The sequence below is a fragment of the Eucalyptus grandis genome, chromosome 8, assembly GCF_016545825.1.
Source record: "Eucalyptus grandis isolate ANBG69807.140 chromosome 8, ASM1654582v1, whole genome shotgun sequence".
Classification (NCBI taxonomy): Eukaryota; Viridiplantae; Streptophyta; class Magnoliopsida; order Myrtales; family Myrtaceae; genus Eucalyptus; species Eucalyptus grandis.
The window spans coordinates 74,329,223-74,473,401 of NC_052619.1; the positions used below are offsets into that span (position 1 = coordinate 74,329,223).

General features: G+C 38.7%; 8 protein-coding genes across 11 annotated transcripts; 5 read left to right on the plus strand and 3 right to left on the minus strand.

Moving 5' to 3' along the window:
- The first annotated feature begins 706 nt into the window (after positions 1-706).
- Positions 707-3,099, plus strand: LOC104428803 (flavonol synthase/flavanone 3-hydroxylase). Its single transcript, XM_010041741.3, has 3 exons — positions 707-1,337; positions 1,410-1,737; positions 2,647-3,099. Exons 1-3 carry the CDS (start codon positions 871-873, stop codon positions 2,857-2,859), a joined length of 1,008 nt encoding a protein of 335 aa, XP_010040043.2. The 5' UTR covers positions 707-870; the 3' UTR covers positions 2,860-3,099.
- Positions 3,100-5,310: 2,211 nt separating this feature from the next.
- On the plus strand, positions 5,311-33,489 carry LOC104428804 (translation factor GUF1 homolog, chloroplastic). Its single transcript, XM_010041742.3, has 23 exons — positions 5,311-5,354; positions 5,714-6,047; positions 6,137-6,313; positions 6,428-6,514; positions 6,954-7,010; positions 9,169-9,234; positions 10,234-10,296; positions 12,234-12,278; positions 12,405-12,505; positions 15,227-15,323; positions 15,914-15,985; positions 17,216-17,370; positions 17,468-17,525; positions 18,818-18,898; positions 19,037-19,123; positions 20,159-20,230; positions 20,372-20,506; positions 20,606-20,679; positions 21,911-21,998; positions 22,742-22,819; positions 30,926-31,001; positions 31,285-31,325; positions 33,134-33,489. The coding sequence occupies exons 1-23, from the start codon at positions 5,311-5,313 to the stop codon at positions 33,227-33,229; spliced, it is 2,184 nt and encodes a 727-aa protein (XP_010040044.2). The 3' UTR covers positions 33,230-33,489.
- Positions 33,490-39,650: 6,161 nt separating this feature from the next.
- Positions 39,651-44,958, plus strand: LOC104428805 (isoeugenol synthase 1). Its single transcript, XM_010041743.2, has 5 exons — positions 39,651-39,946; positions 40,054-40,188; positions 40,307-40,538; positions 41,022-41,225; positions 44,533-44,958. The coding sequence occupies exons 1-5, from the start codon at positions 39,689-39,691 to the stop codon at positions 44,730-44,732; spliced, it is 1,029 nt and encodes a 342-aa protein (XP_010040045.2). The 5' UTR covers positions 39,651-39,688; the 3' UTR covers positions 44,733-44,958.
- A 4,171-nt stretch (positions 44,959-49,129) lies between these two features.
- Positions 49,130-51,475, plus strand: LOC104428806 (hypothetical protein). Of its 2 annotated transcripts, none has more exons than XM_010041744.3 (3): positions 49,130-49,476; positions 49,563-49,807; positions 51,100-51,475. In XM_010041744.3, the coding sequence occupies exons 1-3, from the start codon at positions 49,234-49,236 to the stop codon at positions 51,290-51,292; spliced, it is 681 nt and encodes a 226-aa protein (XP_010040046.1). In that variant the 5' UTR covers positions 49,130-49,233; the 3' UTR covers positions 51,293-51,475. The 2 variants fall into 2 exon arrangements, with proteins under 2 accessions (XP_010040046.1, XP_010040047.1); XM_010041745.3 differs by having other exon boundaries at positions 49,134-49,476; positions 49,566-49,807.
- Positions 51,476-53,765: 2,290 nt separating this feature from the next.
- LOC104428807 (transcription factor 25) lies at positions 53,766-59,472 on the plus strand. The gene is made up of 4 exons (XM_010041746.3): positions 53,766-54,155; positions 56,084-56,604; positions 57,817-58,728; positions 59,019-59,472. Exons 1-4 carry the CDS (start codon positions 53,973-53,975, stop codon positions 59,305-59,307), a joined length of 1,905 nt encoding a protein of 634 aa, XP_010040048.1. The 5' UTR covers positions 53,766-53,972; the 3' UTR covers positions 59,308-59,472.
- Positions 59,473-59,952: 480 nt separating this feature from the next.
- LOC104428808 (GTPase Der) lies at positions 59,953-68,064 on the minus strand. Of its 3 annotated transcripts, none has more exons than XM_018866374.2 (12): positions 67,929-68,064; positions 66,044-66,175; positions 65,272-65,516; positions 65,096-65,174; positions 64,402-64,672; positions 64,070-64,294; positions 63,508-63,767; positions 62,921-63,144; positions 62,124-62,249; positions 61,715-61,900; positions 60,747-60,884; positions 59,953-60,566 (listed from the first exon to the last, which is right to left on the minus strand). In XM_018866374.2, the coding sequence occupies exons 3-12, from the start codon at positions 65,512-65,514 to the stop codon at positions 60,264-60,266; spliced, it is 2,055 nt and encodes a 684-aa protein (XP_018721919.2). In that variant the 5' UTR covers positions 65,515-65,516; positions 66,044-66,175; positions 67,929-68,064; the 3' UTR covers positions 59,953-60,263. The 3 variants fall into 3 exon arrangements, with proteins under 3 accessions (XP_018721919.2, XP_018721921.2, XP_018721920.2); XM_018866376.2 differs by having other exon boundaries at positions 65,096-65,193; XM_018866375.2 differs by lacking the exon at positions 66,044-66,175.
- Positions 68,065-96,893: 28,829 nt separating this feature from the next.
- Positions 96,894-97,861, minus strand: LOC104428810 (phenylcoumaran benzylic ether reductase Pyrc5-like). Its single transcript, XM_039300354.1, has 3 exons — positions 97,660-97,861; positions 97,151-97,351; positions 96,894-97,060 (listed from the first exon to the last, which is right to left on the minus strand). The coding sequence occupies exons 1-3, from the start codon at positions 97,859-97,861 to the stop codon at positions 96,894-96,896; spliced, it is 570 nt and encodes a 189-aa protein (XP_039156288.1).
- Positions 97,862-134,799: 36,938 nt separating this feature from the next.
- On the minus strand, positions 134,800-138,893 carry LOC104428809 (phenylcoumaran benzylic ether reductase POP1). The gene is made up of 5 exons (XM_010041748.3): positions 138,623-138,893; positions 137,780-137,914; positions 135,928-136,165; positions 135,291-135,494; positions 134,800-135,204 (listed from the first exon to the last, which is right to left on the minus strand). The coding sequence occupies exons 1-5, from the start codon at positions 138,821-138,823 to the stop codon at positions 135,038-135,040; spliced, it is 945 nt and encodes a 314-aa protein (XP_010040050.1). The 5' UTR covers positions 138,824-138,893; the 3' UTR covers positions 134,800-135,037.
- Between the last annotated feature and the right edge of the window lie 5,286 nt (positions 138,894-144,179).

Consider the following 144,179-nt stretch of genomic DNA (forward strand, 5'->3'; position numbering starts at 1 on the left):
AAGGAGAAAAGGGGCTCCGCACAAAATCGGCATATCAAGATATTTGGGGAGCTTGTTGACTTGAGGTGTCTCGCATTGTGAATCATTCAATGAGGCATGTAGAGCACATGAACTAACTACATCTATTTGTCCGAGATGAATCGGATGATATAGAAGGTTAATAAGATTGCATTATTCCATGTCAAGTGATGGAAAACGCAAGCTTGGGATCAATGTCACATAGTTTTAGGATTGTGAGCTGTTTCCTCCTCTTCCTTCCTACTTTTGATGATATATATGCTTTGCGGGTCTCTCGATTTTGTAATTTTCACAAAGGACGATATAAATGTGGCTACAATGTTGTCGAAAGGATGGGGGAGCAAAAAGGGAAGTGGGGGGAATGGCGAATGTAGTAGGGTTGTGGGGGCATCACGGGGATTGCCGGAGCATTTCCCAAATTCAAAAGCGAAAAATTAATGGATGGATGGCGTGGTGTGTTAAGGGGGCAGGTCTGTAAGTTGGTAGTGCTAAGCAGCGATGCTGATGAGTCCACGTCCGCTGCTGTCCATTCCTCCGTATCTGTCCTAGCATTCTCTCTCCTCTGATGAGTCTCAGGAGGAGGAGGACCATCATCCATCGTTCGTAATCGTAACCAACCCTGACCGACCTCCCCTCCCCGCCGTTATATAACACCAATGTAATTGAAACTCCTCCGTTATGTTCTCAAAGCGGGTAAAGTAGACCTCCCTCCGTTCACGAGATTAAAAGCCAGTCTTTCCTCGTGAATTCCCCCCTTGCCCGGTCTCTTCCGAGCTTTCCATAAAGAGGAAGAGGAGGAGGAGGAGCCCTCTTGCTTGCGTTGCCCGTCTGTTAACATAACCGACAGAATTCATGGAGGTGGAGAGAGTGCAGGCCGTGGCGTCTGCTCTGATGACCGCGGAGACCATCCCCGCCGATTTCATCCGGCCGGAGCAGGAGCGCCCCGCCATCACCACCTACCAGGGCCCGGCCCCCGACATCCCCACCATCGACCTGAGCCTGCCTGACCGCGAGTCCGTCGTGCGGGCCGTCGCCCAGGCCTGCGAGGAGTGGGGGATCTTTCAGGTGGTGAACCACGGCATCCCCACGGAGCTCATCTCCCGCCTGCAGGCGGCCGGGAAGCACTTCTTCGACCTCCCCCAGGAGGAGAAGGAGGCCTACGCCAAGCCCCCGGGGTCCCAGTCCATCGAGGGCTACGGCACCCGGGTCTCCAAGGAGGTCAACGGCAAGCGGATGTGGAACGACCACCTCTTCCACAAGGTCTGGCCTCCTTCCTCCGTCAACTACCGCTTCTGGCCCACGAACCCCCCGAACTACAGGTGCGTCAACACTGTCGCGACAGGAGCTGCTTAATTGCATGGCGTGAGGAGTGATTAGCCTGTTGCATGCAGGGAGGTGAACGAGGAGTATACCAAGTACATGAGGGAGGTGGCGGACAAGCTGTTCCTCTGCCTCTCCCTGGGGCTTGGTCTGGAGGAGACCGCCGTGAAGGAGGCGATCGGCGGGGAAGAGCTTGAGTACAACCTCAAGATCAACTACTACCCGCCCTGCCCCCGCCCCGACCTCGCCCTGGGGGTGGCTGCCCACACCGACCTGTCCACGATCACCATCCTCGTGCCCAACGATGTCCCCGGCCTCCAGGTCCTCAAAGACGGGCGCTGGATCGATGCCAAGTACATCCCCAACGCCCTCATCGTCCATGTCGGTGATCAGATTGAGGTCTTTCTCTCTCTCCCCTTCCCTCCGCCCTTCCCTCCCTAGACGCGACTCTGCGGTCGATTATAACTTCCCGGTAATGCTGTTAATTATCAGATCAAAATATGGAAACGGTACACCAACCATGAGGCGATAGTAATTACAAATTCAACTAGCTTGTCAACGTTTTGAACAAAGGATTCCGTAGATGATAATACCGTGTCGATATTGGCGTAGGTAGGGGTACCTGGCGTCTTCGCATCGTGTATTTCACCGATTGCGTTAAACTTTAGGTTACCTTTTCCTTATTTCGGTGGAGCCTGATGTTGACACAACAAAAGACGTTGCTACATAACATTTATGTGTGGATCTAAAAACCTTTGTTGTTAATGGCCCACGGCTCACTAAATCTAAGCCTCTGCATATAACTTAACTTTTAAGATGAAACATTGCCAATGTATCTTGCATCTCCCTTCCTTGAAAGGGAAGGGGGCCCCATACGGCGCCTGAGCATTTATCTAATTGAAATGATATGAATATGCAAGTTTATACTAAATTTTAGGTTACTTTTTCCCTATTGTCGCTGCGTGATGTTTGATGTGATATAAGGCAATGCAACATAAAGTTTATGTGTGGATCATAAAACCTTTGTCTTTGAAGGACCACAGCTCACTAAAGATTTTGCAAATGGCCTCGCTTTAAGGTTAAACATTGCAAGTGCATCTCGTGCCCCACTCCCTTGAACAGGGAGTATTTACCTCATCGAAATGATCGAAACCTAAAAGTTCATAACAAACTCATGGCGTTTCCAAACTTTGAAGTCTTAAATTTTCACCTCGGGTTCAAGCTGAATAAAATGTAGGTGTTTTCCTTATTAGTTACTTATGCGATGAGGATTGTTGACGCGGGTCATACATGTGGCTGTTGATGTAGATCCTGAGCAATGGACGGTATAAGGCAGTACTGCACAGGAGTACGGTGAACAAGGAGAATGCGAGGATGTCGTGGCCGGTGTTCTTGGAGCCGCCGGAAGAGTGGGTGGTCGGACCTCTGCCTCAGCTGCTTAGCCCCGAGAGTCCCCCGAAATACAAGGCCAAGAAGTTCAAGGATTACATGTACTGCAAACTCAACAAGCTTCCCCAGTAACTCCCTCGGCGATTGTTTCCCGCCCCCCACCCCAAAACACCATTCCATTCCCAAGGGAGAATAACTACTTTTTGCTTTTCAACGCCCTGGTCCCTCCACCTGTGCACTCAATTTGTTTTCAAATGTCCTCTTGTTTTGTTTTGTCAGTTCCATTTTGAGTTGTGGTTGCGCTACCTGCTGTCGTGTCACCATTGGATCGTCTCATTTTGCCCGATATAAACTTGACAAACTGCTATGGTATCTCTCCAGTTCCAAATTACATATTAATATCCGTACATAATCCCACTAGCGGCCGGGCCCTGGGCCCCGGGGGGTTGTCGGTTGGAGTGTACATAATATTCTAACCTTGACACTCCAATTACCATCGCCCCACCAATCGATGGTTTTCTTTCAAGGCAGTGCAGCTTCAATCCACATTATGTTGTGCTCTTGCAAAATAGAAATGATTACGTAACGATGCACAATGAGAATAATAGTTTATTCTAAATCACAAAAAAATAAAATCACAAATAATTATAAATTGTTGTGTGGGATTTATTTCTTCAAAAATTTGTAACTCACAACAGGCTGTTATTTTCGTAGTATCCTCATGACTGCTCCGCTAATAAAGCCCTTGCAAAAACCACACCTTAAAAAGTGTAGCCATGTAGTAACATTTTGTTGTCTCGATAACTATTGAACACCAATTTTGTATGAATGAATGAAAATCGAGCAACTTATCAAAAAAATTATAAACTTATTGCAATTGTCCAATTCATTTTTTTTTGCCAATTAAATCTTAAAATTTTTGCATTTATGTCAATTTAGTTTATTCGGCGATTTTTGGTTGGCTTGTGCTAACGTGAATATTTTTTTCAATTTTTTTGTTCCTTTATTTTCTTTTTCCTTTTTTTCCTCTTCTTCCTCTAGGTGAGGGCTGGTGATCTCCTGCCAAATCTAGTTGGGTGAGGCTCGACTTGGACAATGGCTGGCGAGGGTGAACCTCACCGGATTTGGCGAAGGGGTGGGGCTTGCCAGATTTGGTGGGGCCTCCAACGGTCAATGGTGAGGTTGACCTCGCTAGCCTTACCTCTGGGTGGCGGCGGAAAAGGAAGGAGGGGAAAAAAGAGAGAAAGAAAATAAGAAAAAAGGAAAATTTAATAAAAAAAAGTTGTCCATATTAGTGTTGGTTGAACGACCAATGTCCACATCCGGACTAGTCGCCAAAATTGACCGTATGGATTAAATTAGCATGAATGTAAAATGTTTGAGATTGAATTGGTCCAAAAAAAGTTTATAATTGAATTAGTACAATTATAATAGGTTTAGGATTTTTTTTGGGTAATTCTTGACTTAGACAGTGGCTGGCGAGGGTGAACCTCACCGGATTTGGCGGAGGGGTGGGGCTTGCCAGATTTGGTGGGGCCTCCAACGACCAATGGCGAGGTTGACCTCGCTAGCCTTACCTCTGGCTAGCGGCGGAAGAAGGAAGGATGGGAAAAAAGAGAGAAAGAAAATAAAAACAAAAGGAAAATTTAATAAAAAAGTTGTCTATATTAGTGTTGGTTGGACGACCAATGTCCACATCTGGACCAGTCAGCCAAAATCGACTGTATGGATTAAATTAGCACGGATGCAAAATGTTTGGGATTGAATTGGTTCAAACAAAGTTTATAATTGAATTGGTACAATTATAATAGATTTATGATTTTTTTTTGGGTAATTCTTGACTTGGATAGTGGCTAGTGAGGGTGAACCTCACTGGATTTGGCGGAGGGGTGGGGCTTGCTAGATTTGGTGGGTCCTCCAACGGTCAATGGCGAGGTTAACCTCGCTAGCCTTACCTCTGGCTAGCAGCGGAAGAAGGAAGGAGGGGAAAAAAGAGAGAAAGAAAATATATAAAAAAAAATTTAATAAAAAGGTTGTCCATATTAGTGTTGGTTGGATGACCAATGTCCACATCTGGACTAGTTAGCCAAAATCGACCGTATGTATTAAATTAATACGGATGCAAAATGTTTGGGATTGAATTGGCCCAAAAAAAGTTTATAATTGAATTAGTACAATTATAATAGGTTTAGGATTTTTTGGGGTAATTCTCCCAATGAAAGTATAATCTAATGTTCGGACACTTCATGTCCAAGGCGTATAAAATGAACTCAATCAAGTTCCTAACAATCAAAATTGATATTTCTTTTAAGCTGTGTTTATCTTAGGGAAAATAAATAATTTGAAGAATATTTTCTTCAAAATCATTGTTTGTATCACTTATGAAAATGAAGAAATTTAAAAATATTTTCATTGCATATGGAAATGTTTAGCCATAAATTGTTATTAATAATGAAAAATTATAGATTATTTCAAAAGATATAAGTGATCATTTTTAAGATCATATTTTTTGATTATTTAATTTTTGTGAAATAAATGGAGCTTTAGCGAAAGTGGAAGAATACAGAAATATCATTTCGAGGGATGGCAAAAGAGGAAGAGGCTATAGGCGAGAAGATGTTTGAATGGTATATCTCACCCCGTCGTGATTCGTATGTAAGTACAATTTGAAGATTATTATGGTTAAAATTCATCTCGAGCTCAAGTCAATTGAACGAACTAGACCCGAATCGAATTGGGAGTAAACTCGTCGGTTTCGATATTTCCATGTTGGAGATCCAAGTCGTTTGGACTTTGACCGTGAAAGAAAGAAAATTCTGGACTTGGATCATACCTCGGAAACGTCGTACGATCCGGCCCACTAGTAGTTCGACGGGTCCATGGACATTTTCAAGGGCCGAGTTTTGGGGGGGCGAAGCTGGGCTATTTCATGAAGCGACAAAAGAAGAGGGGAACGAATGAATTACAAGAGAGGTTTGATTTGAAGCGGGGGAGAGAAGCACGAGTGGAGCGGGGGAAGGGAAGGGAATGGCCACGTCAGCAGCATCGGTCTCGGAGGTGCGCGCCTCTCCATCGCTGCTCTCTCCTCCTTATCCGCAGCCGATCACCACCGCCGGAGAAGACTCCACACGGCGGCGACCTCCGCTCCTCACTATTCCCTGAAACTCGCTCCGCTTCACTCCGCTGCATCCAGGAGCAGGAGCAGGAGCAGGAGCAGCATCGTCAGCCACCCTCCACTCCGCTGTCGCGCCTCCAACACCATCGCCGACGTCGATGACGTCACCGCCCGAGTGCAAGCCGGCCGGCATCGCCTCCTCAAGGTACGTCCGTCGATTCCTCCCTCCCATGGATGGAGGATGGAAGCCACTTAACTCGCCGTGTCGGGTGATGAGGTGGTGGTGCGGTGCAGGTCCCGACCTCGAACATCAGGAACTTCAGCATAATCGCGCACATCGACCACGGGAAATCCACTCTGGCCGACAAGTTGCTCCAGGTGACGGGCACCGTGGAGAAGCGCGACATGAAGGACCAGTTCCTCGACAACATGGACCTCGAGAGAGAACGTGGCATCACCATCAAACTTCAGGTTCCCTTCCTGCAGTCCTTCTTCCTCCTCCCCTCTCGGTGTTCGCGCTGCACGATGGTGTGCCCGTCGCCCGTGCCTCCAATTGATCGCCTGATATGTATTTCTTCGCGTCAGGCAGCTCGAATGCGTTACGTGTTCCAGAATCAGCCGTATTGCCTGAACTTAATTGATACTCCCGGCCATGTCGACTTCTCTTACGAGGTACGTCCGAGTGATCTTGTGGATTTTCCATGCTTCCCCGCATTATTGCTGTTACCTGTTTGGGAATGTTTCTGGTTCGCGAGTGTAATATCTGGTCATCGTTGACGGGAGAATAGCAACAGTCTGCCGGTGGGTAGAGTTTTTTCGTTTATAGGAGGCTTTTCTTGATTGCATGAACAGAGGCATGCTGCTGTCGTAAAGACCCGTTGTCTTATTGTTTAGAATAACTTCTGTCTAGAATTAGGACAACGTTTTCTTACCTGCGAATTTGAAGTGTTGAATCGTGTTGGTAATTGGGGCCTCCGATAGTTGAAGAGCACGCTAATCTGGGTCTCCTCCAAGAGAGCAAATTTATACAACATTTTTAAATGCTTGTTCTGCTTGTTCTAGTATTTCTCGTTCTGTTTGATCCAGTATCTTTTATACCTTTTGAATCTAGGTCTCTCGTTCTCTTGCTGCATGTGAAGGTGCTCTCCTTGTTGTAGATGCTTCGCAGGTACTTTCTCCAGATCAGGCTTATCATTGAGCAAAGCTTTGTTTATCATCTATAGCTGGCACCTTGTATCTTTTTCTTTTGGTGGGAATCTTATAATTTGACACTTGAATGTTTGATATCCTAATCTTCCCCAATAATTTCAGAAATAGACATTGGCAGCTTTTTATGAATTTTGACCATAAAATGGTGTGGAATGCCCTGACTTAGTAGTTTTAATAGGCTTAGAAAAGGATATTTAGGTAATTTAGCAATTTCCTCTTTTTTTTTTTTTTCTTCCTGGTAATAAGGTTTTTTGCGGTTCTTTATGCACCCAGCTGATTCCATTAGGTGGTAGATGTCCCCAGTCCATTCATACCAGCACAAGTTTGTGCTCCTTGGAGTAGGATCCCAGAGACATTAGGAGGAAGTTGCTCAATAGTGTTTCATTACAAAGTGCCGACTATCCAGATTTTCCTCCAATTGGCTTATTTAATAACGTATGCTTGCTGCAGGCTCCTTTCATATTGTCAGTCAAATCTCTTTGAAGAACATCAAAGTTTGACATGCCAGAACTATTAGCACCTTTGGCAAAACTTTTGGGTTTCAAGCGTTAAGGATTTTGCTGGTCTTACTCTTTATAAGTGCTCATCAAATTTATCCAGATTGCCATTTTCTTCATATTTGGTCAGCTTAAGCAGATAATTATTGTCATACTGATTCTGCATAGAAGAATCTCTTGGCTATTTGTCCAATTGTGGTGTACTCTTCCTCTTTAGATGTCCAACTTATCCAAAAGGAAAAAGGTGCAGCTTACTCAGATGAAAGCGCCCACTCTTCTAGGATAAATCCCCTGCTTGGGAAATATTGTCTGAGCAAGGGTTGACTGTTGTTTATAGAGAGAGACATGTTCAGCTGCTAGAAAACTTGTTCATGTAGAGTTATTCCTCTATTCTACAGTCATATGTCGTTCCCCCTTTCTTCCGTCTTCACTAAAAGTTGTTCAAGATGGAATTGATTTGTGACATTTGGAATGTGGAAGGCAAAGAGCTGCGAGCAGTATTTAGAGAGCTTGTGCTGCTAGTTGCATGGAGCCGTCATAATTGTTAGTTTTTGAAGAATTTTGTGCAACCACTACCACTTGTTCTAAAAGTATTAAGTTATTCGATGAAAGTATGGTGTTGATATTTACAAGCTGGAATTAATGACTGGGGAAGCAAAATAAGGGATCTAGAGAGATTTGAACATAGAATGCCCTGCTCGACCTTCCTACCTTGCTGGGGGTTGTTTTTTGCTTGTTTTTCTGGTGTGGCTTTCTGTCACCCTAGCTGTGTACCGGCTTTCTGTTTGCCGTGCTTGTTTTCTTTTGCCGCGGTTGGTCCTTTTACGTCCCGGTATCCTTCCACTCAGGTTGTTTTTCTTCTTGAGTGTAAGTTTCGGTGCTGGGATTTTCTGTACATTTGCCTGTCCTCAATATAATTATTACCCTTTCTACCAAAAAAAAGCATAGGATGCCCTGCTGATACCATTGTAGAATTTTGTTGGACCACTGCCCATATTTTAAAGCTTGGCCAAATAGATGAAGGCGTAGCAATATTCAAGTCTTTGCTTTGCTGGGACTTTTTTGTTCGCAGAACTCACCCTCTGATTTATTATGTTTCCCTTAGTAATATGTGACACTGCAAAGTGGTATTCATGTAGTCTGTTCATTTCTTCATATTGGTTTTTCCAATGGGCCTCATTTGACACTGATTCTTGATTTATGGATAGTGGAGAAAATACAATGCAGTCAGGCATTCTGAATCCAAAGAATCCAGTGACGTCTGCTCATGAAATTTGCAACTTTATCTTTTTGACATGACCTAATAAAAGATTATTCATCTAGCTTGTTTTGAAAGGTGTCACACCAATTAGTAAATTGACTACTACCTATCATCAACTTTCTACTTACTCTAGGTTAACCGAATTGAATTTCAAAAATGAACAAAGAAAAGAAAGTGATTAAGGCACTTGTTCTCCATTAAAAAAAATAAAAAATCAAGGTGGCTTATTCACAGGTTTTTTCTCACAACTAGTTTCTTGGCACCGTTTTTGTTTGTTCGAGAAAGGACACTAGCAGCCTTCTTCATTATAACTGAATAATTGGTACTGATTTGTTGAATCATGCATGTCATGTTTGTAGGGTGTTGAAGCACAAACTTTGGCCAATGTATATCTAGCCTTGGAAAACAACCTGGAAATTATTCCTGTAAGTTCAATATTTTTTTAATCAAGGACTGCAGTTACATCTGACCATCATTTTTCCCTTTTCTGGATGTCTCTATGTATTTAAACTTCTTTGTTTTATTCCCTGATTCTTGGGCATTGTAGTAAGGATACTAACAAGTTATTATTAAGCTTGTTCAGTAAGAGTAATTAGTTTGACTTAAAAGATTGAATTCAGTAAAAGGTGCACTTGACATTCTATGGAAGGGTAGGATTAAGTCTTTGATGGAGAATCAATAGCATTTGAGCTAATATCCACCAAAAGGACATCCTTGGTTCCATACTCATAAGACATCAATCTTCAGTATTCAATTTTCAGGTATTATTATTTTGCTTCTTCAATTTCCAGCATTTAATATTACTAACTCTTAAAATTTCTGTACTCAAAATTTCAGTTTTATGATTCAGTTATCAAATAGACCCTAAGCCTTATCCTACTAAGTGGAGCTGGTAATATGGATCTATTTAATTATTGCGACTATGCCGTCTCGAATCCTTCTATAAGATCCAATTGCTCTTGGTTGGACTGAGAATTTGGGTTCAATTCGGTTCAACGTTCCAATTGAATTTTTCGTCTCTAATTTGATTGGAGCATCTTGAGATTGCTGTTTTACTAATCAATAATACCTTGGACACATTTGGTCATGTAATCCTCAATATCAACTTTTTCTTGGATATAGTCACTGTATATCTAATTTTCTCTTGGTTGCCAACTTCTAGTGAGTGATCCAAATCTGGGCTCCCCTTTTTTCAACATAGAACCACCCAAAACAAAGCTTTTCCTCACTAAGAGATGTCACCTACATAAATCTCTTTCCACACATTGCTGAGAAGTAAGACTATTTAAGTGTACATATAAGTATACAGGTGTGCACATAAATTTGGCTTCCGATTTAGGTGGTAAGGAACAGCGTAAGGTTTTGAGACCAAATTTCCTTCTTTCTGACAACATTGGCTTATAAAGTAGTTCTTATTTCTTCAGGTGTTGAATAAAATAGATCTTCCAGGAGCAGAACCTGATCGTGTTGTCAAGGAGATTGAGGAGGTAGGTTCCAAAATAGTTGTTTGCATTTGGCTGTGGCATTTACAGTTCCTTGTTGTTTTACTGGGTGGCACTGTTCTTGAGGCATATTTCATATTATTTAGGTTCATCTTTGAAATGAAATAAATTAATGAAAAGAAAGGGAAAAACACAATTTAGATGGTAGTTAGAAAATATAGATCTTTCTTTTACTCAATAGAGAACCCATCATCTCTAATGAAGCTGAGAGGATATGATGGATGCATAAATCATTCCTAATTGGGAACACTTTTTGCAGAGCCATTTAATAATAGACAGTGGGGTGCATACTCTTATCTCTTGGCCGTATCTAGTTCCTTCCTGGCAAATTTGGGCGTGACGCATAAGGATTTGATCTCAAACATACTTTTGTTTTTTTCTAGCACTAGTCTGACATAATCATAAAATTTCACTCTCAATGACTTATGAAATCAGATGTAAAATGCCCAATCATGGATTATAAAGGTGATCCGCAGAGTCTTCTATCCTTTTATGTCAGTAGCATTACTTGACAATACCGATTATGCATAATTACAAATGTTGCTTGTGTTTCCACAAATGTTTCTGTTCTTGTGAAAATGCTTTTTTGGCACTTTAAGCTTCCAACCCTTTCCAATAAACTGATGTTGCCATCTCAAACCAAATCTCTCTGCAATAACTGATGGTGCTATATCAGCAAAAGGGTTTCTTTTTTCTTTAAATTAGGAGAACCTGTCATGATGAGGCATAAACTAAGGATCCCGTGTTATGTTCTTGTTCACCATGTGCTATGTTGACATGGCAATTAGTTCTGGTGTAATCTTCAAACAGAATAACATTGTGTCCACCTCTTAATCATTGGTAGCTTGTATGAAGTTAGAAACCCTTCTACGGATGATTCTTCCATTATGAAGAGGGCAGCTTCTTTATTCTTTTAGTTATAACAAACAATTTTGGGAAGTTTGGAATAAGTTATATGTGCACAAGTGAAAATCAGTCCAGAATTTCACAATTTGGCGATTTTTACTTTTGTCTGCCCTTATTGGAGGACATCTTAGAATTGTGAAGTGGGAAGCATGATACCAAGTCGGTTTTGTCTTTCTGATGTTAGAATTATTTCCCTATGTTATCTTTATCAATGGCACATCTCATCGTTTTGGCTACAAGAATTTAGTGAGGTTATTTATGTTTCTAACTACCTGCTCCATTTCATGATTCACAAAATGGACTTTTCCTAAGTAGATTGTAATTTATGACTGACACTGATGGTTTTCAAAATGAAAGTTATGAATTAGACTGATCTGCGATATCCCAATTGTTGTCTTGTTGTTGGACTTCCATTGTCTTAATATCTGATGAAGGGAATCGAGTAAGAGACATTGGTAGTACCTTTGTGAAATACCTGTAATGGGATTTTTGATTGTTCAACCATGACCAGTTTTGCCTACCATAGTTTGCCATTCTGCCTATGAGCTGTTCCTTTTGTTAAGATGGAAGACTAAAAGCACATGTCTTGAGCATTCTCAAGGGAGATAACACATAATGCATTTTGGGCATAATAAATTTACCTTTGCCTGCTTTTGTCCTCTAGCAGTTTTTCTTAACTACAAAGATAAGCTCTCTTTATATCTAATTCCTTGCGACAAATGAACTTTGAAGAGTTTTCTTCACTGAATGCTTTTGTTATGTTAAAATGTTTAGCCTCTCAAGTTCATCATTCACCAACACAATGAAATGTTAATGATCCCTACATAGTTTGCTGTTGCTTTCTTGGTTTTTAAGAAGCTTAAAGTTGGAGTCTAATTTAGTTGGATGGTACATTTATTCATTAAGTAGTACTGTTGTTTCCTGCTTGTTGTTGGATCTTCTCAGTGCCATTGCTCTGTTTGAGCATCACAAATGAAGAAACAGAAGCTCCAGTGAAAAGTGTGTGTTTCTTTCAGGTGGTCGGCTTAGATTGCAGCAATGCAATCCTGTGCTCTGCAAAGGTCAGTCCCACACATGCTTGCACTACAAGGACATTTGGCTCATTTTATAATCTTATGCACAAGGTGCTAAAATCTTCTGTTCATTAAGGAGTGACGCTTTACTTTCAAGTTGCTTTTGTTCTGTAGGAAGGGATAGGCATACGGGATATCCTTGACTCTATTGTTCAAAGGATTCCACCACCTAGCAACACTATTGAAAGGCCTTTAAGGGCTTTAATATTTGACAGGTTAATGTTCGCCTCCCTCGAAAAGTATCGGCTTGCTAATTTTGACAATCATACTCTTTTCATCATCCAAGTATTCATTCATAATTGTGTTGTTATCGCTAATCCATTGTTGCCCCATTCTAAAAGTTTTTGTAAAACTATTTCCATATTTTATATGAGCTGTCAATCTTGTCAAGTGCCATCATAGTTATATGAGAGAGGGTTACATTGAGAACAAAGAAGATGCCGGAGGAGTGGATGAAAAACACTTTGGCACCTAGGGTATTGGCTTTTTTATAAACAATTTTCCTTAAAATTGTTTATTCGCATGGTATTTTAGCACAATGAAAGAATTTTAAATTTTGATGCTCCTCGTACTTGTGTTTTGTAAGTTCTCCTTTTGTTGTGTTGAGTCTTTGGTTATTTATTCCATTTGTTACATCTATAATTTGTGTTTTGTGTGTAAGTTTTGGCCTACATGCGGGGCTGTCAAGAAATATGCTACTATATGTCGTGGGTCTATTTCAGAACAATTTAAACTTGTGGGGCAAATGGTTGTTCAACAGTACCTTGTTACAAGAGTAAAAGTTGCATCCTTATTTTATTCTGTAGAGGGATTAAGCGGACAAGGCAAATGATCATATGGAAGAATAATTCAGCACAAAGTGGAGAAACTGATTTTCGTTTATGGCAGGAATATTGACTTTGGAGGTGATTTTGAGTGTTAATTTAGTCATCATGGAAGCTCAAATGTTGTGATCTAGAGTTTAGAGTGTCCTAGAGAGTTACTATGTTCTCATGGATCCATTTAGCAGAAGGATGGAAAAGTTGATGAAGACCTTACCCAGTATCAGCATGATGGTTGGAAGTGGACAAGTGCATTTGGTGTTTGTGCAACCATCAAATGTTGCTAATGGTTAAGGATCAATTTGTATACAATACAATAATAAGGTTGGTGATGCTATATGGGACAAAATGGTGGTTGGCCAGATATTGATGCTTGCAGAAAATGAGATGAGAATTTCCTTTGGTTGTGCTAGAATTTAACCTTTGTGGACAAGTAGGTGAGAACCCAAATAATGATAAGATTGAAAAGGGTGTTTAAAGTGGTTTTAATACATGCAATGACAATCTTCTAATGCTCTGGTGAGAAGATATAGTTGTAGGTTGGAGATGCAGGCTAATAGGGGTGAGGAAGATCTGGAAAGATCTATCAAAATGTTGCAGAAAGATTTGGAGCACTTAAATTTTACGGAGAACTTACTATGAGTGCAATGGAGTGTAATAGAGCTGGTTCCATTTAGTGGTATAAGGCTCAGTAATCTTTGGAATACTGATCATTTTCCCGTTGTCATGCTACTAAAAGGGATCTCTGATCGCCATCATCTCTAGACTTCCCATTTCCTTGAAATGATTTTTTCTCACTTAATGGATTTCTGTTTATATTTTCCAAACTACATTTGCTTGTAATACTTCTGTACTTACATTTGCTTGTAATACTTCTGTACTTTCCTCATATGTGTCTAGTTAACTTTTTAATTGGAGACGTCTAAAATTGCTGGGAAGAAAATGCTTACAAAATTTAAAGCAAACAGGGAGAAATTAAACTTTCTTGAAAGGCTGATGTTGATCCGTTGATGTGTATTTAAGGCAGTTCAAGGATAATCATCCATAACTCATGTTCTTTTGAAGTTCTCAATGGACTTCTTTCTTGTCTATTAGGTATAACTATTTCTTTTTAAGTCAACCTACTTAAATCAATTTTTTTTTGGAATCTCTCTCTCTCTCTCTCTCTCTCTCTCTCTCTCATGTGCGCATGCATGAATGCACTTGCATTGCACCCGCACCCACACAAACGCGCATAGGAAATTGTGTATGCTCAAGTATATGCAAATATGCTTATGCCCTCACCCATTAGCATAAAGTTTTTCTGATGTTCCTGCGGCAGTCTTCGCTGCTTGACAACATGCTTTCTGAAGGGAGGGTGGTTTATGTGTTTCTCCACATGGACTGCCGCCTAAAGTTTATGCCTCTATGCTGTGATGGGCTATCTAAGCATTTCATTGTGAGTAGAAGCCCTCAGACCAGCTTTAAGTGGAGAAGTGCTTAATCATCTTCAGCTACTGATCTTATGATTATCGATTCATTTAGCCTGTGGTTTTACTTGGCCATTGACATATGTTTTAGCCAGTCGCTGCTCTGCAAATGGTGAAAAGGTTTTGTGTTATGAAGTCCAGCCCCAAAGCTTAAGTTTATAGGTGGAAGGAGACCACATGAATATAAAGAGCTTTTATGACCCATTGTCAAGCGAAGTGGGACAATATTTCAATACCTTCTTTGAACATCCCCTCTCACGTGCAAATCGGTGCTGCACGAGGAATTTTTTTTTACCACGCCCTTTCGCGTAAGGGATAACTAGCTTTGATACCATGTTAAAAAGTCCAACCCAAAAGCTTAAACCTATAGGTGGAGAGAGACCACATGAATATGAAGAGCAATTATGGCCCATTATCAAGCGATGTGGGACAATATTTTAACATTTTGAGAAGCAATAATTTCAGGGAACATATTCATTGACAATATCTCTTGTTTGTGAGATTTTTTTGGTTTTACAAACATATGCTGCAGCTAATTGTTGCAGCTACTGCTGGATCAAAATGCTTTTTTTTCCCTTACTGCAATACGTACATGACTTGTCAAGCTTCGATTGACTATACATCTATGTTCATCTTTCTTCTGCAGCTACTATGATCCATATCGAGGTGTTATTGTTTATTTTCGAGTCATTGATGGGACCATTAGGAAAGGTGACAGAATTTATTTTATGGCAAGTGGGAAGGTAAAGTTCTTGTCATTGTTTTTTTTTTTTTTTTTTTTTTATCGATCTCCCACTGCACCCAACAGCATACAATTGTGCTTGTATGTGAACATTCTGCTATTTCCAAGTGCAAAGCTTAATGACATAACTTGGAGAAGTAACAGACAGCAAAAGAACTATAATGAGGGCTAAAATTGATGAATTAAAGCTGACAGAGAAATGATCTTCTAGGATTCTTAAATATCACTATTGTCTAGCGAATGAGGAGAAACTAGTGACGAAAGATTTAAAGATCTATTTAAACTAGGGTTATGGACCATAAGTCAATCTCAACTCTTGGTCTAACATAAACAACTTCGAATCTCAACCATTGGAACTCATTAATAGTCACATGACTTAACACATGACCCTTATTAGCCTCATAACATAGTGGAATACTAAATAAAAAAGAAAACACTTAAAATACTAAACAGAATGTTGTTCCTGCATAACTTGATGTCTTTATTGCTTGTCAAATTGTAACTTACGATTTGATTAAGATTTCTTAGAGGTCCTAGGGATGTTTGTAATGAATATATGTCGATTGTTTAATTTCAATTTTACCTTTACAGGATTATGTTGCTGATGAAGTTGGGGTTTTATCTCCAAATCAATTGCAAGTTGAAGAGCTATTTGCTGGGGAGGTAATGGAGCAAGATTATGTATTTCCACTTGAGTCTTCTTCTTCTTGGTCATTACATATTAAAAAATATGGTATTCTTCTCTTTGCTTACTCTCAACTTTTGTCTCTTGAAATGCCAGTATGCCTTCTGCTGTTGTCTGTAAGAGCTATAGAATCTAGTACCTAGATGAGATGTCTGAAGTTCTGGCCTTTTGCTTATGGCTTATATTTAAAAAATCATAATCTGAGAAGTGAGACAAAATTGAATCATTTCAAATATAAATATTCTCATATTTTTAAAGATTGGAGATGTCCAATGTTAAAGTTGTTCATGATAAGTCAGTCATGAAACAAAAGTCAGATTCCAAATGCATCTGTATATAATAAGAAAAGTTGGTAGAATGGAACTTTGCGGTTAAGCTAATTGAAATATAAATCAATAGTAATTATTCTTATTGTTTGGTAGATAAATTTAAACTGCTTGTATTACTGAAATTTTTATACATTTCACGTTTGTAGTATCGTAGTATCAAAATTAAAATGTTCAAGAAGTCAATTTACCGATCACTGCAACACATAAGTCTTCATGTTGTTACAACTAAAGTAAAAAGCCTTTGCTGTAGCTAAAGGCCTCAGTCAAACCAAAGTTTGATCTAAGATGTTTTGTTAGTGACATGTCTGGGATAGCTTGCCACCTTTTATTTTCTCTTGGGGAGTGGGGCTGGGGTGGGTGTTTAACGAACTGCCTGTGTTAGGTAATGAAAAGCACTACCATGATTTTTATATGCATGCATATATGAGAGACTACATGCTGACTCTATTTGATAGTGGACTTATTTGTTGTTGACTCAGATTTTCCAAAACTCATTTTTAAGGCAATTGTCCAACCAAGAAGTGAGCACTCGTGTTCCTGTAACATGTTTAAAATTTCATTCTATCTTGGATAAATATGGCTGCTACTCATGGTCATGGCAAAATCCAATTACTGATGAATGCATTAAATTCCAGCACAAGTAAACTCTTATCATCCTTCTTCTTTCTTAGGTTGGATATGACTTGATTGGCATACTGAACTAATCCATCACCAGAATCAGGGATGCCAGTTAAATTGTAGAAATTACAGTCATACCTGATGTTGATGTCAAGTTAAAGCATATTAAGTTATACACTTGCTTAGTCTCTACTACATATGTATATATATATACATACATACATATCTATTTTTCTGCTTAGTATTTTATTATCTTTCCAGGTTGGGTACCTCTCGGCTTCTATAAGGTCTGTAGCAGATGCCAGGGTAGGTGACACTATAACTCACTATGGCAGAAGGGCACAGGACTCATTGCCTGGATATGAGGAAGCTACGCCAATGGTGTTTTGTGGCTTGTTTCCTGTTGAAGCAGACCAGTACTGACCTTGATTATTGTTTACACTTTGAGTTTGAAGAGATCATTCTACCTCAAATTATTTATGTTATCCAGTTTTTTTCTCAATATGTTCTAAGGTTTCCTGAGTTACGTGATGCCTTGGAGAAACTGCAACTTAATGATGCTGCATTGAAGGTTTGTTACTTGAATGATGAATCATGTTCGAATTTTCTTATCCTAGGCTTGAGAGTGTGGTGGCTTTCTATGACTTTAGTGTTGGTGATATTGGGCCACCATGGGCCTTATGCAATCATAGCTGTTTTGAAGGCTTCTGGTTGGCAATGTCTACATGCATATTTACCAATTTTTTTTCAATGGTATATTCAATTGCAAATTGGCATTGAATGCCTCTGTTAAAGGCTAGTAGCTTTAATGTTGCTTCGCAGGTTGTCTGCAAGAGGGCCTGTGACTGTGTTCAATGAATCTGGCCCATTTTCATAATTCTTAGTTACGTACTTGAGTTCGATTTCTATCTGAATATTATCTGTTTTTTTACTGTTAGATAGAAGTATCACCAAAACTAAAGTTGTAAAATAGGGGGTAGAATGAGGATATTTCTTCATGTGAAGAAATGGCATATGGATATTACCTTCTCTGAAAAGTTGGACATATTTTACCTCTGTATCTCAAAATGTGAATTTAGCAATGATGGATATAATGGGAGAGAAAAAAAAGAATAGAGGAGCAGTCGGGGCAGCAGTCAAGCTGAAATAATGGGAGAGGGTTAGGGGATGGCAGAACCATGACTTGATGACTAGATACAAATATGAAGAATGCAAATCTAGGATTTAAGCATTTGAAATTAGGGGTAAACTTGGTTCAATTTGGAAAAGGAACCAGGTGTGGTCAAGCCAAAACAATTTAGTCTCTCAAGACCAAACTGGTTGTGTAGTAAATCTGATGCTATTTTAAATATATTTTGAGTTTGACTTTCCAGTGTGGTTTTGTTGCTTCATCTAGTGGATAATTTTGATCATTCCAGGATTATGGATAATTTGAATCCATTTTTCCCCAAAGGAAGCTTCTAGAAAATGCAAGTGCTTGCTAATAAATTTGTATTTGTTTTCATAGCTAAAAGTGTCATTTATCCAGAAAAGACAGGGTGGACTACTTCCTGCAATACGATACACTGTAAATTAATAAGTTTCATGAGCTGGGCATATCAATTGATTTTTGCTGGGAGGAAGTATTGATTTCATCAACTCATTTAGAATTTTGGTGGAAAAATTGACTCAGAGGTTGGAGAATTTAATTTAGTCTATTTGACCTGTAATTATTCTTTTCAAGTACAGAAAGAATTAGTAATACTCCATTAGTTGTTTCTTTGCTGAGGAACTGTTTGTACATCATCCAGTATGGACGTAGTACCTATTCATACTAACCACTTGGTTTGTTGCTATTCTGACATTTAAATTTCTTTTGCTTAGTTTGAACCTGAGACATCAAGTGCCATGGGCTTTGGCTTTAGATGTGGTTTCCTAGGTCTCCTCCATATGGAAATTGTCCAGGTTTATTCTCATTGAAACTGCTCTTTCTCGTTTTCTTTTAGGTCGGATTTTGTTAACAGAATTGTAAGAGAAACTCTGAAAACGGAATCCAGAATGTTGATTTCGGTTACATTTTTTTTTTTTTTTTTTTTTATACAGGAAAGACTTGAGAGGGAGTACAACCTGAGCCTAATTACGACTGCTCCTAGTGTCGTTTATAGGGTGAACTGTGTAAATGGTGATATTGTAAGCCTCCAATCCTAAGCTATTCTCTTCTCAACTTTTTATTTTTATGCTTTCCATGAGTTTATAATTATTATTGTTATTTATATTATTGTTGTTATTATTATTACTACTACTATTATTTTTCCTTTTTGTGCTGTGTAAGAGGACGTGCACATTCCAGAATATTAGCAAAGAGGAATTGCAATTGCGAGAGTTTGTTATATTGAAAAACTTTTCCTGTAGACTTTGCTATGAGCATGGTGATGCCAAAGCATTTCTTATAACATGCAAGTTTGAGAAGACCTGGGTTTCTTTGACTTTCCTAGTTGGTCAATCTTAAAGTCAGCCTTTCGTTCTTTATTTCTAAGCTGGAGGAAGTTTATAACAGCAAGTACTTATTAAGAAAAAGCTACAATGGCCAAACCATTTCACGAAACTTCAGCTGAAGTCTGTGCTTTTGATTAAAGCATGATAAGGGACTCCAATGTATAGTTGATCATTTAGTGGATTATCAAGGAGTATGTCCTGAGGATCATTCATGTGGAAGAAACTTGATGATCACATGGAATGGTTCAGCAGAAACATTTGATTTTGAGTAAAATGACCAATGGTTGGAAAAAGGTCAAAACTTCTCCCAAAATGTGCACTGTTCTTGGTTGTATTTATTTAGGAGAAATTGTTTGGCCTTGAATAGGCTCAGAGTTCTGATTTTTAACATGACAACATCGTTGTCCCTGAGCACACGAAACTCTTGGCGGGGATTGCTTTAGGATAAATTAGTTAGAAATTTGCTCCTAGCACCTTCAATACCTTTGCTCCAGTCAGTTAGCCAATCGTTCATAAGATGTAGGTGTAGCTGTAAATTGTAGTTCAAATTCGTTTCTTGGACGATTCCCCAATCTGAATTCTTGGGCTTTTGAGCTTATTTTGTTTTTGTATGGATTAAGCCATACATCAGCTGCAGCAAATGTATGATTTGATATCCAGTTGTTTTATGAATTTGTCTTAGTCAAGATATATGACTACCATCATGAATGCATTTTTGGTGAATATAAGGTCGAATGCTCAAATCCATCTCTACTTCCTGAACCTGGACAAAGGAGGTCGATTGAGGAGCCAGTTGTTAAGGTTAGTCTTCAGTTTTTTGTCTTATTTTGTTTTACCTTTCTGTTCTCTCTTAGTTTTTGTTGTTCTGGTTAAACTTGTATCTTGATCGAGTAAAGTGAAGAGTCACTACTGTTATATTTCATCTTTTACTAATTATTGCAGATAGAAATGCTCACACCAAAAGATTATATTGGTCCAATTATGGAGCTTTCTCAAGACAGAAGAGGGGAGTTTAAAGAAATGAAATTTATTACGGAGAATAGAGCATCCCTCACCTATGAATTACCTCTAGCTGAGGTAACTTTGGTTTTAATCTACTTTCTTAGATTGTTACATATAGATTACATAGTGGTCCACATTGTTTCTCTTTTGTTATTCCGTTTCTTTATATGACAGATGGTAGGCGACTTTTTCGATCAGCTAAAGTCCAGAAGCAAAGGTTATGCTAGCATGGAGTACACTTTTCTTGGGTAAGTTTATGGTGTCGCTTTGCTTATTCACTGGACAGTCGTTATGTCTAACTTTAGTAGAAAGTTGTTATTAAGTCCAAACCTAAAGCTTAAATTGATAGGTGGAGCGTGACTAAGTAAATATTAGGCACATTGAAATCCCATAGACAAGCAATATGGGATACTTTAATACACTCTTTACGTGCAACCCAGATTATGAATGACGGGTGGAATTGATGACATAGGGCCACATGCACAAAATATAATGGGATGGAATTTGGCTCTAATACCATGTTAGAATGTCTATTCCAAAAGCTTAAGTTGATAGGTGGAAAGAGACTACATAAGTATAAGGCCATTAAAACTCCATAGACGAGCAATGCGGGATACTTAAACAGAATTGGTAATTTTAGATTAGTCACAGTTTATATCAAGACCAGTGATTATTGACATGAATAAGGGCTGTCTTCAAGACTGCTAAGTTAATGCGGTCTGTAGTTGTTCAAATAAGCTCAAACTCTTCATGAGCTGGCAAAAGAGAATAGGATTATTGTAGAACGTAACAGGATAGCTACTTTATCTTTCCTTCATTTTTCTTGCTGCTTTCATGGAAGTTGGAAAAATAAGAATATCTCTAAAAGAAAGAATCAACTCAATTTTGTTGTCTTTCGTTTTCATTCCACACTGAAGGACTTGTTAAGTACACTGAAATGACCCAACACTTGTGTGCTTTGGTGAATACCAATGATACATTTTAGTCTATACATACGTTCATATGTACATATGTATATTGATATCTTTCTTTGTTTTTTCCAGTCTTTTAGGCCTCGCCTTGCTATATTTAACTTGCATATTCAGTTTAATCAGCCTCTAGAAGGCCATCATCTGGTTTGGCAAATCCTTTCAAGATTCTGTGGTCTTATACTCAAACCAAGTATAATATTCCTCGAATAGATTCATTCCTGATCACATCTTTTCTTTCATTAAAAATAACCTCAAAATTAAAGGCCTACACTGGTATGAGTTAAACAATAAGGTTTATATCTATGTAATCTAATACTTTGAGATTTGTGTATCCACTTGGCTTCCATTTCCCATATCTCAGTCTTGAGTGAGCCATTCTGTTATTATGTTCATACTGTATTCAGTTCCTGCCATGGCAGCTGATATGAAAGCATCAGTAGTCCATTTCATGGTTCACTTATTTCTTGTTGTTTCTCATAATTGTGTGCACTTTGAATTTGACTGGCAGGTACAAAGAGAGTGATTTGATAAAGCTTGACATCAGGATCAATGGTGATCCAGTGGAACCACTAGCAACTATTGTTCACAAAGACAAGGTAATTTGTGTTTTCTTCAGTTCTGTTGATATAGAGCGTGTATGACCCTAGGCTTATGTATATTAAAGAAAACATGGCAACAAAGCATAATGGTGTTGAAGAGTCCATGCACCTAATCCCACCTATTAATAAATGACAACTATACTTGACCTATTGCGACAGCATTAAGCAAATAAATGATATGATTGATCTGATTAGATACAAGAAATTTAAGTGTGTTGGTACTGTATGCTACATGTGCATGTTATTTCTTAATTTCTTCTTTGTTCTTAGCTAAAATTGAATGTTTCTTAGTGAATGATTTGTGTGAAGTTCCTTAATTTTTTTGTTAATTGAGGTTGAACTTTCCTCTGATGAAAACAGTGATCTTGCTTCATTTCTTCTGATATGGTAAGGATTTTACTTAAAAAATAAAGAGAGTAGGAAAGAACTTTGTGCATGAGAGCATTATAATATAATCATCTCATAACACAGTAGGTTTGCTGAGAAATGGTAAAGCCAAAATAACTATCTGAGGTGCATCCGAGGCAAATCTGGTCTGGAGTATTTGACATAACTAAAGAGGAATTGATACATAGTACGCTAAGATTAAGAAGTTTTAACTGTTCTCTACTTGTTTTGACTTTCTTCTTAGATGTAATCTTACAGCATTTTTTGTGATTTGTTGTTGATTTATCTCTCTATTTGTGCATTAGACAATTGTAGAATTGATTTCATTCAATTAATGGAAGCTTCCCTTTCAGGCATATTCTATTGGAAGAGCTTTGACACAAAAATTAAAGGAACTTATACCAAGACAAATGTTCAAAGTCCCCATCCAAGTAAGACATGGATGTTTATTTGCTGGCTGCACTATAATTAGTTGTTCTAAAGCAGAGTAATCTGAAACAAGCATTGTTTTGCCCCTAATTTCTAGCTTGAATTGAAACTCCTCTGAAAAAAAGAAATAAGCCTCTACCATCCTTGGCATGCTTAATCACTATGACTTAAGGGTATATACCATCAGTATGAGGACATGGCATTGCTGATGTGCCAAATTGGCATGATAGGGCATGCTTACTTGGATCAAATAATTTCATATGGAAAAGGAAGTCTATTATATAAAGTGATTAAAAACGAATTTTCAGATACAGATGAAAAAGTATAGGTTTAACTAAGTAATATAAAAATGAAAAGGAAGAATGGAGGGAGGGAGGGAGGGAGGGAGGGAGGGAGGGAGGGAGGGAGAACCCTGTGATTAGTGTACGGATGTAAGTCATTGCAACAAAGAGGTATGCAGACCCAAGTTGCCTTTTACAATTGTTGAAAGCTGTGAGGAAAAACTAATTTTGTATTATTCAATAAAGTTTAATAAATATACATCAAAATAAGCCCTTAAGGTCCTAAAGACCAGTTTACACTTCATACTTCTAATGCTTCCCCTCAAGTTGGAGCATATATATTAATTATGCCTAGCTTGTTACAAATATGTTTTATCCTCTCATTACCCAACGATTTAGTAAAGATGTCTGCAAGTGACTTGGAAATGATGACTCCACTTTGCAACTTCTCTTGTATAAAATGAGAGTTAATCTCAATGTATTTTGTTCTCTCATGAAACATAAGTTTGGAAGCTATATGCATTGTAACTTTATTATTGCACCTTAGAGTTATGGGTACTAAATCTTTAAAGCCTAACTCAGTTAATAATTGTCGAAGCCACACTAATTCACATGTTACTTAGTGCCATGCCTCTATAGTCCGACTTAATATTGGAGCGAGCAACAACACTCTGTTTCTTACTCTTTCATGGTACTAGATTTTCTCCAACCAAGGTACAATAACCAGTATTCCTTTTGCTGGAGCTTTCTTCAAATACCTCTATCCAATAACTGCATCCTAGTGAGATGTATGAGGGGAAGATAAAAATTGGCTTATCACACTAACTGGAAAAGCAATGTTTGGTTGAGTAATTATGAAATAATTTTCTTTACTTACCAGTCTTCTATATCTCTCATGATTATTAAGAATATCTCCTCTCAACAACCAGTTTAATCCCTTATTTCATGGGTAAATCAAGAGACTTTAATTCCAAAATACCTGTCTTAGTAAGTAAATCTAGGACATTTTCTCTATTATAGAAAAATACCTTTCTGTGACTGCTTTGCCTCAATTCTTAGGAAACATTTCAATTTTCCTAAGCTATTAGTTTGAAATTGTTGCTGAAGATAGGTCTTGAGTTCGGCCATACTAATCAAGTCATCTCTCGTGACGATAATATCATCTACACAATCAAGAACAGTTTGTCTCTCCCTTATTGTTTATAAAAGAAAAAATGATCATTTCCACATCTAAATAGCCCAAAAAATAGTAAAACCTCAGAAAATCTTCCAAACCATGCCCGTGGGGATTTCTTCAAACCGTGTAAAGACTTTTTTAATTTGCAAACTAGTCCAAATTCCCTTGAGCAACAAACTCTGGAGGTTGCTTCATATAAACTTCTTCATGAAGAGTACCATACAAGAAAGCATTCTTGACATTATGGTAAAACAAAGGACAATTATATTTAGTACCAAGAGACATCAAAATACAAACAGAAATAAGCTTGGCAATGAGAGAAAAGTTATCAGATAGTTAACTACATACACTTAAGCATATCCTTTGACAAAAAGTCTTGGTTTTAAACGAGCAAGAGAATCATTGGGGTTGACTTTTATAGTATATACCCATCGACAACCAATAGTAGTTTTTCCTGGAGGAAGTGGTACTAAGTCCCGAGTTTGATTAATCTTGAGAGCCTTTAATTCTTCTTCCATTGTTATCCTACGATCATAACTTTGTAATGCCTTAGTGATAGACTTAGAGATAGGATATTGTTCAACAATAGTTAAAAAGGCCTAAAAAGTAGGAGACACAGAAGAGTGAAATAAAATTTGCAATAGAATGTAGAGTACAAGTCCGTGTACCTTTGTAATAAGCAATAGGAAGATCAAGATCATATACAAGAGGAGGGCCAGCTAATGGCGTTATGGAGCAAAAGATGATGTAGTAGTGATGGGAGGAGCGGGGGGAGCAACAACTACTCAAGGATGTCGAGTATAAACCTAGAGAGGGGGTGGTTCCTATGTAGTTATTGGTGAAACGGTTGGAATAGTTGACCGAATGGTGGTCACATACAAGTCTTCATCTAATTCAGACACAACAATTAAAACATTATGATAAGGAGTAAATTCAGAAAATGAAACATTAGCTATCATAAAATATTTTATCAGTAATGGAAAATAACAACATTATCTTTTGTGTACGGGAATAACCCATAAACATACACTTGATAGTCTTGGGCTCAAGTTTTGATGCTCCAAGGATGATCATGAATAAAGTAGACAACCAAAAATACGAGGTTGTAGGACAAACAGTGACCCATTGGGAAATAAAGTAGAAAATCGAATATCACCTTGCAAAATAGAAGTAGACATTCAATTAATGAGATAGTATGTAGTTAGAACAACATAGGATCAAAAGGTTTTGGAGAGCATCTCAAATAGTATGGATCTAGTAGCTTTCAATAAGTATCTATTCTTCCTTTCAGCAATATCATTATGTGGATTCATGGATTATACCATGTTGAGCCATAAAACTAGAAAAATGTGCGGAAAAGTACTTCTTAGTATTATTATAATGTAGAACTTTAACATGCACACTAAATTGAGTGTAAATTTCAGATATAAATGCATGAAAAATAGAAAACAATTTTGAATGACTTTTCATTAAATATAATCAAGTGACTTTCGAGTAGTTATCAACAAAAAGTAACAAAATATCTGAAACCCAAATTAGAAACCACGACATGGATCTCAAATATCTAAATGGACTAACAAAAAAGGAGACGCTGCTCGTTTAATGACTCGAGGTGGGCAACTAACACAATATAATTTGCCGAGTTGGCATGACTCGCACTCTAGACTAGATAGAGATTGAAAACTAAAATTTAACTTTTGAAGATTATGTAGAGAAGGATGACCAAGATGACAATGGATCTGATGTAGATATGCAATACTTGAGCAAGCAATTGAATGAGTGTCTTCAAGTACATATAGCCCCCCTTGCCTCACGTCCTCTACCAATTGTCCTCTTCATAGCAAGATCCTGGAAAACACAAGAATTATGATAAAATGTTACCGAACACTATTAAGTTTTTGGTTAATTTACTAACAAACATGAGATTAAATGGAAATTTTGGGAAAAAAGCATTGAGGACAATGGCAATGAAGGAGTTGGACAAACAGTGTCAATCCCCTTAACATGTGTAGATAATCCATTGGCTAGGGTAACTATGAACGAAGATGGAGAAAAAGAGGAAATATATTTGAAAGACTTGACATGTGATTGGAAGTCCCCGATTCAATGATCCAAGGGTGAGAAGCAGCTGAAAGGCATGTAGTAGCATTACCTATTTGTGCTAGAGTAGCAATAGAAGAAGCAAGCTATGAGATTTGAAATTGGTTGTATTGGGCATATTCCTCATCAAACATAATCATTGCCTTGCTTTTAGAAGACTATGGAGGAGAGTTAGTATTAGAAGTTACGAACTAGTGTTGCTGCCTTGGTCTCCCATGTAATTTGTAACAAAATTCCTGAATATGATCAAGTTTGTCTCAATAATGACAAGTTTGTGTAGCCCTGGATGTATTAGTAGACATGTGGGATTGTCTATAAAGATGCTGTTGGCCTTGACCTCTCCTTGTTCCTATGCCTCGGCCTCCTCCTTGGCTACCATGCCCATTATATCCTCCATGGTTTTCTCCATCACTCCTATTGCCACTACCGGTTCGAGTTTGGGATACAAGAGCTGAACTACCTACCGTAGATGTAGTATCCTAAGATGACTCACGAGGTACTCAAAGAACTTGAGCAACGTATCTGTAACTGATGCAATATTCTCTCCTCCAAGAATTTGAGATTTAATGGTTTCATATTCAAAACCAAGGCCTCTTAAGAATCACATTACAACCAATTGTTCTCTTTGACGTTGCATTTGTTGAACATCAGTTGAAATAGGGAGAACAATATTTAACTCCTCATACATGCTCTTAAAGTCTGCTAAGTATTGTGTAATAGAACATCCTTCCTTTTAGATTGATAAAACTCTTGCGATAGTTCATAAATCCGTGACAAGTTATTTTGGCCAGAATATAACATACTTAAATACTCCCACAGTTGTATGACCGTATCAATGAGTTACTAGATCAACTACATTACTCTCCATGGAATTTAGCATTTGACCAAGAATACGTGCATCAACAGTATCCCTAGTTACAATATCCTTAACCTTAGACTCAGTTAAGTGTCTATCGATTCCTACCTGTCAAATTAAGCTTCACGATTTTCTTCTATTGGTGAGGGTTAGCACTACTAGAAGAAGAAATCACCTTAGTCATCATAACTTCAACTGTACTCTTTGCGGGATCGCCCATTTTCCAAATAATATAAGAAAATTCTGACCCTAGTTTCCTTCAAATAACTCAGCCTCAATAATTCAATAACCCAATATCATTGCACAAAAAAATCCACGTGGAAATCTCCACAACCCACATGAAGTAACAGAAAGTAACCAAATTCGTAGATCATCAGATATATATAATGGGGACGAGAGTAGAAAATGGCTGCACTATATCTAAGCAGCAGCAGTTTTGCTTCATCACAAGTCTCATTCACTTAAAAAGCAAATAATCAAAAAAGCATTGAGATCTCTTTTGCAGCAACTTAAAGTTCTAACCCAAAGCAAAAACATCTTCTCCCATGAAAACACCTCCAAACCCAAGCTCGATGCGGTGTCAGTGCCTACGCTTCGCATTGTACTTGATGGTGTTGTCAGTCCTCATGCCAATCTAGTGAGTCTACAACCAAGCAAGCCGCGTAAGTTGCGATGGAGTCACGCAACCAAAACTAGTGACCCAGCAAGCCGTGCATGCAAGAGCACAAGGAAAGGTCAGGAAAGGAGTTGCGTGAGGAAGCAAGAGAGGGAGCGGACGCTCAATGGTGACAAGCTGCGACGGCGACGGCCAACTATTTCGGCGAGTTGACCGTGGCGAGTGGTTGCTCCGTCGACTAAGGTTAAACCTAGGGCTTTGATACCACGTGAGGAAAAACTAATTTTGTATCATTCAATAAAATTTAATATATATACATCAAAATAAACCCTAAAAGTGCTAACGACCATTTCACCCTTCATACTTCTAACAAAAGCCACTGGTGAGTGTAATTACCCTTGGTGGTAGCTGAAGATGGTTGTGCCACAGACCATTTCACCCTTCATACTTCTAACAACAGCCACTGGTGAGTGTTAGCTGAAGATGGTTGTGCCACCAGTTTCAGGAACTAGTGTGGTCACCACTAGGGGTGAGCGGTTCCTGATTCTGGTTTTGGTTCGGTTTCGTCTGGAATCTGGAATCTACTTTCGGGTATAAGTTTCTCAATTTTTGGAAGCTGGAACCTACTTGTTAGAATCAATGAATCAACGAATCTATCCTATCACATGTTCCAGGGTTGGTTCAAGGTTTCATCAAGTTTTTTTTTTTTTTTTTTTCATTTTCAGATTTGAACCATAACGAATAACAAATAAGGAAAGAAATAAACCAAAGAGAAACCAAGTAGACTAAGAAAAGCTCTTAAGATAAGCTCTCATCAAGCACTATATCATCCATAAGTAAACATAACCCAAAGAAATCTTTTGCAATAAAAAATAACTGTAAATAGTTTCTAAAGCAAGTGATATGACTCCCGATTCCCGATATAAAGTGGTAAATGAAAATGACACCACCACTCTATCCAGCAATGAAGGAGGGTAGTAACCTTGCCAAAAGGCCACAGGAACATAAATTTTCAAGTTTACAAGTGAAAATTTAGTTAAGAATTGCAAGACTCAAACACTTGGAGTTGTCAATTATAATAGACCCAAGGGCAAAAAAAGGCGGATTCCTCCGCAGTTCCTAATTGTTCTAAGCACAGCTCATGAGGTTCAGGAATCAACCGATATACACAATGCAAACTAGGGGCTTTCTTGTGGTGCGTGGATGACAATTATGACAAAATCGACAATGCACATCACACAGCCCAACATCCCCAGCTTGTGTAGTTTCTCCTTCAAGATGAAGCGCGCCAACACGGCACTAACCAATTGATCCAAAGTACAGTAACGACTCGATTAAGGGATGCCCAGAAACTGAAGCATGAAGTTAATGGGTCAATTTCTTGGCTTCTTTCTTCTATATCATGATTATCACTTTGTTTCCTATAAAAAAGAATGCAACATGAAGCAAAATAAGTCATTTTTAAACTAACTATCGAAGCTGAAAAAACAATGCACATGCTTTGAGTTCATTAGATAACCTCGACTTCAGTGGTTAGAATCGATTTAGCGAGCTCTTCAAACCACAGCGTTACTGGCATTGTTCTCCTCGATAAAGCTAATAGTGGAGTTTATATACAGAAGAGTGACGATGCCTATGAAATCTTTGCCAATCTGGCCATCTTCACAAAAACTCAAATTTTACCCTAAAACAGAAAGAGAGACAAAATAGTAGAGGAAAAATTCACCAACCCCACCATTTGTAAGTGCAATGGCCATGATAGCAGCAAACTCCATGACCCAGGATAGGAGATTCCACATGAACCCCAAGAACTTCGAGGGTTTCGAGGGAGGTCCGGCGATTACGTGAACGCGGTGATGGCGAAGAAGACATGAGTCTCATGGCACCAACGGTGGCACGGACGGTGTGGTGAAGATAGCGGCAGTTGCGGCACAACCCACGGCCAAGGGGGGAAGAGCTTGGTTTTGGCAGAGGTGGTGGCGGTGACAGTTCTGAGCAACGATGGCCCGGACGGTCGAGCGAGCGGTGGCAAGAGGTGGTGATGGTGGCTTGGGTACGGTGGCAGCAGCTAACGGTAGTGAGGGGCGGTGTGGATGGTGCGATAGCTTGTCGGGCTCAATGGCGAGACGGCTCATCGGACGAGTGTGGGGCGGTAGTGTGGTGGTGGTTCGGTGGCCAAGAGGTGGTGGTGAGTAGAGCGTGGGGCGGTGGTGTGGTGGTGGGTGAAGTAGCAGCCAGCATAAGGAAGGAAGAAGAAGAGGAGGAGGAGGGGGGTTTCGGCTGAGAGAGCGGGAAAGAGGAGAGAGAGAAGAAAAGAAAAAGTTGGGAGGGCAGGAAGTGACGTGAGGAGAAAAAGGGAGAAAAGAAAAGAGAGAGAGAAAAAGAAAGGGGAAGAGGGGGAATCACGTTGGGGAGGGGGAAAAGAGAAATCATGTGCCATAGGTTTTTATTTTTACTCTTAACCGATTCCGGTTCTGCCGGTTCCGGTTCCCATAGGAACCGGAATCGATTTCCTTGAAAAGGGAACCGGGAACCAGAACCAGTCTCTTTAGAACCGGAAACCGAACCAGACCCTCCGGTGCGGTTCTCCGGTTCCCGGTTCTATCCGGGAACCGCACTCACCCCTAGTCACCACCCACTAGTGGTTGGCAAAAGTAGACCCCCCCTCCTAGACTCTCTAACTCTCTGGTTTGAGATTTTACGTTCCTTTTTCTTTTGTATTATCATTTCTCTTTCTGTCATGCTGGCGATGTGTCACTTAGTTGTTGCCACACTAGCACAATATTCTCCAAATTGTCACAATGTCAATGCCACATCAGTAACCTACAGTTTTACTAACAGGACTCAATCCCTGAAATTATATAGCACAAAAAGAAAGTTGCAGGATGAAATAAAAAGAAAAAAATAACTTAAGGGACCAAAAAAGGACTTAACCTAAGAAGAAAGGAAAGTCCTATATGATATCTAATTTTAGTATTTTCTTCGAATTTTCGTGATGGATAGGAAGTTAAATGTCTTGCAGTTTTGCTAAATTATTGCTTTGACAGAACAAAATGACATGATTTATTTTTGTCACAGGCATGCATGGGCTCAAAAGTGATTGCTAGTGAATCTTTATCAGCAATCCGGAAAGATGTTTTGGCCAAATGCTACGGTGAGATGAGACTACTGTTTTAATTAGGCTTTGCAGCTTTTTCCCAAGCTTATCACAATGAGAAAAGTTATGATGTATGCTACTTATATAAAGTAGAAAATCAAGTTTCTTTAGGTCTTTAAGGAAGATCATATCCCTTACCACACACTTAAGTTTTTGCCTTTTCCTCCTTTTATTTGGATTTTTCATCCTGTGGGCGCACACTCACATGTTTGTGAGTATCTATCGTCTTTCGGAGTTGTTTTATTTATATGGGTTTTTTTGTCCATATTATATTATTTAGGTGGTGACATCTCAAGGAAAAAGAAGTTGCTGAAGAAACAGGTACTAGTTATTATCATTTAGAAGCATCCATCCACTCATTATTTCCTTATTGACTTTGTTGTGAGTCTTGTGTCTCAAACTTGTAATTGCTCTTTATCAACCTCGTGAAGAAATCATAATAAATATCATTTTAGGACTTCCTGATTTTTAAATCCTCCGGAAATCCTCCTGCTGAACCCTAATAAGTGAAGCCTGAATTTCTGTCATAATCAAGTTCATTTGATCATTATTCCCTGCCTGAAATTTTGTAAGTTGTCTAATGAAATTTTCAGCTTAGGCTGTGGATTAATTTGAAATCATTTTGGACAGATGTGTCTAATATCTTTTCACTAAACATCTGTGAAGAAAGTATTCACTCAAGTTTTTCCCCCTTTTGGAGGACAGAGGATTTCTCCTGTATCGACTGTTTGGAATCTTTGGATCATTTCAAATGAACTGAATAGAAATGACACATTGTGATCTGCATGATTCGTGGTCTGTTAAACAAACTTGATGAATGTATAATCATCTGATAGTGTGGCTTGACCTGGAACATGATATAAGCAAAGAGACACTATACACATATGGTACAAGACAAATCTGACAAGATTGATCATTACTATCTATTTGTTAATCAAGAAATACTGAATCAGCAGACTGTCAGACCGTTATAGACAAATGAGGATGAGGCAGAGATCAAAGAACAACTGGAAGCAATGGTTATCTCACTTGAGTATATTTGCTTAGACAGATTTATATGTGTTGATATTAAGGTGGAATCATTTATTTTCCTCGGGCACAAGTCATTAAGATTCGTCAGACCATTAGGAACACATGAGGATGAGGCAGAGATCAAAGAATGTTTGAAAGCAGTAGTTATCTCACTAGAGTATATTAGAGTTGATATTCGAGTGAAGCCTTGTTTAATTTTGAGTGCGAGGCATTAAGATACCTTTATCCTTTTTTGCCTTTTTGGGTGGCTTTTGAATATGAAGGTTCTTTAAAAAGAGTGCGCACCACCCGTTCACAATCATCTCATTTCCAAGAAAGGTGAAAGCATCCGAGGAATTGCTTTTAACTTTGATGGATTAGCTCCATTCTTTGTTGTTTTCTGTTTTATGCAAGTGGATTAGTCATATACTAGTACAATTTTAGTATGGCAACATAGAATTTTCCCTACTCATTACGATGAAGTCCCAAAAGAGTGAAAGGGGTAGGACAGGATGTAAAATGGTTTATTTCTCTGCCTTGTGTCAATGGACAAATATGCTACACATTGCATGAGTCAGAAATTGTTCAAATTGGATGTCTAAGTATCCCCAGCTATTTTTCTACATGGTGGTCCGATGCTGCTGCGTTGTGGCTTTTCTGTGACTTATTTTTCTGTGATTTTACGGTCTAATATTCTAAAGGTCTGCTTGATTGTACAGTTGAATTTTTACTCATTTAAAATTCTGTGATGCGACTGATCAGGGAGCTTTCTATGCAGGTGCTACATACAAAGACAAATACATATGCCTAAGATAAAAAGATGATAGTAATTTATAGAATTCAAGAGTCATTAACTAATGCGATATATGTGAAGGATGAAAAAATGTTGGTCTTTCTGCTTTTATTTATCTTAAGTTGCATTTCATCGTTGCATAATTTCTTCAGTAATTCTGGGTCCATACCCAAATGCACTAGGAGAAAATTGGGATCTTCAATTTTGTACTGGCAAGTGTCTGTTTTGTGTTGAAGCATGCATATGTTTTTGCATCGATGTGAAAATTGATGATATTTATGGAAATTTTGTTAATCTGACGAAGCTTTATCTTCTCTATTATTAGGCTGAAGGGAAAAAAAGAATGAAGGCGATTGGCAAGGTCGATGTACCTCAAGAAGCCTTTATGGCAGTGTTGAAGCTTGAGAAGGAAGTGTTGTGATATATATTCTGCTGACTCTGGCCGTGTAAAATCGTTTCTCAGAGGATACGCGGATGCTCATGCCTTACTGAAAGATTTTGGGTAATCCCCGCCGCATTTGGTTTGCTTCTGGGTCTAAGAGAAAAGAACCAAGCAATGTAAAACAATTGTATATGGTTTTGGTAGCAGCTTGGATTTTTCTGGTTTCTGTAGTCAGCTTGGTGCGATATCATAGTGGAAGCCCCTTTTCTATTTATCTGAAGTTCCTTTTCACCGTCTGAGTTAAAATTTTTCTTTAAGACTGAAAAGTTGAACCAGGTAAAATTTCTAATTATTAATAAGAGGAGCTCTATCCACGAAGTTATGGGCTAGCTCAAGGGTACTCTATGTTGGCTAATTCAATGAGATCACTAATTACAATAACTTTAAATCGTTTGGGAAATGCCTTGTAATGTATCAACAATTGTTTTCAGTATCCTTAGTGACTGCATGTGACGTTTTATTTGAACAAAGCAAGTCAAAATAAAAGTATTCATAGATATCTTATTGTAGCATATATAGTTAACGAAAAACTAATTTTTAAACTAGTGATAACTTAATAATTTCACCACGTGATTACGAACTTGAAAAGAAACTCGGACTATATCCGAAGTTAAGAGAGATCACTTAACCTCCCCACTAGGATAAGTAACAACTTTTGAAGAGTAATAGTTTTATCAACATCTTGTTGATCACTAACTTTTCAATGTGGTTGGTAATTTTCCATGTGAAGGGTAAGTATCAAAATCAAGTAATTATGTTACATAACTGTTCATTTGAATAATTTTTCATAATGAAAATGTAAGTTTGCTAGTAATTTTCAATATGACTAATATGTTTCAATAAGGAAAAGTAAATTCTAACTTAACACAAAGGATAAAAAATTAACAAAAATTCAAGACTATGTTCCACATATTTATCATATTTTTATAACACAAAAACTCAAAAATAATACTCGAATGACATCCATCCACATCCATCCATTAGAATCTGTTAAAAATCACTGTTAAAACCTGACGTGGCTCTGATGTAGATGTGGCGCCATGTGATTGCCCTTGCAGAAAAAATAAAAATAAAAATAAAATAAATTTGAAAAATGAAAAAAATAACTAAACACTTTTCATGGTTACTGTTGATCAGCGCGGTATTCACTATCTTCAGGAGCTGATTCGTGAATGCTGACCTCGGTCGAGGTTGTCCATAGCTTCCTTGATCTGAGATAGAGGAGGTGGGGGCCCGGCGACCTTGAATCAAAGGTTGCCGCAACAGTCCAGTGACTATGAGCCTTACTTGACGTTCTAGAGTTAGATCTTGCTCTGTTCGCAAACATCAAAGTGTTCCTTTTTTCTTTGGGGCCGAGCTAGCCAGAATCTTGAGTAGCCAGCAATCTGATCAATTTAGTCCATGTCGCCAGCCGCTCGAGAGAGGGGGGTGGGGGCTTTATTAAACTTTAATCAGAGCAATCTAATCTGTTAGAGTTAGGCCTTAGGCTATTAAAGTCAATTACATTAATGAGGTGTAAATTAAGCTCATAAAAAGTGAATTGGACTTAGTTAACACTATAAAAATACATTGAGGTCTCATAATTCTGGCTGGCAATCTTAGAGCACGCAGAGAAAAAGACATGAGAAAAAGACATGAGAGAGAGAGACTGTTGAGAAAATATGGGATCAAATTGGGTAGAACAATGAATTCGGATTTTTAGAATAATCAAGTCGGATTTTAATGCGTGATATTACTTTTTTATAGCAATTTATTTGAAGCAACAAAGTTTTTTTGAAAGAATGCTAAAAAGATAAAAATGATCCTCTTTTGGAAAAGGATAAACAACAAAATTTCAAAATTGCAAAGTAAACAAAATCATTTAAAAAAAAAATATAAATGCAACATTTTAGAAATTTCTCCATATTTTTTCAAAGGTTGTCTTGAAGAGACACAAACAAAAATTTGGATAATAATAATAATAATAATAATAATAATAATAATAATAATAATAATAATAATAATAATAATAATAATAATAATAATTTTTTAATAAATAAAATGAATTTTTTAGATTTTGAATTGATTAAAGAATAAGCTAAGAAAAAAAAAAAGATGAAGAGGTTAATGCTAATTAAACCGTGGGCGCGCAAGCATGCAAAGTGCTAAATGTACCTAATAATCGCGCACCCGCATGCGGGTATGGTGGGGTCTAACTAACACCCGATCATTTCTTTAGGTATGTTAAAGAAACTCAACACTTATTAATTAGCCTACTTCCTCCCACTTTTCCTATGTGAGACAATAAAATATACACATAGTTTATTTTACAAACAAACTTTCAACAGAGATGAGTCACGGCCAAGACCCCTCACGGCCATGGCCTTGCCCCTTTGTCAATGCCCCTCTGGACCGATCGATTTGGTTTCGGGTGGGTCAATGGAACTAACCTCATTTACTTTTTGGGAAATTCCAAATAAGGGTTCGGAATAGAGTTGTGTGAAATAAGATTCTAAAGTGATTATGGTTTATTTCAAATAAAGGCCAACCTCATCGGTTGTTGGTTAGCTAAATATTTTGACTGGTGAAAGGATGTTCATCCAATCACAATTTTAATTTTAAATTATTTTTATTCTTCTCTCTCTCTCTCTCTCTAGCTTTTCAGCAAGGGCCAATGACTATTGATGAGGGCTTGACGACACTTACTGGTCGCTAGTAAGGGCTAGCAGGACTCGACCACCCTCACTAACCCCTGATAAGGGTCGACAAGGGCTTGCAAGCTCTTGCCGGCCATGGACGAGGCCACCCTTGCCAAATCAGGCGAGACCAACCCTCATTGGCTACTAGCAAGGTGACACTCACTCATAACTGGCGAGGGTCGGCCTCACTTGAGGGTGAGGGTTGCCTTGCCCAAGTGAGGCTATCCTTTGCCGACTGCTGGCGAGGTGATCCTTGCCCAAATTTTGCGAGGGCTTGCCTAGCTGATGGTCACCTTTGCGGCCTCCCCCTAGGGTGAGGGTCACCTCGTTGGTGGTCAGCGAGGGTGGCCCTCGTTAGATCAGGCAAGGGCGACCTTCACCCAGCCCTCTTCGGTATTGTTGGTTATCGGCGAAGAAGAAAGAAAAACCAAAAAAAGGAAATCAAAAGAGAAAAGGAAAGAAAAAAGGAAAAGAGAAGATAAATGACTATAATGCCCTTAACTAGTAAAAAAGTTAGGCCTTTATTTGAAATAGACATAGAACTTGTTTGGTTAAGCTTTGTGAAAATAATTTTGAGAAAATGAAATACTTTTGGGCTAAAGGAGTTTTTTGAAATGCTATCGTGTTTGGCAAATTGTAACTTTAAAGTGCATTGGAAAATTGCTTTAGTTTAAATGCCATTTGGTAAAACTTACATTCGTAAAGGGCTTTTATTATTATTATTATTATTATTATTATTATTATTATTATTATTATTATTATTATTATTATTTTTTAAAATCAAGACTAATTTGTCGAGCTCGCCATCGGTCTACCATTAGCGACCAGATTTGGCCGTCGGGCAACCTCATTTGAGGTAGCACGATTGAGGTGATGATTGCCCGCGATGCATGACCCCGACAGTGGTGGCCGGGGATGAGTGACCCCTTAGGTGATGATCATCGAGGACGCGCCATCCCTCAACGACGGTCATCGGCCTTTGGTTACTCTTTGGTGCAAACCGGGGAAGATGAACAGTGATGGTGAAGAGATGAGCAACGTCCATGGACTTGTATTCCTAAAATGTTGAAAGCCCAAAGTGCCCTAAGACCCGCTTTGGGCTTTTAGCCTTCTTAATGCCGGCATTTGGCTAATGGGGTTCCAAGAATACTCACCAAACACTTCATATTTTCCCCATTGGGCTTTAAGAGCTCAAAACCCTTTAAAAATCTGAACCAAACAAGGTAGATAGTCATTTTAAGTTCTTATTTGATATAAGATCTATTTCAGGCATTTATTTGAAAAAAAATAATGATACTTCAGGCCTTAGTTTGAAATAAAGTCCACTTCAAGTCCTTATTTGAGAAAATAAAAGTACTTTAAGCCCTTATTTGGAATTTTTCATACTTTCTTTGTTTTGTTTTTTCTTGATGAATTCTGAAAGCAAACTTGCCCGAGCAAATTTTGACCGACTCAATAATAATTTCATCTTGCAGAACATTGCTTGTTGCAGCCACCCGGTAACAACGCATTGTACAACTAGCTAACTCGGAAACAACATGGCGATTTCAACTCCACCGATCCGAGTTGTGATGAAAAGTGAAAATGACATGCTTACGTGTAGAGCTACTAAAATTGGCAAGAGGGAGGCGTCGATGGTTGAGCGAGAGGGAGGCGTTAACAGTTGGGCGAGAGGGTAGCGTCAAGGTAAGGTTGCAGTAGGGCGTGAGTTGCTAGCTATGATATCTCCCTTTTAATTTTAGGGTGACGGAAGGATTGTACCATTCAAGCCCTTTATATTTTCATTCTTTAACTAAGAGAGTTTGTGAACGATAGGAAAAATCTCTCTCTTTAGGGTTTGTGAAATTGTGAGCAAGAGAGGCAATTTTCGGATGAAAAAGGGAAAATTTATCCGATGAGGGTTTGTGAGTGTCTTTTTAAAAGATTGATCTGGGTAGATGGGTTAACATTAAGAATCGATAATTCGATTGATATTCACTGGTTCCAATTTTATTGAATTGGAAATTGGGTCGGCTTCCGCAAGAATCACAAAGAATCGACTTGTTTGGTGTGGTCCGGTTTTCGTTCATCCGCCTTTTATGTCCACATTTGTCCAGTAATTTTCGGTCCTTGATTTCCGAGATTTTGAGTTTCTGTCGAGGCGAGGAAGGCTGGTCAAATCTCCACTTGTTTCCTTTATCGGATTCCATTCAGTTTGGACTACCGCTTCAGGGATATCGAACAAATATTCTTTTCACCATAATTTTCACTCGTCTTTCTTATGCATGTAACGCCACTTATCCTCACTTATTTTCCTTATCCGACGGTCTCCCACTTTGCTTCTCCACCAAATCCATTTTCTTCCCAAAATTGTTGATTACATGTCGCAATTTCTTCCTTGCTCAGTATCTTCCCGGACAAATCTTGCATGATTGTTCTTTATACTCTTCTTACACGTGGGGTCAATTCGAAACACAAATCGTGACTGTGCCGATGCAATTTAAGTGAACATATGAAAGTGTTACTAATGCAAATGCAAATTAAATTAAGGATATTATGGGATTACCAAATATTATGTGTCAATACAAATTCCTCACCATAACACATAATGATGGGTGAAATAATATCCCCATGTTGCCGCTACAAAAAAAAAAATAATAGTTAGCTTTTGAGATCATAACACATAAAGGACGATAACTTTACATTAGATTTCTGCAATTGCACCAATATAATAAACAATGACTTTGCAGTTCTTGTTTAGTGTCCCCATGTCGATGCTACACCCATGGTAATAAAATATAGGTAGCTTTTGAGACCTTAACACTGAAATGACCACAATTTCACATAAGGTTTCCACATCAGTACCAAATTAATAAACAATGACTTAGCAGTTCTTGTTTAGAGGACTAAAAACAACAAAGCATCTCACAAAACTCAAAAATCATTCACATTTGACTTGTTGCAAGATTCCTCCTCTAACACCGACGTCCTCACAATTGCACCAAGAACCGAACCTAATTTTTCCCTTCGAGTTCTAATTTTTCCAGTCAATTGAGCAAGTGAGGGAGGATGATGAACCTCAAGTGAGTGACTAAGTGAAAGCGACGGAGACAGCACGCACACAAGCAAGCAAGCGACGCAACGGTGACCGAATGACGGTAAGAGGGAGAGAGGAAAAAATGTAAACGTCGAACGTAACTTCACAGTGCTCCGGTTTTGAGAGAAGCTCATGCGACGTGGTTCTTTGGCCTAGACTTCATGCAACGTCATTTAGGCAAGTCAGCCACGACTTTTTGTGCGAATCATTTAGGAAGTCCACGTGTACTTGTTTTAAATAAATAATGCGATGTCACATGAAACATTTTATTATAAAAGTCATGCCATATTTTTTGTCAGAATTACTCATTGGAGGTACATAAATGATCATTTTTCTTCCATTTCCGATACATAAATGATCGTTTTTCTTCGATTTGTATTTATATGAGTTGGCAAAAACTTTTAGCATCATATTTAATGTTGTATAAATTTTTTGACACTTTAAGTATCCTTATACCCTTTTGTTTTGCAAGATAAAAACAGCATTCTCTAGACAAAAAATAATTTAAAACATTGACTCATGACTCGAGAACAGATACAGAATGCAACACATGTGGCTCGACGACCGCACACAAAAAATAATTTAAAACATATGAAGTTTTTGCGTACAAAAGGGCACTGCAGCGATGCACGTGGACACCAGAGAGAGAGAGAGAGAGAGAGAGAGAGAGAGAGAAAAGCACGTATGAGGCCGAGAACTTCACGGGAAAATGAGGACGAGGGTGTCCAATCCATGGCTAACGATACTATTATGAGCAAGAAGAAGGTGGAGAAGGAGAAGATACTGATATTCGGAGCAAGTGGATACCTGGGCAAGTTCATGGTCAAGGCCTCCCTTTCCATGGGGCACCCTACTCTTGCTTATGTCCGCTCCACCAATCCCGATCCTTCCAAGCAATGGTTGCTGCATGAATTCGAATCGATGAACGTCACCGTTGTACAGGTACCTACGACCGAAATAATTTTCTCATTCAGTCCTTTTGTGTGTGTGTGTGTGTGTAAGAGACCCTAAAGTGTATATAAATAGCTACTTTGTTTTCTGGGGTGTAGGGTAATTTGGAAGAGCATGAGAAGCTTGTGTCGGTGCTCCGGAAGGTTGATGTCGTCATCTCGACTCTCCCCGTCCCTCAACATTTCCAACAACTCAAGATCATCGACGCCATCAAAGAAGCCCCCAACATCCAGGTGAAACTAATTTAGCTAGTCTTATCGTAATTAAATCGAATTCATATATATCAGTTGCATGTAAGTGTGCATGCTTAGTCCTTGTACATACGTAAAACTGTGTGTGTATGATGTAAAGAGGTTTGTTCCGTCGGAGTATGGCAATGAAGTGGACAGGGTGAAAGGGGCGCTGCCGCCCTTCGAAGCATTGCTGGAGAACAAGAGGAAGATCAGGAGAGCGACCGAGGCTGCGGGGATTCCCTTCACCTATGTCTCTGCCAACTCTTTTGCCGCTTACTTTGTGGATTACTTGCTCCATCCCCATGAGCAGCGCGACCATGTGGTCGTTCATGGAACTGGCGAGGCCAAAGGTACGATTTTCATAGCTAAAAATAAGAATGCATATGTAATTAAATAAAGAGATTTACACCTGATTTGGAATCCATCATTCTTAATGTGGAACCATAACGGTCTAAAACTTAAGTGTTTCTCCTTTATTGCCTTTTGTATCATTAGTTTAATTAGACTGCCCTTCACTTTAGCATTAAACACTCTTTATACGAGGATAATTGTGTGTGTTAAAATTAGAGGAGAGATTTGAGCACTATTTATAGAGTTTTTAGCCGGATCCTCTTATTATGGGCTAGATTCAATTCGGCATACACTAACCAGTTATATATTAGATTAATTAATAAACATTTTATTTTGTCTTATTAGACTAATACCGTAAAATGGTAGATTATAATATCAATTACTATAGCTCGCATTAGAAAAACTTTTACTATATGTATGTACGGCCATCCAATTTGCATTCCTACTAGACTTGATTTCCATGTGGTCACATGTATGTACAGCCGTCCTAAATTACGAAGAAGATGTGGCATTCTACACGGTAAAAGCGGCGACAGATCCAAGAGTAGCGAATCGTGTGGTCATATACCGACCTCCTGGGAACATCGTTTCCCAGCTAGACTTGATTTCCCTGTGGGAGAAAAAGACTGGACGGACTCTTAAAAAGATGCTCATTCCGGAGGAGGATATGGTCAAGCTCACTGAAAGTAAGATCTGAGTTTTTCCCTTTTTTTGCTTCTCTATTGATATCTCTCTACATAATGTTAAAGATGCCATAGTAGCTACTGTACATATCATTGAATCTTCGCGCCTAAACTATTCAGTGTCTTTACTGCTCTGACTATCTCGTGAGGGCAAACGCCCAAGGTGCTTAGTCGTTTCGCTTTGACAGAGGATGTTTATTTGCTGCGTGTGGGATTATGAAGTTATGCGCATCTCAATCTAGTATAAAGGTTCACAGAATTAGGTCCCGTTTGATTCAGCATTTCCAAGGGGCTTTCAGCCCCGAAAGCCCATTGGAAAAAAATTTAGGTATTTGGTTCAGCATTTGGAGGTGTCCTTGGCCAAATCCTGGCATTTGAAATTCTGAAAGCTCAAACGGTGGGGATCTACTTTGGGTTTTCGGTATTTCGGAAATGCAAGTTCACCTCTACTATTCATCCATTGATTTTTTTTAAACCGATCATTTTCTCCACACCCCAACCGCCGTTGATTGGTGACGGAGTTTCATCGGATTTTATTTTTATTTTTAAAAAAATAATAAAAACCCTTTGCAAATGTTGGGTTCACTTTTTTTTTTTTTTTTTTTGTTATTTAATAGCCCAACTTTTTATCAATACTAGAATGATCATTAATTAAAGAAGATGATTAATACTACAATAATTAAAATAAAATTATTCAAAGTTGAAAACAAACCTAAAAAAACCCTAGGCCAAAAGTTGAGCTTTGCATCTAATTTATAATCAATTTCTTTTAATATAATTTTTAAATAAATTTACTAATATATATCTTTTACATTACTTTCAACATGAAAATGTAAAATTTTATATAGTCATTATTTCTTTTTGCAATTTTAAAAATACTAAAACTAAAAACTTAATTTGGTTACATTAAAAGGCTTTTCAAATATATGTTTATCAAACAGTCTTGCATTTTCCAAAAGCACTTTTCAGTTATAGTTTATCAAACAGTCTAGTATTTCGAAAAACCCCTTTATAGGTATTTGCATTCTCCCAAGGGCATTTCTCCAAAGCTGAACCAAACGGGAATTAGAGCCTTACATGCATTTTCGAGAAAAATTATCCTGTATTTTTACTAATCCAGTCATAAATCTTGTACACAAGATGAGATAACCATGATGTGAGAATTGCAAATCAAATGGTGGCTTCTCCACCTCAAAAGTTTTCAAGGAAACCTGTTGACTTATTTAGCCGGTTTCCTTAGAAAAATTAAAAATCTCACTTGGGAGATTTCCTCAAATCCCCTCAAATGAGATTCCTTAAATATGAATAAATAAATAAAAAAATAGCAAAAAATATAATTCTAAAGAAAATTAAATACCAAAATAGAGGTGATCACAAACAAAAAAAATATTATTGCTAGCAAAAATAGATTTTTATTTTTTTAGAAAGATCTAATAAATTTTAAAGATTTTAAAAAAACTTCAAACATTTACTTTGCGACTAATAAATAAATCATTGTACGTTTGAATGGCTCCTTATCCTTTTCGCTCAAATTAAGTTGTTTTACAAGGACTCTTTGGTGATTTAAAATCAAGATTGGTGATGTCGATTATGCAATATGCATAATAACATATGAAATAAAGAAAATATCAAAATATAAAAATGACTTAGTAGAGGAAAAAAATTATCCTATTGATTGGAATCTCATAGATGAAGAGGTGAAAGGACCTAAAAAAGATATTAGTTCAATCTTAGGATTGCATGAGTCAAGACTAAAGTTTAGAAAACAAAATTCAATCAAATTCAATATGTGTTAATTGATCACAAATCCTAAAATAATTGAAAATTGATACCAGATATTCACTTTTTCTACTTTTTTGAGTTCCTAATCTTTTCTTTTTATTTTGGAGCAATATCTACCAACTTTTTCTTTTTGACAAGAGAACAATGTCCACTATTTTAAAAGTTGCAAATGAATCCTTCATAAATTAGAATTATTTGAATATTATTCACTCAGATTTGTTTATAATCCTACTATTTCTCTAATGTGGTTGCCCTTTAAAGAATAAATCCATTTTCGCCTTTTCAGTTTACCAAGTTGCCTATCTAAGCTTATCTAAAAATTGTGGCTAGAAGTTCACTGTTACGATGGCAAGGCTCGACCTCGCTTGCCCTTGGCCTCACCCAACTACCACACCAGGAGTGGGCGAGGCTAGGTGAGGCTCAACCTTGCTAAATTTGGCAAGGTATGCACTTGCCTCTAGCTAGCCATCAAGGCTTGGCGCCATCTAGAGGAGGAAGAAGGGAGGGAAAAAAGAAAGAGAAAGAAGGGGAAAAAAATAAACAAAAAAATTACATTTAATATTTTGAAAATATTACTTAAAGTTGTTCACGTTAGTGTTGTTTAAACGACGTAAGACGGCTGACATCCATGTGAGATATTTCCAACTTAAATTTACCGGATGCACTAAATTGAAAAAATTAAAATATTTAGAGAGCAGCCCAGGGGTGGGCGAGGCTCGCTTGAGGCCAACAAGGTTGACCTTGCGGCTTTAGCCTTTGGCCGATTGACAATGATTGGCTCGAGGAGGAAGAAGGGGATAAAAAAAGAAAATAAAAGAAAAAGAAAAAAAGGAAGAAAAATACATATTTTAAAAACATTTAAAATGTTATAAAAAAATTGTTCACACGTTATGTAGGATAGCCAGTGTCGACATTAACAATTTTCAGTCAAAATTGACCAAATGAACTAAATTGGTAAAAAGTGAAAGTGGTTTTGGACAGTCAATTTCTGCATCATCGTTGGGTGAGGCCCTTGCTAGATCCACAATGAGGGCGGGCTTACCCTGAGTGGGTGAGGCCTTGCTGTTGTAGGATGACCTCAACCTTTCCTAGTCATGGTGAGGTCCGGCGACGGGGAGGGGGGGGGGAGAGTAAATATTGTAAAATATAAAAAAAAACCAAAAAAAATAAATTAAAAAATTGACAACTTAGCATTGGCTAGTTAAATGTGGTAGATAGGCTGAATTGACATAAGTACAATAGATTTATGGTTAAATTGACAAAAAAATGTTTATGACTAAATTAGAAAAAAATGTAATAGGTTTAGGACTGTTTTGGTAATTTTTTCCCCGTAAAGACTTAGTAATGGGTAATGACTAGTGACACCTCGCCAAGATCAAATATAAGCAAAGTCTGCATGAATTCTGATGGTGCTACGGAACAGAATAGGATCTCTCATATATTATGTGTTGGGTGATCCATAGACAATCATTATCATTAGCAAGTAATCATCTCTTAATTTTTGTGGTTTTTATTTACTCATCATCAGGTCTGCCATATCCGGACAACATACCGGTGGCGATACTTCACAACATATTCATAAAAGGAGAGCAGACGAGCTTTGAGCTGACGGAGAATGATATGGAGGCCTCCACATTGTATCCTGACCATCCCTACACTTCGGTTGATTCTCTCCTCGACCTTTGCTTGCTCAATCCTCCCAAGCCCAAGTTGGCCTCTTTTGCCTGATGCTCCTCATGTTCATTCAATTAAGACGTGTGATCTATAGCTATTCTCTCGTAGTTTGCCCAAGTATGCGTTTGTCCCAACCCATCCATCACCGGTATGTACTTGATTGATGATGTATGAAAATAATGAGGATTTCTGTATTGTCTTAAAAAGCCTAATGTAACGAGTCCTTTGTGTCTTGCTCCGGGCTTCTCCAGGGCGCATCGTCCGTGCCCACTCAAGCATTTATTATATAATGTCTACAAAATGTTATTTGTTTGGTTTAAGTTATTGATTTTTGGATTGGATTTCTGGTATTGGAGATTGGTTATTTATGCTCAATATGACTGTGAACCTAGTGAGAGGTTTTTGGGGTATGCATACGGGTTTAGGATATCCTTAAGGCCTAGCCAATCGCTTTGTAGGTGGAGATCTTGCCAAGGGGGAATCTTGGTCGCCTTATCACAAGGCTTGTAAGAATAAATGATGCTTGTGGAGTTCTTTAGGGAGTTCGACACCTCAAACTCTCACATTCTGAGCAAAATATTTTCCCACGCCCGTCATTTGCCGAGCATATTTCGCCATCTATTTTCACGTTCATCACATGGTGACTCGTGATGGAGATTATTTTTGAATCTGGATCTTTTTTTCTCATTAGCTTTGTTTTATTTAATTACTCTACCATCGGTTGGCAAGGTTTCATCATAAACAGCTTTTATATAAGCTAATTTATCCGAAAGTCCTCAAAGTGGAGAGCCTAAGTAAATATGCACATGCAAATCGATTCAAAGTTGATAGAGAGCAGAATGCATTTTACGCTTTGTAAATATCTTTCATCATGTTTACTCTTAAGTCGAAAAATCTACTCGCAACCCACTACATCAAAGAATCAGCTGCCATGTACCATGATGGACAAGAGCGGCGAACTCATCCAACATGGCTTGTCGCCACTCAGGATGTTTCAAGACTTGTGACACACGTGGGCTTCAAGGGTAGCGAAAAGACATATTTGGTGGTGCAATGGATTTATTATGGTTTGAAGATATTGTTAAGGGAATAGGTGCACATAGAGTGAGCACGAGTTGGTTGAGTGGCGGTGGTGGGATAGGTGATGAAGATGGAGGGGAGATCAATGATATGGAGCCGATTCCTTGTTGCTCTTGGGAAGAAGCGACAGCTCCATGGGTGAGTCGCGATTGGCTAGATGGGGTGACTATAGGAGAAGAAATATCACGTGGGACCCCATTAGTAATAAGTGACTGGTGCTACTAGACGAAGGATACAAAGGAGGGGTGAAAGAAAATTGAGCGTCATCGAGAACATATATATGCATTTTACGACCCAAGAAACTAAAAAATAAGAGACCTTAGGAGCGTAAGGTTTTAACATAGAAAACATAAAGACCCGAAAACCCTAAGTTTGCGATGATTAAGAGTTTGAAGAAAGAGTAAGTTAAAAGAAGAACGAAAATCCAAAATCGGTTTGGGGAGTCGTCATATAAAATATGTGGCAGTAAAAAAGGCATGCAACCAAAACGTTAATAAAATAGAAGCATGAGAGAGAAGGTTGAGGCTGGTTTCAACCATGTGTTGATGGTGGTGTTTGGCGAATCCATTGTGTTGGGAAGTAAAAGATGGTGTGATAACAAGCATAATGCTGTGATGGGAGAAAATATGATCGAGTCTGGTGAGTTCATCTCCTCTATCGGATAAACTGCGATAGTTTTTTTGACTAAAGTTAACAAGTGATTTGAATTTAACAATGATGACTTGGACATTGGATTTCTAGTGAAGTGGATACGACCAAGTATATTTCGTGAAACGATGAAAGAAAATAACATACGATCAATAGCCATCACTAGAAGTGACAGGAGCAGGGCCCCAAACATCGTTGTGTAGCACGTCTAAGGGTTGACATCCAACTAGTCTTGAAACATTAAAAGGAAGATGATGACTTTTGTTGCACTGACACAACGTGCCGGTAGAAAACTTGACTTGATGAAAGGATGTTGGTAAAGAATTTTCCCACAAGAATGCTGTAAAATTCGATGAGACAGGTGGCCCAACCGAGAATGCTGATTAACCAGATGAGCTTGTTCACTACTAAAGGCGGAAGGGGTAGGAGGCAAGCACAGTTTGGTCGAGGGAGGTCGATAAACATCATTGTGATTTGGCCTTTGCGATAGAATTGCCTCCGTGCGTCGATCCTTAATAACAAAGTGAAAAGAGTTAAATTCAATCATCACATTATTATATTTACAAAGTTTAGGAACAGAGACGGGATTTTTAATGATAATGGAAACATAAAGAATATTAGATAGTATAAAGAAAGATGAAGGATATAGAGGTGTGTGGATCCCACGTATGTGGTTTGCAAACCTTTACAATTATCAATCACGACTTCAGCCGGATCATTGTATTCATAAGGCAACGAGAGGTTGCCTTGGGCAGTGGTGACGTAATGAAAGGCCCTGAAGTCAAGGACCCAAGTCTAGTTGGCGGGAGCTATGGCGGAATTGTCTGCACGTTTTACTCATGTGACTTTGCTGGTCGCAATGTTGACAAATAAGAAAAATGCGCGGGTAGCGACTTGTGGATGTATCTTTAATTGGAGGCACTGTTACGATCATAGGCTAGTCGATTTGTGTGAGGAATTTGCCAGTGTTGTCGCTGGTTCTGAGGTGACTACTTGGTGGAGTTTGACATCTTGTTGGAATGGGAGGACCTCCGTGAAATTGGCGATCACAACATGGAGATCAGTAGTGGTGTTTTCACGCTTGAGGAATTCTTCGCAGACAACTAATTTATCATGGAGCTCTTCAGAGATCAGAGGGGTGTCGCGGGAGCGAATGGACGCTGATATCTTGCGGAACTTAGTCTCGAGACCATTGAGGACGTACAAAATGAGATCCTCAATGGACACCGCGCGGTCAATAAGGGTGTGCTCTTAAGCAATCGATTTGAGGCTGTGGATAAATTCAAAAATAGATTTCGAGCCGCAAGTGAATAGTTGTAATCATTCCTCGATAGTCATCATCCGGGCACGGAAACGATTGGCATATAGATTCCCACGGATGCACTAGGTTTCCCGTGAGGTTTCAGTAGGTGGGGAGGCAAGCAGTATTGCAGTTTTAGAGAATGGCGTTAGAATAGTATGTGGAGAAGCTGGTCTTGGGGTGCTAGGTTGGGAGTCATTATGGTGATAATGTTGGTTTGTTGTTGGAGGGAGCCATTGATGTAATCCAAAAGATCATACCCTCGCGAGCAGGGACAGGGACTGGGCTCCCCATGAAGTATAGTTAGATGGCGAGAGCTTGACGGGAGCTGAGTGACTATGCCGATGGCGATTAAGGTGGAGCTTTTGGCATCAATGAAGGGAGAAGACAAGACAGTTATCTGAGTGGTGCTTTCGTTTCGGCCATGAAAGAATCTCGCTTTGAGCATTTTTAAAACTCTAAATACCATATAAGATAATGAGTTGCAGAGTCAAAGGATAAGTTTCATTGCAATGTTATACAACATTTATACACGTAAAAGTAGTTTTTTTTTTTTTTTGGTAAAGGTAAGAAATAGCAAAAGTAGTTGTTCATAGAAGAAATAATCAAAAGACAAACAAACTAAATATGTGTGGTTGAATCTAATGGATCGGATAAGTTTCATTGCAATGTTATAAACATTTATACACGCAAAAGTAGTTTTTTTTTTTTTTTTTTTGGGTAAAGGTAAGAAATAGCAAAAGTAGTTGTTGATAGAAGAAATAATTGAAAGACAAACAAACTAAACATGTGTGATTGAATCTAATGAATCGTCAGCTCAATCTCAAATTTTGCTATGTGAGTTTTGAAAGGGGAATTTCAAGTTTGCATTGCACGGGAGCAAAATTTATTGTCCAAATCATCAAGATGAAGGTGACCCATTAAGGCTCTATTTGTTAACTTGTCGAATAATAATTGATTATATTATTTTGTTTCTAGAAAAAAAGAAGAACAAAAATCCATTTGGTAAATTTTTTTATTTTCAAGAACAATTTCATAATTAAGCCCAACTTAATTTTCTTTTTTCTTCTTCTTCTTCCTCTTAGCCTCGTCACCACTCATTGCTAGCTACTATTGCTGCTGTCGACGATCGTCAGCAACCGGCAAGAGAGGTTCGGCAAGCTTATCAGAAGCTTGCTTGGCCACTGTAAGTCTTGGTCTCACATTTCTATTCCGAGAATTAAAAATTTTGGTAGGTATGAAATATCTTCAAATGCTCACAAATTATTTTTGAGAACAAGATAAAAAGGAATCATTTTTAAGAGGAAATTCTTTTAAAAAATAAGAGTAGGGTCACTTAGCCAAAAGGACAAAAGCGTCATTTAACCAATAGGAAGTCGAAAACAGGGGGCACCGATGGTTTAGTAGATCGGGGAAATTGGCAGAGGGAGAGAGGGAGGGAGAGAGATAAATAGATAAGGCTCGCCACTCTTCTTCATCGACATCGTCGACGTCTAGACTAAGCACAACGGGGAGAGAGAGAGGGGAATGGCGATGTCGAGTGGTGGTGGTGGCCTTCTTGGCTCTGCGGCTACCCTCTTGGGTAGTCCTGTAGCTGGAATGTCGATGCGTGGTCATACAAATGTCACCATGTGGACTTGTCCCCTTCCTCCTCCTCGCCATTGCGGCCTCCGAAAGCACTCCTCTTCTCTAACTTCTCCTCCACCTTCTCCTCCTTTTGTGACGGCCGTGGCCGCCACCGACTCCTCCAATCAGATCAGCCCGACCCAGGTATCTTCCCTTCGCCTTCCCCATCCTTGTTTTGATGGGTCGGGATCAAAATCGTGACTTGTTCATCGTCTCTTACTCTGCACTAGCAGCAGTCCCAATCCAAGAGCAACAAGTACCACTTCGTGGTCGCGAATGCGAAATTCATGCTGGACGAGGAGGAGCACTTCCAGGAGCTTCTCTTCGAGCGCCTCCGCAACTACAGCGAGCGCAACAAGGAGCAGGACTTCTGGCTTGTCATCGAGCCCAAGTTCCTCGACAACTTCCCCAATATCACCAAGCGATTGCGCCGGCCCGCTGTCGCTCTTGTCTCCACCAACGCTAACTGGATCACGTGAGTTCATTCCCAACTTTGAATTGCGAAACTCCTACCTTTCTGGGATAAGGTTCCTGGAATCTGAATATTATAAGAACTTGGTATCCAGGAGCCCCCGATATCATCAATTTCATTGCAGCCAAACATGGCGAAATGAAATGAGGGAGCAACCAAATTGAATTCCTTTCCTTCTATATTGGAAAAGCTGCCATAGTAATAATTCCGTGCTCGCCCCATTTTGGAACTTGGCTAGAGTTACGAAAAATTTGACTGCTTTTTGTCCCGTCGATTATCATATATTGAGTCCTTGCACTCTTCTCATGCAAACGCTGTGGCATGTAGAGGTAGCTTGTACCGATTTGCCTGTCCGTGATCCATTGTTGACTTGCTGTAGAGTTGTGAGTCATTGCCTAGGGGCTACCTCCATTTTCAAATCAGTGTCTTTTTCTGCAAGAAAAATGCCTTGATGATTACATGTTGAGTCTATGAAACTCTTTTGATGTGGACATCAGTTGGAGTGAGCATCGTTTGTATTCTAATTATCAATGATTTGTTGTCCAAGCAGTACATATATGGCTCATTGCCTGCCCCGATTTTCAAATCCTATTCTTCTTTTGTAGAATAATGATACAATGGGTTCATTGCTTGTTGATTATGAATTGAGCCCTTGAACTCCCTTGATATGAACGTCATCTAGAGGTAGTATCCTAGACTGACTAGCACATCCATAGAACAATTTCAGTAAGGCGATCGTTTCGATGATGGCAGTTAACGTGGTCCACCCAAAATGTTGTTGTAATGACATTATCCATTGTTATATATACTGGATATGCATTTTGTAATTTTAGCATGGCATTTTCAGATTGCTTGCTGCATTGTGCTGAGGACTCTCCAGGAGTAATGTGATTGTATAAGCTTCTTTTTCTTAGATATATAGTAGATGTCTCTATAGGCACTGCTATTCTTCTTTTGAGCTGAAAAGATATTCTCAATTGGCATTCCTTAATGTAACCTGGTAAGGTGGCAAGCTTGATTCTTATGGTCCTGGTCACACATCACTTGCGGATGGTTGCATATAATGGTCTTCAGCGTGAATCGTGTAGAATAATCATCTCTATATCATTGCTTGCTGTCTTCATGTTGATTATCAAATTCCATATCCTTTGGGTTGGATTCTGATAGCACTGCCTATATATCATTTTTCTTAGCTCTCTCCTATGTAATATATCATTGTGTTTTTCCTTAGTTTTACACGTGATTTACATGCCAGTATTAGTTGCTTCATCTAACATAACTTAGCCCTATAACAGGTTCATGAAGTTGAGGCTGGATAGAGTGTTGGCTGATAGCTATGAGGCAGATAGCTTAGAAGAAGCATTGGCTTCTAATCCCACCCAAGTAGAGTTTGAGAAGCCGGCAAATTGGGTGGCGCCTTATCCAAAGTATGAATACGGATGGTGGGAGCCCTTCTTACCCGCAGGATCTAAAGAATTGAAACTGTAGTACTACCTTCTCGGCGTTGCCCTTTTGGCTTCTTTTTATTTTTCCTTTAATTTAAATAGCAGAGCTTATCCTTGTCTACAATATTACTTACTAGCCATCGAAGAGGTATCAAGATGTCCGCATGATATTTGTTCTTTCCTTTTTCTGATATTTAGTAGAATGAAAGAACAGGAGATTTACGAACATCCTGCAGGTTACGAACTTAGGGGCCAAACTTTTTTCAAAATGAGCTGTTTGGCGTTGAACGCAATCGTTTCTAATTAACTAGAACATTAAATATATGAAAATATAATGTGAGAAATCAATATGAAAGATGATTTGCTAATAGTATATAATGTTCCAAACATTAAAATGATTTGAAACATGTCGAATACGATTCTCTTAGTTAACTTGAAAGTTGCCATCTAACATGAGGCCCGAGTGGGGCTGTCCGGATTCAGGCTTTTAGATTCTTCAAATACAAGCAGAAGGGCAAAAAGAGGTCAACCTGGCAAAGCAAATATCAAGTATTGGACGTAGTATTTGCTCGTTCCCCTTTCCAAAGTTTGCCATGATAGCTCTCCTGTTGTGGTGGGATTTTCCTCCACCGCCAACTTGCTTCGCCTTTCCCTTGCTGAATCTGCAAAGATAGAATGGCCAGGGTTCCAAATCCTCTCACTTCTGATGGCCTGCATACCAGTGGACCATGTTATCCTCTCAGGATTGCTGTTTCCTAGTGGAGATGATATTGAGCACATGCAGATTGTACATCTGCTTTCTGACTTCAATTAGAAGAATACAACTCAAAAAGAGTCCTTTAGATCTTGAGGAAGAGAGTTCAAGAACCGCCAGGGAGGTACAAGGCAATGTAAATCGACGCAATGCTATCCCCATTCCATCCTGTCATAATTTACTAATGCTTTTCTTTAATGACTTGCACTTATACATTGACAATATCACCAAATGATTCAGCATTTTTATCAATGTAATGTCGGCATGAATATGCAAACTTGATACTTGTTATGCTGCCGTAAATCTGGGGATTTGTCCGTTTTAGACTTAATGAATTCTGTTCTGCAAGTTCCAGAGTGGCTAACTTCCCCGTTACCCCTTCTTCGTCCTTTTCCGTCAATTCGAATCAAAGAAAGAAAGAAGTGCAATGCCATTGGTTTTTTTTTTGGTCTGAACAATGCCATTAGTTGACATGTATAGTTTTGCTCGGAATCTGAGTTCGTGCGCCCTTTTCCTCGTCCAAAACAGTCCACTCTGTTTAAAAAGATATGCTGTCCAGTTAAATTGCTCCTCCCAAATACCAATGGGGACGTCCAAAAGAAAAATAGCCTCGGTCAATCACAAAACAGTCCGTATTAGCAAAATTTGTCATTAAAAAGAATGTGAAAAATTTTAAATGACAAAAAAATACAACGATTATTTTCAATTTTGAAGAAAATGGAAAGAGACAATTAGTGATATTGTCCCATAAAAAAAAAAGGGGAAAATTACATAAAAAACCCTAAATATTTTTTTTTTTTGATTGGGCACTAATATCTAAGCTTTTTTTTTTTTTTTTTTTTCATTTCAATACCCCTAAACATTTAAAAACACATTTTTATCAATAATGACTGTTAAAAATCCCGAACAAAGCCGCTAAAGATTTTAAATTACGATTGTGGATCAAATCGAGATGAAGGTATTCTTGAATCACGAATATACGTTCGGGAGTATTGGTGAAATGTCGAAAAGTGTGGGGTATTGATATTCTGCTATATGAATTTGATAAAATTAACCTGAATTTTTTTCTTTGAATAAATATGGAATAGTACAAGTGACATGTCTTTGGTTGATTTTCTAATTACCATTAAGAAAAAATGACAAAAAGTCTAGGCAATGAGCTATACATGCTTTTGAGAAGGGATAAGTGAATTAATATTTCTGAAATTTGTTGCCAACGTGCAATTGAGTCTTAATACTTAAAAAAAGTACAATAAAGTTTTAAAATTTGTCAAATTGATATAATCAAATTCATAAAACGTATATTTATTTACTTTCTTGTAACAAGTAGTACCAATGTGATCTTCACCAAGGCCACATTAAAAACATTCAAAATTTGGAAAAAAAATTAAAAAGAAAAAGGAGACAAAAGAAAAAGGATTACAAATTAAAAAAAAATAAAAAAACTAATTTTTATATAAGAGAAAGAGGCAAAAGACAACGTGAACAACGGGGTGGACTCCTTGAGCAACTTCAATCCGTGCCTTCCCTAACTCTAATTCACCTCGAACGGTCCAATGAGTGCCGCATTAGCATCATAATTGTTCTATTTTGATTAAATTTAAAACTCGATTACACTTTTTAAAGGTTTTACAGCTCAATTATATTTTTACGAAAAATTTAAGATTTTTAATACACTTATTCCTTAAATAAACTATGAGTGCAATTGATCACAAATGATTTAAGTGATGGGAATCCCCGAGAAATCCACGGGTTCAAAGGGGGGGAAGGTTTAGGTGGGCTTCAATGCACCGCAATAAAAACGATGATATTGCGATTGTCTGACCCATCACGAGTCCGAGAATCATCGTACCATTTTTCGACACCCACAAAGGATTGCGATCGTAAACCGCCTTTCGCTCTGTTTTCTTCGACCTTCGTTGGTTTTGTGGGCGGTGGCGGCAGGATTTGGGAGCGGAGGTGAGAGAGGATGTCGGGCAGGTTGCTGAAGAAAATCCTGAAAGAGCAAGAAGCGCAGCAGCAGCAGCTGCAGCCACCATCGTCGGAGGACGAGGACCGTGATTCCCACTCTCCCGATTCTAAGAAGAACCCCTTCGACCTCCTCGGCAACGACGACAACGACGAAAGTGACGACCAAGCGGTCCCTGAATCGGTTCGACCCCTTATTCCCTGTTCGCTTCGCTTCGCTTTTCTTTTCCCATATGATCAAATTCCCTGTTGTTATTGCGTAAAGCTTCAAAGCCACCCGGAAAGTCTAATTGGATGCACCCCGCTCGCAATTTCTCTTGTCACTGGCGCAATCGGGGAGGAAAGTCGATTCATTTTATACACAAAAGATGAATTGACAATGTCCTTGTATTGGTCGGGCCTCTTTTTGGCGAATCTTTGACCTTCATTTGTCCCTAGAACTAGCGTGATGCCAAGTTTCTCTTGTCGGATGTATTGTAACTGTGCTTTGATGCGATTTCAGTTGTCAAGATAAACTAGATAAAGAAAGAATTAATTGCTTATGAAGATGTGCTAGATTAGAGTGAATGTGCTGGCAGCAATTTTGGACTTGTGGAATTCGTCCAGTGGTGGGGGGCAAAGGATGCATTCTAGGTAGAAGAAGGATGTGAAAGCAAACTTAGTGTTTCACTTACATAACCGGGTTAGGCAGCGAGTCGGCAAAGAAGACATGCATCTATCTTTTTCTTTGTTTCATGCTATTCTATTGAGGTAACTTGGTGGGTTCTTTATCAGGCTAGGTAGATGGATGGGTTTGGTTACATGCTGATTCATCTTTTTATGCATTCAAATCAGTTGAATTGATTGTGTGGAAAACTCAAAAAGTTCGATGTTCTAATTTATGGGACTTATATTGTCCCCATGCTGTGTTTCATGAGTTCCTCATCTTGCGGGGCCTTTGAGGCAGTTCTGGTTTTTATGGGGATTTTTATCAGGTTTTATGATAAATATCTGAAGGTAAATCAACATGATGACTTCATCTGTTATCGACAAACCAATTATTCAGATGACTGTCTTTTATTTATCAGTATGATGTTGTTCTAGGCCTTAATCCATTCTAGTGTGTACTTTATGATTATCTGAACACCATAGAAGTCGAAAATGCTTCTATTTGTTCTTCTGATATTTATCTTCACACATGACCACAATCTTGGTTAAGGATTAAATTTGCATGTCATGCAAAGTGCCAAGTTTGATGGGTGCCCATGTGTATCTGAGGACATTAATAAGCACAATTAGTTATCATATGTGATCCGATAAACATGGATGGGGCAGTATTATTTGGATATCATGGTCACATGCATTCAGCTTCAGCCTCTGTTACTGTCTGCCTTGAAGAATTTTCAATAGTGTTGGTAAAAACACCATTTAGGTACTGATGCTATCTAAGACATTTCAATGTGTACAAATTGAAGACTAAGTAACTAATCATCAATTTAGCTACAGTTGTCGGAGACAACCTGTAGAGTCTTTATTAGGTGAAGTCTGATAAGTCACAGATGATAGGCTTGTGTGGAACATACTATTTCACTTATTTCCTCATTGCAGTTATGTGGTAATTTTATTGAGATTCATCCTTAACTCCTGCTTAAGTTTGGTCTGATCTATATTGTGTTCTGTCTGATAGTGCTTTCTGAGACAACCTGTAGAGCCTTTATAAGGTGAAGTCTGATAAGTCAGAGATGATGGGCTTGTATCGAACTTGCTATTTCACTTTTTTCCTCATTGCAGTTATGTTATATTTTTGTGGAGATTCATCCTTAACTCCTGCTTGTTTGGTCTAATCTATGTTGTGTGCTGTCTGAGTGTGCTTTCTGAGACAACCTGTAGAGTCTTTATAAGGTGAAGTCTGATAAGTCGCATATGATTGGCTTGTACGGAACTTGCTATTTCAGTTATTTCTTCATTGCAGTTATGTTATAATTTTGTGGAGATTCAACCTTAACTCCTCCTTGAGTTTGGTCTAATCTTAAATTGCATGCTTTCTGACTGTGATAAAGTTCTATTTTATATTTGTTCATATCATCTTGTTCGCAAACAATTTATCTGTTAATAAGAGTGCTCTGCCTGCAGGACTTTCAATCTGCTGCAGTTGATGCACAATCACGAGGAAACTCTGAGGAACAGGAGAAAACTCTGCTAGCAAGCACTCTCGAGGTGGTTTCATCATCCAACCATAAACCAAGGAAAAAGAAGAAAAAGAGAGAAAAGAAGGAATCTTCACACCACAATGAAATTAAAAAGTCCTCAGACTTTGACGAGATTCTGGAAAATTTATTGATAGATGTAAAAAATGAAAATGATCACAGAATAGATCATCACAGTGATATAAAGGAACAAACAGTTTCTGTATTACAAGTGAATCAAAAGTACCTAAATGCTGAAATGGAGCTGCGACGAATTTTTGGGTCTAAGGTTGTAAAGTCATTTGAAAGTAGTCAAGTTGGCAGTTCTAGACACACGCGTGGGGGAAGACGCGGAAGCCATAATTCTAGAAAGACAATACTTGTCACTCCATTGGACCATTGGCCTCGCTGGGATGCATCCTTGTCCATGGAAGTTTTGGAAGCAAGGGACGGGCTCAACCACCTTAGGTAAGGATCATGTTTCAGTTTTTCTCAGTAATGTTTTCCCTGGTTTTGCTGTGCATCTGGTTCTTTTGGAGACACTGAGGTTATTCGTAATGATAATCTGCTTCTTAAAGTGATTGGAGGCTGCAATTTCGCCCCTAGGATCGAGGGAATTTAATACCCATAAAGAATCGGGAATATTTCTATCACAATGATAAATGCTTGGTGGTCCATGCTTAATTTTCAAATTTGAGTAATCTTCCTATGGCAAGGTGTACATCGACTTTGGTCTGTGTTCGGTATTTGTGATGTTAGAGTCATGGATCTAAGCAGTGTGAAGGCTCATCCCTTGAGCATCTTGGTTTGGTTAGGCAGCATCTCAGGATGGTTGCATCCATCAGGGTGGGTGACTTTAAGAACCTCCCATTAATGTGCCATTATGCACACCACTTGAGCAGGGGCACTGGTGAAGTTCATACTAGCAGATGAGATTGTGAGAACCAAAGCCCTAACTTGTAGCACACAATTTCAGGGTGTATGAGTTTGAGATTTACCTCATCAAGTGGTTGTCATTGAATAATACCTATGGGACAAGGCTCGTGTTGAATTTCTGCTGAACAAGGGAGGTTTTTCAATTTGCAATTCATTCAATAGTCTCTTGACGGTATGGTAGCAATGCATGTGAAAACCATATGTGATCTCACCTTTGCATCTGTCCCTATATAAGATGTTCATTGTCTGGACTCTATTAACATTACTCTAAAGCCAGCTACCCAAAGACTTTGTTGATGCATGACTACTGAACTCCTTCATGATCAAATGCCTGATTCTGAAGAAAAGATGTTCTGATATAACTAATGTGGTTAATGTAGTCGGTTCATTTTGCTGTTTGGGCTCTGTACATGGTGAAGCAAGCTCTCTGTGTATCCTCCACAAGCAATTATATGTGGGGACACTAAAGTGGATGTACACATTAAGGACGCTTGATATCTTTCTTTGATGTAGGAGATCTTTTCACGTTTTACTGAATCAACTTATTAACTTTTTCCTTCAGTCATGTTTAGATGGACTGGGAGGAGTTTTATAGACATGGCTGGAATATTTGCCAACATGTGCTGTATGCTTCTTTTAGTTCACAATTTACCAGGAGTTTGGCTGTATATTCCATCTTTTAGCTTGTTTATATTTTTTTGCACACTAAGCACTGACGTTCTTCAATACTTAAATGTGTAACAGATATGTCCATTCATTGTCTTATGTTCAAGCTCAGAGGGCATTCGAAGCTGCCAAAGCTACTCATGATTTTAATGCAGTAGCAAGTGTTCTGTTATACCATCCGTATCACTTGGACTCACTTTTGACAATCGCTGAATACTTTAAAATTGTTGGTGAGCATCAGATGGCAGCAGATGCCATTGGCAAGTGCTTATATGCCCTGGAATGTGCATGGCATCCTCTGTTTCCTCCATGGCAGGGTAATATCCAATTGAAATACAACCATGAGACAAACCGACCTCTATTTAAGACACTTTTCATACACATGAACAATTTGGAAAGGCGAGGCTGTCATCGGTCTGCATTAGAAGTTTGCAAGCTACTGCTTTCATTGGACGTAGATGATCCAATGGGGGCTATGTTCTGTGTCGACTACTTTGCCCTGAGGGCAGAGGAATATTCATGGTTAGAAGACTTCTCTGAAAAATATAAAAGTGACAACTCTTTATGGTTGTTTCCAAATTTTTCATTCTCTCTTGCCATCTGCCGCTTCTATCTTGAGCAAGAGGATCGTCAAAAAGATGTGCATGATAATGATGCAAAGTCATCATCAGTTGATCTTCTGAAGCAGGCGCTTATGCTACATCCATCAGTGTTGAAGAAATTGGTGACAAAGGTTCCTCTGAAGGACCAGTTCTGGTTAAAAACAGTCAAACATTGGTTCTTTCGATCAGAGAATATGGAAATACCGTCCCTCGATCACCTTATTAGTATATACATAGAGAGGAATTATCTTATATGGAGATTCCCTGGTCTGCAAAAGTTGCTAAGGGACACTGTGGAGCTGGTTATTGAAACAATAGAAACTAATAGAAGTGATGCAGAGGACTGGGCATGTGTGAGGAAAGAAGCTTTTGCATCTACCAAAAATGAGTAAGCCTTTTATTTTGGGCTTGTCTTAATTACTTTTCTATCCTTCGTTTTGATAATATTGCAATCACCAAATGGGACGATGAATGCTTGGTTCATTAAGGAATATGCTAAGATGCATGCGGTTAGGGTCAAATACTATATAGAACTTTGGATTTTGTTTTCCAGCTTTATGGTTTGTTCATTGATTAGCAGAGTTTTGAGTATTTTGTTACGTGTGACGTTTGTGTTGTTGCTAGTTATTGACAAGCATGGCTTCTCTCTACCCTTTTCCCTCCCTTTTGGGGACACAGGTACAGCCATCTCTTGGTTTCTGATTTTTCTGATTCCGTGGCATCAATTTCTCCTGAAAATATGCAACAATTTATGGGTGAACCGGGGATAGGAGGTGGAGTTCTTGTTCAGGACCAAGCTGCCAATCCAGCTGGTGGTGCACACGCAGTCCGCAATGTGGCTGACAGGAGTGCTTTAGCTGTCCTAGTTGAGTCGATATTGCCTTGGGTTAATTATGGTGGAGAAGATGGTGATGGAGGCGAGGATGCTGAACGCTTCAATGCAAATGCCCAGGACAATGCAGACTGACTAATTTTTTCATCCGAAGGCAAAAGCATAGTGTTACAGATTTTTTGAGCACTTGTGGTTTTATTATCTTCATAATATTTGATATGTCCTAAACTGATTTATGCCTTTTCGGTTTTCTGTACAAAACTATGAAGGGCCTGATGCTATTTTCTGTTACAGAGATCATAGGCTCAACCGATCGTTAAACTGATAACTGACGCTGACAGAAATACCCACTTACATCTGCTGTTCAATCACAAAAATGTTGGCGTAGTGAAACATAAAATCGTGTGTACATAGACAAGACAAAATAGCTACCTACCCATAACTTCTCAAATTCGAACTGGCAATTGAAGTATAATCAGCAACGGCTTGTAATCTCCACGAGATATTTGCTTAAAGAATTTCCTACTTGGGCATGACACTATAAACTATAGAATAATGCCTGTCAATTTGACATGGTCTAGTTAAAAGACAACTAAGGTGAATTTATCCTCGACCAGTTAAGAGAATGCTATCACAAAATTTAAAATAGTTTGTCGATCGTTAAAAAATGAATTTCAATCAAGTAGACAGCCTATATAAGGATGGATCAAATTCTGCACGATCTAGAGATTCTAATGCGGGGAAGTAATCACGAGTACACTGGTCACCGTGGGATGGATCTTGAAACAAAAGCAAGTGCTGGGTATCGGCCGACATCCTATGAGCTGCTCAAAAGCTGAATCAATCGATATCCCAACAAAATTCCTTTCATGGTATCTGACAAAATTCTGTACATATGGCTATTGTCTTCGAAGATCAAGTCTACCAGCCAGTAAGATTATTTTTTTTTTTTGGTTGGTAGCCAGTAAGATTACAAAGCATTTCTTTTCACCTTCTATTCTGGCACCTCCTTACGTTATCTCCTTTTACCCAATAAAGGTAGGTACTAACTTCAAATATCCACAACATTCTCAAACTAAGATAGTTATTCCCTAAACAGCAGCTGCCCTCTTATCAGACGAGATTCTTTCTGCCATTTTGCTTGAAGATTGGCTACTAATTCCACAGCTAGAGCCATCTCTTTTTAAAAATGACCGCTGTATGATCCTGATGGGAATTCCACCTAATTCAAAGTCTTCCTCCAACGACCTCGTTAAAAATCTGATGTCCGTGTTTGAGAGCTGTGTCTTCCCACTGACAAAGGCGACAAAAGTGGGTGGCCTAGCTTTCACCTGAGTGAAGTACTTGATCTTGGGCTGGGCAGCCTGATTTTTCCAAGAGTGCCTGCTCATAACCTAGAGAGAGAGAGAGAGAGAGAGAGAGAGAGAGAGAGAGAGAGAGAGAGAGAGAGAGAGTCAATGTAAAATGCATTATGGCAATCAAATACTCCAACATGCACTTGGCTACTGGCTAGTGATACAAACAAGTCAATTGTTGGAAGAACTAGAGAAGACCAAGTGTTATTGAAGACTAACCTTATGCAACCAATGGTTAAGACGAGCTGTTGGCAGTCTTAGACACCATTTCTCATACGTATCAATGACCTGGTGTATGACAGCCATCCTGCCCCTACCCTCTAAAGCAGATATGAAAACGACAGGTATAGACTTCACCTGTTAAAAAGCCATGTCAATGACTCCAGCCAAGTTCCTCACTTAAAAACATGAGAAGGCATCAAACCATATTTCATTATGGGCTGTGGAACATTAGTCTACTAATAAGGACATTCTTCTTGTTTGATTTCACAAGAGTTATTGGTACTGCAATCTATGCTGAAAATACCAACTTACCTTTTGACCTCTTGATTTTCCAACTGCTCACATAAGTTCATGGATCCACAGATTTCTAAATTGTAGCAAACCATCAATCTAATTTCTAGAGAAATCTTTCAACAGAATTTTGTGAATACGAGAATAGGGGCAACAGGCCACACAAGAAAGGCATGTCTCCATTGGAAACCACTTTTTGATAGGTAAAGCTCTAAGTTTTGCCCTCACGACCTAACTAGTAAGAGACACGTCTGATATTGCATTGTTCACAGTCCAGTAAATAGATTATATAATCACCAATCCTCAGGACAGGATGACCAAAAGCAGGCACAGCATGAAGACTCATCTAGTCACGATAAAAGCATTCGAATAGTTCCATAAAAAATGGCAGATACATTTTAGGTATAAAACAGTTCTCAGTTTGCAATGCTTGGATCAATATAATTTAATTAAAGAAGCTCAAGAGATGGGCAGAAACAAGGCACAAAGTCCTGTAGTATATATTCTTACGAGCGAATCTTTTTTTCATCATGTAGAAATCTGTAACAACACCTGCAGACAGAGGAAAAGGGCTACTAGAAAGGAGAACTGAAAATAGCATAACGAGCCATCCCATAAGATGCTTGTGAAGAAAATGGAGTATCACAGGAGGGATATTTATAAGAAAGGCAAACCTGGGGAATCAAAGTCTGGATTTCTTCTGGAACAGCTTTCATCACCTCTTCATATAACATCGAGTTCTTCTTCCTTCTAAGGACATCCATCTTGTTGACAATCACAACCAAGCCGCGTCCTTCTTCTACAGCTTGTCTGGCTATGACCACTTCAGCATGCTTCATGCTTCGTTGTGCTCCAGCAATCTAACAAGGTAGAGGCAAAAAATGCATCCAGAGTAGTTTCAACAATCGAATCTATAAATCGAGGCATCAAATATGATAAGTTACAAATTGCTCTAATCATCCCTCAGCTAAAATCTCTGCTATTGGATAAGCATCCTTTGTTAAATTATTTGCAAAAAGTCATAATTTGAACTTAAAATGTCACAGTTGGATGAAGTGCACAGTAAAGTATATTATAACGAACCTCTTCTGCATCAAGGACTAAAGCTACCACATGAGCACGCATCAGATTCTTTCTGGACTGTATGATGCTCAAGGAAGATGGTCCTTTTTCTTGCTTTGTCCTTTGCAACCAGCCTGCTGTGTCAACCTAGAAGATAATTCATATTAAAATCAAAGGTCAAAAAGCGACAGTAAAGACGATAATCACATTTAGAGTTAACAGAAATTCTTACAATAAAGAAGGGCCAATAAAATAAATTCATTCCGAGCAAAGACACTGAAAAGCTTTATTTCGCTAATACTATTCACTTGATAGAACACTGGATGAACAGCATATTTATCACCAAACAAGGGCACGGACAGTGCAACAAACATTGTAGCGGGTATAAATCCTCTAACAGTTAGGGCTGGAAAACTTCCAATCCCAATAGAAATCTCAACCTGAAAGTATATACATGAACCAACCTGGATATAACTGGTCCAGTCAAGTAGATCAGGTTGAAGTATAGTGGATTGGAAAGGATGGAGACATGGAGAGTAGTTCATATCAAGACAAGTAGTCTGAAAAGACAATAACCAAGGGGGGAACTTTTTTCACTTGCACATTTGCACATGCAGTTGGGGGAGAGGGGAGAGAGAGACATAAAGAGAGAAATTCTTGCTGCTAACATAGCCACCAAAATTTTCAAAGAAAGCAATAAGGCAAGAAAGCAAGTCAGCACACCAACCAAATAGCCATGCTTATTCTATATAATGTCCCAAACTTATGCAACCTTAAAACCTTCGACAAAAGGTGATGATAAAAATGTTCGCACTTACCAAATAGATAGTTCTGCCTTGAAATTGAAAATGAGCTCTAATTGAATCTCTTGTTAGACCAGCTTCTGGACCAACCAGAACGCGATCTTCTTGTAACAGAGTATTCAACAATGTAGACTTTCCAACATTAGGTCTCCCAACTATTGCAAGCTGGAGAGGCAACTTAGACTCATCAACCTCATCGGATTTGGAACAACTTTCATCATTAGAAGCATTGTCACTGTCTAGAATAGAAGAAAAAGGTAATTAGGTTGTGCGAATTGTGGAACCAAGGCCTACTAATCTGAAAACTTAAGGTATCAGATAGATGAAGGTGAAGCGCAGTAAGTGATTATAAGGAAAGGCAAATGAGAAATCGGGAGAGATTTCATTTGAAGAACTCCTTTGATACTGGCTAGAGAGAGAGAGAGAGAGAGAGAGAGAGAGAGAGAGAGAGAGAGAGAGAGAGAGAGTCAGGTTTAGACTCGACTGCAATCTGTACATAAGGTTTTGGACTTGTGTAGTTTTCCCATAGGTACGGCGCAAACAGAGCCTCATACTCTACAACAAAAAAATAAATTCTCATGAATACGTCAAGCAACTCTTACCATTCAGAACATCAATCATACAATCCTCAAGGAGAGGCCTAAGAGCTAGATATAGTTCTGCCATGCCTAAACCAGTCTCGGCAGATATGGCAATAGGATCACCAAACCCCAGTCTGCTGGCTTCTGCAGCTAAAACAGCAAGAGAGCCATTATCATCATCCAGTGATTCTGCTTTATTCATTACGACTATAGGTTTCATCCCAGGCGCATGTTTCCGCAGCCACCTCCCAACTTCCAAATCCAAAGGGTGCAAACCAACTCTGTTAATCAGAACAAATCTTGTTAACAAACGAAGTCATGTGCATTACGAACATGAGGAAACTGACAAAGCAAAACCAACTATGGAAGTAACACTGAGATATCTTTCCATACTCCAAACTGGGAAGTACAAAACTTGTGAACAAATGACTATAGATGTTTGCAAGGACGCAATTATGCATTCCACGTAGATGTTCTAGGCGATTTTACCTCTACCTTTTATAATCTTCCCATAGTGTCTCTGCTGTACGTAAAAGACCATAGGAGGGTCGCACGGAATAGACAGATGCAAGTAAGAGCTCACCTAGCATCTATCAGAAAGATGGCAAACTGGGACCTAGCAAGAACCTTTGCAATCATCGTTGCAGTTCTGTCCAGGATTGAGCCAGAAGATGCAGCCATCTCCAAACCAGCAGAGTCCAACACTCTAAATCTTAGATCACTCAACTTGGCAATGCCTTCTCGTATATCTCTTGTCACATGGTCCTCTGGAGTGTTATACACGAGAGCCTCCCTCCTCCGAATCAAACTACACAATACCTAAGTAATTAATATAGGGAAATAATTTGTCAAAACTTGCCAATACAACAATACTTGTCGCATTGATTGACACAGAGCTAGAAAAGTCAAACCTACCGGTTGAACAATGCAGACTTGCCTACATTTGGTCGTCCGATGATGATAACAGTTGGAAGATCATTAATATCAACTTTGGTAAAGTCTACTGGTTGAACTTTGCCTTGTATAAGGTTAACCTTCTCAGAATGAACCCTTCTCACATCCGTGTGTGGGCTAGTATGTAGTGACTCATCATTGACAAGGGTGCAAAAACCTCTGGTGGAATGAGAAAATTTAAGAGACTTTGAATTCAAATAGGCATTGACAAAGCCGCTGCTAAGCATTGACCCTGAGAAGCCACATAGATGTTGACAATCAGACATGGAGAACACAAGAAGATAGTTTTTCTAAAGCTTTCTTTATATAATTTGAGAGGATGCAACCGTCATAAGAGATCACACTATTACAATTACAGAATTGTTACAGTAGATCAGTTCTAGGAGACCCCATCACGGTGTCCAAATTCATGTGAAGTATATAGAGCATATAGATAAACTGAGATAGAATTGCAAGCTCAGCTGACTATTTAGCTAATTGCAATGCATTAGCACTGTGTTTTTATTAGTTGTTCACCGGAATCCTACTTCCTTATCTAGAGTGATCTTTGAAACTATGCTCTACCAAAAGGAAAAAATGAGTGATGCTTTTCCTATTGATGACCAACACTCATGTCATACAAATTCTTACATGTGGAAGAAAAGAAAATTTTTACCTGTCTTGGTTACAGTTCCTGCAATAGACTTCAGTTCTCTGGACTTCAAAACCAAGGCAGCAGCAATATGATGTGACATCTATAAGGATGTGACAAATCTGGTCCACATTATTGCTACTCAATAACAATGTCAGTCATAGCAATAAAAAGAGCATAACATACTGTGGGACACATACCAGCTTCGCAACATCATATGCAGTGTCATCTACAACGCACAAAGACCAGGAGCCAGCTGCACTTCTACCTTTTGCTTTCTGAATATCAGAAATCATTGTGCTATCATATCCATGTTCTTCCGTTTGTGTGTCAGATGTAAAGCGTGAAAACACCACAAGTCGGGCATTTGCTAAACAGATGTGTTTCAGATCTGCTCTTCTTATCAAGCTTGCCTTCAATGAAAAGGTCCATATTCCTTGCATTTCTGCCGTCCAAACTATTACTATGAGCATGTATGAGGCAACTACAGACAAGTGTCCATGTAAATGTAACATGTGGTGAAAATGCAATAACTAGCAAACTAACATGACTTGAATGCGTTGGAACATGCATCCAAAAGCTCATTCAACCTTCAAGATCGAAATGTGGACGCTGGACAAACATACGTGGATCCTATCACCTACTGACACGGTTTTGCCTAGTTAAGCCAGAAATTTATCACGAATCATGCATTCACGCAAGTTGAAATCTGGACAGCAGACATCTCAAATGAAATTCACACAATCTCATGGTCTTACTCCTAAGAGAAAATCTGACTGGGCATGTGATGGATTCCTCAGATAGATTAGATGACTTGGCACCAAATCCTCATCCAATTCTTCTATTAATTCCGCAACTAATTCATGAATCAACATTTGGTTACAGAAAGACACTCAAACATCCAATTGAGGCAAGGAACCAAAGTGGTGGTCAATTTGTAGTGAACCTGGAGAAATATAAACTTGGTTTTACCTCGACGACAATAGGTGCCGGTGAAATGTGGCCACCTTGAGGTATCAAAGACAATGGCACGGCTCGGTCCGGTTCAACTAAAGTTGTTGTCACCAACGGAGCGATAATGACACCCGCGAGTGGCTGCAATGGCTGCAGCAAAACAGATTGTCACGGCGGGGGCGGGGGGGGTTGCAAACTACGAGGACGGCGGATGATGGTTATTGGTGCGGTTTCAAGGAGTGATGCTTGGACCAGCAACTTGGAAACAACCAGTAGTATAGGGACAATGAGGAGTTGGAGCAACAACCAGTGGGGAAGGGGGTGTTGAGCGTAGGGCGGAAGGGACAAAAGGGGGAGAGGAGGGGGAGGCAGGGGAACGAGGGAGATGGAAGAGCTGTGGTCCCCTTAGTCAGATGACGGCGAGCGCTCAAGTGAAGAGAAAGGGGATGAGGAGAGAGAGAGAAGAGAGACCAGGAAAACCCACTCGTACTGCAAGCCTGGAATGGGAGGCTCCTACCAGTAGGCCCATCAAATGGGTGGGTCGGGTCGGGTATGGGTCTAGTCGAATATAGGTCGACCCATATTTGACTCATTTAACCCGTTTTGACCTATATTCCTATAGTGTAAATCTAGTGATCCATACCCAACCCGACCCATATTGCTAAAACCCATTAATATTCTAGAAAAACCCACGCTCACTTTAAGCTGCTAATTGGATAAAAACCTCAAATCAAATTAAAAAATAGTAAATAAAATAAAAATATGTTAAAAAAATCTATAAATTGAAATATTTATGAAGAATTAGACTATGCACATCTTTTCTTATCTAAAGCGATTTTCTGAGATCATCTGTTGAAAAATCTATAAAACAACCAGGGATTTTGCATGACCCAATCAAACAAACTTTTTTCCAGCTGGAAGATTTGCAGACTTAATCATTTTTGACTCATGTAGATGAGTTAAAAGGATACTTGATTCTTCTTTGTTCCTGTCATCATCTCTATCAAATAATTCTGCATTTTGAAGAGAGGTCAATCTGAATTTGGCCTTCAGAGGCCTTATTCAAATGCTGGCCAAATTGATGCCAAACACCTACTCTTTTGATGGCTTTAGGAAAGAAATTAACATATCAGAGATTGACATTGCCGCTTGGGCCCCTAATCTGCCCTTGCAGAGCACAACAATTTGCTTTTGCTACCATATGATACTTGACTTTCATTACTTGCATGGCTGGAGCTTTACTGCTAGTGCATAGTGGATCATTCCACTAAGACACTGCAGATAATCATTCAAGACTTTTCGCATTTTTAATAGCTATTTGTCGCTATAATAAGATACCAATCTTCATATGTTGGTCCTCATTCTCCAATTTTGCTTCTCAGGCAACGACTTTTAATCATCAAAAACATAGAATACAAAAAACCACAAGATAGCAAAATGACATCAGTTTTCCAAAGGAACACTTAAAGGAGGTGAAAGTTTGAAGTCGAATTTCTTTGGGGAATTTCATCAAACATTTGACCTATGCGCGAATCGAAACAAAGGGGAGAGAACTAATCTAGCAATGTAAAGATTCGCACTTTTCTTTCTCTTCTTCCAGATTCACGCAGTTTCGGCACCCAGTCAACGAGCTCCGACCTTCGCTATCCAACCAATCGCACGCAGCTCGCTCGTACCTCCTAACCCAGATACTCAACACTTCCCTCATTACCCACCCAACGACAGAACCCACCTAAGAATATCGCCGACGGGCGCTCTTTCTCGCCAACCCAATCACATTCAATCAACCGTTCGACGAACGAACCCGCACGCCACGAACTCCAAGCACTACCCACGAACTCACATCTCTTCACCGTCACCCAGACACCAAAAGAAGAGGAAAGAGAGAGAGGGGGAAGCATACCGAGCAAGGGATTGTGGTAACCCAGAACTTCGAGATGCTTGCCTCATTCGTCTTAGAGGCGAGCGGCGGAGGTGGGTGACGAAGGGTAGCTGAAGAGACTTCGTGTTTTTCAGGTTTTGAAAATGGGTCGACCCACGTGAACTCAACTTAAAACATCATTTTAATTGGGCCATTATATCTTCATGACCCATATACAACCCGAGAAATATGAGTCCAAAAATGGGTTAGTGACCCATTTTGCCACCCCTACCTACCGGAGATGAATGAGGACAGCCCCAATTATACACAATATACTTGCTGGATCGCATTATCATTGATTCATATTTTTGTTTTGCATAACCAATAATAACGCCATTTTATTAGGCTTCTACACGGAAAATGTGGCATTTTTGGAAAATATTTTCTAAAAGTTATTTTAATTATTTTTTGGTATTTGGATGAAACCTAAAAATGAAGTGGAAAATATTTTTCGTTATCCGGTATATACTCTTTTTCATTTATTTTATTTTTAAAATGGATTTTTCATATTTTTTAAAATTGATTTTTATTTATTTTTAATTTTTAAAATCCACTATTAATTTTTTTCATTATTAATTTTAATTTTAATTTTCTTTTTTTCCATATCCTTCTTTCTTGCCATGGCAATGGCCCGCGACTAGCCATTGGTGAGCTCGAGCTCGCTAGATCGACGAGCTCGATGTTCGATTGGTGACGGCTGATGACTAGTCAAGAAAGAAGAAATGAGAAACAAAGAAAAGAAAAAAAAAAAAAAAAGAAAAAAATAAAAAATAAAAAAAGAAAAAAGAAAAAAAGAAAAAAAGAAAAAAAAGAAATAGAAAAGAAAAATGAAATAAAAATAATTCGAATTAAAAAGAAAAAGAAAATTAAAAAATAATTCGAATAAAAAAGAAAAAAAAAAAAAAAAAGGGGAGGATGAAGTGAGGATTTGTAGAAGTGTGAGATAAAAGAGATCAAATGTATCCACTTTTCAAAAGTGAAAATATATTTTCCTTTCAGGGAAGCTAGAGACGCTTGTTCCACTTAATCAAAGGATCTTCAGTGAAAACAACCCATCTATAGAGATTTTCCCTTCCAAATTCTTGTATTCACTGATATCTAATTCTTCAAGTTTCTCAAGTGACTCCAGGAGAGCTTATCAATGACATCTTTTGGAAAATGCTTGCTTTTAGAGGTGTACTTCATTCATTAGGAATTCCGCCACCTAAGGTGGAGTTCCTGATATGAGTATTAGGGAAAGCCTTTCCTTCTTCTAGTGAATGCTTTCAACCAATTAGTCATGCCCCCCTCCGCCCCCGCCCCCGGGCGAGTCTTTTCAATGGTACTTGAACCTTAAGTCGCGGCTATGACTCCCCCAAGTATAGTGACCAGTTCCATCTTTCCCCCGAATTTCATTAGTTCCGAGCACAAGTGCCTTCTCATCTATCTTCATTCCAAAGGTGAAATTTCCTTCGAGTGATGCTATGGCCAGTAGCTTGAATATTTAATTAAGTCAAACTTGTGTTATAATGTGTTTTCAAAATTTGCTTTGACTAAAATTTATTGGTTAATCAAGTTGAGCTCAAACTTGTTGGGAAGTTATTTGAGTTGGAGATGAGCTTGAAAGATCAAAGCTTAATTAAGCTCAACCTACGAATTTATTTCTAAAAGTTTTGAACAAAAAAAAAAAAGTGGTTACCAAAGATTGTCTTCAAAAAGTGTGTTTGGAAAAGAAAATACAAAATAAATGAGGTGTCGGGTTAAAGTCTCCAAACTTTGCCTCAATCTTAAATCCTCTCTTAAAAGGATCTCCGAACTGAAGAAGGAGGAGAATTCTAAGCTCAGGCAATAGGAAGTTTCTTGGTGCCAATTTAGTCCTAAATATTTTTCCTTTGTGCTAATTCAGTCATTTTCATGGAAAACATTTTCCCAAGGAATTTATTTTCCGTGAAACGAAAGTCGGAAAATCCGGAAAACATTTTTTTGAAAATTATTTTTTGTGAAATGAACGAAGCCTAGTATAGTGTGATTATTATTGTCCTTTCAACTTGGATGGCTTTCTACTAACCTCATTTTTTCTTCTTGACCGGGTCCTCGTCCTTAAAATCCATCTCAAAATTGAAGCTAATGAAAAGTCTGAGTGCCCATTTCTCTTGTCTTTGGATATTATTCCACCATTCGGTTTATACAAAGTCTACCAATTCATAACTACTAAGTTAATGAGTCTATAAACAAGCTCTAAACAAGTACCAAACCATGAGCTTGTCTTTTTGTGAATCTAAGATAATTTCACTTATGTATCACTATGGAGTTCTACACATGACAATAGTTTCAATTGCAAATGAGATAGTATAAGGTAGTTTGTTATCCTTACTACTGTAATAGAAATATTGGCTTGAAATAAAAATATCATCCATTTGCAAAACAGCAAAAATAATTTGACTCTTCCCTACGTATCAATTCATTCATCTCCTTCACCACCAAAGGCCTATTTACATGGTCCATACTAGCAATTGGATTTCGTAAGTTAGTAATCATGAATTGTCCATCTGTGAGAAAATTTTTAAGCATTTAACATTAGATAAAAAACCATATTTGCTAATTGAGACATATAGATCTTTAATTTGAGTGTTCACTATGCCAATTGAAAGTGAAAAGGGATAATTTGCCATGATGTTGGAGAATATATGCATTCGGTTTCTCATCTCACGAGGCAGAAGCATTCGATAAGACAAAGAACAGATAGTCAGACAGGGTCTCTACTCCATAGGTCAAACTGCCCTCAACGTTTGCATACATATGACCAAGTGAAGCAACTAGACTTAGGGTTTGGGAGTAGCCTTGAGAAGCTACTTTGAAGCCCCAAAGATCCTTGGGCCAAGGTAGGGGTGTTTAGCAAAAAAATTTCAAACCCCATTTGTCAAATGTCAGCATTCACAAGGCTGAAAGCCTAAGGTAGGTTGGGGGCTGCCTTGGGCTTTCAGCCTTCTCGACATGCTGAGGAAGGGCTAAATAAAAATTTTTCTTCCCAAATTATTCTCGTTGGTTTTTCATTTTTCCGATTTTGCTCTCATTATTCATCACCATCTTCTTCTTCTTCTGTGAGTGGTTGTTAGCGAGGGGCAGGCAGTCGCCGTCGATCGTCGCCCAAACGATTGTTGTTGGGGGGTGGCGCGACTGCCGTGTCATCTGGGTCGCGGCGAGGTCGCGTGACACCACCGCGACCCAAATTCGGGGGTGACGAGGTCGCGCGAGAGGTCGTGCGACTAGGGCGACGAGGACCTCGCATAACCCTGCCGTGACCCAGATCCGGGGTGGCGAGGTCCTCCCGTGACCTCGCCGCCTAGATCTAGGTCGATCTGCCGAGGTCAGGTGGGTCACGCGACCTCGCCGGATCCGGTCGCCGGAGGTCGCGGTGGCGTTGTGTGACCTCGTCGCCCTAGATGCAGGGTCGCCCGATGGGGTCGCTGGAGACCGCCCGACCTTGAGCGGCCTTTGTCGGTGGTCTTCGGGGGTCGCTCAACCCCGGGCGGTGTGGCACCCCTCGACACGGCCCCCGATCCGCTAGGGTTGCCACAGTCCACTTACCTTTCACTTGTTCTAATAACATGTCACTCTGATACCATTGAATTATAGATGGATCCATAAATCTTGGGGGTTTGTATCATTTAAATCGGTCCTAGTGCAGTCCATATAGCGGAAGCAAAATCAAAATCTCCCTACCCCATACTCCAACAAAATAATGCAATGCAATGCACACTAATTACACATTTTATAGATAAGTTAAAGCCGAACCACTTTTATTTACATAACTATGATGGACATCACGAGTCGGTACAAAAAAGGCCAAGGCTTTACTAAGCTTGACTAAAACCCAAAAGTACCCGACCCCACATCAGACATGTACATCAATCCATCATCCAGTGTCGGCTATCCAAAAAGTGTCATCCTCTACCAGTCACACATGTAATCACACCTAGCCCGGTGGCGGTGGTAGCATCCCCATCATGATCTCGTCCCGACGAATATGCACGGACAGGAACTCCTGGACTACAGGGCCATCAAGTAGACTCACGTCATACATAACTAAAATACGAACATGAATGAACACCAGACCACGAACACCAACACAAGAATGCTCCGAACACTCGACTTCAATGTCAGACGGTAAGTCATAGAAAGTACCACGCATGATCGGTAACAGAGGCATCTCTTAATCTGAAATGTTAGTCTCCAAATGGGTGAGTACAACCACTTAGCAGTAAAAGATCCATCAAACTACATAATGCAACAAGCAAGACAACCAAACTTTCATGTGGAATGCACATATCATCCATGCAACCATGCTTATATATCCATGAGGTCCATTCATTAAGACAATTTATGTTCCATGCCATATGCACACACATGCGCATGATTTACATCATCCATACAATCATGTATATATTCCCATGAGATCCATTCAATGCCTTCATGATCACATTCTTAATGTCAAATAGTACCAACTCAATTTCATAGGCAATTCATGCACCATGCCATATGCACACACATGCGCATGATTCATTTTCCCATTTTGATACTCAAAAGGATCTCCAGGGACCAGTGATTGCATCCCTCATATTGCTCGCACCCAACTTGGCATCACGAGGAACCTTCGGCACACACCTCCGGGCATCCGGCACATACCTCCGGGCATCTCGCACCCCAACTGGCGTCACGAGGCCATTTGGCACACACCTTCTGGGCATCTCGAAACTCCCGAGAACATCCGGACACACACCTCCGGGCGTCCCGACACTCCCGAGGCATCCTCGACTCAAGGGTCCAATGGTATCATCAACATCATAGTGTATATTCACATGTCTCACTTTCAAATAGCATTTGATGCAACAATGTCAAAGGTTTCAATCAAATTTTGATGCCATATGATATGCTGAATGTCACCACATATGCCATATAATTAACAACCCAAGATAACACACCTCATAGAGCGATTCATTTGTTCCTGAAAATAAAATAATTTTCGGATAAAACAGAATGCACTCCTTTAATTAAAATTCTGGAAAAATTAGTAAAAAATATTAATAAATTCTGAAAATTTAACATGTTATAAAAGAGATCTAGAGAAAAAGGTTTCTTGAAGAACACCATGTCAAAAGAACTTCGTACGAGTTGCTATAGTCCATGCATCACAGCCTTAAAATTTCAAAACATCACCATTGCACAGTTTTATTCACAAATTCGGTATAAACCCTAAATCAACTCAGAAAATTCTGAAATTTTGATTGTTATGGAAAAAACCTAGAGGTAAAAGTTTTGTGAAGAACTTAAAGTCATATTCATGATAGATAAAAAGCTATAGTCACCATACTCTTCCTAACCCTCGGTAACGATTTTCAGATTTAACCATTTCAGAAAAAAATCATTTCACCAACCAATACTTGTCCGTTTGTTTTCAAATTTTAGTATGTTACTCCTCAAAATTTCATCTACAACTTTTATCAAGGACATAAACCAAATTTCGGCTAGATAATTACAGAAAATTCACGGAATCGCCAAAGGTCAAACTGTTTTTCCATGAAACAGTTTACTAGCTTGAAGAACTACTCCTACCATTTCAAAATTCCAACATTCAGCATCACAACTCAAGCATCTCTAAAATCCATTACAGTTCACACACAACCACAACAAGAAAAGTGTAGATTAATGGACTCTCACTTGCCTTAAGTCCACGAAATCACAGCAAGCAAAAACAATGACTTGGGGCTTCGGGCGTGGCTCAATCCGACGGCGGAGCTAGGTGGCATCGACGGTGGTAGCTGGCGCACGCATGGCGGGGCTGGTCTCCTTCCTCCCTCGCTGAAGCACCCTCACTCCCACTCGAACTCTCCTCTCTTTCTCTCGGATTCTCTCTCGCTCGCCCACTCGGTCTCCCTCTCTCTCGCGAACACACTCTCTCTCTCTCTCTCTCGGTTGCTGCCTTGTCCATTCCCCCCCTCTCTCTTTTTCTTTCTTTCACCCTCATGATTAGCTAGTAATCTTGAGGTTTTGCATGGCAATGGACACTTGGCTTCAAAAGAAGGACATGTGGCTTCTTCCATGGGACAAATGGAGAGGGTGGCGTGAGCTTCTCCACCCAGCTCCTCCTCCCTTCGGTCGACAGCCCTTTGGGCTTCTTGGGCCGGGCCTTGGTCTGCCGAACGGTGGGGGGTTGTGGGCTGGTTTTGACGTTAAGAAATTAGCCCACACCTTCTCCTAATAATCCACCCTAAATCCCCACTTATATACATAATTTCAAATATTCACATGGTCATGAATTTTGCAACATTAATCAATGGAATCCAACTTATAAAATACACGGCCAAGAATAGAAAATTCCTTATCAACTTATCATTTAGTACAATCCTTGATCACACATGGACATAGGACACATTTTCAACCAAAACAATTGTCCATTAAATGCTCGGCCTTGTTTAATTGTAATCCATTGGTGTAATGGCTATAATATAGTCCGATGGTGCTTCCATCACCTATTCATGGATTGTAATGCATCTAGAGATCGCTATGAAATTTTAGGATGCCACAGGCAGCCCTCCCCAATTGTCTTCGGGGTTGCCCGAGTCAAATGTCGGCCGTTAGCGACAAATTTTGATCACCAGCAGCCGCTTGCCCTTGCCGGTCAATTTTTTATTTATTTTTCTTTTGATAATTTTTTTTATCACAAAAGTCCTTTGTAAATGTAATTCCCCTAAACACCATTTTGCTCAAAAGTACTTAACAATGGACTTTTGAATTGTAATTTACCAAACACAATTTACATTCTGAAAAGTCCATTCAACCTAAAGTCCTTTGCATTTTCTTAATAGCTTTCCCTAAAAGTCTAACCAAACGCACTTTAGTCTTACAAACATGATTGAATTATAGTTTTATCCAGTGAAGTTCACAGAAAAAGATGAGAGCACGTTATCATAAATGAGGAAGAGTTAAATTGGCAGCCAATATCATTAATACCAAAAATACCCCCAAAAGAAGCAAAAGGAAAAGTCCCAAACGATCAAGCAAAGCAACAACTAGACTTGGACACAATACTCCATTTTAGTAATTGTAGTTTCATCCAGTAAAGTTCACAAACAAGCCAGAGCACGATATCATTGAAGAGAGACTTGAACTGGCACCTAAAATGAACCATTTACACTAAAAATACCCCCAAGTGAAGCAAAAAGGTAAAAGCTTGCTAAGTTGAGTCATTCCCCTAAAAGTTAGTTAAAATGGGCATATTTAAACATGAAACTATACACAAAATGCTTGCAATTAGAATCATAAACTTTTTTTGGTAATGAAAAAATTGAGCTATACACAAAATGCTTGCAACGGTGTTCCTCTTCATTAACTTGGAAAATTTTTAAGGTGAAAAAAGAAATACGGTTAATTTAGCTGGAAAAAAATAGAGAATTTTTTTTTCTCCTAGTGGGAGCACAAGGATCGTCTTTGCTGATTTATATGGAAACGAAAATGCTAGATAGTTACTTGCAAAAGGAAAATTACGGCTGCCATAGGAATCTTCATTTTCATAAGGCTCCAAATGCCTTCTCTAAACATTCATATGGGAAAAAGTGAAAAGACACTTGCAAAAGTGCCCATGTCACCTGGATAGCTCGTAAAAGCAAATTTTGAGAGATACCAATTCCATAATGCCCATGATAACCAGTTAGCGAACACTCAAGATATGTCCAATTAGGAAACTTGACTCTGAACACCCATAATTAGATGCCATGAATGAAAATCCAAGACTAGTTACAAGAATTGCCACTACTCATCTGGCAAATCTCAAGAATTTAAGTCTCCATTAAATACAGATCATGGGCCAAGGACATCACTTCCAAGGGTTAGCACATCACACCCTCACCAAAATGTTAACAAGTGCTATATGCACATTATGCTTGCTTTTTTGACAACCACGATTGTCTTATTTTGTCTAAAATACAAAGGTGCACAATTTGCTCAACAAAGTGAACAACTGACCATACAAAGAAATATGTTCAAGAATCCAAAAATACAAGTGGATACAAGCACCATACATCCTGTAGGAAGGCACAATTCTTTGCAAATATTCAGAAAAAAAAAAATATTTTTTTGGGGTCAAGTTCAAAATTGGGTGATAGTTCATACAACATATGAACCCTACCTAAAGCAACATGTCTACACTATCTCATTGAAAGAGGTAGCTAAAAAGAGTACAAAAACATTCAAATCATCCACTCCACGTGTCCCCGCGAGCATATATTACCAAGCATCTTTGTAGCTATGGTTTTAAAGGTACAAACTAGAGCCACCTTCTACCGAAAATGATGATAATAGAATACGAGTTTTGGAGAGAATGAGGGGGTGAATCCATCTAGAGGGATCGAGCCAACTTGTGGCCAAGTAACTCTCCATTTCAACACACAAGCAATATAGAACTAAATTGTCAGGCATTATATCAACTGGAGATTCGATATTAAGAGCATCCCCAAGAGAGAGCTTCTATAAACAGGAAGAGAACTATATGCTCATCGCATCACCTCTAATCCTCCAAAATAAAATATCACAAACCACATCTTTGTAGAGTTCATGCATTAACAAACATCCCCATAGAAATATCTAGGCATCACTCATCACCCTAATCCACAAAGAAAAACAACAATTCAGCAGCTCAACTAAATAGAATTGCGCTAGATACTCTCCTTTTGCAAGTACGTCCAATAGAGAGGCATCCAATGACAATCAGAGATCTTATGTCGAACTTCAAACCCTCAAAGCATAGTCAAGCTAGTTCTTGCACACCCTATCATAAAAGCATGGCCAAAATATAAATTGATTAGGGGCAGACCCATATACATATAGAGTGAAGACATTAAAAGAACCCCAAATCCAAGAATTGGGAGCTTATCCAATTTCAAACAAAGCTTGGACACCGCAATTCATCAACTCGGCCACACAAAAAAGGCAATAGATCATCACTTATAAAATCTGGCAAAATTCCAACCTATAATAAGAACAAAGACAATTATCATCTTTCCACTTCGAGGGAATCAATTAAGGAATATGATATTCAATAAAAACACAAGTGCCTACACATCATGAGTAGATCAAAATTTCAGTTCTTCACCCAGTCCTAAAGATGATCAACCAAAGATAGATCTGAATAGATATTTGAACTCAAAAAAGCTTAGTTATTCTAAGCAATAATCGACCGACCTTGTCATATGTACCATTCCTTAGACAACATCCTCAATCAAAGAGATCGCTCCATGAGAAAAGAAGCTACTACCAATCCACTGGATTATAAATTCAAAAATAGCTCTAAAACAACAAAAGGATGGATCAATCAATTAAAGCGATTGCTCAGCAAGAAAAGAAGCTACTACCAATCCATGGGATTATAAATACAGAAACAGCTCTAAAACAACAAAAGAAAGGATTATATCCACAATAAATGATCAAAGGAGGACCGTAAACACTAAGGATGCACATGACCACTCCTAAACAACCACCTAAATAATAGATATCACCTGGTAAATTAAAAAGTTCCATTGAAGGTTCTGTACCAAAAGAAACACATCAATCATATAGAATGAAAGCTTAAGCTAACTAAATTGTGTGAAGCTAGTATTCGGGGAAAAAGAAAAGAAAAGAAAGGCCAGATGAATAAATTGCACATAATTTACCAGCAATAGATTTAGTGATTGTAGCATGCATTACAGGAACAAAGAAAAACAAGCCAGAACTTAGTGGATCTCAAGCTTTCCAGACTTAAACAATCCCTACAATGGAAGATAGTCAATGATAATTCATCTTCTAAAAACAACAAAAGCCAATAGAAGCTCAAAGAAAGAAGAGCTTGTTAAATGAAATCCAGGATGAACCATCACATATTGAAGACGGTCCACATCGAACCAGAAGAGGCTTGCATCGAAGGAAAGAGAACTTGGCCCTAATCATCTCACTATAAATGGAAAAAATCAGAAGTAGGAAACAAACTTCATTGAAACCGATAACTGCTTGGAATCCACAAAGTGGCTGTTTGTCTAATTTCAAATGATTGTCAACTTAGCTCACTGCACCCTGCAGATAATCAACTTAAGACAAACTCAAATCAAAACTACAAAATGCCTAGAAATCTTCAAAATTTCAGTCCATCACCTGTCCTGAAGATGTGATCAGAGACTACTACTTCATAACTCAAGCAAATATAGATTGCATAATAGATCGCCACTCCTCCAAGAAGCCCAAGTGCTTTATTCTAAGTAAAATGACCAGCTTCTATCTATGTATTTATCATCATTAGACAACATGCTGAAGAGATTACTCCAAAAGGAAAGATGCAACTGCCAATCCATTGAAATGCATACTCATCTTGATAAAAAATTAAATGGAAGCATCAATCTAATGATGAAACATCCAACAACATCGCTATACAATTGAACATTACATACTATAGGGAAAGTTTTGGCAAAAGGTAAATGTTACCGCAAAAAACAGTGTGAAAAACAAATATTTTTTCTGGAAAAGAACATATCCTGCAAGGTTTCAGATAACATAGAGAAAAAGAGACAATAGGTCACATGAATATAACATCTCAGCATAGGAAATCACCATCTAGACAACGTCAATCTCATCAAATATTAACATGGGAAACCTGACAAAAAATTATTCAAATAAGCCAAATTTAACATCTATTTAGACAATATTCAAGCAGACATACACTCCAAGTCAAAACAAATGCATATGCAAGAGACGTATTTCCTAATGAATGTGCAACAAAGTACATTGAACCTGAAAAAGTCCATGACAAATAACATTTAGGATAGTTCCATTAAAGAAAAAGGTAAGACATGCAAATCAAAACTTCTCCATCCAATCCCAAAGAGAAAGTAGGCTCTAATATGCCAAAGAACAACTGGTATCAGCTATCATCATCCATTAACAAATAGAAACAAAATAAGAAAGACTAAGAATGCAAATTGTGATAGATATATGATGTACATCGTTTCAAGATAAGATATTACCAGTATGCCTTGTAGTAAAACCAATTTTGTTAGCAATAATAAACCTTCAAAGTCCCAAGAACCAAAGAAAACCTACAATTTAGATATCTATATGGCCATTCACTAAGTCCAACAACTCAAAGAACCATTGGTATGGAAAGAACGCAAAATGACCTCTTGCTCTGTACCAAAAGAAAACATAGAAGTTGTGTGAAAAGAAAGGCAAAACAAACTAGGTAATGCCTGGAACCAGTTCCATTAGTCCTCCAAAAAGCCCAAATGTGGCATTTTATGCAACCAATTGACCACTTGCATTGTTTTTACTGCCGTACAACATCCTCAGACAAAATGATCACTCCAAGAAGAAAGAAGCCACTGCTAATTCACAGAATAGCGAATACCAGAATCAGCTCATAATACAATTATGACTTGATGACAAAATTTAGAGATGCTTGACTCTATGCACAAGATGAGAAGCTAGTCCTTCTTTGGGAAATTGAATAATCAATGGGAGTAAAAAAAAAAAGGAGATAAGAAACTAAAGATGCTTAAGACCACTACCATTAGTGGCACACAAAAGGGATAAAGAATTACCCTAAATTATTTAAATAATGAAGTAGGCTCATCTACACTGGTAGAGTGAAATGAAAGAGAGGGTAAAATTTTTATAGTATAACCATCTAAATGACGAGTATGAATAACGAACTTCCGTAGCCCCTTCCTCATCCCTAGTGGCCATGGATACATAGTGGTTTCGTACTTCACATTCGATCGGTGATCAAACTCTAGGCTAGTAAAAGATCACATAAATCAAAGCCCATGACTGAAGATTGCATGACGAGAGTCGAGGTTTAGCGTATAACTGGAATCATAAACACGTTTACTTTTCACTAGTTCTGCTCTTCGATGTACGAAAAGATAAAACCAATCCATCTGGAAATCGAATTTAGGATTCTCCTCGGACCCTGGAAGCACTCTCCTTCCTCGCCTTTTTACCGAGCTAGAGTTTCATTAAACCTTAGTTTCATCCAGTTCAGAAAAGCCATGGCAAGTCCCAGGCTATATTGTTTAATCGTACCTTTCAGTCTTCAAACCTCTCCTCCAAGAAAATGTTGAGCTCCCCAAGTTCCTTTATTTGGAAGCGTCGATAGATTTTCCTTTGTTCGTCGAATTTCCTGTTCGTCATCTCCGGTGATGATAAGATCATCCACGTATACCAACACTATGTCCAGCTTGCCTTCTCGAGCTTAACAAATAGGCTGAAATCTGCAGGCGCCAAACATAGTATATGACTGCTGTAAAGCAGAGCTTTAGGATCGGGCTAGTAAAGTAAAGGCCGAATTCTTAGTTTTTCTATTAATTAATCTATCGGCAAACATCATGAAGGTTGGTTGCAGGCCGATCATATCCACATTTAGGATAGAGCGAGCCCAAATCCACCCCGCATAGCTGCACCGAAAAACAGAGATGTTCGGCACTTTCATCTTCAAGGATGCACGGGCCACAAAGAGTCATGGTGTTGGGATAAAATCTGCTAACTCGATCTGTCTTTGTAAGAAGCCCGAGTTGAGGGCCATCCGGTGATAATACTATGCTTGGGGGTATTCCATTTTCTCCGAACGATGCCTGCATAGTCGACCTCAGGATTGGTCTACATAATGAGGTTCCAGGCTATTTTGGAGTTTCAATTTCCATCCGGGCTGAGAGACCAAACGAACCTGTCTTCAACAGAGAGCTGCGGGAGTTCCTACAGGGCAATCTCTTGCATTAAAAACTGTCTAGCCATTCTGCGGTAGAGTGCAAACCCTAATGATGCCCACAACATGGCAGAGTGCTGGAGAGGCGAGGAGTAACCTTCAGAAAATAACATTGCATAAATAGAACTAGATCGACTTAACACTCATAAATGCTCGATGAGATCGAAGTATGAGGACACGAGGGATGGACTACTTCTAGGAGGGAGAGACCAGCTTTTGAATTTCAATAAAATTAAGACAAAGCGGGTCTAAATTAAATAATGATCAATTGGGGAGTGTACACCATGCAAAGAAAGAACCATCATAGATCATACATCGACCACACCAAAGGAATGAGAATCGATTTATGCATTAATTCGAACATTATGGGACTGGAGAACAAATTTCATTCAAAGTAACAACTGCCTCGTGAAACCATAGAAGTTACCCAATTTCAGACAATCATTAGCTCGTAGTAGATCACCACATGTCAAGTCTAGCAAGACTTCGACCTGTGAGAGAACTCCCAAAGATAAAAACTGAAGAACAAATTCCCATCAAAACCAATAAATTTGAGTCTATCCCCCAGTCTTAAATGTGACATCAAAAACTAATAATTGATTGTCTCAACCATAATAGCCCAAACATCTGTATTTTATGAAACAAATTGACAATGCCATGGTAATCATCATCCTTGACATCCCCTTAGACAAACAGTTCACTCCATGGGGAAAGAAGCCACTGTGAATTCACCAAATAAAAAAATCCACGAGGCGCTCATAAAACAAATGTTTAGTGTCACGACCTACCCTCAGGGGGAGGGAACATGTTTAGGGGTATTGCCTAAAGGATGGGCTTATGTCCCATGATTAGGCGCGGGCTCTACCAAGCCATACCCCACATGATGTTGAGATATTCTTAAAAATTTTGCATAAAAGGAGTCACCACTAACTTATTGGGGTCGGCTAGAAATCAAGTGAGGTATGTGAATATACCTCACTTCCTACGCAACCAGAGAAACTAAGATTGGGGACTTGATTACACTAATTAATCAATTAGTGCCATTTGGTACCTAATCTTGTTCATTTTAAGAGAAAATATTTTTGTCAGGTAGTTTGGATTGATTTTACGCCTATCCATTAACATGTGAGGTGATCATGTGGGTGCGCAATAATTAAAGTAACAATCATAGCTACCAAGATTCTAATTGCAATAAAATTAAACACGTGCAATTAGACATAATTAGATACGACAATTAAACACACGATATAATCAATGTGCAAGCAAATAAAGGCCTAATTATACTAAGAAGGCAAGACATATCAATTCCTAATCAAACTTTATAATTTTGGGTTTTGGATTTTTTTTTATTTTTTAAAAATAAATTATATATTTTTATTTTTTAAAATTATTTTATTTTTTTTTGATCGGTTTAGGCCCGACCGTCTCTTGTCGGTTTAGGCCCAACTTGGGCCCGAGGGTCGGGCCCAAGTGAGAATAGGAGTCGAGTGGGCCATATTTGTGATCTGGCCCACTTGGTTGGCATTCCCTTGGTCGCGATTGCCAAGTCGCGACTAGGGGTGCTGCGAATGCGCATGCCGGCGACGGTGCCGTGGTGGCCAGGCGAGGGGAACGGCGCGGCTTCCTTGGTTGCAATGGTGTCCTCTTGGCAGCCAGGGGGTCCTAGGGCTCCACGCGGGGAGCGGGGGAGAGGACCCATTCGGGCAATATAGCGAACATGTGATGCGCATGGACAGGACCAAGAGCCTGCGGCTCGGCCAAAGCACGAACGTGGACCTAGAGACCTAAGGAAATCTACCGGCATGCAAGGAAAGTAATAGGATTAGACAATGGGGCCGGAGCTTGCTTGAAATGGGCGAAACGAGCTTTGGCCAAGCTCGGTTTCAAAAATTGCACGCCAAGTGTTTGATAAAAGGCCAACTTGGATTTCGAGGAAGACGGCGGCGAACAACGACGAATGGGCGGCTCTTCGACAGTGGTGGGGCGTCCTAGGGGCTCCCTACACCTTGGGGGCTCTCTACACCTTGATTTCGTTCCGTATCCTCTTGATCTCGTTTCCCCTTTTTCTTTCTCTTTTCCCACTCCCTCCACTCACGCATGTGGCCTCAGCTGACCAACCAGCGGCCTCTGCTAGCCGGCTTTGATCCCAAGATCACGTCGCTTGCTTGCCATGTGATCTTGTTGCCCCCGTCACGGCTCCTTTCTGCATACAGGTGGCTACTTTATGCTTCATTGCTTCCCCATGTAGAAGACGGTTGGAGAGCCAACAAACGAGCTCGGGTCGGGACAAAGGAAGAAGGGGGTTGGGCCGCACAAGGGGAAAAGAAAGAAAGGAAAAAGGAAAAGAGAGAGAGGGGCCCAGGCCCATGTGGCTTCTTCTTCTCTCTCTCTCTCTTTTTACATATATTTTTTTGGGGATTTTTTTATTAGTTTTTGTTTCAATTTTTTTAATGTGCTTGAAAATAAAAAATATGTGTCAACAACTACCCCTTTTGAATGTAGCATCGAAGAGGTTTCATTCAAGGACATAAGACACTTAAATTATTTTGGCGGTAGAGAGACCCTGGGTGGATAGGTACGTATCGGGTCGATGAAAAGGACTCATAATTATAGAAGCGCGTCTTGTCAATAAGAGGAAGAAAAAAAGACCCCATGCTATAGAAGCATGCCGTGTCATAAGAAAAATGAAAGACCCCGGGCTACAGAAGCATGCCGTGTCATGAGAAGAAGGAAAGATTTTGGACTACAGAAGCACGCTGTGTCATAAGAAAAAAGAAGACACCCCAAGCTACAGAAGCACACCGTGTCATAAGAAGAAGGAAAGAAGAGACCCCGGGCTACAAAAGCACGCCGTGTCATAAAAAAATGAAAGAAGAGACCCCGGGCTACAAAAGCACGTTGTGTCATAAGAAGAAGGAAAGAAGAGACCCGGGCTACAAAAGCACGCTGTGTCATAAGATGAAGGAAGAGACCCCAGGCTATAGAAGCACGCTGTGTCAAGAAGCAAAAGAGACCTTGGGCTACAAAAGCACACCGTGTCATTAGAAGAAAGAAGAGACCTCGGGCTACAGAAGCATGCCGTGTCATTAGAAGAAAGAAGAGCCCTCGGGCTACAGAAGCACGCCGTGTCATAGGAAGAAGAAAAAGGAGGCCTCACCGCGTAACAACGGGTTTTGACCGGGTTGAAAATGCATGATTTGAGGAAAACTAATGAACCTTTGTAGATGACATAGTTTAAGGTTGACCATGAACCTTTTGAAAAATCGCAGTTTAGGTAGATAGACTCATGAACATTTTAAAAGCATGGTTTAAGGACAAACTCATGAACCGTGTGGTTTCAAGATGGACTCACAAACCTTTGGGGATGACATGGTTTAAGGCTAACCATGAACCTTTGATTTTAGGGAAGTACTTGCTAACTCCTTGAAATTGCATGGTTTCACTGAGGAATCTTGTCAAACTCAACTGGAGCAAATGTCATTAGAGACGTCATCAAAAGACATATTGCAATATTGCAGTATTAGTTGAACAAGCTAATTGAGCTTAGTTTAACCGCCTTAGAAAAACATTTGATGTCAATCAGCATCATGCGGCGCAAAATTGTCATCTTCTTAGGGATATATTATTAATCATCAAATTCTTTGGGAGTCACGTTCTTATCAGAATGACTATGACTCGTGAAAAAGACTCATTAAGCATGCCACACTAGAGCTTCTTAGTAAGAAAGGGCTTCTCACACACTCTCGATAAGATGGCTGCTTGATCCCATCCATTCACGTGGGAGATAATTGGTTGCTAAGGGTATCTCACATAACCATGTCGAAGGCTTCTAGAAACATTTGCAATGAGCACAATCTGATTGATAAAAAGGTCTTTTAAAAGGATTGTAATATAGATTTGGTCATGGGTACGCAAAGGGATTATTGCTTTGGGGTTAATAAATGAACATTTGTCGTTATCTTCATCGGGTTTACAAGTTGAGAACTTGGAAGATAAGACAAGATAGAATTACCTCCACTCCTTCAAGCAGTAGCTTCTTTGTGGCATTCTCATTTTCACTCAAACCATCCCAATCAGAAGAGACTTTGGAAGAGGGTTGTAAGGTTGGTTTGGGAGAGGCTCGAAAGGCTTAAAATTTTCAAGAAGGTTTTTAAGAGTTGGTGATCATCACGGCATCGTGATCAAGTCACTTGATCTTTCGAAATCATTTGGCTTTTGAAACATAGCGCATCTCGAAAGTCCCTTGATTAATCATTTCTGCAATGGAGCTTTGCTCCTTTTTCTAATTTCCTTTGCACTTGTGATGATGATTTTGTTTTTTTTTACGCAGGTACTTGGACTTTGATAATTTTTCTTCACATAAGATGCAGCCTTTTGGCTCTTTTTCTTGATGGGCATTGGCCTTGCTTTTACCAGGCACATTGCTTTTTCATGCCCCCTAGTTTGTCGAACTCTTTTTGAACTTTTGGAGCTCTTATGACTTTCGAGATGCTTTTCACATTTTCTTGTGACTGCCAATTGTATTTGGTCAATTCTTATGTCTTACCCTAGTGAAGGGAGATGATTACTGTTTGGAGTTCAGAAATGAATAATTAGGCCCAAATTGGTTAAAGCAATGGGTATTAGTGTTTGGGTAGAGAGCAAATGCTCTTCTTCACCTTGGGATGAGTCAAGCTCTAATGAAAATTCCTCTGAAGCTATCACCAGAAGATTGATGCAAGTGAAGGTAATAGAATATTCTCAATCTTTCGCACTACAACACGACTGTAACCCCCTATGTTGCCTCAATGTAGGGTCCTTCTCGACACGGGTACTTTGAAGGATCATCTTTATTCACCCCAAAGGGGTAGCAAGAGATTAATGCAACTCTTGGGATTGATGAATGAAACACCTTTATCATTTCAATCTATGTGCTCAATGTGAATGAATCCTTCGCCCTAAGAGAATGTCGCTTTTCACTCAACTCTCAAAAGTGTTTGAAGGATGCGTTTTGAAATGGCTTACCTTTCTTCATCCTAAGCACTTCTTGTTTGGCATGGTTAATGTTTCACTTTTCACTTTGCTGAGACCATCTAAGTAGATCAATCTCCATAGGGTAATTTGATCCGAAATGAATAACCAACAAAACGAGAAAACAATTTTGAGATAAAATGGATGCTTAAAAAGTTTGTAGAATTTTTTTTATTCATTTTCGTGCTTGTCTCTAGAAAAGCACCAAAGGTTCCTTTTTTGTTTTTGTTTTTGTTTTGTTTTTTGTTTTGTTGCTTTTTTTTAAAAAAAAATATTTTTTGTAAATTACAAGAACTCATCCTTATATTCTCGGATTTCCTCGTCCTTGCAAAACAATCAAACTTGGGAGCATGTGGAGGCTCAGGCCTTAGTGACCATCATAGGACTAGTTTGATATGCTTTCACATGTTCTTAATAAAACATGCATCTATTTTATCAAATGAGGAAAGATAAGGCCGTATTACAACACACACCACCCTCAACCAATGGCTTAAGATCAGGGATGACCACAGTTCATGCTACAAGCAACATAAACAAGAAAGAAATAACAACAGGATCCCATGCAGGGGATTGGACATAAGACATAAAACTAAGCTGAATGAGAATCGCACTTAGTCTGGAGGGATAGCTACAACTTCGGAGGACTAGCTTCCTCACATGTTAGGGTGGTGCATATGTCGTCCTCCTCGAAAATTAAGTTCACTCACTTTGCATGATTTGGTAAGGGGTTCTGTTGCACGTTAGGTTGAACTTCCTTGAAATCAAGATGCCCCCTTCTAGCAGTTGCTGGACTTTTCATTTCAGCACATAGCAATTATCCACGTCATGCCCCCTCTCTCCCATGTGGCACTCAGGTCTTGGTCACATTGAACTCAGCGAACTTCGCGGGGTTGTCCCAAGGTACCTCCTTCGCAACCATCCTCTTTTCGAGGAGCATGGGCAATAGCTTCAACAACGGGCATGGTAATGGGGAAAATTGCCTCCGAATGGGTCTCTTGCCCTTGTCATATGCCCGGATGAGCTTCCTCGGGCCATTATAGGCTTATACGCGGGCGTTGAAGGTGGCTTAGAGAGAAACGGCTCTTGCACCAGCTCTACTTCAACCGCAATTTCTTTATCTTTTCTCGCCAAGAATTTCTTCGTGCCTCGGCAGATATCTTTCCCTCAACAATTGCCCATTCGACTCCTTCACCTACCTCGACCAGTTGTGAAAAGGTCTGGCAACTTGAGAACACTAACCCTTGGAAGTATTCAAGGGGAAATGTCTTAAGGAATAGTTGCTTCATCTCCCTCTCATTCAGGGTTCGGCTTCACTTATGAGGCCATAGTTCTCCACCTTTGCGTGAAGGCCTTAAATGACTCATTCCTCTTCTTCTCAATATGGGTCAACTCCTCCCTCGTGGGGGCGAGCTCGGTATTAAACCGGTATTGTTGCAATAACTCATTGGCTAAATCTTCCAAACTGGTGAATTCTTCGATGTCCAGCACGTGATGAACCACGTTAGGGCAATGCCTTCCAAGCTATCTTGGAACGTGTGAATAAGGAATGGCATGTTATCAGCGTAGCGAGCCATTTTTCTCAGGTAGTACCTAATGTGGGTTGTGGGGCATCCAGTTTTGTCATACTTCCTTGTGAACTCAGGCTCTTGGAAAGTCTCGGGGAAGCTTGTCTTGGTATATGGAAACAGCTTATTAGCTCCTTTTAGCTCGTAACCTTGCAAGGCGCATGGTCGTTCCTCCATTTTTGCCAAGCGTTTTTCACTTTCCTCATTTAGGCGGGGTGTTGGGTCTTCCTTTGGAGGAGGATCCAAATTGATGATGATAGGTGTGATAGAAGAGCTTCTCTAGCAATTTCCTTTCTAGAGAGATTAGCGACGTGCGTGCCCCCCGTCGACAGGGGAGCGTGTCCTAACGTCGTAGGAGTGGATGTTCTAGTGATGGCTACAACGGGGGGCTCCTTAAGCTTCTGGCTAATTTCAAGCATCATCGCAGTGAGTTGGGCTAGCTGGTCCTCCATCTTGGCCATGCGCACGTTGGTGTCCTCATTCTCCATTCTAATTTTGCGCTCGTGCGAATTGGGGATCTCCGCTTTGTTGTGTCGACGATCGGCATAGGACAATTGATCGGCTAGTGCCTGATGCAAGAGTAGATAAACATATATAAGTAGAGTAATAATCAGGCGGTCGGCCCACGGCAAAGATCTAATCGCCCAAACTTGCTCGTTTCATTGAAAGCCAGGTTGCCACATAATGCAAGAAAAAACATGAGAAAACCCCTAAACAACAAAGCTACTTCGAAGACGGAAAGACACTCTCCTAACTCCCAATTTTCAACATTGAGACTTGAGACAAACTCCTTAATACTGCAATGCATACGAGTGTGGTCTTGCTACATATTGCACTTGACTCAATCTAACTAATGAGGACAGCTTCCGCTCGTGGCACCCCCACTAACTCGGGTCAACTTCGAGGCACGCTCCTCGGCTTCCTCAAGCTTCCTTTTAAGGTGCTTTATCTTGGTTCGGTGGGTGATCTTCAATGGCACTTTAGGAATCTTTGGGCAGAGGCTCTCCTTTAGGGGCATAAATGATGCGAAGCTCGGGTACCCCCATTATATGCTGACAAAAGTTACGACCAACCTAATTTGTCATGGACCGACCAAAACAAGAAGGCAAAATAAGTAAAATGCGAAGAAAAGAATTTGAAAAACTTGCCCTACTCATGAGTAGCAATGCCAATGACATAGACATGCGCATGGATGGTGGTTTAATTTCTATTCTAGACGGCCCAAAATGGAGCCACGGGATCACATGACTGAATCAACAAACTCATGGCTAGGTTGTGTTACCCATGACTCCAACTTCGTCAAAGAATCGACCCGTGTCGCATGCTTGCAGACCAGGGTGGGGACCTCTGACATCAAGAAAGAAATTTCGGGGTTGAGATTGTGAAAGCTAGTACGAGCACCTAGTAGGGGTGAATAGGTGCGAAAACAACTTTTCGCAAAGTAAAGTATATGATTTCGCTTTTAAACCAACTCTGTTTAGTAATAGATTATGAAAAGGAAATTAGACTCTAACAATCAAATAGAGTTACGATCAAAGTAAAAGAGCTTAGGGAAGATAATAAGAACACATGGTTTATAGTGGTTCGGCTTAATTCAAGCCTACGCCCACTCTTCCGCATTGACAGTCCACCGGCTGGATTTCACTAAGAACCAAAAGAGTTGTTACAATATAGCTCTTCCTTGATTCCATAGTGTAGAGACTTTGCTACACTTCCTCAAGGTTTCACAAAAGTATAAACTCTCTTTTGAATACAAGTTTTCGCTCAACAATTGAATTGACTAAGAACAAGGAGTTTCAGAATTTGGAATTGTTCTATCGCGCACACACTCAAATAATTGGAAACATCTTCCTTATATACTCCTCCATGCCTTCATACCCATTGGCACTTACCAAAGGAGTTCTTCTAATCTACTCATTGGACATAATCAATTTAGGGAGATTTCGAGTCATTTAAGGAATATGACGATAGCCCACCAATCTTGCTCGCCCATACAATCAGGATCTAGGTTTCCATAAGTAGAACCTTTCAAGTATGCTTCGCCAATCAACGGTTTCAAATTATCCGAATTGAAATCAAAACGAATAATAGATTTAGATATGCTATATCCAGCCAAGAGATCTTCTTCAGTCGATAAAATCAAATCCTTAACGAAATACTTAGTTCTGGATAAGTCTTCTTCGATGGTCTAGAAACTGTCAATGAGGATAAACTTTGAGTCTTAAGTCTGGTGGTTCGGCGATCTTCGGACTTTGACTAAAGAGTCGCAAGTCTTCATACTAGACGATGGATATGTTTTGTCGGTTTCAAAACACGCAAGGAAGTTTTCTCCAACAATCTCCCCCTTTTTGATGGTGACAAAACTTTCTTGCAGATTTTGATATTTTTGACCTACAAAACAATACTCAAGCAAACATGGATATCTCACAAAAGATAATTGACTTAGTAAAGATAGCATTAAATTTGCATCCACAGGAAATAAGTTAGTCTTGTAAATAAACAACTATCTTTGCAATGAAACACCAATAGTGCTTAAAATAAACAAACGATCAAATGATCCATCAAACGATCCAAATCCAGTCACAACCAAACAACCAAACAAAAGTAAAAAGTCATTCAAAAAGTAAGGTCAAACGAGAGTCAAGTTTCAAATCTGCACCATCTCTCCCCCTTTTTGTCAACATTAAAAAAAAAAGGTAGAGACAAAAAGATAATGGAATTATGGATGCCTAGGAACGCGAACAAGTTGGAAATCTCCCATTGACTGGACAATCCCTTTCAGCTTTTTTAAATCCTCCTTCAGTTGAGCCACATCTTCACCATTGGCATTTGCTTGAACTTGAAGAGTAAGGGAATGAACTTGATCATGCAAGGAAATTGAAGAGGCTTGACCTGCATTTTGCAAGTTCTGAACTTCGCATCCCAGGGCATAAATTTGGCCTTGCATCTCCATAAGAACATCAAGCACTTTGCGAAAGTCTGTTGAATTTTTAGTCTGAGTACTGGCCTCTACATGATCAGTAGGAGTATTTGCAAATGATGGTAAGCCAATAAGATTACTCATATTTGGCGATGAAACCTCATGACCTTCCTCTAGGAATTGAGAGGCATAGATGTCTTCTGGATTTGCAGGTGAACGACTAACACCTTCATTGGGAACATCAATTGAAGATGTACCTCTTTTTCAGCACCTCCCCCTGTTTTAATGCCCTCAAGAGGTGAGAAGTATGCTTCATGCTATGTTTCCTCTTGTTCACCTCTCCCTTCTTCTTATTCTGCAATCCTTTCTTCCTCTGCTTCTTTTTGCATTGAATCTCTCTCTCCACTCTTTTCCTCTTCTTCTTCTTCTTTGACTCGATCCTCTCTCTCCTCTGTCTTTGGAACAACACTTTGTAGATTTCTTAGTGCAAGAGCGGAAATGGTAATATCATCCTCATCCTCTTCATCCTCCAGAACAAGTGCTCTTCTATTCTTGGATGGAGCTATCATGGGCTCCTTCCCTTTTCGTTTTGCAACTGAAGAACCTTGGTGAGACTTGACAGGGGTTTTCTCTTTCGATCGCTCCAAAACCTTGTCTAGCTCTTTCAAACGTATTTTAGAAATCATTTTCAATCCCACCATCATTTGATCACATGATCGAACACTAAAATCCTGGGAGGCTGAATATCGAAATGTTTGAAAAGCTTTGTAACAAGCGCTGAGTACGGTAGTTGCCCTTTGTCTTTCGCCATTGTTCTGTACATGTGAAACATGATTGTGTGAGGCAGAGAGAACTTCTTGCCAGCATTGATGGCATACATCAGCTTTGCTTATGAGTTAGAGATGTTGGTCTTCGAAGTTGACTTGGGTCTGAGGCAATTGATCATGATCTTGTGAAGCAGAATGTTAGAAGCATTCATCCTCAAGTATGAAATTCTTCCTTCAGCCATTCCATCCCAAACAAGCTCCACCGTCATATGACCAACAGACACATTAATCGATTGGAATGCCCCTCGCTCTACTCCAATCACATCCGCCAATATATCCATGTCAACGATATAGTCCTGATCTCGAACACTAAACGAAAATCTATTTGCATCCAAGAAACTTAGATTAGAATAGAAGTAAGTAGTAAGTTCTGGATATGCCTCTATCGTCTTAGAATAAAAACGCTCAAGCTGAAGTCGAGTGAATTTCTCTCGCAGCTTCACATTCAAAGAGTCAAGAAAATCAAAGTCTACACTTCTCGGATTGATCACCCCTCTTTTTAGCAACTTAGAGTAAAGTCGCTTGTGTTCCTTTGAGCGAAACAAATATGTCTTTTTGCTTTGAATATTTGCCCCGACACCCATTCTAGGCTTGAAATGAGTGTACATTTTGTCATCATCATTCCCATCAGGCTGACTAAGACCTCCAACATGTGGATCACTAGGGATATTCGCAAATGCTCGATCTGCCGACCCCGTAGGAGCAATCTCCAATCGTTCCATTGTTCGCAAAAAGTGGGTTTCATTTCGATACCCTTTATCTTTAAAAAATTCATCGATATAGTTCAAGGGAGTGCCTCCATTCTTCAAAGTAGAGTAAAGCTTAAAGATAAAGGCGGGCTTTTGAGATCTTATGGGTTCTGCGCCTTCAATGATTTCTTCCTCCGCTCTTTGATCAATATCTTGAGGTCTAGCTTGAGAAGATTGACGCGGTTGAGAATGTTGTGGGCTCTGTTGCTCTCTTGGGGATTCTTCTTCCTCGGTGAGGTCAAAATGTGTCGGACCCTCACGCATGTGTTGTGGTCCCCTATTCGCGATCCTTGAATACTTTCTTTGGGATGCCATTCTCACAGTCTTTGAAAGATTTCCAAACTCGATTTGCGAAAAAAGGTGAGAACTTTGAAGATTAAACTAGAGAGTAAAAGTAAGAAAGCGAAGGTCTGTGCTTTTTAGGGTTTGTGAGGAAGACAATCAGTACATAAAGCAGTTGAAAAGAGGCATACGGAATGACATAAAAGGTAAAATAGAAAATACCTTTTCAAATATAACTGCCTTTTTGAAAGAATAGATAACCGTCTTTTCAAAAATAACTCATTTTTCGAAAAGGAATGATTGCAATAATTGTGAAAACTGGGGAAGATAATCGTACCTTTTCGAGATTAATAACATCAATCAATTACAGATTAATAGATAATTGTACCTTTTCGAGATTTTATCAGTGAGGTAAATTAAAAAACTTACAGTCATAAATCTTGAACTTTTGAGTTTGAATATCATTAGACTTTCATCCCTAAGTCTGAACTTCTTTAGACTTTAAGATATTGAGTCTGGAACGAATACGCTTGAATTGAATTTTCTCCAAAGGCTTTGTGAAGATGTCCGCTAGTTGATTCTTTGAGTCAATGAATTGAATCGAGACTTCTCCATTTTGAACATGATCTCTAATGAAATGATGTCGAATCTCTATATGCTTTGCTCTCGAATGAAGAATTGGATTCTTGGTGAGGTTAATCGCACTGGTATTGTCACATTTGATTTAAGTGCATGAGTCTTTGATTTCCAAAGTCTCTTAGTTGTTGCTTTATCCACAAGATTTGTGAATAACAACTTTCAAGAGTCACATATTTTGCTTCTGCAGTAGAAAGAGCTATGGTACTTTGCTTCCTCGAAAACCAAGATACTGTTATGTTCCCAAGTAATTGACAAGTGCCCGATGTGCTCTTCCTATCAACTTTGCATCCTGCTAGGTCTCAAGGTCTCGAATATTAAAGTCTCATTCTTTAGGATACTCCAAGAAGTAGATGCAACGTATTTGATAATGCGTTTTGCAGCACTTAAATGAGATTCTTTAGGATCTGATTGAAATCTGGCACAAATACAAACACTAAAGAAAATGTCAGGTCTAGAAGTAGTAAGATAAAGAAGTGAACCAATGATACTCTTGTATAGCTTCTGGTCAACTTTCTTTCCTCCCTCATCTTTGTCCAGCTTCGAGGAACTTGACATTGGTATGTCAATCTTTTTGCAATTCTCCAAGCCAAACTTTTTAACAAGTTCTTTAGCATATTTTTCTTGGTGAATGAAAATTCCTTCCTTCAATTGTTTTACTTGAAGTCCGAGAAAGAAGGATAATTCACCCATCATGCTAATTTCAAACTCATCCTACATAGTCTTAGAGAATTTCTTGCATAGATTTTCATTAGGAGATCCAAAAATAATATCATCAACATAACGGCTTCACCCGATAGGCTAGTTATCTCGTGAGTAGCCATCTTAGAGAAGAGCACTATAGGTGCGTTGATAAAAATACCCAACTTATCCAATAAAAAATAGAACATGAAAATAGGATGTTAAAGCAGCTCCTTTTGGTGGAGATGGAGTCCGCACAAAGAAGAAGGGTAGTGTTCTTGGCGTGCTCGAGAAGTTGGAGAAGGTGGAGGGGCATAAAGTCAAATAAAATATCCATATTCATCATGTCTTGGTCCTACAAGCCCACATGTTCATCCCCTTTGTCCCCCAATATACTTTCTTGCATAATAATTCCCATAAACCACCAATTTGATGCCAAAAGTTACAGCCACATACAAGCCTCCAAATTTCACAACTTCGGACTTCAATTTCTTCACCAATTCTCCAATTTGATGTCCAATTTTGTTGAAGAAGAAGCCCACACAATTTTCATAATTTCCCTTCACCGAATAGCTCACTAAGGAGGCCAAACATCCACTCAATTTGGCCCCTCTGAAATTCCTTTCGTTTCCGAATCGTCCGAATTGATTTTCCGTAAAAATCCCAAACTCACTGAAAATTCTTCGAAGGATGAGTCAACGTTCTAAAATAAATTGTGACATGATAGAACTTTCAATTTCTGAAATCGGGTTCAAATTCGCGGTTAATTTCAATCTGATGCGATTTTAGCTTTTAGGAATTTTTAGTGCAATTGATCTATGGTTGATTATTTTCAAGCCACATTGTACATCTTTGACTCATTGGTGACTTTTGGTTATCTTGAAAATCTCAAAGTTTTAAATATGGACACATGGTACAAAAACGACAGAAAAATTGGTCTAGTGCCGATCGACGAGAATTTTGCAATCAGGTGGAATCACCCAAGTTTTGATCACATATATTAGTCAAATCGACCCATCTCCGATCTTTGATCGATTTTGATTGTGCCGTAATGACCCTTATAGATTAGGATGATCGAGCAGTCGATTATTGGTCGAATTCTCAAGTCTATTGCGTTAAAATTCCTTAATGGCTTCACTTGATAGGTTAGTTATCTCGTGAGTGGCCAACTCAGAGAAAAGAACTATAGGCGCGTCGATGAAAAGCCCAATTTATTCAATCAAAAAATAGAATATGAAAATCAGGATATCACAACTAGATTGATGCCTAAGCTCTTGAAACCTTCGAAGATGTCGGCCTTGGCGAGATCGGAGAGGGCAGACTCCCTCATGAAAGCGAAGGTAGGGTGACCGAACTTATCACTCGCTTCCACGATGAACTTTTCGATGTATCTAGTGCCTCCGATCACGAGGACTTTGCTCTTTTTGCCATCTCGAGGGTTTTCTCACGGCGGAGGCATGGTCTTTCCCGGCTAGCTGGCTTTGTCTCGTGTTGCAACTGTTGGCATGCATCAAGATGAGTCGTCCTTTTATTTTGATTCCGAAAGGGCATATTCGGTGTAAATTTGACTTTCCGCCCCCATCATCCTTTACTTGGAAAATTAGTGTTTGCAAAGTGGATCAAGAAAGAGAGAAGCAAATTAGATACAAAGTACCAACCTATCGATTTTGTCTAATTTGACCAATGATGTGAATTTTTTTTGAAATATGAACAACTTAATTTACTAAACATGAGAAATTCTAAATTCAAGTTTTTAATATAGAATCGGTTGTTGTGTTAACAAACCTCCGTAAAGTTTAAAAAGAAATCAATCACGAAATTAAATAATTAAAATCTCTTTGCTAAAGACAGAAGTTAGTAGTTACTTTATGACAAAAAAAAAGTTATTTTATCTTTCTTCATTAGATATTGTTGACATTGTGCCTAGTTCGTGTACTTTCGACCTTTATAAAAGGTTGTGAGACCGAGAGTTGAAGTAGGAAGCCGAAGAAATAGCATTCTCAATGAGAAAGTTCATAATATTATTATTCTTTGGAATCCAACTCTTGGGATAATGTTATCCATCAATTTCATCCAATTACAACTTTCAAAATTAAACAAAAATTTCAATAATAAGTCTGGCTAGTTGAAAGTTCTTTTTAAATCATAAAATTCGTGAAATCTAGTGGACAATGACTACACCAAAGTGGCCGATGCTGAGTATTGTATGCCATCTTTCAAGCCGAGGAGGAAAGGATATTAGAAAAAATACCAAGCACAAACACTACGAATGCAACGTGTGATATTCTAAAAAAATCCTACAAAGGCTATTATCGTGTCAAATAGATGTGGCTTCAAACATTTCAAGGTAATTTTGAGTCTTTACACATGAATGATTCTAAATCAATCTCGACATGTTTTGATTGTGTACAAACTATCATTAACCAATTGTGGGTTAACAGTGAAAAACTTCAAGAAGTACGAGTGGTTGGAGTCTTAATTGAAAGATTTGACTAGTTGTTGTAACAGCTGAAGAATGGCAAGATGTGACAACCATGACGTTGGAGTGATTGATGGGTTCATTATATTTGCATGAGCAAAGAATGAATTAAAAGTCCATCAGTTCAAATCCTAAGCAAGCTTTGTAGAGTCAAGTCAGTCAACCAAGCTGCAGAGGGAAGAGGTGGCGGAGGTACTTGAGATAGAGGTGGAAATTCAAATTCCACCAAAAATATATATAACACACGACAAATCAAAACTCAAGTATTCTAAGTGCAACAAATTCAAACATTACAAATCCGAATGCCAAGTAAAGATGTGGTACAAGTATGTAGAATAAGCGCACACCATCGATGCTGACGAAAACATAATGTTAGTGTGCAAGAAGGATGACTCAAGTGTCATGGGCCGAGAGTTTCCTTGGCCTCAGAGCGACCCGTGGGCGCCTAGCGAGCGGAATTCGCCAGGCCAACCTTCATTCTTTAGCTGTTCCACAAACGATACAGTGAATGATTCTTCGTGCGAAATCCCACCATGCCTAGCTTCGCTCAGGCATATAGTCCATCGAATGAGACAGTAGTTCTCTTTAGGCACAACAACTGGTTTCGGCCTGCCATGGCCTCGTCAGGAGAGCGGCATCAGCTCCCGATCAGTTTGTGCACGGGATGCCTACCCCATCTTCAGAGCTCCTAAATGATATAATCATTCTATCCTAGAATTCCTAGCACCAACCGTCTTGACGCCACTCCCACGGACCAGTTGTGTTCTACCCTTCTACCTCACACTCTTCACCAGATAACCCCAAGTACCACTCACAAGTGTCACGAGTACAGGAGGATTCATGGACCGTGACACAAGCACGTGGGCAGCAACATCTATTATTGACATTTGTGCTTCGCATGTCCTCAAACTAGGAGGTTGTCCATGCCATGAGATGATTAGCGGGAGCCGCATTTCACACTTGAATCTTGAGAAGCAGCATCCCCTATTATTTACTATTCAAGCTGATGTGAGAAATTTACGGTCGGTTTCGAAATCAGACAAACTGATCAAGGTACTGATTTGTGGTTGTGCATTTGACATCGGGGTAGAGCTTTGAAGCTTCCACTCTGAACGATGGCTCAATCTCAAAGTTGTTTTGATCTCCTTTCACGAAAATCGAATGAAATATGGCCAACATGACATTGAGTGGAAATGCTACCTCTGCAATATGACCAAGACAAGTAGACTAATCGAAGCTTGAGAACAGAGAGGATTTCATGTGATTAAATCTAATACAAAAGCATCCCTAACCTTGAATGTTATTCAAAACTTGCTCCTTTGGAACATACACCCTCTCCAGGGTCTTGCCGATCTTCCTCTCCCACAAAGACACCAGCTCATTAAAAGAGAAGATGTTGTCAGGAAGTCTGATGTAGAGAGTTTTGTTCGAGGTCCTAGGATCATCCACGGCTTTGATGGTATAGGTGCTGATGTCATCCTTCTTATTAATCACTGTTTTATATCAACGGGAGAGAGTTTTAGAATTACAGAGCAATCAATCTATCTAGAGTTACTTTCAGCTCGCATCTAGTAAATAATTATCTTGATGAGCAGATTCATCAAACAATTGGCATCCATATGTTCTTTTCTCAACCACATACATCAAGATAATCTTCTTTACATGCTGAATAGGTGGCATTGTGCCAAGGTAACCCACGTGACATTCATATCATCTATTATAATTGAATTGTGAAAGATGTACAGAAATCTCAACGGCTTAAAATGCAAAGCATTTCAATAGATTGCTTCTTACCTTTTACATTTTCCATCTCTTGAGATGACAACTTTATCTCTAGGTGGAGCTGTAGCCCCAAGCTGTGCCAATGTCGGAAGGATGTAGCCCACAAAACTATTACAACACACATAGGTATGAGGGATTCCCTCAGCCTCGACAATGTGGCGAATCTTGCCCTTGATGGCAAGAATAGCTTTTATTGGCTCCACAACATGGACACTATCCATGTCATTTCCAAACATTGAAGGCAAGAATCTCTAAAAATAAACACAATGAAATAAGAAGAAACATCTTTGTTAAAAAGCAGAAAAAATTTAGAGCATATTCCCCTTAACCAAAAAACATGTATGAGTTTCGACGAAAAAAGGAAGACAAACTTATATGAGACTGAATTCAAGTTGTTTCGAAAAGTTACTATAACATAGTAGAAAGTTGTTGGGAATAACTGATTCCCTAAAATGGATTCGACACTAAATCCGTGGCATCCTAAAACTACATGGCAACCTCTAGATGCCTTACAACCTATGGAAGGGTGATGGACGTATTAATGACCTATGTTGTGGTCTTTAGACCAAAAGAAGTGTAATAGATTAATGGCCAAGCACCTAATGGGTGAATATTTTGTTGGAAACATGTTCCATGCCCATGTGAGATCAAGATTTATTTTATGAGGAAATTATGTCTTTGGCCATAAATTTTATAAGTTGGATTTTATTAATCTATGTTACAAAGTATTATAGTTTTTTTTTTAAATTAGTAACTTAGTACTTTGTATAAATAAGGATTAAGCTATTTTTTTTGGGTAATCTTGGGTCAATTAAGCTTGGGTCTTAGGCCCAAGAGTGTTGGGCCTAAGATGGCCCAAAATGGCCGGCCCATAGAGCATATGAGGAGCCGTCGACCGCACGAAGAAGGGGGGGAGAGACTGGTTTGCATGCCTCCCCCATTTGTCCTAAGAAGATGGCCAAGTGTCAAGCCATGCAAGATTAATGATGGCTAATGATAGAGGGAAGGAAATTAGGGGGAAAAGTGACTGGATGGAGCTAAAGGAACCGAGAGAGAGAGAGAGAGAGAGAGAGAGAGAGAGAGAGAGAGAGAGAGAGAGAGAGAGAGAGAGAGAGAGAGAGAGAGAGGTGTGCCGCACGGTAGAGAGAGAGAGAGAGAAGAGAAAGAGAGGAAGGAGAGGAAATGAAGAAAGGAAGAGAGGAAGGAGGAGGGCCATCCGTCGATCGTCCGCCTTGCTCACCGCCGTCCATCGCCACCGTGTCTCGCTGTTGTGCTCGCCGTTTGCTTAGTTTGGAGGCAAGTGGGATCCCTTGATCTACTCTTGCATGCTGTTCTTAGTGTGTGTGATTGAATGGTAACAATTTCGGATGTATAGAATGTGAAAAATTGAAGTTATAAGAGTGGTGCTCTAGTCTAGTGTACTGTTCTTGAGAAAAACAGCTCGACATTAGATGTTCTAGTGACTTGCATGTGATGTTCTAGTTGAATTTTGGCTTTGATCTCTAAATGAAAGTTGTAAAGGACATACTGAGGTTTAACATATTAAAATTTTAGAGAAAAAAAACAAGAATAAGTAGGTGAAATCGTGGTCCTTTGAAGATGGTTAGATCTGGAAATTTCGGTACTAGGAACAGGGGTTTTAACAGTCCATATTTAAATACCTAGGAAGAAAAATATGACTTTTATATCTTCATAAAGTATCTACCTTATGGTCTTGGCTATGTCATAGTCGAGTTTCATAGTTTTTAAAGGTCATTTGGATATTTAATCGGAAATGTTTCTAAAACTGTGCAATCTGATGTGTTCGGACTTTGTAAGTTGCAATGAGTGGACTATATCGTTTTGTATGAGGTTATTTTGGAAATATGTTCTGCATGAAATATCTCTCTTCATGTCTTCCCTACAACTTATTCAAATTTCGTAAGTTTTAAAGTTCATTTGCCTATATAACCAAAAATGTTTCAAAAACTGTGCAAGTTGAACTATTAGAATAGTAGTACTGTGATGCATGGTCTATACCGAATTATATGGGGATATTTTGGTGTAGTGTTCTTCATGAAATATCTGCCTTTATGTCTTGAATATCACAAGTTCGAATTTCATAATTTTTGAAGGTCATTTGGGTATTTAAATAACATGTTTTTTTAAAACTGAGCAAGCTGGATTGTGCGAATTTCAAAAGCTGTAATGCATGGACTATTCTGTTTTGTATGAAATTCTGGTGGTGTTGTGTTCTTCATGAGATAAATGCCTCTAGAGCTTGTCTATGATGTATTAAATTCTTAGAAATTATTAGGGCCAATCACTAAATTTTAAGAAGTGTAAATTAAAAGAAAGCATTCCGTTTCTAAAATAATAGCAATAATCTATGAGTTTGCCCCATGAATTTTATTGTTTTTAAGTGATTGAATCTTGCTGCACATGTGATGATATTTGGCATTACATATAAAACCAAAAGCTGAAATTGACCTTATAGCCATCACATCATGTGCCATGTTGATATTGAGACACAAATGTGAATATGAATTATGATAAATGAGGATACTATCGGAGGTGTGAGCCGACAATGCCCCGAGACTGTCGGGATGCCCGGAGGTGAGTGCCAGATGCTCGGAGGTGTGTGCCGGATGTCCTCGGGAGTTTCGAGATGCCCGAAGGTGTGTGCCGGATGCCCGGAGGTGTGTACCGGAGGTTCCTCACAATGCCAGGTTGGGTGCGAGCGATAAAATGTGGGATGTAATTACTGGTCCCGGGAAAGAAAAATGTGGTGACCCAATTGAAAGATAAAAAGATGAAATTGAATCATGCATTTAGTATGGTGACATGCATGCATGGTAGAATGATGTTACATGTAAAAGTGCATGGTGGTATATGCACATGATATGGTGACATGTATGCATGGTTGTATGATATAATATGTATAAGTGCATGGTGGTATGTGCATATAGTATGGTGACTTATATACATGGCTGTTTCGATGAAATGTGCATGGCTAAAAGGTAAGACATGTTTAACATGTATGAACTATATGTACTCTACTATGATGTCATGATTGTTCTGTTTGATGCATTTAGTAGTTTAATGGATCTTTTACCTGTTGAGTGGATGTACTCACCCCCTTTGGGGACCAACATTTCAGATTAGAAAGATGCCTCTCCCTCCGGTCACGCGGGGTACCTTTTATGGCCTTCCATCTGACGTGGAGGTCGAGTGTATGGAGCTTGATTGTGTCACCATCCTGGGTTTGGTGTTCATACGGGTTCGTGTGCTGGTGATGTATGATGTGGGCTTGGCTGGGGACCCGGTCATCCAGGAGTTCTTGTTTGTCCACGTTTGTCGTGACGGAGTGATGCAGGGGATGTTGCCGCCGCCACCGCCCGATGCGCTAGGATAGGTGTGAAGATCTGCGTGAGGAGTGGGAGTTGACGTTTTTTTTTGGATAGCCGACACTTGTAGATGGAGGGTTATACATGATCGATGTAGGGGGTCGAGATCTCTCTTTTAAGCTATAGCCAAGTTTAGCTAAAAGTCTTGGCTTTTTGGTTGTACCGACTCGAGATTTCCATCATGAAAATATAAATAAGAGTGAATCGACATTATCTTTTCTTATGGTGCGTAGTTGGTGTATATTGTATCATTGTTATGGGAGTAGATGGATGGTGTGACTTGTCCTTATATTCACTATGAGCTGCGCCGGATTCTTTTAATATATATATATATAAATGCCTAAGAAACTACGGTTCTTCTTTAACCCCGAAATGAAGATATGTAACTGGTATTCATTAGGTGGAGCAATAGGTATCTGTGGCAACCTTACTAGATCGGGGGTGTCACAAAATCAAACCCCTAAAACGAATGTGGAAAACGAGCCCAAGAATAACATGTATCACCAATCAAAGATACACCACGGAATTGAGCGTACCTTATTATCCATAGATTAAACACCAATGTTGAAGATTGATGAAGGATTCTGATTCGGTTTATCGAGGAGTGTACTGTTGCTTCAAAAGGGGGAGAAAACTTAAGTTCTTTTTGGGAGAGAGAGAAAAGAAAAAACACGTACGTACATTGAAAATGTATGCTCCCTTTTCTTTTCTCTCTTACGTCTTCTCCAAAAGACGTATCTCTTCAACGTAAAACGTTTCCCCAAAAGACACAACCCTTCCTCTATGGGTTCTTAATCTGCGAGCCAGGTTCTTAGGCCCAACATGGGTGGATGGGCCTTAAGCCCATCATCATAGACTAAACCCATCATCTCCCACTCGCACATGGTGGGCCGAACATGATCCTCTTTACCTCTCTGCAACATTCATACTAGTAAATAATCCATGTGACCAGCATACTTTGAGAACTCGTTGCCATACATCTGTTAGGAATATACAACAGCTCATAATGTGCATCGCACTATGAGTAGATTTAGTAAGCAGTATCCTAGATCGATCAATCACATTTATATCTCTCTCTTGATCTCTTTTTAAATAATGATATATTGTATTAACAATTATGATTATCCCAAAAATAATCATAATTGGTTGACCAGTGAATACAAAACTAAAATGTGATTTTCCAAATTCGATCTTCCTATTTCCTTCAAACTCTCAATTTCAGTTCAGCTTGCTTTTCTAGAAATGTCTCATTAGATCGAATCAATATATGATCATTGGCAACATCCTAAGATAACAAACATTAAATAGAAATCTTGAGAATAAGTAAGAGTCATGAGGGCACTAAGTTGAGGAACTCTTTTCCTCAAGAGTCTTACATGGCATAAAAGTTGAGATCAAAGTTTTGCCACTTTTATTGGTTGTCTCATGCATACGTAGTATGAAATACGTATTACGGTATTTAACTCATTTCCAATGGAGCGTATGTCTACACTTTTAATACCGTACAGATGATAGTTCAGACATACCCAATGTCTAACTTGAGTTCACATATATACTCATACATAGAATTCATCAGAACTCACATCTGGCATCATGGACAGATGAAGTAAATATGTGGGTTATTTTACTTTCGGACATAGTAAATATTATGTCCTCATCTTAACACTTAGTTAAGGTGACATATATATTTTAAGCTTGAGCCCTCGATTATCACCTAGATAATAAGCTTAAAAACCATCTCATCTCTATTTATCACACAATAAATAGAGGCGATTATCCGTGTGAGTGGGCTAATATTTTATTTGTCCGACATACTTTCTCAACTTAATATAATGCACTGGGCATTAAGATGCATAAACGTCAAACAAAGATTTATAGGCATTAATAATGAAAAAACACAAATTTATTAAATGTGAACACTTTAGGGAAATTACAATATTCAGTACATCAGCCTCTACACAGTCCTAGAGATTTTACATGACCACAAAACACATCTCTAGGTATTGGCTCTGTTATATGATCTGCTACCATTCTATGTGTAGAAATGTACTGTAAGTTTACATCTTTTCGTGCAATCATATTATTGACAAAATTATACTTGGTATCTATATGTTTGGTCTTGCCATGATATTTTGGATCTTTAGTGACGCTATAGCTGCTTGGCTATTACAGTTAACCAATAATGGATTTGCAGCATACCCAATAATACCTAAATGATCCAAAAATTTCTTGAGCCAAACACCTTTTTGTACTAGTACTGATAATGCCACGAACTTAGCTTCCATCATGGATAAGACTATACACGTTTGCTTCTTACTGCTCCAAGATATGGCACCATTATTCAATAAGAAAGCAAAACTAGAGATAGATTTTCTTTTATCTAAATCTCCTTCCCAATTAGCATATGAATAGCCTTCAAGTCGCAGATTATTTCCTTGGTAATTCAGCTTGTAATCAGTAGTTCCCTTCAGATACCTCAGTATTCTTTTAATGGCCTTCCAATGTGCTTGACCTGAATTGGATTGGTATCTACTCACCATTCCAACTGCAAATAATATGTCAGGTCTTATACACATTATAGCGTACATCAAGCTCCCAATAGTACTAGCATAAGGAACATGTTTCATTTGTTCATTCTCTTGTAGAGTCCTTGGACACTGTCTATGGCTCAACCTTTCACCTTTTGCACTAGAAGTATCAATGGGTTTACAATCTTGCATACGAAATCGTTCAAGAACCTTATTTATGTATGTTTCTTGCGAAAGAGATAATGATATCTTCAAACGATCTTTTAAAATCTTAACTCCAAGGATGTATGTAGCCTCACCCATATCTTTCATCTCAAAGTTGGAAGTTAGCCAACTCTTGACAGTGTCAACAAACTCCATATTGCTTCCGGCAATTAGTATATCATTAACATATAATGATATGATCACAAATTGATCTTTAGATCTTTTGATATATACACAATGATCCTCATCAAACATTGTAAAACGATATGCCATTATGGTATTATGAAAACATATATGACATTGTCTTGACGACTGCTTAAGGTTATATATCGATCTCAAAAGTCGACATACCTTTTCTTCTTGGCCTTTCATTATGAAACCATCAGGTTGTTCCATATATATTTCTTCATCTAATTCTCCATTGAAAAAAGCAGTCTTTACATCCATTTGATGTAACTCAAGATCTATACTTGCCACTATTGCCAGAATAATGCGAATTGAGGTAAATCTCACTATAGGAGAAAATGTTTCTTCATAATTAATTCATTCCTGTTGATTATATCCCTTCGCCACAAGGCGAGCTTTATGTCTTTCTATTGAGCCATTAGCTTTATGCTTTATTTTGAGAACCCACTTGTTCCTAATAGATTTGCGTCCTTTTGGAAGGTCAAGTAGTTCCCAAACATGATTTGATTTCATTGACTCCATCCCATCTTCCATTGCATGCATCCATTTTTCCTTACTAGGAAAATTTAGAGTCTCATTAATATTTCTTGGCTCATCCTCATCTTGTGGAGCAACCATAAAAGTTTCCCTTTCAATGTCAAATCGTTGACGGGGAATACTTTTGTGACTTGTTCGTTGTATGGGAGATTGTACACTTTACACATCATTCCTCATCATGCTCCCACTCGGATTAGATAATGACGATATCATTTCATTATGTGGTTGTAATTGAGAGTGAGTTGAATTAAATTCATCACTTCTCATGTTACTCCCACTTGGATGAACTCCATTAAGTTCATTATCTTGATCCAAGGTTTCAAATAGGGAGTAATCCTCACCTATTTCACCATTCTTAGGAAATTCATTCTCTAAGAATGTGACATCCCGCGATTCGAATTCAGTTATACTTCAACTTTCCTGCTCACCTGTGAACACACACCCTTTCGACTGTTCAGAGTATCTTATGAAAATACTCTTCTTTCCTCTAGGACCCAATTTCCCAAACTTGTGAGAGGGCTCATGAGTATAGGCAGCACAATCCCATGGTTCAAGAAAACTTAAGTCTGGTTTTTTACTTGTCCATAACTCATATGGAGTGAAAATAACTGATTTGAAAGGCACCCGGTTAAGCATATATGTAGCAGTTAATAACGCATCATTCCAAAAAATGATAGGTAAGTTAGCATGCGTCATCATGGACCTAACCATTTTCAGTAGGGTTCTGTTCTTTCTCTCCGCAACACCATTTTGTCGAGGAGTATATGGAGTAGACAACTGTCTTTCTATTCTTTTTTCATCACATAATTTTCTAAACTCATTAGATAAATATTCTCGACCTCGATCGGATCGCAATACTTTTATTTTCTTGTCTAATTGATTTTCTACTAAGTTCATAGACCTTTTGAAACAATTCAATGCTTCAGATTTATGAGAAATCAAATAGATATATCCGAATCGAGTATAATAATCTATAAATGTGATGAAATAAACAACCCCATGCCTTCCTCTCACATTCATCGGACCACAGACGTTAGAATGGATTAATTGTAAAGAAAATTCAGCTTTTTAATATTTTCCAAATGGTTTTCTTGTTGTTTTCCCTGCTAGGCAATGCTCACATATAGACAAATCGACTTTTTCAATATTGCCTAACAAGCCAAAGAGTCCTCTTTGGCTAGTCTATCCATACGTTATTAGCCAATATGACCAAGTCTAGTATGCCACACACTTATATCATTATCATATGAATTAGGAGACGTGAAAAATGAATAACAAATATTGGCATTACTATATGTGGCATCCCAAAATTCATGGCAATCTCTAGATACATTAAGGCCTATGAATAGGTGATGGAAGTACCATCAAGTTGTATTGTAGCCAATTGATCCATGATTTGCAATAAGATTTATGGCCAAGCTTTTAATGGATAATTACTTGATAGGAAAGAAAATTCTATTATTGGCCATGTGTTTTATAAGTTGGAATTTATTGATTTATGATTTCAAGTTTTATGGCCAAGTGATTAAGGGAAATTAATTATTTATATGAATGGAAATTAGGTGATGATTAAATGGGAAAAAAATTAGAGAAGAGTGGGCCAAAACTCTTAAGCCAAGACCAGCCCACAGGACCCCACCATTCGGCCACTTGGGCCTGGTCCGTGAAGCCCAAAAGGGGAGAGGAGCTACCGTCGACCAAGGCTGGTGTAAGCTCAGCTGGATGAAGCCCATCTTGCATGAAAATTGCCAAGTGGCGCTGGCATGCAAGCTCAAAAAGGAAGAAAAATTAGAGAGGAAGAGGGGGCGGATTAAGCGAGGAAAGGGAGAGAGAGAGTTACCGTCCGAGAGAGGGAGAGCGAGCATGTGAGAGAAGAAGCGGAAGAAGGAGGAGTTCGTTCGTCGCCTAGTAGCCGCCGTTCGTTCACCGCCTTGCCCGCCGTTTGTCGCTGTGTTTGTGCACGGATTTGAGGCAAGTAGAGTCCAAAATCCTACCCTTTTCTTGCTGTGATATGTATTGTAAGGGATGGTTAACTTTGGTTGTGGTAGAAGTGGAGAAATTCGAAGCTCTAGGGAGAAATATGGTAGCCTTGCATTCTGTTTTCTAGGAAGGCAGTCCAACCTTTGAGGAAATTGTGAGCTGCATGCAACATTTTAGTTGGAATATTATTTTGACTCCTTGATAAAATTTGTAGAGAACTTCTTGGAGAGTAACATATCAAAATTTCAGAAGAAATGAACAAGTATAGACCGGTGAAACTATTTTTCTTTGAGGAAGTCAGATCTGGAAATCATAATGCTGACTTAGTGTGATTTTGTGAATTTTATAAAATTCTCCGGTTGAAATTCGATCTCGTGTTCTGAATGAAAGTTGAAGATGACATGTTGAGGAGTAACATACTAAACTTTTAGAGGAAATTGATGAGTTTACATGGGCGAAATGATTTTATTTGAAATGGTCAGATCTGGGAATTTTTGCCGAGGGTTAGAGACGGCTACAGTGATTATAGTTTTTAATCTATCACAAACCTGATTTGAGTTATACATGAAATATTTAATTCTAGACCTTGTCTATAACATATAAAAATTTCAGAATTTTTGGAGTTGATTTAGGATTTTTACCAAATTTGTGAATGAAACTGTGTATGGTAATATTCCGAAATTTTAAGGACTGTGATGCGTGGATTGTATTGATTTGTGTGATGTTCTTTTTGTTGGAGAAAAATTCCTTGAGTGTTTTGAAGTTGACAAAATGTTCCCATCAGTCTAGTCTGAAGACTTGCAGACTCTACTATCAAAGTCTGAAGTCCTTCGGAGTGCTAGACTCAAGACTCAAAGTCTATCCTCATTGACAGTTTCTAAGACCATCGAAGAAGGCTTATCCGAAACGAAGTATTTCGTTAAGGATTTGATTTTGTTGACTGAAGAAGATCTCTTGGCTAGATATAACATGTCGGAATCCATTATTCAAATCAAGATAAATTCAGGGATTTTGGATCCGTTGATTGGCAAAGTATACTTGGAAGGTTCTACTTATGGAAACCTAGATCCCGATTGTATGGGCGAGCATGATTGATGGGCTATCATCATGTTCCTTAAATAGCTCGAAGATCTTCATAATTGATTCTATCCAACTAGTAGATTGAAAGAATTTCTTTGGTAAATGCCAACGGGTGTGATGGCATAAAGGAGTATATAAGGAAGACGTTCCAGTTATTCGAGTGTGTGTGCGATAGAATAATTCCAAAATTTGAAGCTCCTTGTTCTTTGTCAATTAAACTGTTGAGCGAAATATTGTACCCAAAAGAGAATTTATATCTTTGAGAGACCTTGAGGAAGTGTAGCAGAGTCTCTATACTGTGGAATCAAGGAAGAGCTTTTCTGTAACAACTCTTTTGTTCATAGTGAAATCTAGCCGGTGGGCTGTCAGTGCGGAAGAGTGGACGTAGGCTTGGATTAAGCCGAACCACTATAATCTCTGTGTTCATATTCTCTTCTCTACGCTCTTTTACTTTGATCATAACTCGTTTTGTTTACAAGAGACAAATTTCCTTTTCATAATCTATTGTTGATTAGTGTTGCACACTTATCTCGTAAAATTGTTTTTACACCTATTCACCCCTTCTAGGTGCTCATACTAGCTTTCACAATTGGTATCAGAGTTTGTGTACTCACTTAAGTTGAAGTGTTTTACTTCAGACTTAAAGATCCATGGCTAGTATGTTGGCTCCAGGACTGGTTGAAGGGCAAAGCAATACCAGACCACCTTATTTTGATGGAAAGTAATATAACATATGGAAAAACAAGATGAAGTTATTTCTAAGATCAAAGGATCCTCTGGAATGGGATGTGGTAGACAAAGGAATCATTCCTAAAGCTGCACTTGTCTTAGAAAGAGGAAAATAAGCCGTTGAGTCTAGCGAAATGACTCAAGAAGAGATAACTAAGAGACAAGCTCTTGATGCAAAATCAATTTATTCTTTGTATTGTGCATTATCACCTACTGAATATAACAGAATATCTTCTTGTGTTACAACTAAAGAAGTCTGGGATAGATTACACATCACCTATGAAGGAACTGATCGAGTGAAAGAAACTAGAATCAATATTCTGCTCGGTCAATACGAAGCATTCAAAATGAAATCAGGAGAATCTATCACTGACATGTTTAGTCGTTTTACAGAAATCGTGAATGGTCTTGAAAATTAAGCTCAACCAATTTCTAATCCCATGAAAGTAAACAAGTTACTGCGTGGACTCTCTAAGGATTGGAATCACATAAAGATCTCAATAAGGGAGACACAAAGAATTATGCCACTTTCTGTCGATGAATTAGTTGGGACTCTTTAGTCTTATGAAGTGGAGTGAATCAATGAAGATGAAGATCCTAAAGGTAAGAAATCCTTGTATTAAAATCTAATGATGGTTGTGATGTCACAGATTCTGAAGACAATATGGATGATGAGGAGCTTGCTCTTATGATAAAAAAGATTGAAAGCTAAACAGAAAGGGGAGAAGATTCAATCCAAAGAAATAAAGTTTTCAAAAGCAACAGACTAAGTTTGTTGAGGATGATGAATCCAATAGAGATGTAGTCTGTTTTGAATGTAAGAAAATGTCCCTTTCTGAGAAAAAAGAAAGGAAAAGCTGAGAAATATCGAAAGGCACTCAAAGCAGAAACTTGGAGTGATATAGAATGTGAAGAGAGTGATGATGATTATGCCAATATTTGTCTCATGGTACAATCAGACTCAGATTTAAACTCCGAGATAAACTTAGATTTAGACAGTAAATTCGAGGTAAGTAATTTGAATATTCCTTCTAGAGTCTCTAGATATATTGATGAATTGTGTCTTAGTCTCAAAACTTCTCTAAAAGGATTTCCGAACTCAAAAGAGAAAATTCTGTACTAAAGCAACATGAAAATGTTTGGAAAGAAAATGTCAAAAGTCTAGACAAATGTTTTACTACTTTGAAAGAAAATGCAGAAAATCTTTCAAAAGAAAATGCATTCTTAAAAAATGACATCTCAAATATTTCTAAAAGATTTTCTATAAGATTTGAGAAACTTGAAAAAATTCTTTCAGCACAAAGACCTTACTTCAACAAATCAGGTTTAGGAATGACTGCTGAAACCATTCCTCTAATTGATTTTCCTAAAGTAAAGGAAATAATTAAGCAAAGACCTACAAGAGATGCTTACAAAAATCATTTCCAAAAAGTTTTTGTAAAACCAGTAGGTCGCAGTGCTCTTAGATGTTCTAAGTGCAATAGCTCAGACATTTTGAGAAAGAATATCCTATGGTTTGGAAACCTGTTAAGAAGGTATGGGCAAAGACCGTATATTATACTAACACCAATGGACCCAAGAAAATATGGGTATTAAGGAAAGCTTGAGTCTCTTTTCTAAATGTAGGTTACTATTAAGAAAAAGGTTAAATGGTACCTAGATAGTGGATGCTCAAGACATATGACAGGAGATTCAAATTGCTTCATAAAGCTTGTTCAAGTTAATGGTGAAAAAGTTTCTTTTGGAGGAAACAACAATGGAAGAATTGTGGGATACGGAACTGTAAAGATTGGAAGCCTCACGATCAGTAATGTTTCTTTAGTGAAAGGACTCAACTACAATTTGCTAAGTATTAGTCAATTGTGCGACACCGGTTTCAAAATCAACTTTCAAGAAGGAATATGTTCAGGAACCAATAAAGACTCCTCTCAGTCTTTCATGAGTCGAAGACATGGAAATATCTACCTCTTGGATGTCAAACCAGATGAAACCCAATGTCTAATCTCAATTCAAGAAGAAGCAAACTTATGGCACAGAAAACTTGGGCACATCAACATGAAACAAATAGCCAAAATTTCAGCAAAGAAGCTTGTTCGTGGACTACCCACCCAATTTGTCATATCAAAAGTTTGATCTATGCACACCATGCGTGTTGGGAAAACATGTAAGAAACTCGTTCAAATCAATAAATCAAGTTTCCACTAATCGTGTACTGCAGCTCTTGCATATGGATCTCTTTGGACCAACCAGAATTCAAAGCATTGGAGGTAAGAAATACTGTTTAGTGATTGTGGATGATTATTCACGATTCACTTGGGTATATTTCCTAGCAAGTAAGTCTGAAACCTATTCTTATTTTACAAAGTTTGCTAAAAATGTCCAAAATGAGAAAGGGTATGTTATTTCAAGTATACGGACAGACCATGGAGGTGAATTTGAAAATCAAGACTTTACAAAATTCTGTGATGAATCTGGTTTTCAGCATGTGTTCTCTTCTCCATATACTCCAGAGCAAAATAGAGTCGTGGAAAGAAAGAATAGGTCGTTTCAAGAAATGGCTAGAACTCTTTTAATTGAAAGTAACATCTCTTCACGTTTTTGGGCTGAAGTAGTTTCTACAGTATGTTATATTATTAAGAGAGTCTTTCTAAGGCTTATTCTAGAGAAAACTCCCTACGAGTTATTCAAAAAAGAAGAAGCCTATTGTTTCATATTTTCATGTGTTTAGATGTAAATTTTTATATTGAAAAATGCCAATGATCGAGTTGAAGAAAAATCAGATGAAGGTATTTTCCTTGGATATTCTATCACAAGCAAAGCTTACAGAGTTTACAACAAGAAGCCTCAATCTGTGGAGGAATCAATGGATGTCAAATTTTAAGACGTTATGCAAAATCAATCGATTCACACTCATCTTGAAGAATCTAAACTAGCTCCAGACTCTACAAAGTCTAAATCTCCATAAGCAGCTCAACCTTCAGAAGATGAGCAACAAATGATCAATGAAGATTCAAATGAGGAAAAAGATAAACAGTCTGACAAAACAACCAGCAACTGGAAGCATAAGTCCAATCATCCCAAAGATCTCATTATTGGTGATATTAATGAAGGAATCACACAAGATCAAAAAAGGTGTAAAGAGTCCAGTGCTATGGCTCTTATTTCTGAAATAGAACCCAAGAGCATAGAAGAAGCTTTAATTGATGAATGCTAGATTGAAGCTATGCAAGAAGAACTCAAGCAATTTAACATTAATGATGTATGGGAATTGACTCCTAAACCAAAAGGTAAATCCATCATTGGAGCTAAATGGGTTTTCAGGAACAAGATGAACGAGAAAGGAAAGGTCGTAAGAAACAAAGCAAGACTCGTGGCCAAGGGATATACGTAAGAAGAAGGGATAGACTATGATGAGACTTACGCACCAGTAGCAAGGTTAGAAGCAATTAGATTATTACTTGCTTTTGCTTGTCATAAGAATTTCAGGTTATTCTAAATAGACATCAAAAGTGCCTTCCTAAATGGATTTATCCAAGAGGAAGTCTACGTGGAACAACCACTCGATTTTGAAGACCCAAGGAAACCAAATTCTGTATTCAGATTGAAAAATGCTTTATATGGTTTAAAGCAAGCACCTCGAGCTTGGTATGACATACTAAGTAAGTTTTTAATTTAAAATGGTTTTGTGAAAGGTAAAGTAAATACTACATTTTTTTTTTATCAAAAGAGAAAGCAAAAGTTTTCTACTTGTTCAAATTTATGTTGATGATATTATTTTGGATCTTCTAATGAAAATCTGTGCAAGAAATTTTCTAACTCTATGCAGAATGAGTTTGAAATGAGCATGATGGGTGAGCTAACCTTCTTTCTCGGGCTTCAAATGAAACAACTGAAGGAAGGAATCTTTATTCATCAAGAAAAATATGCTAAAGAACTTGTCAAAAAGTTTGGACTAGAAAATTACAAAAAGACTGATATACCAATGTCAAGTTCTTTGAAGCTGGACAAGGATGAAGAATGAAAGAAAGTAGACCAGAAGTTATACAGGAGTATCATTGATTCACTTCTTTATCTAACTGCTTCTAGACCTGACATTTTGTTTAGTGTTTGTATTTGTGCCAGATTTCAATAAGATCTTAAAGAATCTCATTTAAGTGCTGCAAAGCGTATTATCAAATACATTGCCTCAACTTCAAACTTGGGTCTCTGGTATCCTAAAGAAGGAGACTTCACTCTTCTTGGATACTTAGACGCAGACCTAGCCGATTGCAAAGTTGATAGAAAGAGCACCTCGGGCACTTGTCAACTACTTGGAAGCAGGACAATATCTTGGTTTTCAAGGAAGCAAAGTACAATAGCTCTTTCTATGGCGACGAGTATGTAGCTTTTGGAAGTTGTTGTTCACAAATTCTGTGGATAAAACAACAGTTGAGAGACTTTGGAATTGAAGATTCATGTACTAAGATCAAATGTGACAACACCAGCGCAATCGATCTCACAAAGAATCCGATTCTTCATTCAAGAGCAAAACATATAGAGATTCGAAATCATTTCATTAGAGATCATGTTCAAAATGGAGAAGTTTCGATTCAGTTTATTGATTCGAAGAATCAACTGGCGGATATGTTTACAAAGCTTTGGAGAAAAATCAATTTGAAGTTATTCGTTCCAGACTCAATATCTTAAAGTCTGAGGAAGTTCAGACTCAGGACTGAAAGTCTAAAGGCTCTCGAGACTCAATCAATCAAGATCTACGACTGTAAGTTATTTCTATTTTAGAAATTTATCTCTCAGATCAAATCTTGAAAAGGTACGATCATTCGAAATTGATTGGTGTTATTTCCCAATTTTTGTAATTATTGTAAACCTTCCTTTTTGAAAAAGAAGTTATTTTTGAAATGACAATTATCTAATTTTTGAAAAGGCAGTTATTTTTAAAAGACGTTTTTATATTTCCTTTTTATGACGTTCCGTATGCCTCGCTTCGACTGCCTTATATACTGTTGGTTCTACTTCGTTTTACTCACAAAAACCCTAAGAGAAGCACCAATCTCCCACTTCTGTCTTCTTCTCTTGTTTAATCCTCGAAAAGTTTTTATCTTTCTTGGGAAACAAGCTTGGAATCTCTCAAAGACTGTGAAAGATGTCGTCTCAAAGAAAGTCTTCGAGGATCGCGAACATGGGACCACAGCAAATGCGTGAGGGGCCTATGTACTTTGATCTCACCAAAGAAAAAGAATCTCCTAGACAGCACCAGAGCCCACAACATTCTCAGTAGCGTCCATCTCCTCCATCTAGACCTCAGGATGTTGCACATCAAGAAGAGGAATAAATCATCGAAGACGCAGAGCCCGTAAGTACTCATAAGCCCACTTTTACCTATAAGCTTTATCTTGCTTTGAAGAGGAGTGGTACTCCGTTAACTACATTGATGAATTTCTTAAGGACAAATGGTATAAAAATGAAACTTTCTTCTTACGCACGATGGAACGATTGGAAATTGCCCCTGCGGGGTCGGCGGAAAAAGCTTTGGCAAATATCCCAAGCGATCCACGTGTTGGAGGGTTGAATCAACCAGATGGGAATGATGATAGGATGTACAGTCAGTTTAAACCTATAATGGGTGTTGTAGCAAAAATTTGAAGCAAAAGGACGGATTTATTTCGATCGGAGGAACACAAGCAACTGTACTCTAAGTTGCTGAAGCGTGGGGTGATAAACCCTAGAAGTGTGGACTTTGATTTTCTTGACTCTGTGATGACATTGAAGAACTTGAGTCGTTCTGTTCTAGAATTGATGGAGAGACAGGAAAAAGACAAGGATGAGACAAAACAGAGGACTAGAGAGAGAGAAGATTTGGAGAAAGAAGTAGAGGAGAGAGATGCAGAGGAGGAAAGAATTGAGGAAGAAGAAGAGGAAGCGAGCATGAGGAACACTTTTCTCCACCTGAAGGCATGGAAATAGGGGGAGATCCTGAGAAAAGAGGAACGTCCTCATTCCTTACCACTAGTGAAGGAGTAAGTCGTTCTCTAGTAGATCTAGAGGACATCTATGCCACTCAATTTCCTGAGGAGGGACATGAGGTTTCATCGCCCAATCTGCGTGATCGTGTTGAATTGCCATCATTTGCCAATACTCCGTCGATCATGTAGAGGCAAGTACTCGCACGCAGACAATTTGGCAGACTTTCGCAGAATACTTGATGTTCTTTTGGAGATGCGAGGCCAAATTTATGCTCTGGGATGCGAAGTACAGAACTTGCAAAATGTAGGTCAAACCTCTTTAGTTTCTTTGCATGATCAAATCAATGCCCTTGCTATTCAAGTTCAAGAAACTGCTAAGGGTGAAGATGTTGCGCAACGAAGGAGGATTTGAAAAAGCTGGAAGGGATTGTCCAGTCAATGGGAGATTTCCAGCTTGTTCGTGTTCCCAAGCAATCTTAAAGCCATTCTCTTTTCGTATCTACCTTTTTAATGATGACAAAAATGGGGAGAGATGTGGTGCATATTTGATTTTGAACTTTGAACTCAATTTTTGAACTTTTGTGTCGATTATGTTTGATTGACTTGACTTTTGTGTTTGGTTGTTTGGATTTGGACTGTATTTGGATTTGATTATTTGAATGTTTACTTATCTTAAGCACTATTGATATCTCATGGCTTTGCTCATTTACAGAACTAACATATTTTTTGTGGATGCATATTTTAATAATATCTTTATTAAGCCATTTATCTTTTATGAGATATCCTTGTTTGCTTGAGTAATGTTTTGCAGGTCAAAGTTATCCAAATCTGCAGGAAAGTGTTGTCACCATAAAAAATGGGGAGATTGTTGGAGAAAACTTCCTTGAGTGTTTTGAAGTTGACAAAACGTTTCCATTAGTCTAGTCTGAAGACTTGCGGACTCTACTATCAAAGTCTGAAGACTTGCAGACTCTACTATCAAAGTCTGAAGTCCTCCGGACTGCCAGACTCGAGACTCAAAGTCTATCCTTATCGGCGGTTTCTAAGACCGTCAAAGAAGGCTTATCCGAAACGAAGTATTTCGTTAATGATTTGATTTTGTCGACTAAAGAAGATCTCTTGGCTGGATATACTATGTCGGAATCCATTATTCAAATCAAGATAAATTCAAGGATTTTGGATCCGTTGATTGACGAAGTATACTTTGAATGTTCTACTTATGGAAACCTATATTCTGATTGTATAGGCGAGCAGGATTGATGAGCTATCAAATCATGTTCCTTAAATAGCTCGAAGATCTTCCTAATTGATTCTGTCCAATGGGTAGATTGGAAGAATTCATTTGGTAAATGCCAACGGGTGTGATGGCATAAAGGAGTATATAAGGAAGATGTTCCAGTTGTTCGAGTGTGTATGTGATAGAATAATTCCACATTTTGAAGCTCCTTGTTCTTTGTCAATTAAACTGTTGAGCGAAATCTTGTACGCAAAAGAGAATTTATATCTTTGAGAGACCTTGATGAAGTGTAACAGAGTCTCTACACTGTGGAATCAAGGAAGAGTTTTTCTGTAACAACTCTTTTGTTCATAGTGATATCCAGCCGGTGGGCTGTCAGTGCGGAAGAGTGGACGTAGGCTTGGATTAAGCCGAACCGCTATAATCTCTGTGTTCATATTCTCTTATATACGCTCTTTTACTTTGATCATAACTCGTTTTGTTTTCAAGTGATGAATTTCTTTTTCATAATCTATTGTTGATTAGTGCTGCACACTTATCTCGTAAAATTGTTTTTACACTTATCACCCCCCCTCTAGGTGCTCATACTAGCTTTCACACTTTTGATATTGTGTTCTTCATGGAATACTTTCCTCTAGATCTTGTATATAACATGCCAAATTTTTAGAATTTAATAAGGCTGTTTACTAATTTTTTTAAAAGAATTATGACCAAAAGAGTGCAATTTGTTTTTCATCCAAAATTTGCTGTATTTTCAAAAATAAATGAATTTATTCCACGTGATGGAAGGTCTTGAGTGGTTGATTATGCTGCATATGTAGTGACATATGGTATGTTATATGACATCAAATGCTGGTTGAGACCTTTGATAATTGTTGCATCAAATACCATGTTGAAATTGAGATAAATGTGAATATAAATTGAGATAATAACAAGACCGTCGGAGGTGTGAGCCAACGATGCCTCGGGAGTACTGGGATTCTCGGAGTGTGTGTGCCGGATGTCCTCGGGAGTTTCGGGATGCCTGGAGGTGTGTACCGGAAGCCTCGGAGGTGTGTGCCGGGGGGATACCTCATGATGCTAGTTGGGGTATGAGATACCCGGAGTGTGTGTGCCAGATGCTTGGAGGTGTGTGTCGGAGGTTCCTCGCGATGTCAGGTTGGATGTGAGTGATAAATTGAGGGATGCAAACATTGCTCCCTGGAAAGAAAAATGATGTTATCTAATTGAAAGATAAAGATTGAGAATTGAATCATGTGCATGGGATGAACCTCATAGGAATGCAAGCCTGGAGTGCATGATGATATGTGCACGTTGCATGATGATATATGCATGGCTGCAATGTGAGGTATGCTTGAATGCATGAATGATGTGTATTTTATTCATGATACCTTGATTATTTTGTTTGATGCACTGTGTAGTTTGGCAGATCTTTACTGCTAAGTGGTTGTACTCACCCATTTTGGGGATTAACATTTTAGATTAGAAAGATGCCTCTTTCACCAGTTGTGTGTGGTACCTACTGACGTTGAGGTGGAGTGCATTGAGCATTCCTGTATTAGTACACCTGGTTTGGAGTATGTCCGAGTTTGAGTATTGGTGATGTACGACATGGGTTCAGCTGATGGCCCTATTATCCAAGAGTTTTTGTCCGTTCATGTTTGACGCAATGGGGTGATGCTAGGGATGCTACCGTCACCGCCGCTCGGTGCACCGGGTTGGGTGTGAAGGCACGTATGACTGGTGGGAGCTGAAGTTTTCTTTTTGGGGATAGCCGACGCTTGTCGATGGAGGGATGTACATGTTTCATATAGGGTCGAGTTCTTTTTTGGGTTATAGCCAAGTATAGTTAAAAATCTTGGCCTTTTTGCTGTATCGACCCGAAATGTCCATCGTGAAAATATAAATAAAAGTGAATCGGCTTTATCTTTTCTTTTGGTGTGTAGTTGGTGTGCATTGCGTTATGGTTATTGAAGTGAGAAATGATGAGATACGTTTATGCTTCTGCTGATGATTGCGCTGGGACCTTTACAAAAAAAAAATGGAAAATTATTCTATTGATCAACCCCTATGAACTATAGTTTCACTTATATTAAAAAGTTACCTTACTGGTATGTAGTAGGATAAGTGACAAGTCCCTATGGTGACTCTAATGGATTGGGGGCCGTTAAGGGGTGCCACACTGTAGTCAACATTTAATATAATAAAATCATCTAGAAAATAACCAGAACCATTGTAATTTGTATCCAAATACAAATCCACACCACTATTATAAAAGTTCATATTAAAACCAAACTTAACCAACACTAAGACAGACACTAAATTCCGATGAATCTCCGGATCCACCACGCATGTTCAATTGACAGATGCCAATTCCTTTTACTTCGGCTCTAGAGTTGTTTCCACATAGATCCACTTAGTTCCAGTTGGTACTTGTCATAATTCCACAAATGATTCTCTATCTTTCGCTACGTGGTTTGTCACTCCTGAATCTATAGTCCACAAAGGATTAGACTTAGGTAAGAATATATAACTTGACACATTAGCAAAGTTCTTAAGAGTACAAGGGGTGAGTACATTCTTTGACTCATGACAGTCGCGAGCGTAGTGACCCTTCTAGTCACAATTGTAACACTTCACCCTTGAAATACTCTTCACTCGAGGATGTTTTCCTCTCTTATGTTGGTTAGCTCTTGGTTTTTTGCAAGAAAGACTTGATCCCTTGCATTTCCACATATTGAACGAATCAATGCGCTTGCGCTTAAAGCTCGAAGCCCCTTATGAGTTGGAAACAACACAGCAAATGTCTGTTTACTGCTCAAATGCCTTTAGGCGGTCTTCTGCTAGCTCAAGGTGGCACATAGCATCCTCAAGATCTTCCATAACATGGTCAAGAGCTTTTAGTGCTTCTTACTTTTCAAGCACATATTGAATTCTCTTATTCAATATTTCACAATTCTTACTGTTCATTTTGTCTTCTTTGTTCAAATCAGCAATTATGTTTTTAGTTGCTGAAGCTATAGATATGAATATATCAGACACATATGCACGAATTATTAATGCCTATCATTTATGCATTCATTTTGCATAGACCTATCATATTAATGAATAATTTTAAGTAAGGTTTCAGAATAAAAAAGGTCACTATGTTTTCAATCATCATCCAAAAAATCCTAACTTAAAACTATCATTAATATAATCATCCATGCAAAATAAGTTCAACAAAGTCACTAAAACTTTCTCGAACTTTCTACAACTAATTGTAAATTAACATACTAATTTACAACAATAAATAACATTGAACTTTCAATAATTAAACATGTCAATTACACTAAGTAATATATCTAGAGGAAAATATCAACATAGAAAGAGATATTTACACCTAAAAACATCTCAGACTAATCTAAAAAATAAATAGGGAAAGTCTTTTCTAATCTATCAGTAAAATTCTCTAAGAATTCTAAAGGCGTATTGGCCAACCATGGAAAAACTTTTGGAGAGCTCTCATGCCACCTCCAATGCACATTCACTTTGTGCCATGTGGCACTCATCCCAATGGTTGAAGTTTTAGTTAACTCAATCCTATAGTATTCTCTTATAAAAGCTACTCTAAGCCTCCTATAATCCGGGATCACGTTGACCTCCCATAGGCGATCTAACACTGCTTGCTATTAAGGTGGAAGAGTGTTCATTAAGGCTGTCACCTTCTCAAAATCCGGCATAGGATAACCATTTTAGATGATTTCTTGTATTATCTGATTGACCCTGATCACATGTGATACTGCATCACCGTCATTCCACCGATAATTAGCTAACTCAGTCATTAGCCTTTTAAATCTTGCATTTTCCCCCTCCGTTCTCGGAAATGCAGGTATGCGTGCATAACGTATCATAGTTTCTACAACAAATGCAAAACAAAAATGGATTACTTATAGTCCACAATAAACAAAAAGGGAAAATACAGAATTTTACATGGTTCATGTAACAAATGCATAATGAAAAAAAAAAAGAGGATTACTTATAATCTATAATGAGCAAATTGGAAAATACAAAATTTTCCTTTTTTTTTTTTTTTTGATTAACGCCAGTCAACTCCGGTCAACAGTGGTCAACGCAGGTCAATGATGGTCAATCATCAATGGTCAAATGGGTCAACGGTCAACGGGTCGAGTCAATCGGGTCAATAGGCCGTTGGGTCGGTCCGGTTGGATTGGTTGAGCCGGTCGGACAAATTGATTGGCACATGCCACGCGCGTGCCTGGCTGACGTCAGCTGGCGCGTGCGCGGTAGGCGCCAAGCCTCCATGTGTGCATTGCACGCGCCTGGGATCAAAACGGCGTGTGCGTCGCACACGCTTGAGGAAGACTGGATCGGCGCCTGTGTTGCACGCGCCGACGACACCGATTCCTTCCGGCCACGCATAGCGGTGCGTCCGATGGCCTTCGGCGACGATCTGCCACTCGATTTTCTTGTATCAACAAGAGCTTCGACCCTAAGCTATCGATAACGAATTTCGACTTACAAAAAATCACAGAACAGGGTGAACAGTACGTGGGTGTCGGGATTTTTCCGTCCCTGATCGGCCAACGGTGGTGTTTCATGAAAATATAATCAAAAGCAATTCATAAACATGAAAAGGGATCGGGAAACATGAACTAGGGCTCTAATAGCAATGTTGGGAATAACTGATTCCCTAAGACGGATTCAATACTAAATCAAACCCCTAAAACGAATGCGGAAGATGAGCCCAAGAATAACATGTATCACTGATCAAAGATACACCACGGAATCAAGCGTACCTTATTGTTCACAAATTAAACACCAATGTTGAAGATTAAGGAAGGATTCGATCCGGTTTGTCGAGGAGCGTACTGTTGCTTCAAAAAGGGGAGAAAACTTATGTTCTTTTTGGGAGAGAGAGAAAAGAAAAAACATGTACGTACATTGAAAATGTATGTTCCCTTTTCTTTTCTCTCTTACGTCTTCTCCAAAAGACGTATCTCTTCAACGTAAAACGGTTCTCCAAAAGACACAATCCTTCCTTTATGGGCCCTTAATCTGCAAGCCGGGTTCTTAGGTCCAACATGGGTGGACGGGCCTTAAGCCCATCATCATAGACTAAACCCATCAAAAGTGATCACAAGTGAATTAATAAATTCAGCAATTCAGCAAAGTCGACCCTTAGTGCTATAAGAAAAATAGAAGAAATAGAGCAGTAGCTAGATAACTCTATCAAGTATAGAATAGGCAGACATTCTACTTGCTTGGATAGTTTCACAAGTAACAAGATATCAGGTAAGCCGAATGCCTTTTGTGAGCATGCTAAGTTCCACTCGCCATTGACTGTTAACCACCCAAAGCAGAGACAACTACTAAGTACCATTTCAAGGATTAACTAGTTCATGTTTCCCGCACTCTCCTATAGTTGAATTCAAAATAGTTACTCTTGAATTTCACTGATGACTTCTACACAAGGTTATGACCATTTTAAAAAGAAAGAAGTTGAAGTCTACAGATAGATGAGTCCATCCATCCCATTTCATTAAAGCAAAGCTCGCAAGGAGATCGTGATGCACCTAAACCAGTAAGACAAGAATCAAGCTAACACCCATTAGTCAAATGCTAAACCAACAATAAGAACTTGAAATGAAATTACTAGGCAAAACACCACCTTGATATTCCCAGCTGCTTTAATGGCAGCAACAATCATGTGTTGGTCCTTCACTTGTGCTCACCTCACAGCAGAGATTACCACATCTACTTGCTTAATCACAATAGACTCTCTTGATTGTATATGTCTCCCCGAGAATCAAATAACTAAGAGCTTATTGAAGTTTCTGTGAAAGCTAGTACGAACACCTAGAGGGAGGGTGAATAGGTGTAAAAACAAATTTCCCGAGTGAAGTATGCAATTCTAATCAGCGATAGATTATGAAAAGGAAATTAGACTATTGTAAACTAAATGAGTTACGATCAAAGTAAAAGAGCGTAGGGAAGAGAATAAGAACACAAGGTTTATAGTGGTTCGGCTTAATCAAAGCCTACGTCCATTCTTCCGCCTTGACAGCACACTGGTTGGATTTCACTATGAATCAAAAGAGTTGTTACAGTGAAGCTCTTCCTTGATTCCACAGTGTAGAAATTCTGCTACACTTCCTCAATGTCTCACAAAAATATAAACTCTCTTTTGAGTACAAGATTTCGCTCAACAATTGAATTGACTAAGAACAACTGGAACGTCTCCCTTATATACTCCTTTATGCCATCACACCCGTTGGCACTTACCAAAGGAATTCTTCCAATCTACCCGTTGGATAGAATCAATTAGGAAGATTTTGAGTTATTTAAAGAATATGACGATAGCCCACCAATTTTACTCGCTTATACAATTAGGATCTAGGTTTCCATAAGTAGAACCTTTCAAGTATACTTTGTCAATCAACGGATCCAAAATCCTTATATTTAATTTTAATTTGAATAAAGGATTCCGACATGCTGTATCTAACCAAGAGATCTTCTTCAATCGATAGAATCAAATCCTCAACGAAACATTCAGTTTTAGATAAGCCTTCTTCGACGGTCTAGAAACTATTAATGAGGATAGACTTTGGGTCTTGAGTCTGGCAGTCTAGAGGTCTGGAGGTCTTCAGACTTTGATGGAAGAGTTTGCAAGTCTTCGGACTAGATTGATGGAAACGTTTTGTCAACTTCAAAACACTCAAGGAAGTTTTCTCCAACAATCTCCCCCTTTTTGATGGTGACAAAAATTTCCTGCAGATTTGAATAACTTTGACCTGCAAAACAATACTTAAGCAAACATGGATATCTCACAAAAGATAATTGGCTCAGTAAAGATAACAATAAAATCTGCATCCACAGAAAGTAGGTTAGTCCTGTAAATGAACAATTATCTTTGCCATGAAATACCAGTAGTGCTTAAGATAAACAAACGTTTAAACAGTCAAATCCAAATCCAGTCCAAATCCAAACAGCCAAACACAAAAGTAAAGTCAATCAAGCACAAAAGTCAACAGTTCAAGAGTTTCAAGAGTTTAAGATTCAAGAGTTTAAATCTCAAATCTGCACCACATCTCTCCCCTTTTTTGTCAGCATTAAAAAAGTGTAGAGATTGAATTATGATTGCTTGGGAACACGAACAAGTTGGAAATCTCCCATTGACTGGAAAATCACTTTTAGCTTTTTCAAATCCTCCTTCAGTTGAGTCACATCTTCACCCTTAGCATTTGCTTAAACTTGAAGAGCAAGGGCATGGAGTTGATCATGCAAAGAAACTGAAGAGGTTTGACCTGCATTTTGCAAGTTCTGTACTTCGTATCCCAAAGCATAAATTTGGCCTTACATCTCCAAGAGAACATTAAGCACTCTGCAAAAGTCTACTGAATTGTCAGGTCGAGTACTGGCTTCTGGTCGATTAGATGGTGTATTGGTAGATGATGGCAAGTCAGCACGATCACGCAGATTGGGCGATGAAACCTCATGGCCTTCCTTAGGAAATTGAGAGGCATAGATGTCTTCAGGATCTGCTAGAGAACGACTTACTCCTTCACTGGTGGCAGTAATTAAGGACGTACCTCTTTTCTCAGGATCTCCCCCTGTTTCAATGCCTTCAGGCTAGGAGAAATACTCCTCATGTTCTGCTTCTTCTTGTTCTCCTTTGCCCACTTCTTCTTCTTCCTCAATCCTTTCCTCCTTTGCTTCTTTCTCCAATGATTCTCTCTCCAGTCCTCTGTTCAATCTCGTCCTTGTCTTGTTCTTGTCTCTCCTTTGTCTGTGGAACATAACGACTTAATTTCTTCAATGCAAGAGCAGAAATTGTGATATCATCCTTATCCTCTTCATCCTCCAAGATGAGTGCTCTTCTTTTCTTGAATGGAGCAACCATGGGCTCCTTCCTTTTCCGCTTTGCAACCGAAGAGACTGGGTGAGTCTTGACAGGGGTTTTCTCCTTGAATTGCTCCAAAGCCTTGTTAAGTTCCTTCAAATGTATTTTAGAGACCATTTTCAGTCCCACTACTATTTGATTGCATGTTCGAACACAAAAAATCCGGGGAGGTTGAATGTTCAAATGTCTGAATAACTTGGTGACAAGTGTTGAGTAAGGAAGTTGGCCCCTGTCCTTTACCATTGTTCTGTACATGTGGAACATAATAGTGCGTGGAAGAGAGAACCTCTTGCCAGCATTAATGGCATACATAAGCTTTGCCTTCGAGTTTGAAACATCGGTCTTCTAAGTTGATTTGGGTCTGAGGCAATTGATCACTATCTTGTGAAGCAAAATATTTAAGGCATTCTTCCTCAAATATGAAATCTTTCCTTCCGTTGTTCTATCTCAAACAAGCTCTATCATCGCATGACTAATAGACACACTGATAGGTTGATATTTCCCTCTTTCAACCCTAATCACATCAGCCAATGTATTCATGTCAACCACATAGTCCTGATCTCGAACACTGAAAGAGAATTTATTCGCATCCAAGAAACTGAGATTCAAATAGAAGTAAGCAGTAACTTCAACATGAGCCTCTATCGTTTTAGAACAAAATCGTTTGAGTTGAAGAAGATTGAATTTCTCTCGTAGATTAACATTAAGAGAATCAAGAAAATCAAAGTCCACACTTCTAGGGTTAATCACACCACGCTTTAGCAACTTAGAGTACAGTTGCTTGTGTTCCTCCGAGTGAAACAAATCTGTCATTTTGCTTTGGATTTTCGCCGTAACACCCATTCTAGGTTTAAACTGGCTGTACATCCTATCATCATCATTCCTATCAGGTTGACTCAGCCCTCCAACACGTGGATCGTTTGGGATATATGCCAGTGCTTCTTCTGCTGACCCCGCAGGGGCAATTCCCAATCGTTCCATTGTGCATAAAAAGTAGATTTCATTTCTACACCATTTGTCTTTCAGAAATTCATCAATATAGTTCAACGGAGTACCACTCCTCTTCAAAGCACGGTAAAGCTTAAAAGTAAAAGTGGGCTTATGAGTTCTTACGGGTTCTGCATCTTCGATGATTTCTTCCTCTTCTCGATGTGCAACATTCGGAGATCTAGATGGAGGAGATGGACGCTGTTGAGAATGTTGTGGGCTTTGCTGCTGTCTAAGAGATTCTTCTTCCTCAGTGAGATCAAAGTGCGTAGGTCCCTCACGCATTTGCTGTGGTCCCCTGTTCACGATCCTCGAAGACTTTTTTTGAGACGACATCTTTCACAGTCTTTGAGAGATTCCAAGCTTGTTTCGCAAGAAAGGTGAAAACTTTTCGAGGATTAAACAAGAGGAGAAAATAGAAGTGGAAGATCTGTGCTCTCTTAAGGTTTTTGTGAGTAAATGAAGAAGAACCAACAATATATAAGGCAGTCGAAGCAAGGCATATGGAACGTCGTAAAAAGGAAATATAAAAATGCCTTTTTAAAAATAACTGCCTTTTAGATAACTGTCAATTCAAAAAAATAATTTCTTTTTCGAAAAGGAAGGATTGCAATAATCACGAAAACTGGGGAAATAACATCAATAAATTACGGATAGATGATCGTACGTTTTCGAGATTTGATCCGCGAGATAAGTTTCTAAAATAGAAGTAACTTACAGTCGTAAACCTTGATTGTCTGAGTTCGAGTGTCTTTAGACTTTTAGTCCTGAGTCTGAACTTCCTCAGACTTTAAGATATTGAGTCTAGAACGAATAACTTCAAATTGATTTTTCTCCAAAGGCTTTGTAAATATATTTGCCAGTTGATTCTTTGAGTCAATAAACTGAATTGAAACTTCTTCATTTTGAACATGATCTCTAATGAAATGATATCAAATCTCTATATGTTTTTCTCTTGAGTGAAGAATCGGATTCTTGGTGAGGTTGATTGCGCTGGTGTTGTCACATTTGATTTCAGTACATGAATCTTCAATTCCAAAGTCTCTTAGCTGTTGTTTTATCCACATAATTTGTGAACAATAACTTCCAAGAGCTACATACTCTGCTTCTGTCATAGAAAGAGCTATGGTACTTTGCTTCCTTGAAAATCAAGACACTGTCCTGTTTCCAAGTAGTTGACAGGTGCCCGAGGTGCTCTTTCTATCAACTCTGTATTCAGCTAAGTCTGCGTCTGAGTATCCAAGAAGAGCGAAGTCTCATTCTTTAGGATACCAGAGACCTAAATTTGAAGTTGAGGCAATGTATTTAATAACACGCTTTGTAACACTTAAATGAGATTCTTTAGGGTCTGATTGAAATTTGTCACAAATACAAACACTAAACAAAATGTCAGGTCTAGAAGCAGTAAGATAAAGAAGTGAACCAATGATACTCCTGTATAGCTTCTGGTCAACTTTCTTTCATCCTTCATCTTTGTCCAGCTTAAAAGAACTTGACGTTGGTATATCAGACTTTTTGCAATTCTCCAGTCCGAACTTTTTGACAAGTTCTTTAGCATATTTTTCGTGATGAATAAAGGTTCCCTCCTTTAGTTGTTTCACTTGAAGCCCGAGAAAGAAGGTTAGTTCACCCATCATGCTCATTTCAAATTCATCCTGCATAGACTTAGAGAATTTCTTGCACAGATTTTCATTAGAAGATCCAAAAATAATATCATCAACGTAAATTTGAACAAGTAGAAAACTTTTGCTTTCTCTTTTGATAAACAATGTAGTATCTACTTTACCTTAGACAAAGCCATTTTGAATTAAAAGCTTACTTAGTCTGTTGTACCAAGCTCGAGGTGCTTGCTTTAACCCATATAAAGCCTTTTTCAATCTGAACACAGAGTCTAGTTTCCTTGGGTCTTCAAAATCGGGTGGTTGTTCCACATAGACTTCCTCTTGGATAAATTCATTTAGGAAATCACTTTTGACGTCCATTTAGAATAACCTGAAATTCTTATGACAAGCAAAAGCAAGTAATAATCTGACTGCTTCTAACCTTGCTATTGGCGCGTAAATCTTATCATATTCTATCCCTTCTTCTTGCGTATATCCCTTGGCCACGAGTCTTGCTTTGTTTCTTACGACTTTTCCTTTCTCGTTTATCTTGTTCCTGAAAACCCATTTAACTCCAATGATGGATTTACCTTTCGGTTTAGGAGTCAATTCCCAAACATCATTGATAATGATTTGTCTAAGTTCTTCTTGCATAGTTTCAATCTAGCTTTCATCAGTTAAAACTTCTTCTATGCTTTTGGGTTCTATTTCAGAAATAAGAGCCACAGCACTAGACTCTTCACGCCTTTTAGATCTTGTGCAAATTCCTTCATTAATATCACCAATAATGAGATCTTTTGGATGACTGGACTTATGCTTCCAATTGCTGGTTGATTTGTCAGACTGTTGATCATTTTTCTCATTTGAATCTTCGATGATCATTTGTTACTAGTCTTTTGAAATCTGAGCTGCTTCTGGAGATTTAGACTTTGTAGAGTTTGGAGCAGGTTCAGATTCTTCAAGTTGAGTCTGAATCGATTGATTTTGCATAAAGCCTTGAAATTTGACATTCATTGATTCCTCCACAGATTGAGTCTTTTTGTTGTAAACTCTGTAAGCTTTGCTTGTGATAGAATATCCAAGGAAAATACCTTCATCTGATTTTTTTTCAAACTTACCAACTTGATCATTTGCATTATTCAATAAAAAACATTTACATCCAAACACATGAAAATAGGAAACAATTGGCTTCTTTCCTTTGAATAACTCATAGGGAGTTTTCTCCAAAATATGCCTTAAAAAGACTCTATTAATAATATAGCACGTTGTAGAAACTGCTTCAGCCCAAAAACGAGAAGAGATGTTACTTTCAATTAAAAGAGTTCTAGCCATTTCCTGCAGCGATCTATTCATTCTTTCCACAACTCCATTTTGCTCTGGAGTAGATGGTGAAGAGAACACATGCTGAAAACCAGATTCATCACAAAATTTTGCAAAGTCTTGATTTTCAAATTCACTTCCATGGTCTATCTGTATACTTGAAATAATATATCCTTTCTCATTTTGGACATTTTTAGCAAATTTTATAAAATAAGAAAAGGTTTCAGACTTACTTGCTAGGAAATATACCCAAGTGAATCGTGAATATATCCACAATTACTAAGCAGTATTTCTTACCTCTAATGCTTTGAGTTCTGGTTGGTCCAAAGAGATCCATATGCAAGAGTTGTAGCACACGATTAGTGGATACCTGGTTTATTGATTTGAATGAATTTCTTACTTGTTTTCTTTACACACATGGTGTGCATAGATCAGACTTTTGGTATGTCAAATTGGGTAGTCCACGAATAAGCTTCTTTGCTGAAATTTTGGTTAATTGGTTGATGTTGATGTGCCCAAGTTTTCTGTGCCATAAGTTTGCTTTCTCTTGAATATATGTCAGATTGGGTATTCCCATGTCTTCGCCCCATGAAAGACTGAGAGGAGTCTTTACTAGTTCATGAACATATTCCTTCTTGAAAGTTGATTTTGAAACCAGTGTCGCACAGCTAACTGATACTCAGCAAGTTGTAGTTGAGTCATTCTACTAAGGAAACATTATTAATCGTGAGGCTTCCAATCTTTACAGTTCCATATCCCACAATTCTTTCTTTGCTATTTCCTCCAAAAGAAACTTTTCCACCATTCACTTTTACAAGCTTTATGAAGCAATTTGAATCTCCTATCATATGTCTTGAGCATCCACTATCCAAGTACCATTTAACCTTTTTCTTGATAGTGACCTGCATTTAGAAAAGAGACTCAAGCTTTCTTTGGTACCCATATTTTCTTGGGTCCATTGGTGTTAGTGTGATATACGGTCTTTGCTCATACCTTCTTAACAGGTTTTGAGACCAAAGGACATTTTTTCTCAAAATGATATGAGCTATTGCACTTAGTACATTTAAGAGCACTGCGGCTTATAGGTTTTACAAACACTTTTTGGAAATGATTTTTGTAAGAATCTCTTGTAGATCTTTGCTTAATTCTTTCCTTTACTTTAGGAAAATCAATTAGAGGAATGGTTTCAGCAGTCATTCCTAAACCTGATTTGTTGAAGTAAGGTCTTTGTGCTGAAATAATTTTTTCAAGTTTCTCAGATCCTATAGAAAATCTTTTAGAAATACTTAAGATATCATTTTTCAAGAAAGAATTTTCTTTTGAAAGATTGTCTACATTTTCTTTCAAAGTAGTAATAATTTTGTCTAAACTTTTGACTTTTTCTTTCCAAACATTTTCCTGTTGTTTCAGTGCTGAATTTTCCCTTTTAAGTTCAGAAATCCTTTTGAGAGAGATTTTGAGACTAAGACACAATTCATCAATGTATCTAGAAACTTTAATAGGGATTTTTAAATTATTTACCTCAATTTCACTGTCTGAACTTGAGTCTGAATTTGAATTTGAGTCTGATTGTGCCATGAGACAAATATTGGCATAATCATCATCACTTTCCTCACATTCTGTGTAACTCCAAGTTTCTGCTTTAAGTGCCTTTCGATATTTCTCAGCTTTTCCTTTCTTTTTCTTTAGAAGGGGACAGTTGGGTTTGATGTATCCCTTTTTCTTGCATTCAAGGAAGACTACATCTTTATTAGATTCATCATCCTCAACTGACTTATTCTGTTGCTTTTGAAAACATTGTTTCTTTGGATTGAATCTTCTCCCATTTCTGTTTAGTTTTCTGAATCTTCTTATCATGAGAGCAAGCTCTTCATCATCCATATCGTCTTCAGAATATGTGACATCAGAATCATCATTAGTTTTTAATGCAATAGATTTCTTACCTTTAGGATCTTCATCTTCATTGATTTGCTCCACTACATAAGACTGAAGAGTCCCAACCAATTCGTCAACAGAGAGTGGCATGATTCTTTGTGTCTCCCGTATTGAGGTCTTTATGTGATTCCAATCCTTGAACAGTCCACACAGTAGCTTGTTTACCTTTATAGGTCCAGAAATTGGTTGACCTTTATATTCAAGACCATTCACGATTTCTATAAAACAACTAAACATGTCAGTGATAGATTCTCCTAATTTCATTTTGAATGCTTCGTATTGACCGAGCAGAATGTTGATTATGGTTTCTTTCACTCGATCTGTTCCTTCATAGGTGATGTGTAATCTATCCCAGACTTCTTTAGCTATTTCACAGGAAGATATTATGTTATATTCGGTAGGAGATAATGCACAATATAAAGAAGAAATTGCTTTTGCATCAAGAGCTTGTCTCTTGATTATCTCTTCTTGAGTTATTTTATTAGACTCAACAGCTTCTTTTCCTCTTTCTAAGACTGGTCCAGCTTTTGGAATGATTCCTTTGTCTACCACATTCCATTCTAGAGGATCCTTTGATCTTAGGAATGCATTCATCTTGTTTTTCCATATGTTGTATTCCTTTCCATCAAAATAAGGCGGTATGGTATTGCTTTGCCCTTCAACCAGACCTGGAGCCAACATACTAGCCATGGATCTTTAACTCTAAAGTAAAACACTTCAACTTAAGTGAGTACATAGGCTCTGATACCAATTGTGAAAGCTAGTACAATCACCTAGAGGGGGGGTGAATAGGTGTAAAAACAAATTTCCCGAGTGAAGTATGCAATTCTAATCGACGATAGATTATGAAAAGGAAATTAGACTCTTGTAAACTAAATGAGTTACGATCAAAGTAAAAGAGCGTATAGAAGAGAATAAAAACACAATGTTTATAGTGGTTTGACTTAATCCAAGCCTACGTCCACTCTTCCGCACTGACAGCCCACTGGCTGGATTTTACTATGAATCAAAAGAGTTGTTACAATGAAGCTCTTCCTCGATTCCACAATGTAGAGACTCTGCTACACTTCATCAATGTCTCACAAAGATATAAACTATTTTTTGAGTACAAGATTTCGCTCAACAATTGAATTGACTAAGAACAAGGAACTTCAGACTTTGGAATTCTTCTATCGCGCACACACTCGAACAATTGGAACGTCCTCCTTATATACTCCTTCATGCCATCACACCCGTTGGCACTTACCAAATGAATTCTTCCAATCTACCACTTGGATAGAATCAATTAGAAAGATTTCGAGTTATTTAAGGAATATGACGATAGCCCACCAATCCTGCTCGCCCATACAATTAGCATCTAGGTTTCCATAAGTAGAACCTTCCAAGTATACTTTGCCAATCAACGGATCTAAAATCCATGAATCAATCTTAATTTGAATAAATGATTCTGATATGCTGTATCCAGCCAAGAGATCTTCTTTAGTCGATATAATCAAATCCTAAATGAAACATTCAGTTTTGGATAAGCCTTCTTCGACGGTCTAGAAACTGTCAATGAGGATAGACTTTGGGTCTTGAGTCTGGTAGTTCGGAGGTCTTCAGACTTTGATAGAAGAGTTTGCAAGTCTTTAGACTAGACTGATGGAAACGTTTTGTAACTTCAAAACACTCAAGGAAATTTTCTCCAATAGTTTCCATAAGATTTTGTCTAAAAATGTGCACGTTCACATCATCATGCAAAGCTGAAATTTCGTTAGGCATTTGAAAGAGGAGAGGAACGTGATTTCTGATTTCAACCATGCACAAAGACAAAATATCAGAGAAGAGAGAACAACGCCATATTGTAACGTGACTCCATCCACTCAATCAAGTGAGAGATAGATAAAAAAATCAACTTCGATCCTACTAATAAAAACATTTCTCAGAATGGCGAACGAACGCAACCGCATGGGAATAACTACTCACCTGGAATATATTGATGCTTGAGCTCTTGAAATCTTCGATGATGCCAGCCTTGGTGGGGTCGGAGAGAGCAGACTCCCTCACGAGAGCGAAGGTAGGGTGACTGGACTTAGCACTCACCTTCACGACAAACTTTCCGATGTATCTAGTGCCTCCGATCACCAGCACTTTGCTCTTCTCGGCCATCTCGGAGGGTTCTTTTACGGTGGAGGCGCGGTTCTTCCCAGCGAACTTGCTCAGTCTCGTGCTGCAATTGTTGTTGCCTGGTGGCACGCATCGAGATGAATCGTCATTTTATTTTTGTTCTAAAAGGGCATAATTGTCTTTTTGGTGAATTGACTTTCCCACCACCATCATCCTTCGCTCAGAAAATGAGTACACACAAAAGTGGATAACGAAAGGCGGAAGAAATTTACGGTGGAGAATGAGTAGGTGACGTGAAATTTTTTGAAATCACAACTTGACTTACCAAAAGTCATCTAAATTTGATCGAGAAAATTGATTATTGTGTCGACCAAACCTCCATTGAGATAGAAAAGAAATCAACAGTTCTGATTTATGATAGGTTGCGTGTTCTTTACAAAATTCAAAAATGATAACTCTTGTTAAAAACAGATGTTCTTTTTTTTTTGGTAAGTAAAAAAAAAAATGCTTAGTTAGACAACAATCCACAGTATATTAGGTTTTGGAATAAGAATTTGGCAAAAGATTTATCCAGACTCATCACGCATGCCTCTTTTTCTTCATGTTTGTTCCCTCGCAGCCTCTAAGAATCCCCCAAAACATTAACAATAATTCAAAATTGCGACAAGTTTGACAGTCGGTTTACGCTTGTTTTAACTTGTTATTCTTTTAGACGTGAAAGATAATATGACATACAAAAATAGAGAAACCCGTGTCTTGATGTTAGCTTGGATTGGCCCATGAACCATGTCGTGACCAAAATTTTCGGGTTTGAACCACCTAGGGTTTGGCTAATGGATTGTTAAGTCTTGACTTAACTCGGGCTCTCCTAAGCCCATACCAATTCGCGACTTGGGTTCAAGTTCTTAACATGCAATTGATTTTCAATTAGGAGTTGCCACTAATCTATTTTTGGTGGGTCGATTAGGAACCCAAGTAAAGTAATGGGAGATTTACTTTACTTCTACGAACCAGAGATTTATGAGTTCGAGGACTTGGTTACGTTAGATTTCTCTAACGCATTTTCGGTACCTTTCTCTTTTATTTTGAAAAATGTTTGGCAAGCAGCTTGAATTGATTTTGAATCCATTTCCCTAACATGTGAGGTGATTGTATGGGTACGCAAACTACCAATTTAACACCCAAGTAAAGTAGCAAATAAATTGCAGGACTTACCTCATAGCAACGGAAGCATCTGCAGTGTTAGATCAGAATTCATATCGACAGTCCTAGATATGATTTCTAATTAACACACAATTTCTTTTTTGTTTTGTTTTTTTTTTTTCACTTATTTAATGAAAATAATGCAATATGCAATGCAATATAACTAAATGACCTAATTCTAATGTCATGCAATTTCTAATTAAATGGACCTAATAACAATCTCTAAATGATGTGCATTTCATGAATCTAATCCTATATGACATTTGCCGACATTTTTTATTTTTCCTAAAAATGCAATCTATCCTAGAGAATGTTACTAATTTATTCTAAGACATTTTTTTTAAATTTTTTATGAAATTCGAAATTAAAAAAAATGCAAAGATTAACTATCTAGATTAAAATTATATCTAGCTTATATTAAGGGTCAGGTCAGACTAAATCCTAATTTAAACTAAGATATTATCTTAACCTAGTAGTCTCTAGCCTAAGATGTAATCTATCTATAAAAAGCAATCTAAACTTAAAATGAAACATGCAATTTTATCCTAATATGCCATGACATATAAAGAATGCCCTAATTCTACATAACATATGCATGATGATTTTTTTTTTGTGTTTTTTAATTAATTTCAAAATTAATAATTGCCAAATAATTAAACATGCAATCCAAGCTAAAAATCTACCAGCCTAAGTTGATTGATTTTTATTTATTTATTTATTTTGGATTTATTTGAAAAAAAATTCCTATTTTAAATATGTAAATAACCTTGAAAAAAAGTCTAATCCTAACTACATTTTTTGGGATTTTTTAAAGAATATAAAATTAATTTAAATGACACGATGGCAAGTCAAAGCGAAGCCGGCGAGGTCGCGAGCAGCGACAGTCCGCACCAACGTGATGGTGCGGGCTGCAGAGGACGCTAGGGCGGAGGAGTGCAAGTGCGGGTGTCGGCGCTTAGAGGCGCTCGAGCAACAACACGGCGGTGTCGGGTGCTCGGGCGGAGCCGGTGCGGAGATCGGGTGGTGGCAAAGTAGGGACTCTGTGCTGGTGCAAGTGAGTAGGGGGCGGCAGCGTCGCGGCTAGGGGCAGAGCAGAACCGTGATCGAGGCAGAGCAGTGGCGTGTAGACGTCGGGTTGACGCGAATAGGCACGGCGGCACTTCGTCGAGCTTCACGGACAGCGAGTGAAAGCGAGATCTGCACTGAGTAGTCGCGAACAAGAGGGCGAGTAGGGCGGGGAGTGGCGTCGAGTTGCCACGGTGGAGCTTCGGGCTGAGGACAGAACAGAAGCGGTGTCGCGTGGACTCGGGATCTGGTAGTAGCCGAGGCGAAGGCGCAGTGGAGGTGGTCGCGGTGGGCTTTGGCTCCGGGCGGCGAAACCGGTTGTAGGCGGAGTAGCGGTGGCCGGCAGAGGAAGACGTGCGGTGGCTTGGTTGGAGGGGTGAGCATTGACGATGGGCGCGACGGCGAGACGATGGTGGACTCGGTAGTGTCTTTTGGTCTCGGGTTGCCGCGCAGGGATGTCGGACGAAGTGGTGTTGCTGCGTCTGGTCACTCATCGGAGGTGGTGGTGCGAGAGCTCGATCACGGGAGCTCGGGCAGCAGCGAACAAAGGGGGCGTTGGGAGACTTTCACGAGGAAGACAATGAACAATCCCTTTTCTTTTTTCCTTGTTTTCTTTTTTCTTCTCTACTACACACGTCTTCTCACATCCCCTCTCTGTTTTTCTTTTTGGCTTTTTGTGTTCTCTTTTCTTCTTTTTCTTGTTCGACAAAGAGAAACGCCCTTGTGTGGCCGAATGTAATATGTGTGGACTCCTCCCAAACCTTACGCGAAAAAAAACCTTTTTATAGGCCAAAGATTAGGGTTTTAATTTCCTTTTCAAATCAACATCCGCGGAAATTTCTTTTTTGCACGCAATATCACTTTTTTTATTTTCCACATATCCTAATTTTATCGCCTAAAGATAAGACTACAACCCGATTTTCTTAAATTCCAAAAATCCACCGTAATATCATTTCAAATCTCCATTTAGGTAATTTTTGTTATTAAAAGGAAACGGGCTCGGGCCAATTTATTTGCTTCGCGGGCTTAGTCGAGCCTGCCAAATTGAAGCTCAGAACCACTAATTTGAACCCATCCATCACCGGTCCAATAAATGCCAAAATAAATGTACCTAAAATTATACTCTATGCAATTAATTATTTTTTTCAGGGATAAAATTACCCCCTAATTTTTTATACAATAAATAAATGACCGGATCGCCAAAATTTATGTGTCAACAAAACCCATATCAAACTCCAAAACAGAAGCAACTTCTCCAAGCACTGCAGAGATGCACCACATTGAACATTCATACTTGATAGTGTGTCCTCAGACTTGGGGGTTGTACATGCCATGTGATGATCAATAGAAGTGACATTTCACACTAGGATCCTAAGAAGCAGCATCCTATATTATTTATTATTGCACGGTGATGTGAGAAATTGATAAGCATGTTTGGTTTCGATAATCAAACATATTGATCGAGGCATTGATCCACAGTCATGTATTTGACATCGGGGTAGAGCTTTGAAGCTTCCACTCCGAACGATGGCTCAATCTCGAAGTTCGTTTGGTCTCCTTTCACGAAGATAGAATGGTATAATGACAATATCACGCTGTGCGGAACCACAGCCTCTGCAATATGATCGGACAAGCTTTAAATGTTAGAGAGAACAGAGAGGATTTCAGGCACTTAAATCCAATAGAAATGCATCCCTAACCTTGAATCTTCTTCAGAACCTGCTCCTCTGGAACATACACCCTCTCTAGGGTCTTGCCGATCTTTCTCTCCCACAAAGACACGAGCTCATTCATCGAGTAGATGTTGGCAGGAGGTTTGATAAACAAAATTTTGTTTAAGGTCCTTGGATCATCCACAGCTTTGATGGTATAGGTGCCGATGTCATCCTCCTTGTTAAACACCGCTGCATATTGACGGGGAGAGTTTTACAATTTATCTAATAAATAAATCACAGAGCCATCGATCTTCCTAGGGTTACTTTTGGCTCACATTGAAGAAGAATTATCTTATCAAACAGATTCATTAGACAACATGCAGACAAATGCATTCATATGTTCTTTTCCCAAACAAATACATAAAGAAAACCTTTGTGATCTGCCCGCTAGGTGGTATTATGCCAAGATAAACCACAACAGAATCATATCACATATTAGTCTCTAAAATTGAAGACTAATGGATGTAAGAGTCCCATTATCTCCAGACAAGGACGTTACCCAAAAATTATCAAGCTTCAAGAATCGCCTCTCACTCTGATCACTACTGTAATTAATTCATTGTTAATGTACAAAAAAAAACTTAACTAATTAGAATACGCATTTCAACGAACTGCTTCTTACTTTTTTTATTTCCATCCCCGAAGATGACAACTTTATCTCTAGGGGGAGCTGTAGCCCCGGGCTGTGCCAATGTCCGAAGGTGGAAACCTCCAAAAGAGTTAGAAGCCACAAATGTATAAGGGATTCCCTCAGCCTCAACAAGGCGGCGAATCTTGGCCTTGATAGCATATCCAATTTTTGCTGGCTCCACAGCATCGTTACGATCCACATCATCTCCAAACTCTGAAGGCAAGAATCTCTAAATAGAAAATAATTGATTCAGAAGAGACATTTATCAACAAAAAACTAGAGTGCATTCCCCTCATCCAACAAATTTACATGAGTTATGGCAAAAAGAGAAACCAAACTTATATGAGACTGAATTTCACTTTTTTCTTCAATATGTGACTATAATAGAGCAACAATAAAAACAAACTTATATGAGACTATATTTCAATTTTTTTTTTTCAATATGTGACTATAACAGAGTAAAAATTATTGCAAGTGAATCAAGACTAGCATTAAGGTGTTGTTTGGTAACACTCCGGGAAACTTTCTTTTTGGTTTTTTTTTGGTTCCCCGACACAGAAATAGAACAAAAACGCATTTGGTAATTTTTTATTACTAGGAACAAATTTAAAACCAAACCAAGAAATAAATAATAATTGTTTTTTTGTTTATGTCTTTTTTGTTTATGAGAACAAGTTAAGAAACAAGCATTTTTTCTTTTCTGGTCACCGGCCTCGGCAATGGCTAGCGACCGGCCAAATGAGGCCTAGCAACCTTGCCAAACCCTCGCCAGCCCTTGATGAGGTCGCCCCAAGCTCATTGATTGCCAACGAGGCCCCCCTTGACCTTGCCCGACCACCACGAGGTGGGCATCGCTTGGATGGGCGAGGCCGACCTCGTGGTGGCTGAGTGAGGTTGAGCCTTGCCAGTCACCGGCCAACCATGGCCAAGGTTGGCGATCGACTAGAGGAAGGAGAAGAAAAGAAAAAAGAAAAGAAAAATGTAATAAAATTATTAATAAATTAAAAGAAATTCCATTCACACAAAAATGCATTTGGGATCGTACCAAATGCATTTTTGTTTCGGAAACAAAAAAATTTGTGCAGTTACCAAATGTCTTTAAATGCTTAGAAACATGTCCAGAGAACAGAAATAAGAAAAATCGTTTCTGAACAAAAATTATTCCCGATAACATAAACATTACCATACGTATCAAGTGCTATTAGAAAATTTGAAGAAAAGAAAACTGAAGATTTAATTGTTAGGGCGATAGCCAGATAACTCTGTCAAGTATAAAATATGCAAAGATGCTGCTTGCTTGGACACTTTTCACAAGTAGTAAAATATCAGGTAAGTTCTAACCGTCAACCCCCCAAAGCAACAAGTACTAAACTATCCACTAGCTGGGTTCTGAAAACTTATTTGCTACAATAATAATTCTACCGAAAAAGACCATTTGAAGGATTAAGTAGTTCATGTTTTTCATTATCGATCAAAGAGCAGGGTACATGACTGTAATCCATATTGAGTTTGTAGAACCTTTTGACTTTTTCGATGACCTAGAGGAAAAAACATAACCACAGTGAAGCCGGCATTGTCCGGTACTTGAATTTGAAATAGTTAGCCTCAAATTTCACCGACGACTTCTACACAAAGTCATGACCATTTAAATAGGAAAGAAGTGAAGTCTACAAATAAAAAGTGAATCCATCCCATTTCATTAAAGTAGAGCCCACAACAAGAACGTGATGCACTCATACTAGAAGAAAAGACTTAAGCTAACAATTAACACCAACCTATATCGTCAATCAAATGCTAAACAAACAATAATAACTCGAAATGAAATTACTAGACATGGCACAACCTTGATATTCCCGGCTGCTTTGATGGCTGCAACAATCCTGTCTTGGTCTTCTAGCTGTGCTTGCCCCACAGTAGATATTACCACATCAACTTGCTTAATCGCACTCAACAGACTTTTTTGATCGTATATGTCTCCCTGAGAGTCAAATAACCAAGAGCATGGACAAACAATCAATAAAGTCAGCAATCATCAACCGATCCAATTTTGGCCAGTAGGAAGACTATGAAAAAGGAGAAATACGAAATCTGATGCAGATAAGACTTCAATACCTTCACCAGACGAGAAAAACTGTTGTGAGAAATTTTTATATATATATATATATTTTAAAAAAGCCGCTATCCACAGAATTCTTGTCCATGCATTACCTACCAATCTTTTGAAAGGTTACGACAAGGTATTTGCAATGACATCTGAATTACAGATCAGCGACATGTACTTCTGTATAAAAATTCATCTACACAGTACCAAACATATGGAAATTTTCATATGACTTGTCTAAAAATGGAAATTTTCACAAGATTTGTCTAAAAATGTACTCGTTCGTTTCAGCATGCGAAGCGGAGGAGATTCGTCAATTAGTGTGAAAAATGAGAGGGAGATTGTTTCTGGTTTCGCCAACTTACGAGGCCGAAATATCAGAAAGGAGAAAAAGCACGCTGAATTGTAACGTGACTCCATCAACTTGATCTTATGAAAGATTAAGATGAAAATTGACTCCGATACTACTGATTAAAGACATTTCTCGGAATTCCGAGCAAGATCAAATGGCAAGGGATGCTTCAATTCCTCGAAGCAGCACCGAATGTGGGAAACGAACGGAATCACACGGGAATAACTACTCACATGGACTAGGTTCACGCCTAAGCTCTTGAAACCTTTGATGATTTCGGCGTTGGCGGGGTTGGAGAGAGTGGACTCCGTCTCGAGAACAAAGGTAGGGTGACCGGACTTAGCACACGCTTTCACAATGAACTTTCCGATGTATCCGGCGCCTCCAATCACCAAGACTCTGCTCATCTCTGCCATCTTGGAGGGTCTTTTCATAGCGCGCGTGGTGTTTTCCGGCGAACTTGATCGGTCTCTGACGTGACTTTGCTGTAACTGGAGAGAGAGAGAGAAGGCGGGGGTTCTTATTTATCTTCATCACGGGACGTAGTGTCATTGGATGATTCTAGAAGGGTGTAATCGTCTTATCATTGAAATAATTTTTCTTATTGAGGTAATCCTTTACTAGAAAAAGGGTACATGGAAAGTGGGAAAATAGACGGAAGATAACAATTTCGTTTCATTTTAGTGATTATTTAAATTCTTGAGAAATAAAATAGTTAACTTAGCAAAAAAACAAGAAAATTTAATTTTGATGGTGCTATAAATTTAAGTAATCGTAATTGATGAGGAACTAGCCGAAACTACTTTTTTACGTTGACTTTTATCATATGAAAAAAAAGGGGTATAAAATGGGCAATGAGCTACTACTCTACATCCATATGGTAGCATGATATCATAGAGCTTCATAGCTGCCATGCTATTTTTTCGAGGTTCAATGACTTCTTTCTCTTGAAAGGGTTGATCACAAGATTACCCTTCTTTAATTAACTGGCCAATACAAGCTTACTATATTTGTAATTCATATCATCTAGGTGAGAAAAAAGCAGCATTACGAGTGTCCATATATGGATTGATTAGTAGAAAGTTATTAAACCTTTGACATCTATACCAACTCATTTTTTTTAAAATTTATAAAATGGGCAATGAGCTACTCTACATCCATATGGTAGCATGATATCATAGAGCTTCATAGCCGCCATGCTATTGTTTCGAGGTTCAATGAATTCTTCTTCTTGGGAGGGTTGATCATAAGATTACCCTTCTTTAATTAATTGGCCAATACAAGATTACTATATTTGTAATTCATAAACTCCATGTGAGAAAAAAGCAGCATTACGAGTGTCCACATATGGAGTGATTAGTAGAAAGTTGTTAAACCTTTGACATCTATACCAATTCAATTTATTTTTTCAAAAAAAAGGTATAAAATGGGCATTGAGCTACTCTACATCCATATGGTAGCATGATATCATAGAGCTTCATAGTCGCCATGCTATTGTTTTGAGGTTCAATGAATTCTTTTTCTTGGGAGGGTTGATCACAAGATTACCCTTCTTTAATTAATTGGCCAATACAAGATTACTATATTTGTAATTCATAACCTCTATGTGAAAAAAAAACAGCATTACGAGTGTCCATATATGGAGTGATTAGTATAAAGTTATTAAACCTTTGACATCCATACCAATTCAATATTAAAAAAAAGGGTATAAAATGGGTAATAAGCTATGTCACGCCTCGATCCTCGAACGCGTGCCCATCCATTGGTGGTCGATTAAATTGAGACATCCCATAACGCGTCGCCGACCCATTCATTTTAATGTACTTGCGGAAGTGAATAAATAAATTTTCAGACAAGACGAAGATGGGATAGAAAAGTAGGGCCACAATTTTGAAAATCACAACACACTTTTATGTACAATGCAAACTAAGTTATATACAACGTTAGTCTATATTCACACGTCTACCAAACATGAAAGAACTACTAGTCCTCTAAGTGTTCGAATCCTTAACCGAAGGCTCAAGGGTCTCTAGCTCTGGGGAACTCGAGTCTACCACCGAACCACTTGGAGGGTCAACCGTACCCTTGCCAAAAGCAATCTCTGGCACCAACATAAGAATCTCATATTCCAATAGGGGACCTTCTCTGGGTCCATCTTGCCCTTAACGATACCACGATCTGAATTGATTGGGCACCCTCTGGGATAGACCCACATCAACCCAGACAATGGATCTCATGAGTTCGTAGACCCAGTCTCCTTGGCTCCCAGGGAGGGGAATCTAAGAGATTTGTTCGGTGACCTTCTTTGACTGGCCAAAACGCTTAGGAGGAACAGCCATCTAAGGACCTGTAAATGTTAGCTCACGACGGGGTGAGACGACGTCTCAATAAGTTCACCCCCTAAACTTCGACTAGGAAGGAAATACACCTAAAAGCTATTTATACACACACAAGATAGCAGACTTACTCGCCACAGTTCCTTCCTGCAACTTAGTACAGTTCACGATCTCAACTAATCCACTCAATTCAAATCGAACCATCGATAAACCGGTCAATCAGCTTAATTACAAACCAACAATACTATCTATCAATTCAATACCATATATCAATCCTCTGATACCACCATTACTCACAACAATTGCAATATATGGTCATAGGTCGCTCAAGCTAATATATATAAATAGATAGCTCGCTCAAGTTGATAAATATATATAGATCGTGCTCACTCAAGCTGATAAATAACCACACTGAAAATACTCAATCAAATAATTGTGTCTGGATACACGATTGGCCTGAGCCAAAATTTCAATATCTTTCTTTTAGAAATTCCCACTAATTATAATAGTCCATAAACACATTTTTGGCGATATAAACCGATGTCTGGTATTTTCCAATTAAATGCCGAAATTACCTAAATTTGGAATAAATACCCAAAATTATAATTCTCACTCAATTTGCATAATTTAGCATTAAATTAAATAAACCAAGCATACCATTGCAATCAATACAAAATTCCGGTCACCAGTTATCCCGGTATAATTGTCGAAAATTAATAAATAATTAAATAAAACTAAAATTAATTAAATAAATACAATTAAATACCATAAATAGAGACTTAGGCCAGAAAAGCCTGATAAAATACCAAAAAGGGCTCGAAAAATTTTCGAATCTATCTGGATAAATAATACAACCTATCTAGTTGTTAATTAAGCCGATCTAACCACCTAACATGCAATAATGAGTAATTAAATCGCTAAACCATTCTAACTAACCACCTAAACCATACTTAGCCTAAACTAATCAACCCTTAAGCACAATTAACTCCATAAGAAGAGTTTAATGAGTAAACTCACTGGTTTTAAAATCCAATGAGTCCACAATGATGGCAAAGCGGAGACAGCACACTATGAGGCTCGGAAGCGGTCTTAAATAGGCCTCGAAGCCCATGGAGGTTTGCAAGTCTCGGCTTTTGGAAAGGTTGAGCTAGGCGATGGGCTGAGTTGGAACGGCCAAGGTGGCTAGTGGACGGTTGCAGCGGGCGGTGGTGACGATTGACGATGGTTGGACGGCGATGGAGATAGCTCAGGTAGTTGGATGGGAGCTCGACTGGGCTTGAGGAGGCTTAGGGGACAGGCTTGACATGTAGGACAGCGGGTTGGAGGTGGATGGCCGACAGCACGTGATGGGGCGCGACAGCAAGCGGCGGGCTTGGCGACGATGGGACGGACATGCGACGGCTAGGGAGGGGCTGCTTGGCTTTCTCTACAACTCTTGAGCTTCAAAGCTCTATGAAAATGGAGAAAGCAGGCTGGAGGAAGGAGAAAGGGGACAACACAAGCTTGGAGGGGGCCACTTTGCTTCAATCTCACCCCTTTGTCCCCTTGGCAAGACCCCACTAGATGGGCTAGCTTTCTTAGCACATTTTGCAGCCACCAAGCTTCCTTAGGAAGCCAAGGAAGTGGTCCAAAGGTTGAGGACCATGGGGGTTACGAATTTTGAAGCATTTTCCCCCAAATCCACTTCAATTTCCTCTTGAATTAATTCAATTCGGCCCCCATAAATCCAACTAAGATGCCCTCGGCCAAATTGACATTTTTCCTTGCCAATAAAACCAACTTGTAGCCTAAAAACATGATAAAAAATGGTCTCCTGAATTTTCCGGTAAAAAATGGCCCTATAATGAATTTCCGCCAAAAAATCTCGGTTTGCAAAACAATCTTTGGAGGATGAGTCGACATTGTTAAAATAAATTGTGACATTACATAACTTTCAATTTTTGTAATCGGATTCAAATTCGTGATTAATTTCAATCTGGTGCGATTTTAGCGTGACATAGCATACCGAGTAGTTTTTAGAAATTTTTAGTACAATTGACCCATGGTCTATTATTTTTGAACCACATTGTCGCGACCAAATTTTCGGGGGTGAACCACCTAGGGTTTGGCTAATGGATTGTTAAGCCTAGACTTAACTCGGGCTCTCCCAAGCCTATACCAATTCGCGACTTAGGTTCAAGTTCTTAACATGCAATTGATTTTCAATTAGGAGTCGCCACCAATCTATTTTTGGTGGATCGATTAGAAACCCAAGTAAAATAACCAGAGAATTATTTTACTCCTAAACAATAAATTGCAAAAACTTACCTCAAAGCAACGAAAGCATCTACAATGTTAAATTAAAATCCACAAAAATAATCCTAGATATGGTTTCTAATTAATACGCAATTTCTTTTTTTTTGTTTTCACTTTTTTAATGAAAATCGTGCGATATGCAATCTATTTAAGAAAATGCCTAGAATTATAATAAATTAAGAAAAATATTATCTAAAATTAAACTAAGTGCGATTTAACCCTAATATGAAATGGGTGCAAAATATGTCCTAATTCTACATGACATATGCATGATGATTTTTTTTTTTGTTGCTGTTTTTATTAATTTTCGCAATTAATAATTACCAACTAATTAAACATGCAACCTAAATTAAAATGTAACAACCCAAATTGATTTATTTGAATTTTGATTTATTTTTATTTTTCTTAAATTTGAAATAAAATTCATATTCTAAAATGTAAACCCTAAGACATGCAATATTCTACCTCAAATATATCTCGAGATAAACAAGGCAATTAAGACGAGACAATTAATTCAAAATCATCAAAAATATCGCACATCATTCAGATCAAGAGATAATATTTCGCTAATAAAATCGATAAATTGATCTTAAGCCTTAAAGATCAAAATATCAATTTTACTCCCGCTTGATTAATTATTTCATCTAAAGCCTTATAGATGAAATAAGAAAAAAACTGGCGCGGTTGCGAATCAGGTGTTATATTAGGATCTCCAATTATGCATAGATGGGTATTTCAACTAAAGAAAACAACATATAAAGAGATAATGATAAACAAAAAAAAAAACCTAAACTTGCCTAATAAAGTAAAGAAAAAATACCTAATTAATTTTTTTTCTTTTTTTCTGTTAAAAAAAAGAAAAAAAGCTTGGCCGGTTCGGAGGTTCGGCGAGGGAGAGCTCGTTGGCTAGGGTTCTGGGGAGGATGAAGACGCGGGCCGGCACGGGGATGACGTCGGATCCGGGTGCAGTGTGTTACGGATTGGCACGGGGCGGCGTCGGATCTGGGGGCAGGTGTTGTAGGGCTGTATGGCGAGGAGCTCTGGCGTATGGATCTCGGTTCAGTGACTTCGTGAGCGGAGTAGGAGCAGCGAATCGAGCCTACTGGACGTCAGCGCAGAGGAGGACCGCGGGCTTGGCTACTGGATGCAGGTGCGAGAT

Coding starts and splice junctions, on each gene's coding strand:
- LOC104428808 (XM_018866375.2), bottom strand. CDS start 65,514: ATGCAAGGAATATGGACCTTTTCATTGAAGGCAAGCTTGATAAGAAGA. Junction 64,673..65,095: donor AGGAACTGTAACCAAGACAG/GTAAAAATTTTC, acceptor GTGGCTTCTCAG/GGTCAATGCTTAGCAGCGGC. Junction 63,768..64,069: donor ATCTTTCTGATAGATGCTAG/GTGAGCTCTTAC, acceptor TCTGATTAACAG/AGTTGGTTTGCACCCTTTGG.
- LOC104428809 (XM_010041748.3), bottom strand. CDS start 138,823: ATGAAAAGACCCTCCAAGATGGCAGAGATGAGCAGAGTCTTGGTGATT. Junction 136,166..137,779: donor AAGCAGCCGGGAATATCAAG/GTTGTGCCATGT, acceptor TTTTCTATTTAG/AGATTCTTGCCTTCAGAGTT. Junction 135,495..135,927: donor CGGGGATGGAAATAAAAAAA/GTAAGAAGCAGT, acceptor GTCAATATGCAG/CGGTGTTTAACAAGGAGGAT.
- LOC104428804 (XM_010041742.3), top strand. CDS start 5,311: ATGGCAAAAGAGGAAGAGGCTATAGGCGAGAAGATGTTTGAATG. Junction 6,515..6,953: donor ATGTCGACTTCTCTTACGAG/GTACGTCCGAGT, acceptor TTTTGAATCTAG/GTCTCTCGTTCTCTTGCTGC. Junction 31,326..33,133: donor AGAAGTTGCTGAAGAAACAG/GTACTAGTTATT, acceptor CTCTATTATTAG/GCTGAAGGGAAAAAAAGAAT.
- LOC104428805 (XM_010041743.2), top strand. CDS start 39,689: ATGAGGCCGAGAACTTCACGGGAAAATGAGGACGAGGGTGTCCAATCC. Junction 39,947..40,053: donor TGAACGTCACCGTTGTACAG/GTACCTACGACC, acceptor TCTGGGGTGTAG/GGTAATTTGGAAGAGCATGA. Junction 41,226..44,532: donor TATGGTCAAGCTCACTGAAA/GTAAGATCTGAG, acceptor ACTCATCATCAG/GTCTGCCATATCCGGACAAC.
- LOC104428810 (XM_039300354.1), bottom strand. CDS start 97,861: ATGGATAGTGTCCATGTTGTGGAGCCAATAAAAGCTATTCTTGCCATC. Junction 97,352..97,659: donor CATCTCAAGAGATGGAAAAT/GTAAAAGGTAAG, acceptor GATATAAAACAG/TGATTAATAAGAAGGATGAC. Junction 97,061..97,150: donor AGTTTTGAATAACATTCAAG/GTTAGGGATGCT, acceptor GTCATATTGCAG/AGGTAGCATTTCCACTCAAT.
- LOC104428807 (XM_010041746.3), top strand. CDS start 53,973: ATGTCGGGCAGGTTGCTGAAGAAAATCCTGAAAGAGCAAGAAGCGCAG. Junction 56,605..57,816: donor GACGGGCTCAACCACCTTAG/GTAAGGATCATG, acceptor AATGTGTAACAG/ATATGTCCATTCATTGTCTT. Junction 58,729..59,018: donor TTTGCATCTACCAAAAATGA/GTAAGCCTTTTA, acceptor TTGGGGACACAG/GTACAGCCATCTCTTGGTTT.
- LOC104428803 (XM_010041741.3), top strand. CDS start 871: ATGGAGGTGGAGAGAGTGCAGGCCGTGGCGTCTGCTCTGATGACCGCG. Junction 1,338..1,409: donor ACGAACCCCCCGAACTACAG/GTGCGTCAACAC, acceptor TGTTGCATGCAG/GGAGGTGAACGAGGAGTATA. Junction 1,738..2,646: donor ATGTCGGTGATCAGATTGAG/GTCTTTCTCTCT, acceptor CTGTTGATGTAG/ATCCTGAGCAATGGACGGTA.
- LOC104428806 (XM_010041744.3), top strand. CDS start 49,234: ATGGCGATGTCGAGTGGTGGTGGTGGCCTTCTTGGCTCTGCGGCTACC. Junction 49,477..49,562: donor ATCAGATCAGCCCGACCCAG/GTATCTTCCCTT, acceptor ACTCTGCACTAG/CAGCAGTCCCAATCCAAGAG. Junction 49,808..51,099: donor ACCAACGCTAACTGGATCAC/GTGAGTTCATTC, acceptor GCCCTATAACAG/GTTCATGAAGTTGAGGCTGG.